The sequence below is a fragment of the Quercus robur genome, chromosome 11, assembly GCF_932294415.1.
Source record: "Quercus robur chromosome 11, dhQueRobu3.1, whole genome shotgun sequence".
NCBI lineage: Eukaryota > Viridiplantae > Streptophyta > Magnoliopsida > Fagales > Fagaceae > Quercus > Quercus robur.
Window position 1 is genome coordinate 53520673 of NC_065544.1, and position 135034 is coordinate 53655706.

General features: G+C 35.5%; 8 protein-coding genes and 2 long non-coding RNA genes across 14 annotated transcripts in view; 5 read left to right on the forward strand and 5 right to left on the reverse strand.

The window, feature by feature from the left end:
* Positions 1 to 22161: 22161 nt before the first annotated feature.
* LOC126707013 (pentatricopeptide repeat-containing protein At4g35850, mitochondrial-like) lies at positions 22162 to 24521 on the reverse strand. Its single transcript, XM_050406599.1, has 5 exons — positions 24427 to 24521; positions 23625 to 23690; positions 23456 to 23533; positions 23185 to 23286; positions 22162 to 22536 (listed from the first exon to the last, which is right to left on the reverse strand). The coding sequence occupies exons 1-5, from the start codon at positions 24463 to 24465 to the stop codon at positions 22438 to 22440; spliced, it is 384 nt and encodes a 127-aa protein (XP_050262556.1). The 5' UTR covers positions 24466 to 24521; the 3' UTR covers positions 22162 to 22437.
* Positions 24522 to 25573: 1052 nt separating this feature from the next.
* Positions 25574 to 27166, reverse strand: LOC126705896 (uncharacterized). The gene is made up of 4 exons (XR_007648451.1): positions 27030 to 27166; positions 26304 to 26350; positions 26025 to 26219; positions 25574 to 25848 (listed from the first exon to the last, which is right to left on the reverse strand). It is a non-coding gene; the product is annotated as an uncharacterized LOC126705896 (long non-coding RNA).
* Positions 27167 to 28792: 1626 nt separating this feature from the next.
* Positions 28793 to 30977, reverse strand: LOC126705965 (serine/threonine-protein phosphatase 7 long form homolog). Its single transcript, XM_050405206.1, has 5 exons — positions 30889 to 30977; positions 29957 to 30714; positions 29505 to 29595; positions 28986 to 29391; positions 28793 to 28900 (listed from the first exon to the last, which is right to left on the reverse strand). The coding sequence occupies exons 1-4, from the start codon at positions 30949 to 30951 to the stop codon at positions 29209 to 29211; spliced, it is 1095 nt and encodes a 364-aa protein (XP_050261163.1). The 5' UTR covers positions 30952 to 30977; the 3' UTR covers positions 28793 to 28900; positions 28986 to 29208.
* A 1922-nt stretch (positions 30978 to 32899) lies between these two features.
* On the forward strand, positions 32900 to 34623 carry LOC126706789 (uncharacterized). The gene is made up of 2 exons (XR_007648709.1): positions 32900 to 33020; positions 33910 to 34623. It is a non-coding gene; the product is annotated as an uncharacterized LOC126706789 (long non-coding RNA).
* Positions 34624 to 35526: 903 nt separating this feature from the next.
* On the reverse strand, positions 35527 to 48173 carry LOC126705744 (transcriptional elongation regulator MINIYO). 3 transcript variants are annotated; one of them, XM_050404918.1, is made up of 11 exons: positions 47798 to 48172; positions 45107 to 45760; positions 44446 to 44818; positions 42125 to 42252; positions 41676 to 41863; positions 41074 to 41179; positions 40696 to 40956; positions 38996 to 39184; positions 36588 to 38867; positions 36228 to 36437; positions 35527 to 36036 (listed from the first exon to the last, which is right to left on the reverse strand). In XM_050404918.1, the coding sequence occupies exons 1-11, from the start codon at positions 48029 to 48031 to the stop codon at positions 35848 to 35850; spliced, it is 4812 nt and encodes a 1603-aa protein (XP_050260875.1). In that variant the 5' UTR covers positions 48032 to 48172; the 3' UTR covers positions 35527 to 35847. The 3 variants fall into 3 exon arrangements, with proteins under 3 accessions (XP_050260875.1, XP_050260874.1, XP_050260876.1); XM_050404917.1 differs by having other exon boundaries at positions 44446 to 45760; positions 47798 to 48173; XM_050404919.1 differs by having other exon boundaries at positions 44446 to 45744; positions 47798 to 47929.
* Positions 48174 to 49625: 1452 nt separating this feature from the next.
* Positions 49626 to 77240, forward strand: LOC126705745 (F-box protein SKIP23-like). 2 transcript variants are annotated; one of them, XM_050404921.1, is made up of 3 exons: positions 49626 to 51067; positions 54319 to 54388; positions 76904 to 77240. In XM_050404921.1, exons 1-2 carry the CDS (start codon positions 49841 to 49843, stop codon positions 54349 to 54351), a joined length of 1260 nt encoding a protein of 419 aa, XP_050260878.1. In that variant the 5' UTR covers positions 49626 to 49840; the 3' UTR covers positions 54352 to 54388; positions 76904 to 77240. The 2 variants fall into 2 exon arrangements, with proteins under 2 accessions (XP_050260878.1, XP_050260877.1); XM_050404920.1 differs by lacking the exon at positions 76904 to 77240 and adding an exon at positions 55304 to 55636 and having other exon boundaries at positions 49628 to 51067.
* Positions 63824 to 75374, forward strand: LOC126705747 (F-box protein SKIP23-like). 2 transcript variants are annotated; one of them, XR_007648423.1, is made up of 2 exons: positions 63824 to 65120; positions 75141 to 75374. XR_007648423.1 is itself a non-coding variant. In XM_050404922.1 (2 exons), the coding sequence occupies exon 1, from the start codon at positions 63932 to 63934 to the stop codon at positions 65066 to 65068; it is 1137 nt and encodes a 378-aa protein (XP_050260879.1). In that variant the 5' UTR covers positions 63824 to 63931; the 3' UTR covers positions 65069 to 65082; positions 66865 to 67200. The 2 variants fall into 2 exon arrangements, 1 of the variants encoding a protein (XP_050260879.1); XM_050404922.1 differs by lacking the exon at positions 75141 to 75374 and adding an exon at positions 66865 to 67200 and having other exon boundaries at positions 63824 to 65082.
* On the forward strand, positions 72289 to 83590 carry LOC126705748 (F-box protein SKIP23-like). The gene is made up of 2 exons (XM_050404923.1): positions 72289 to 73378; positions 83386 to 83590. The coding sequence occupies exons 1-2, from the start codon at positions 72384 to 72386 to the stop codon at positions 83522 to 83524; spliced, it is 1134 nt and encodes a 377-aa protein (XP_050260880.1). The 5' UTR covers positions 72289 to 72383; the 3' UTR covers positions 83525 to 83590.
* Positions 83591 to 127569: 43979 nt separating this feature from the next.
* On the forward strand, positions 127570 to 129277 carry LOC126705238 (F-box protein SKIP23-like). The gene is made up of 4 exons (XM_050404139.1): positions 127570 to 128105; positions 128203 to 128485; positions 128962 to 129101; positions 129259 to 129277. The coding sequence occupies exons 1-4, from the start codon at positions 127570 to 127572 to the stop codon at positions 129275 to 129277; spliced, it is 978 nt and encodes a 325-aa protein (XP_050260096.1).
* A 507-nt stretch (positions 129278 to 129784) lies between these two features.
* Positions 129785 to 135034, reverse strand: part of LOC126705633 (rop guanine nucleotide exchange factor 1) — a 5432-nt gene continuing 182 nt past the window's right edge. Inside the window, exons 1-5 of the mRNA XM_050404736.1 lie at positions 134625 to 135034; positions 134025 to 134141; positions 133399 to 133931; positions 131033 to 131386; positions 129785 to 130398 (exon numbers count right to left, since the gene is read on the reverse strand). The exon at positions 134625 to 135034 is cut by the window's right edge and continues 182 nt beyond it. Coding sequence (XP_050260693.1) covers positions 129964 to 130398; positions 131033 to 131386; positions 133399 to 133931; positions 134025 to 134141; positions 134625 to 134934 — 1749 coding nt within the window. The 5' untranslated portion in view covers positions 134935 to 135034 and the 3' untranslated portion in view covers positions 129785 to 129963. The remainder of the gene's footprint in view (positions 130399 to 131032; positions 131387 to 133398; positions 133932 to 134024; positions 134142 to 134624) is intronic.

The window sequence follows — 135034 nt, forward strand, 5'->3', positions numbered from 1 at the left end:
CAAAGCTCTTGATGTGGATGCAGGCAATGTTTTAAGCATGGCTGATCTTGTGATATATGGATCCTTCCTTGAAGAGCAATATTTTCCGGACATTTTAATGAAAGCCATGTGCTTCGAGAAGCCAATCATTGCCCCAGACCTCTCCATGACAAGGAAATATGTATGTTTCTAAATGCTCCTGCAAATGAATTGTAGCTTCAAGTGTTTTTAAAGACATTTGTGTTTTTGTTTCTTTCAATTTTTTAAGCATTCTTTCCCACTTCTTTTTCTTTGGCAACATCTCTAAGTATGCCATTTTCTACTATGTCAAGGAAATCTTTCAAACAGTAAATTCAACTTCCCACTCCAAGCTTTTTCAAGAAATTTAAACCCTAGCCTTTTGATTCGTGTTATGTTATATTTTGGTTGTAAAAGTTTTTTTTTAATGAAAAAGCCAGAGGTGGGTAACAGAGACTAAAAAGAACTAAACACAAGTGGGCAAAGTGCTAAGTTTTAAACCACAAATAAGTAAGGTAAAAACGGGCCAAACTACAGGTGGGTTTACTGTAATTTGCCCAATTTTGTGTCTATCCATGAGGTGTTTTTAAAAAATAAATAATAAAATTAAACGTATTTTTTTCATAAGAAATTGTAAGTTGATATTAGACTATTAGTAGGCAATACTCAAAAACTCCAATGACCCAGAAAAAATAAATAAATAAATAACTGAAAAGCAGTGAAAGAAATGAGCAGTGAAAGAAAAGTGCAAGAATTGGACTTACCAAATTCGAAATGAGCAGTGAAAGAAAAGAAGGAAAATTGTGTAATTATGAGAGACACAGAGGAATTGCAAAGAGAATGTGAAAGATTGAAGAAGAGGGGGGAGGAAGAAGTGAAAGAAAGGTTGGTTTAAATAGGCGTAAACCGTTGTTTCATGACTTTCATCTTTGGGCTCTTTGATTTGAATTTTTTTTTTTTTTTAAATCTAAATCTAAAACGTGTTGTATATTGCTATTTTTTTTAATTAAGATTTTTTTATTATAAAGGATTAGATGAAGAATTTGAATTGTAATCAAATTAAGATAGAATTTGGAGTATAATCAAATTAAGATTTTTTTCCAACTCAGAAATTATAGCATAGGAGAAGAAAAATTATATCTATTTTTTTTTTTTTTTGACAAAGTTTAGCTACAAAATTATTGAGTAAATTTGTAGCCTTAGACTACAACCTTACTCAATAAAATAAATATTACAACATAGTTTGAAAATTTAACTATTAAATTACATGTTCTTTACACTCTAATACATATGTCAAATTTTTTGTCAATTAGATATTATATTTTATGCGTAATTCTAAACTATAAAAACTTGCAATTTAAACAATTTATTATTGACATAACTATTGATCTTTGTTGATACCCATTTTTGCGACACAATTTTCTACGAGCTCGACTTAATTGAGCACAACCTCATTATGAGCTTCTTTTAAGCATGGCCTAAGCCCATGTGACATATTGTGGAAATTGAGGAAGTGTGGTTTGGAGAGTATGGGTTGGTTCCTTTCAGACTTTTTGCATGAGCCCAACACATGTGTGCTACCAAGTGGGCAAGGGACACTAGTAGCACTTCAAGCTCATGGAAGAGGTCTTGTACCCGAAATTTCCACCTTGAAACAACTTTTATGCTCTGGCTAACTGTAGCCCAAAGTTTCTACCCGAACCCTTTTTTTCCTTTAAAAATGGTTGGCTCTCATTGACCAACTTTAGCTACTAGCTCTCATTTAGGTGAGCCTTCCAATGGTCTGAAACAATTGAAAAGGGGGAGCCAATGAGGGTTTAGTCAAGCATTTCCCAAATCATGTTAAAAGCATGTCAAACTCTTCCTTAAACAAAAGCAACCCAAGTCAAAACACCAAATTGGTATCATGGGGTATAAAAGCCTTTTCTACTACAAAAAACCCAGTCGTTAACAACACCCCAAATTCTATATAAAACTCTCTCTTCAGCTCACAAATAAACCAACTATGTTTTACCCACATAGCTGAAACTTTAGAGTAAAAGTCCATTCAACTAGCTATCATTCTCACAATTCTAAAGCTTAGGGTGGAAATATGAGTACAGTGGAACCTTTCCTCTCTTCCTCACAACCTCTCTCAATTTCCTTTTCTCGCTGACTATGAGTCGAAGTTTCAAACCTATGTACTTTTTTTGCATTTTCTTGTATTTCAATTATGGCATTTTGATTTCTCTCTTGTTAAAGCACCATTAATCTTTTGTTCATTATACATTTGAAATTTTGTACTTGATTCTCCACAAATAAACATTTCTAAAGAACCCAATGGGAGATTTAGGCTAATCTTGCATTTTTTGCCCTTGTTGCAAAAACGCAATCTTTAATTTTCTAGAAATTTTGCACCCATGGAGGATATAAGAAAAATATGTATTCTAATTATAGATTTATCAAAATTGACTTCCAATAAAAAGATATTAAGTAAAATTTTGTAGCTAAATTTTGTCCTTTTTTTTTAATGTAAAAATATTTATGCAATTTGGTCTAAAACATTTAGTATGTTACTTTTTTTTTTTTAATTAAGATTTTTTATTATAAAGGATTAGATGAAGAATTTGGATTGTAATCAAATTAATGCTCTGTTTTGAACAATGATGTTTTCTAGAAAATGAGTCATTTTCCAATAAACATTTTCTATAAAACTATCTCATTTTCCAATGTTTGGTAGTAACTTTAAATGAATTGAAAAGCAACTTCCTAACTTATCTTATTTAGCTTGTTGTGAGATAGAATTGTTTTCCAAAAAAATTTAATGGAAAACAATCTCTTAAAATAAGTCATACTTTTTATATCGATCAAAGATAGTTTTCCTTTGACTCATCTTTTTTTTTTTTTTTTGCTACCAAACATTGGAAAATACGGAAATCTATTTTTACACAGTTTTCCATCGAAACAAACGGAGTGTAAGACAAAATTTGAATTGTAATTAAATTAAGATTTTTATCAACTTTCAAATGATACTAGAAGAAAAAGTACATCTATTTTTTCTTAAAATCTTTATAAAAAAAAATTCTACAATTTAGTAAAGCCACTTGGCAAAACCATAGCCTCTAAGCCTAATTTTTATTAAATAGTATATGATTAATAATTTGGAAAGAAAAAAAAAATTCTATAACTCTTAATTTATATAATTGTTTAAATTTAATGTAACATGTTACGTACATTTTCTTCATGGAATCAAAATGTACATTTTTTTATAATATTTTTGGATATGTTTAACTTAATCAACTGATTATGGTATTTTTTTTTTTTTTAAAAATCTTTTTAATAACAAAAAAAAAAAAAAAAAAAAAAAAAAAAACGTTAACTGAACGAGAGGTTGTACATATACATAAAAGAGCTAGCATACCTTATCACTATGACTTAATGATAAAACAAAAAATCAATTAATCGAGCTTGATAGACACGTCTCCTTTTAACGTAATAGGTTTTATTTTTTTGGTATGAAACTCTCTGAAGAAACCCACATGTTATATGTATCATCCATCTTACAGCATATTGATCCCATAGATTGTAGAGGCCCAGATGTTTCCGGAAAAAATTCGCATATCATATGCATAAGACAATTATTATACGAGAGGAGGATGTGATCCACCGGATGTGCGTACGACACCTTCTTGAAGAAGTGCAGCCTTAAGCCTCTTCTTTCTATCACTATAGCAAACGAAGCCAAATACCAAACCAAAGATGACAACGATAATGATGAACGTCACAACACTCTCGGTGTCAAATACCAATCTGTGATTTTTAATATCTGATACAAGCGCTGCCACAAACAGGACAATAATGAATATAAATATACACCAACAGACACAAAAGTCTGCAAATTTCCATTTGGACCTCCTCTCATCCATTGCAGCATTATTATTCATAGTGATAGTGGTGCCCAACCTGTTCTCTATATCCCCCATATTTCTTTCTATTTTTTCTTTGTCTAGGGCAAATTCAATAGATACAATACCAAAGTTGTCTGTGTTCTTGTAATGATCTACAACTGTGTAAGAATGGTTCTTAAATACTGAAAACTAATTTGGTATGAAGGGACGGTGCCAAAGATTATATATCCCTATGATATAACCAAAAAAATAAACTGACATGAAAAAGCCATTACCTAATACGGCATTTGTTAACATGTGTGTGGATACAAGCTGCTATATCAGAAAGGTTACTATTTTATTTTAAATTTTTTATAAAAACAGAAAGCTTACTATTAATAAAGAAGAAATGGATGTTGGATTGCAACATAATGTAAAAACAATGTTAAATTTTTTTTATGAAAAAATCTTAAATATTTTGGTCCCAAAATAAAAAATAAAAAATGATCCATTGTATAATATGTTGTGTGTCTAATAATTTTATTTTTTTTCATTTTAAACTTTAGATATTTTATAAGGAAAGAAGAAATATATTTTGCAAATGTGATTAGTGGAGCATAAAAGTAGAATGCTTAAAATGAGATTTTAAAAAAATTATTCCTAAAATGATAGGCTGGTGACTTCAAAATTTAGTAGATATATATAACATAAGAACTTGGCTTTAAATGATAATTTTATTGTTTCTACTTTCATTTATTTCACTATATAAATACTAAAGAGTTATATTAATGATACTATAAATTTTATTATATAAATCTTACAATTATGTGTGAACTTTCAAACCCAAAACCAAAAAAGTTATTAAAAATTTTATTTATTATATTATTATATGGTATAATTACATTCAGTATCATGTCAATTTGTAAACTCTCTATAATAAAATGACGAGTTTCAGAAATTTGCTAAGCTTAAAGTCCCACCAAACAACAAGAAATTATTCAAATGAGCATAAACACCAACCGAAAATGAAAACATGATTTTTAACATCTATTGTCCTTTCCACATTTCCATTTCAAGTGGTCATTGGCTACCAAGAGTACTCTTGCAACTCAATTGATAAATCTTGGTGTTCCAACGGATTGAGAAATTCAAGGTTCAAATCTTTTCTTTTCCAATAATCACATAATTTAAATAAAATAAAATAAAAACTTGGTCATTAGCCAACTTATTGTCCATATCTGCCATCCTTTTTTGTTTTATTTATTTTTCTATTTTTCCCTAGGTAAATACCACGTACAGTTGCCATCATCTAATTTACAATTTCACAAAGCTTCACAGGTGTGGAAAGCCATCGAGAAAGCGAGGAAACTAATTGGAAGGGGTGCTTGTCTTCAAGTGGGCAAGGGAAGATCAATAAATGTGTGGGAAGATCCATGGTTTCCAAGGCTTGAAGGTTTGAAACCCACTCCGATACACCCATCACTTATTCACAAGAATCACAACCCCACTTATGGTGGATTGATTAATCAATCCTACCAACAAAACTTGGAAGCAAGAGATATTGCTGTAGTTGTTTGATGATGAGTCAATAGTAGCAATTAGAAGAATCACCATTCCTCAAACAGATAGATAGGAGATGCTCATATGGATCAAGGATGAAAAAGGAAAATTCTCAGTCAAGTTAGTGTACCACCTAAGCTAGAAGCAAAGAATCATCCAAGCTCAAATACATGGCGGGCTAAAGATGTTAATTTGGAGAATAGGAATAGATGTAGTGTACTATCAGCAAAAGATAGACTTGCACAAAGATTGAGAATAATATGTTGGAAAAATAGTATGGAGTAAATAAGAAATTGACTCCTAATATGTCCACTTGAACATGATATTGAAGTGGTGAAAATCCTTAAGTCCCACATAGGAAATGAAAGAGAATATGGGTTTATATGCTCATAGGTTGGACATTGGGTTAGGTTTTAGGCAGTGGTGACGCCACATTATGCTCAGTGTGTTCCCAGGAACACTCTGACTTAAAAAACAAATTATATATAATAATTAAAAAAAAAATTATTTGTTTACTGTAGGGCCCAATAATCTGAGGCCCTGGCCCATTTATTCATTGGGGCCCAAGGCCCGAGCCGAGGAAGGTTATAGCCAAGGATAAGTAATACAAGTACAAAATAGTCTTGGGACACAGCCGAGGACGATTCAGTCCTCGGCATGTCCGAGGTCCCCCTGGAAGGAAGGACAAAAACGGAACAGAAACAGTCTGGAAAAAATCTAAAAATATCTATGTCAATAGGGAAGGACACCCTGGATAGTTTAACGACCAAGGACAAAGGGGAAGCTGCACTTACTGACATTCAATACTCTGCACCTGACAAAGCCATCCCCTTCAGCTTTTACAACCACCCCCAACCACTCTGGGTATGGGCTGATGGGACAAGTATCAGTCTTGGAAAATCGAACCCCCACACGTGGACGTTGGATAAGGAAGACGGGCTAGTATAAAAGGAAAAATAAGCAATCCGGGAAAAGGAGCTGGGAAAAATGGCCAAAAACCAGAGCCTCCCAGCCTGCCTCCAGGAGAAAGACTCCTAGGGCGAACACGATTTAAACCATATATGAACGTCACGAAAAACCCGCCGTCTGGTAACTAAGGCCTAGCCTTTCAAACCCACGCTCTATAAATAATATTGTTTGGGCCTTTTTACGTGCGAACCCAACACTATTACGGTTCATTACAAATCAAGTCCTTACAATTGGCGCCGTCTGTGGGGAAGGCTTGTGTGTTGGCACAGGCGGTAGGTCGAGAGAGTCCCTTTATCATTTTCAACGATCGATTGTAGTGTTCTAATGTAAAGTTCCACTAGGGGCTATGTTTCTTTACTAGGGGCTACGCTTTGTAGCGTCAGCCGTACAGATGGTTCTAGGGGCTTGGCCGAGGAGCTAATTCCCCCAAAACCAAGGTCTCATGCCATAGCCGAGGGATCAATTCCCCCAACTACTTATCAATATCTATCAAGTTTTGGACAGAACCAAGGTATTGCATGGTCCTCGGACTCAAACCTATGGGGAAACCAACTACTTATTAAAATCAAGTTTTTGACAGAACCAAGGTATTGCATGGTCCTCGGACTCAAACCTATGGTAAAACCAACTACTTATTAAAATCAAGTTTTGGACAGAACCAATGTATTGCATGGTCCTCGGACTCAAACCTATGGGGAAACCAACTACTTATTAAAATCAAGTTTTGGACAGAACCAAGGTATTGCATGGTCCTCGGACTCAAACCTATGGGGAAACCAACTACTTATCAAAATCAAGTTTTAGACAGAATCAAGGTATTGTATGGTCCTCGGACTCAAACCTATGGGGAAACCAACTACTCAAGTAGAATTTTAAGTTACTCAGTCCTCGGACCAAACACCAGAAAAAGGTTAAGGCTACGAAAGTTATTAGGAAGATGGCAAAACGCCTTATTATTCAGCAACCTGCAGGTGCTGTTCATTTTAGGTATCCTCGGGTGATTATTTCCTACACGGCATCGGGCATTCTGCCATCACTTCGTTTAAGTTTGGGGCATGCAACCCATTTTCAGGTCGGTCTTTTTGTATACAATACCTCCAATACGTTTATAATAGTATCTTTTACCTTTAGTAAGGATTTTCGGCCCTAAGTATCGTTTTCTTGGGTCGGCATTATTACGCCAGATAACTCTAATAAACCCATCATAATATACTTTCTTTTTCCTGGTAAGGATTTTTGCCTTAAGTGTCATTTGTTCAAATCGGCATTCTTACGCCGACTAACTTCGATAAGCACGGAGCAAGCTCTTTTTATTAGTGGGGGTTTCGGTCCTAGGCATCGGTCAAAGTGTAAAAATAAAAAGAATTCACAAGATAGTATGTTTATTCATGGCGTAACCATTTCAGAAATAAAGAGATAGAACATGTGAAATAAAGCAATAACGACTTTTATTAATATAAAGAGGTATTACAACGCACAAAGAAGGGCTTAAACAAGCCTATACAGAAGGTGGATTACAAAAACAATAAAAAAAATTAAAAAAATTAAAAAAAAAAAAAAAAAAAACAACAACAACAATAAGACAAATAAACAGTCAGATGTCTTTTTAAACTCGTCTCCGAAGTCCTTCCAAACTCTGCCCCAGTAGCGCCCATATTGAGAGGAGGACCTTCTTTAGAGAAAGAAGGAGGAGAAGAAGAGGAAGAAGGAAAAGCACCAGGACGGATCTGGTGGTGGAAAGAAGAAGAAAGAGAGGCAAAAGGAGGCACCAGTGAACGAAGAGAGGAAGAAGCAGGGGCACTTAGTCCCTGTGTCAGTCCTGACTCCTAACACGCTGGTGCCATGTTAGCTATGCTCATGAGAGAGCGGCTGGTACTGATAATGGGTGACCCCAGCTCAGTCGCGCCGAAAGTTTGACGCGACGAGCCCCTGCTTCGAATTTTGGCTGAAAGGAGGGTGAGAAGTATCTTGAGTCTCTGCCATCCCTGCCCTGACCGAGCTATTTTTAGCTTCATAAGAACATGGTATTTCTGAGAAGGGTATGGTCCCTTCATTACTCACTCCTATCTTGAACGTATCATAATTTAAGGTGTAACTAGCAGATAAAGTAAACTCTGGAGGTGGCTAAGGGTTTCTAGTTTCAGAAGGATTAAAAGGGTCTCTATATGAAAGAAATAACCTCATGCCTTTCTTCTTATATGAAGGGCAAAACGAGAGGTATTTAATCTGTCCAGATTTCCAAGAAAACCTATAAACTAGAATATACCCGTTCCACTTCCTCACACCGTCAAATACCGTCGAATTTAAATGGTCTCGTAAAGGGAAATCATTAAAGGCGCGTTTTGGATAACGAAACGGCAGGAACGCATTGTGAATGAATTCAGAAGGAATGTCTCGTAGCCTAGTATGATTCCTGGGTAGATGAAGAGATACCAATATTAATAAAGGGCAGAGTTAAACGAGCCGTAATAAAGGCTTGGCATTACCAAAACCCTCCTTTCCGACCAAGAGGTCGGACAGCAGGATTTTGAGGGGCTATTGTAGGGCCTGATAATCTGAGGCCCTGGCCCATTTATTCATTGGGGCCCAAGGCCCGAGCCGAGGAAGGTTATAGCCAAGGATAGGTAATAGCCAAGAATAGGTAATACAAGTACAAAATAGTCCTGGGACACAGCCGAGGACGATTCAGTCCTCGGCATGTCTAAGGTCCCCCTGGAAGGAAGGACAAAAACGAAACAGAAACAGTCTGGAAAAAATCTAAAAATATCTATGTCAATAGGGAAGGACACCCTGGATAGTTTAATGACCAAGGACAAAGGGAAAGCTGCACTTACTGCCATTCAATACTATGCACCTAACAGAGCCATCCCCTTCAGCTTTTACAACCACCCCCAACCACTCTAGGTATGGGTTGATAGGACAAGTATCAGTCTTGGAAAATCGAACCCCACACGTGGACGTTGGATAAGGAAGACGGGCTAGTATGAAAGGAAAAATAAGCAATCCGGGAAAAGGGGCTGGGAAAAATAGCCAAAAACCAGAGCCTCCCAGTCCGCCTCTAGGAGAAAGACTCCCAGGGCGAACACGATTTAAATCATGTATGAACGTCACGAAAAACCCGCCGTCTGGTGACTAGGGCCTAGCCTTTCAAACCCACGCTCTATAAATGATATTGTTTGGGCCTTTTTACGTGCGAACCCAACACTGTTACGGTTCGTTACAAATCGAGTCCTTACATTTACTCTTAAAATATATATATATATATATATATATATATATATATATATATATATAGGAACACCCTCAATCAAAATTAGGAACACCCTTAAATTTTATTTTTTTTTTAAAAAAAACCCAAAAAAAATTTTCGACTAAAATCTAAAAAAAAAAAATGTAACAGAGCAAAACAACGAACGGCAAGCCCAACATCAAGCCCACAGCAAGCCCAACAAATTACAGAGGAAGCAAACCCACAGATTCTCAAAAAAAAAAAAAAAAAAAAAAAAAAAAAAAAAAAAAAAACCCAATACAGAGCAAATCACTAAATTAGAAACCTCAAATCAGTAAATCAGTACATCAGAAATCACTAAAGCTAAAACAAACCTAAAAACAGAGCAACACCTCCCCTTAGAAGTTAGATCAGTCCAGTCGCAGTCTAGAGCACATCGTCGCTCATCGGAGATCGCTCGCACATCGCTTGCAGATCGCTCAACAATAACTGCCTCAACCTTAGCCTTCACTCTTCAAGCCTCCCTGCTCGGCTACTCCGGTGCTCCCTCAAGGTATTTCTCTCTCTCTCTCTCTCTCTCTCTCTCTCTCTCTCTCTCTCTCTGTGAAATCTGAAATGAAATGAATGAGTCTTTGTCTCTATCTCTCTCTCTTTATTCTTTAAGAGTAACTTTATCTGACCTATGAAGAGTCACTTTATCTGAACTGTGATTGGCTGAAGCAGTGAAGCTTTAACATTATTAATATTTTGCCTATTTTTTGACTTTTTGAATTTGGCTTTATCTTATGATTCTTATCCGTTGGTTGGTGTGTGTTGGTGTTGGTCAGTTGGTGAGATATTGTCTTTTAGTGTAATGTTATTGTGATTTGTGATTGTGAAATTTTCTTATTGGCAGCTGGTTCATGATCCTAACAATTAATAATTTAATTAACCAATACATTATAAAAGACAAACAAATTAAATTATGTTAGACTAAACAACAATTAATAATTTTATAATTAATGAAATAATAATATAACAAATTATGGTTTATAAAAAGATGGACAAATTAATAAAACAACTAAACAACAATAATTAATAATTTTATTAATATTTCAAATGAACTTATTGTTTATTGTACAAGTACCTTTGTTCATTTTTTTTCTTTTCAATTTTTTTTTTTCCTTTTGAGGTTTTTCGGTGTACAGAATGCAAATTTATTTTGGTTTTAAGAAATTTTTTTTTTTAATGCACAAACTTCATGCCAGCCAAATCTTGAATTTCGGCCGGTATTTACAGAAATGTCCCAAAATATACTGAAATGACCTGAAATTTTTTCAAAGTGAAATAGAAACACCCTGGACAAAATTCCTGGAGTTGCCACTGGTTTTAGGCATGTGTAGACTGGGCCATTTTGTCCAAATAATTTATTATTTTATTTTTTGAGTCAGTAAGTCTGTATACAGTAGTTATTTCTGAAACAGTGTGTCTGTTCAGTAACGTATAAATGCATAGTCCCTCATTCATGAAAAATAATTTTTGAGAAAACTCTTCCATAGAGAAAATATTTTGTACATTCATTTGAGTCAAAGAAAGAGAAAAAGACATAAAGTAGTTTGCAAAGCACGAACCTAGTGTACTTCTTCTTCATGTTGTAGATCATTTTATCCTAAAAGGTAGATGTCTATGAGTCTCAAAGCATCACAGATTGTGTGAGGGGTGAAATCTACTTTAAGAAGATTGTGTCAAACACAAGACTTGATCTGTATCATTCATCTTTCATGCATTTGGTTTGGGAGTTTTTAATTACATTGCAGATTTCTTTTTATATATACAGTATTTATTTATTGTTTTTGTCTATCACATCATTTTTGTGTTATTTCTTATAATTAGATTTGTATGTTGTTCCCTTTTGCTTAATCACAAAGTAAATTGTTGAAATATATCCAACATAACAGACACAAATGCACATCTTCTCTTATTGCCCAATTACTAGAGCCATATGGTTTGGGAGTAGATGGAATATCCGCCTAGGTATAACATGTTGTGAGGATATTAAAATAATTCTTGAGCCACCAGTTCCTAGGGATCTTAATTATTGGATAGGGGTTACTACCAGCATCATTAGACGCCATTTGGAGAAGAAAATGCAGTAGACTAGATCTCATTCTAGCTTCACAAATCATTGACGAATCAAGAAAATAAGCTTGGAATCCACCAAAAATTCGAGAAAATTCTCAGAGAAGCACTACTTTATTTCAGTTTACTAAAAAATAGTCTTAAAAAGTACATATTTATAGGAGCAAACTAGTCTTAAATTTCTTACCATATCGTAAAAGACCAAACTACCCTAAATAAAATAGTTTTTTTCTTTTGAGAATCCCCTAAATATATAAAATAGCTCAATAAACAACTAAACTTAAGTATGAAAATAAGTGATAACAAACAAAAATAATTAATTACGCCTCCCTCTAGCTTGACTTCTGAATATCCAACTTCTCAAGAAAATCTAGGAACACTTATCCTACATTATGGAGCCTTTGAAATAACAATGTGGTGTACACAATGGTAGCAAGGTGAATTTAATAATCAAATTGCATGGCGAATAGCTGATGGTGAAACTGTGGGGGTAGCTAGCCACAAATGGCTTCCTCAAACCCCATCTTTCAACCTGAACCGGATCAATCCCTGAAGGTGAGTAGTCTTTTTAACTCGAGCACTCGCCAGTGGGATAGAGCTCTTCTCCATTCCGTGTCCACTGCCTCCACAAGAGATGCAGTCCTTGGGATAAAATTGGGCAACTCAGGAGGCCGAGACAAGCTATGTTGGATGGAGACTAAGCACAGAAACTTCACTGTCAAATCTGCATATCATGTTGCAGTTAGAATGGCCAAGCCTCCCGGTGGTGAACATTCCCTGGCTAGCCAAGATCGCAAGCTGTGGACAAAGCTTTGGGCGTTGAATACTCCACCAAAGGTTCGAAATTTTGTATGGCGAGTTTGTTCCGATATCCTTCCAACTAGAGCCAATCTTCTCCGTCGTAAAATCCAAGTTGATCTGATATGCACCATCTGTGGCCAGCATGATGAAATGACAGTCCATATTCTATGGGAGTGCCCCCTAGCACGGAACGTTTGGGATCTGGTCAGAGGTAAGTTGCAGAAATGTAGTGCTGATGCTTCGAACTTCTACCTCCTGGTTCGTCACCTAGTTGATCGACTTGATAGGAAGGAACTAGAAACTTGGGCAATGCTTTCTTGGGCTTTGTGGAATGCGAGGAACAGATATCACTTTGAGAGCTTACATTCCCACCCCACTGCAATCCTTCAGGGAGCCACATCCTTGCTGGATGATTACCAACGACTATCTGTGCGTCTCCCCAACCGATGAACACGTTCGTGTGAAGTTTGGTTTGTTTTGCATGTTTAGTAACTTCTTCTTTGGGTCTGCCAGCCACTATGTTTGGCGTCTTCTATGTATGGTAGATCCCTTTGGTTTTTTACTCTGTATTTTTTTTCTATATTAATATACTTCTACCGCTTTTCTGTCAAAAAAAAATTAATAATCAAATTGACAAAGGTAGAAAATTTTTGTGAGCACACTACTCTCATGGAGAGTCTATTGGGAAATGGTCATCCACAAGAAGTTTAGACATAGAATAAGCCTTCTCCAAGAGCAATAAAAGTGATATAATTTTGGCTTGAGCTAGGCTTATTGATATCGATGACCCCATTGTTGCGGAAGCTCTTGCAATTAATTGGGCTTTATAGGTTGCTTGTGATGAGAACCTCCAAAACGTAGTATTGGAAGGGAATTTGAAAGTTTGTTTTCATGCTCTCGCTAGAATTTCAAATGAAGTTGAGGGGTACATCTATAGCTTAATTAGTGATGCTGGGTTTTTGTAGTTAAATCTTTTGTTTTTTGTAGTTTTTGTCGAAGTGAAAAGGGAAGCAAATGGTATAGCACATGCTTTGAGCCTTTGTGCAACTTTGTCTTGCCTTCATAACCAGTTTGTTGTAATAGTTTCTCCCTCCCTGCACAATTTCAGGAAGCAGCTTGGAGAAAATTATGTTTTTTATGTTCTTGAGTATAAGAATTTTTAAAAAATTAAAAAAAAAAAAAAAAAAAAAATTGTCTCAGAAATAAGTTTTTTTTTTTTGAGGGGCTTCTCAGAAATAAGTTGGTAAGGGTTTTTGACATATGTAGTTAACCAAGGGCTGTGTATAACATGATTTTCCCATTAACCAAAATTGGAACTAGAATATGGCAAAGAACAGGTGTAGAAATTTGTATGCAAGTGTTGTTGAGTATGAAAATTCCTAAATTAAGATGCTAATAGCTTACTAATAATAAAAAAAAAAATTTCTTACAAAAGAATCATGCAAATTTTCATGACTCATAACATAAAATAGTACAAATGTTCATAGAGACATAGAAAATTCTAAATGCCATCCTCTTTGAATAATAAATAAATAAATAAAACCAAAGAAACATTAACTTTATGAGAGGAGCTACATATACTTAGATAAAAGAATTGTCTTTTCATTCATTCAAATTTCTCCTTTGCCTTGCCTTAGGCGACTCACTCATTCCAAACCACACACCCAAAAAAAAAAAAAAAAAAAAACCCTACTTTATGTTAGAAACCAATTAATTAAGCTTGACAAACACATCTCCTTCTCACATAAAAGTAGGTTTTTTGCATGAGACCCACCCTTATGTGGGTATATTCACTCTTACAGGATATTAACCCTATACAGTGTGGAGATCATATGTTTACGAGAGAAACGAATACATGTGTCATATGCATAAGATAATTATTGTGTGAAAGGAGGGCGGCGACCAGATGCACGTACAATACCCTCTTCAAGAAGTTCAGCCTTCATTTGGTTCTTTCTTTGCCCACAGAAAATGAAGCAAATTACCAAAATAAAGAGGACCACGATAATGGTGGACACCACAATATCAAGGGCGTTGAATTTGCCAGGATGAGAGTCCGTTGGGTATTCATTCTCAAAATGAAAGTCTATTGGGCGATATTCCAATTCCCCTTTCTTTGCCTTTGAAATCAAATTAATCAATAGTAAAACTATTGGCAAAAAAGGCATGAGAAAAATGAATGAAAAAATACAACAGCAGCAAACAGAGTCTTTCCAAGTCCAATTTTCCCTCGTCTCCTCCTCAATATTTCCAGCATTCACAGTGGTGCCCAAGTTGTTCTCTACATGAGCCATCATTTTTTTCCTTTTCTTTCCTTTTTTTTTTTTTGTCTTCGAAATCTTTGGTTTATACCACCCCGGATGATTCAATAAAATGCCAAAGTTGTTTGTGTTCTTTCTTGGTTTTTTTGATTGAAAGTTGTTTGTGTTTTTGTAATCTATAGTTGTGCAAGAGTGGTCCTTAAATACTGAGAAATAAGTTGGAATGTACTAACTTTGCCAAAGATGATACCCCTATGACATAACCAAAGAAAGACAAACTGACACGGAAAAGCCATTACCTGATACGGGATTTGTTAACAAGCTGGTGGATACAAGCTACTATATAAGAAAGCTTAACTATTTAAAAAAAAAAAAAAAAAAAAAAAAAAAAAAAAAAACAACTTCAATATACTTCTCTTGTACATCCAATCAATTGTCATTTAATAAATAAAACTCATGCTTTTAATGAAGGATTTATTTTAAATAAACTTACTTTTTTTTTTTTTTTGAGGAAACAGTAATACTTATTAGAACACACAAACACGAAAGTAGTATATACAGTTTTTTAAATAAGCTTATAATATATTACATAATCAAAATACCATTACAAAAGAGTCTAACTTTTGTAGTACTAAAATTCTTGTAACTCAATTGCTTGACAACAAAAAGCCATTAACAAGCTGGTGGATACAAGCTACTATATAAGAAAGCTTAACTATTTAAAAAAATAATAATAAAAAAAATAAAAAATAAAAACAACTTCAATATGCTTCTCTTGTACATCCAATCAATTGTCATTTAATAAATAAAACTCATGCTTTTAATGAAGGATTTATTTTAAATAAACTTACTATTTTTTTTTTTTTGAGGAAACAGTAATATTTATTAGAACACACAAACACAAAAGAAGTATATACAGTTTTTTAAACAAGCTTATAATATATTACATAATCAAAATACCATTACAAAAGAGTCTAACTTTTGTAGTACTAAAATTCTTGTAACTCAATTACTTGACAACTCCTTATATGTCCATGTCATCTACGATTTTAAATTTTAAAGCATGAGATTAGGATTCTTGCTCTAAGTTTTAGAATTTCATGCCCAAGCCCATTACTTGGCCCATTTTACTCTCTAGAAATTAACATAAACCAATTCTTGCCATTACCCTTACAGCTTAATTGATATTTCTTGTGTTTCTAAAGGAAATATTTAGGACTTGATTCGTACTCCCTCATTTATCAAATTATCAAATATATAATTTATACTATTATTTAAAGGACTTCTATTATTTGATATAAACATTTCTTTGATTCAAAAATATTCCTATTCCCTTAGGTAAGTTTTAAGTAGAGATAAAACTAAATGATAATTTGATAAAACTAAATCCTTTAACTCTTGCAAAAACATTCCCTATAAAATAGAATTAAAACGCCCCCAACAACCTATGGTTCCTATCAAAAACAATTCCAAAAAAAAACCCGGTTATTCCTCCACCTCTCTCAAAAGATAAAAACTCAATCTTATCCACAAGGCCACAATCAAACGTTTTCTAGAAAAGTTTACGGGATTTTTCAGAAAATAACTACAAAACCGAAACTATTTCATTAGTTAGGAAACGTTTGAAACTAATTTGGAATATAACAACTCGAGTTCAGAGGGGACGATTTCCTGGGTTTATTAATTTATTATTGCGAGAAATCGAGTTGAAAGAACTCGACTTCTAAGCCTGGAAAACGAGTCCAAAGGACTCGGTTTTAAAGCATGGAAACCGAGTCCCTTGCACTCGGTTTCAAAGCCTGGAAACCGAGTCCATTGGACTCGGTTTCTACTCTTTGAAACCGAGTTTAACGAACTCGTTTTTCAGGCTTAGGAACCGAGTCCTTTGGACTCGATTTCCTTTTATAAACTGCCAGCATCAGTTCCATCAAACAGCAGCACTCCCATCCAACAGCAGCACTCCCATCCCACAGCAGCAACATCACGTGGGCATCACAGTTCCCCCACAGCAGCTTCAGTCCCCAGCCCTCCACGTGTCTGTGGGTCCCAGCTGGAATAAGTTCTCTCTTGCCGTGGGAATATGTCTTCCATATCAGAATATGTCTTCCATATCAGAAACTCAGTCTCTATATGCTCTCTCTTGAACACTCTCTATATTCAGCTCTTCAACTCAGTCTCTATATTCAACTCAGTCTCTATATTCAACTCACTCACAGAACACTCATCACACAACATTCTCAGGTAATATTTTTACAATGTTGTGATTATTTTGCTAGATTTTTTTTAAAGAAAAATTTAGAACATATTAGGAAAAGTTTTGTTTTTCTTATTTGTTAGTGTAAATATTGTGATCAATTTATTTGTTAGTATATTGTGATTATTTGCTAGGTTTTTTTTAAAGAAAAATTTAGAACATATTAGGAAATGTTTTGTTTTTCTTATTTGTTAGTGTAAATAGTGTGATTAATTTATTTGTTAGTATATTGTGATTATTTGCAATTTTTTTTTTAAATTAATGTTATGACACATTTATATAAGATCATAAATCTACTTAAGAAAAAATATCTATAATGAGTAGTAATTTAATGATTAATTGTTGGGAATATTTAGTAAATAATTGTGATTAAATTACAACATATTGGGGAATTTTTTTTTGTTAGTGTAAATATTTTGATTAAATTACAACATATTGGGGAAATTTTTTTTTTTTTTTATTTGTTAGTGTGAATATTGTGATTAAATTATTTGCTAAGTTTTTTTTTTTAAGAAAGTTAATATTGTGATTATTGGGAATATTTAGTACCAAATATTGTGATTATTATGTGAAAATTTGAGTACTCTAGATATGCAATTTTTTCCTTTTTATTTTTATTTTTTCATTTAAGAGAATATATAAAACTTTTTTGGCTAAAGGTTCGAAGCTCAAAATCTTATAAATCCAATTATTTTTTATTTTTTTTAAGGAAGTTGCAACAGTAAAATTGTAACATGAAATGGTCATGACCATGACCATGACCATGACCATGAATGAATGTGTAAGGATGGTGCAGCACGAGCACGTATAGTTTGTGAAAAATTTACAAATATTTGGTGTTGTTACCATTTGTAACATTCCAAGTTAGGAAAAAAGGAGCAGACTTTAAAAATAGAAAGAGAGCAAACGCTGTCCATTTCCATAGCCCTTTAGGATTTTAGGGGATTAGATATTGGCAAAAAGAATGGAGTCATTAGGGATTTTTTTAGAAAATAACTACAAATATTGTGATTATTGGGAATATTTAGTACCAAATATTGTGATTATTATGTTATTACAACATATGGGAATATTTGTTTTGTTTGTTAGTGTAAATATTGTGCTAATATGCTAAGTTAAAAAAAAATTAATATTGTGATTAATTATTGGGAATATTTAGTACTAAATATTGTGATCAATTGTTAGGAATATTTAGTACTTTTAGGTCTTTCTCATGGATATGAAATGGATTATGAGTTTGATACCTAAGATAGTAGTCTTTTTACCATAAATTATTTCAAGATATATTTGTTTAAGATTTGTAACAGAGATTTCAATGGATAACTGGTTGGTATATAATATTTTTGTTCATCATAACTTATTTGAATGGGTTTTGAAAGTCATGCCCCTAGAATGATTTAGAATTTTTAAAGAATATGAAATTGGTAATGACTATTTTTGTAAGATTACTAAAGGTGAGTATATGCAAATTTGGTTGAGGTTAGTATTGTTGGCATTTCATACGCAAAGTTTTGTGATTGATGTTGATTGAGCGTTATAAATTTGTCACTAACACAATTGCACTTGATGATCTATAGGTTGACAATGATCTATATAAATATATACTACGGTGGACCCCTTAGCAATGCCAACCCTTATGATGGAGTCTCATTTCAAGGTCCGGGTATCCAGTGCTACTATATGATGATACGCCGTAAGCTAAAGACCCTGAATGAGCTGAAAGTAAAAATTATGGAAGAGTTGCAAGTGAACCCTGCTTTGCATGACATACATATTACTTTCCGTTCTCCATATGAAGTCCTCAATCAATGCATTAATTACAGATATATGGCGATAACAGAGGACAAACATGTGAAATTCATGTTTAGTAAGATGGACAAATGGAAACAAGCAGCAGATTTTGAGTTATACGTCACTTTGGAGCCTCGTGCAGAAGTCGGCGTAGAGGACGAAATTGTACAAACAACTACATCTATACAGTTTGCAATCCTAGATGATCAATGCACCACATTGGGAGGCTATACACCCCCTTTTCAAGAGACACCAGTAACAATTGAGAGTGAACCTGGAAATAGATATGAAGATCAATTTTGTACACATCGAGGTGAATCCTCTACAGTTCCAGTAGTTGAAGATGAAGATGAAGACGAAGACTGTTCTGGGGAAGATGGTGAGGATAGAGATGAGTATGAAGAGAGGATTGACGATGGTGACTTTGACAGGGGTCTTGATGACCATGAAATTACTCACATTCCTCATGTTGATGATATGGCTGAATGTGATGAAGATGATGAGGACGCTAATGCTAGAGTTCAGCATGTTACAAATACGACCCTCGTTTATGAACCTCCTGCCTCATCATTTTATGAAAATACTTGGGAAAATATGGTTGATCCTGAAGTTGTTCAGCAATCATTTGGTTCTTGGAATGCAGACATGAATTTTGCGAAAGGGTTGATTTTTGCTAATAAAGATGCGGTGAGACGTGCATTAACAATTTACGCCGCAAAGCATAACAGAAACTTTGTGACTAGTAGGTCGACCACAAGTAGACTGTCTGTGAAATGCAGCGATGAATCATGCATGTGGTACGTTGGGGCAGTTGTGAAGCCTGAACTCGGACTATGGATGGTCACATCTTATAGGGGTCCTCATAGTTGTATGCCCCTTGCCACGGCCCTTGATGGTAGAATGATGGATTGTAATTTTCTAGCAGAAGAATTTGTTCCATTGTTGAAAGAGAAACACACGGCAACAATTTATCACCTCATACATTTCATTAAAGGGAAGTATTATGGGCATATTCTTTCTTACTATAAGATATGGGATGCGAAACAACGAGGTATTGCAAAGATATTTGGGGATTGGGAAGAGTCTTACCAAAGGTTGAGAAAGTTATTGTTTGCATACTGGGATCAAGAACCTGGCAACCGTTTCTGGTTTCACACCATACCCAGGGACGAGTTCGGTGATACAATATTGCGCTATATATTTTGGGCTTTTGCTCCATGCATTGCAGGATTCAGACATTGTAAGCCAGTGATCAGTATTGATGGGACCCATTTGTATGGTAAATATCGAGGGGTGTTGTTGATTGCAATGGCCACTGATGCCAACAACAAGGTTTTGCCTCTTGCCTTTGCCGTTGTGGACAAAGAGTCAGGGTCTAGTTGGGGGTGGTTTTTAGAACGCCTCAGGAATGCACTGGGGGATGTGATAGCAGATAAGGACATCTGTATAATTTCTGACCGACATAAGGGTATTCAAAGTGCAATTGCAAACTGGCCTAGACATGATGATGGACGACAACGAGTAGTTCACAGATATTGCCTTCGACATGTTGCTAGCAACTTCAACATGCATTTTCAGGACGCCACTTTAAAGTCATTAGCCTTGAAAGCGGGGTATGCTACTCAGGAATCTAAATTTGAGTTGTACATGCAACCTATCAAGGAAGCTGAGATCGAGGCCCTTAGGAAGAAACGGAGAACCGAGCGGCAGGAAAGTGAACCCGACTCATCCATCATGCCATACACATATCTAATGAACGAGGATCTAGACAAGTGGACCCAACTACATGATGGTGGATACCATTATGGGGCTATGACAACCAATGTCTCGGAGTGCTTCAATGGAGTACTCAAAGGTGCCCGTGGCCTACCCATTGCTGCAATGGTTGAATTCACTCATTGCAAACTTGTTGTGTATTTCCATGATCGACACAAAGAAATTACTCATGATCTCTCAAAGGACAAGGTATGGACTAAATATGCCTTAAAAATCTATGGACACAACCTACAAAAATCAATTTCACACCAAATAAATCCGTTTAATAATCTGAATGGTATATATCAAGTAATTACTTCATACAACATCTATAGCTCTGGAGAGGGACACCATAGTTATGAAGTAAATGTAAAGGCCAGAACATGTGGTTGTGGAAAGTGGCAAATGAGAAAGATCTCTTGTTCACATGCAATTAAAGCTCTTCAGTACTTGGGGCAAGATGCGACTGCATATATTGACCCATGTTATAGTTTGGTGAACGCCATTCACACCTACTCACATGCATTTGTGGTGCCAAAGTCAGATTCATTGTGGAGGGATGTGGATGGTCCAAAGTGGGTGCTTGACCCAAAACTGTTGCGGGGCAAAGGTCGACCTGTGGCGTCTAGGATATGAAATCAGATGGATGGGGTCCGGCGAGAACCGGGAAGCCGGAGGCCAGATTTTGACTTAAGGGAGATTCAGCAAAAGCAGAGCAGTGGACTGTGTCATCAACATGGGCATAACCGTAGAAGATGTCCGCTTTCCCGTGGGGCTTCGACAAGCAGTAATAATCCAAACTAGGTAAGTGATGCTTTTATATAAAATGCCATGATTGTATCAATTAGCCAAGTTGCATAGATTAGTACGTATGTTTTGGGTTTTGGTCTCTAACAACAATATTTGAATTTTTGCTAGGCATGCAAATACTCGAGTTTGGAATGGCATTGTAGATGTCAATTGGGGTTCTCTTTATTATGTATTTGAACTTACTACTGGGTTGTATCCACACAATTATTATTTTGTTTGTCACTGAATGAACTTGTAATCGAAGTATTTTATATCCAATGTACCTGTTTCTAGATTGTGATATCACTGAATGAACATGTTATCTTATTGGCTTCAACCAATAACTCAATAATTTTTTACTAAAAAATAAGTCCAACAACTTGTTACACTTAAGTAAAAGCAGAACTTTGAACAAAAAATCCAATTTAAATGCACATATATCTATGTATTATCCGATACATGTGACTTATATTATTATTATTATTATTATTTTATGAATGATACATGTGATTTACAAATCAAATACATATGATTTATATAATACACATGTATCATATGATTTATGAATATGGTTGATACGTTGACACTTTTTTCACTCAATCAATACATATTGTAGTTTTACCTAAAAAAAAAACCAATAGGACAGTGAAGCTCAATTTCTATTTATTAGTTCAGTGTTTAATTAGGTCCTTATGGAATGAGTACATGCCTGCAACTCATTGCTGTATACAAGAATAGAAAGTGGAAGGAAAGGGGCAAGAAGCCAAGAACTAAGAAGCAGCCAACACATTGATGCTTTACTTGAAGAAATATCAAAATACTACAATGTCCTTATTCCTCATGTTTCTCATTCTAAAACTTGATTAAAACTGTGTATGAAGCTAAGAACAATACAGAGACCATTATAAATTCTACATGATCTTTGATACAACAGAGGATTAGGCCTGCACAAATCCTTGTAGTTGTATCTCTTGCATCAAAACATAACTAATATAACCAAAAAATCCATGCCAAAGACTCTCCAAGGAATCTTTTGTTATCATCCAACTAAGGTCGTCGAGGTCCTGGTCCAGATCTTTGGCGAAGGTTGTCGTAAGTCTTAGAAACCAGCAACAGTCGTGGATCATCTTCAGGTATTTCACGTTCCTGAACCCAGAACAAAAATGGACACAATTACGAATATGCACATAATGGGAATCAGTTATGAATATGCACATAATTCATATATGAAGAGATATCTAACTATATGAGGGCCAGCATGGCCAAACATAGTAGCAATTGCAGGCATTTGGATGCATCCAGAAGACCAAGGACTGGAATTTGACAACTTAGGATATTGTTATTGACTGTAAAAATAGCTAGCTGCACTTTCTGCTATGAAGCATTACAACTTCTGGTTGTGTTGGGCTGGAAACAATCTAGGTCATTACTAACTTTTTGGATCTAAAAAAAAATCCCTCATACATGACAATAAATGATTTCTATTCCCTCTTCTGGCTTAGTCTTCAATGCTCAAACAATACTTTCAAGCCCAGCACTAGCAGTCTAGCACAATTAACTTAAATGTTGCTCCCCAAAAAAATACTCAAACAGTAGTTTTAGGCTCCTTTTGTTAAAGATTTCAACTTGTTTTCAAAGTTTTCAAACAATATTTAACACCATAGATTTCTAAGTAACATCCAGAGTAATTTGCAGTCTAACAGCTAAGTAACACCATTGTCGAAACAGATGTACTAAGAAAATCACTCATGAGAATTTACTATTTCTTAAGCATTATCTGGGCAAGAAACTCACTTTTAAGCCCTTGTAATATGCTTCCACAGCAGGAGGTGAAGGAATAAAGTTTCCAGCTTGCATCAGATCCCATATATAGTTAGCAGTAGTATATCCACCAATCTGCAAGGATATATTATAATTTAGTTGGAAAATAGACAGTATAAACTAAAATATACAGGCTAGGAAGAATGATAAAGAATCATATAGAGCCAGGACAAATAACAAAATCTCTCCTTCTCCCTAGCAACCACAGGGATCTAATCAAGTAATTAAACAAGGTATTACGTACTTTTTCACCAGAAGCTAAAAGGAGGAGATCACTCCCCATTTTTGGGCTCAAGAAGAAGTCCCTGGAATTCATGTTTACCTGCATAAGAAAATGTAGAACCGCAGATAGGGTTAAAACAATCAAGACAATGAATCAGGAACTCAAGTAAGAAGCTACATAACAACCATACCAGCGTGTCTTGAGCAAGTTGCATTCCCTTGGGAGTATGCCCAACCATGGCTCCCTCTACAAGTGTCTACAACCACATAAATCACAGTAATTTAATGTCTGTATAATACAATAATATCTTGATATGACTATACATTACATAAACATGAAATCCACTTTTAACCGGCACAAAGTAACCAAACGATTGTCACTGACAAACATGAATAGAAACATCTTCGTTGTCCCCCCAAGGAGCTTTTTCCTTTTCAATAACAAACTGAATATCATTAAAATAGCACCTCCCAAAACAAAAGCACTATCCTAGTACACAGGGAAAATGAAAAGAAAGAGCCAAAAGGAGCAAAAACAAAATTGAAAAATACTTCTACACAAAAAAGTAATGAGATAAACATTGGGATGGAGGAAATTTATAAAGGGAAAAAATATTCTAAGAAAGCTGGTCATTACACAATTACTCCGATAAACTTTTTTGATTAGTACAAATTACCCTGATAACTTAATGCAGTATTAACAGCAAAGTGATATGTTCATCGGGTTGTCTAAAACCAAGAACAATGTAAAACTGTAAATCCAAAATTTTGTCAAGATCATATAACAAAGGTAACAGCATTCAGATATTAAGAATTAATATATTCATTCATAATTGCAATTCTCTCTTAAAATTTTATTCTAATTTCTTGGGAAGTAGCATACTCTTTCCTGTATATCTATTCATTAATTTTTAAAAGAATTGTTATTATTTACTGAAAGAAAAGATATCTGACTTAGCACATTGCAGAAATTGTATTGGTTTAAAAACTCACCACATATAGTTCCACTATAGTCGGCTTCCCTGAACTCATGTAGTCTTCAAAAGTTTTAAGGCCACGATCGATGTCCCCAGAATGTAGATAGCACCTGCAAATAAATGTTAGTTTAAGGCAATACAGAAATATGTAAAGTGATAAGTAGCTGGAACTAAGCAAGAGCCACTTACAGATGGATGTTTGGCACATTATATTTAATAATTAACACCAACAATGAAATAAGCAAAGGACCATGCAATATAAAATTATACATGGATACTGAGAAAATTTATATCACAAAATATCACTACATGCATAATCACCCATCTCATATGAATTTGCATTACATGCCTCAATTTGTTGGTGAATCAACGTTAGTGATTGTTAAATGGAAAATCCAACTGTGAGTTCAACAAGTATATACTTTTCTTCTATACATGTTAATAAGTTACACTCAATCAGGTATTGCAAGAAGGATTAATCATGCCAACAAAAGCAGATACTAAACCGCAGAGTGCTAGGCCAGCAGTTCTTAAGTTAATGAAATACAACCAAATAGTTCAATTACGCTAAGCAATTGATATTCCATTAAAAGTACCAAATTACCAATCGGAAACATAGACCATCAAAGAAACCACGTTTATGAACCCATGTTTTCATAGCAATACAACAGAAATTAGTGACTTTTGTTGAAGTTGGTGAGCTTACTCAATGGTTCTATATCTATCACAACTGGGAAAAGAGTTACCATTACATTGTTTGAGAATGGTTTGTCGAAATTTCAAAAACCCCCTCCTATTTTTGTAAAAGACACTCCACCCCTTAATATATTGATTTACACAACAAATAACCCCTTATGACCATTTATGTTCATTACAAATTTTCAAATTTCTCATATTAAATTCTCAACCACTATATCCACCCAAAAAAATTTTGCTTAATAACCAGATTGGTTATATCGTAAGAAAAATTTTAAAATAAAATAAAAAAAATAATAACCATAGGGGGCTAAGTGTCATTTTTTGAAAATAAGAAAGGGATTCCGACATTTCCTCAAACCTTAAGGAAGGTTAGTGTGATTTACCCAAAAAAAAAATTCACCAATGAAACAACACAGCCTTACACAATAAATTGTACCAAAAACCTTAAATGCAAAAAGACAACCTTGGATCAAGAAATGCCTTTGAAATTCATATCAGCTTGCATTTTCGACAGAGTATGATTATGCTATTTAAATTTTTTTATTGCATGTCAATGCATCATCCAAGGCCTATGGTATAAGGCACGGGAGACAAATGATAAACATAAATAACACAAACAGTTCAACATACTGGACGGCAATCAAGGATTGACATGAGTGCTGACTGTTCTCTCACAGAACGCTCAATCCGGCCATCACTTTCTGCAGCTTGCTTCAAGTTAGCTGCAAATCTATTCAACCTATCCAGTACAACATAATTACGTCAAAAAGATTGTCATGTTTTCTTGTTTACTATGTACTTTACATACAGTATATAAAACGACCGAAATTGAAGAGAGATGCCCAATAAAAAGGAGGAAAGAAAAGAAACAATAATAATAATAACAAGAAAAAAATAACTACTAAAACAACTTACTGCTATACCAAGAGCAGTACTGGTGAAGAAGAGGTAAAGGAAGGCCCCCAAGAATTTCAATGCTGTAAGTAGATCAATGTTGCTGACATCAAGTGATTGGACTGCATTGAAAAGCACAATAGAGGTGGCATCATTCACCACTCCCTCACCGAATACAATACTGTAAAGTAAGGGCGTTTCATCTTGATTGAGAACCTTTATCAGGCCAAAAATATCATGCATTAATGGAGCATGTCAATTTCCATGTATAACATTCATGTAAGGATGAACATCGTGTACCTGCAGCGTGCAAACTGAATCAGTTGCTGACAATATGGCACCAACAGCTGCACAAAAAGGATGCACAAATGATCAGTATTAAAGGATGACTATCAATGACTGTATGAGCAAAATGATTCAACATAAGTTATTAGTCACCTCATTCATCTTAGTCGGTATATTAAGTACCTGAAAGATAATGGCATTAAGGACAAATGATAACTTATACGTTAGGCTTAATGATGCAAAAAGTAAAGTGTTCAAGGAGAAACAAGATTAAATAGTAAACCTAGAATTATGGACTAATTTTGATGTGGGGGGCTTTTTGGCACCTTTTAAAGGCTACTTTAGTTGTTATTAAATCTAAGTATTTAGTTTCTTTACTTTAGAAAGTTGCTGGTTCAGTTTTAATAAAGTTTTACTAAAACTAGGGGTAGTTTGGTAATTTTCTTATTTTCTGGAATATGCTGTAGCGAGTTGTTCTACACACCAAAGACTATTATTTTGTGTTTTGAGTCTTGTTCAATTGCCAAAAAAGTGATAACAAATCAAGGGATACAAAAAAATAAATGGAGAATTCAACATATCCAGTAGTTTTTTTTGTTATTTTTTTAAAAACAATTGACTTTTGTGCTACTAATTATCAGCCGGGAAAGAAAATGAACAATTTGGTGATATATGTGTGTGTATATATATATGAGATGGTAATTTAATAATAACTATCACAAAGTAAGGCATACTACATACCCAAAGACCCACAAAGGGACTGCAAGGAGCATTGTACCGACCATCACCCACTCATTTCTTGTAACAGGACCCATATGCTCCAATTTCTTTGCAGCCATGGCAGGGGCATCTGGTGTGTCTTTGGTTTCAGGAGGATATAACGAAGTATCTTCATGTATCTTCATGTATGCAGCAAACTTACACAAACAGAAATATCTGAACTGAAAAGCCCTCTGTCCAGAAAGCTAAAATCACAGAAATCACTTTCTTCTAAATTGTTAGGAGTACCATCTAAATGCACCTGTAAAGGTTAAACAACCATCATAAAGTTTTCTGGAACATGAAAAATAATGCTCATATAACGGGATGATCTTATCTTCATGTGTAATGATTTTTCTGCTCCACCCTTGGCCATTAAATTAAAGGTTTATTTCAAGAATAAGGCGATCAATGCATAATGATTATATATAGAACTAAAAGAGAGAATTATATGATTTGGTACCTCTGGACAAAGTATTCGATCAATCTCAGTGAACAGATCAAGTGTGGTGCAACGGCACTACTGGACATTTTCAAGGGATAGCAGTCCGGCTGCATGCACCAAGTCATCAACACATATCTCGTAAACACAAAGCACAAAGCAAATTCAAAAGTAGAGAGTTGGATAAACTTTCCAACCAGGCATTAGTATTTCAATGTAAAATTTACAAAAATCAAAGACTTTGAAATATAATTAAAAAGAAAAGGGTTTTTAAGATAAACTCACATCAAATAATCAGGAATGTTTTGAAAGCATTAAAAGAATTAAATAAATAAAAAAACAGTGATTTCAGAGAGCGAGAGAGAGAGAGAGAGAGAACCTCTATGGGATGCTAATCCTAATGCATTTTACGCTTATGCTGTCTCGTATAGTGTCTGGTATGTGGGGGAGGGGGTACTGCATCTCCTTCGTGAGGCTCCTCACGTTGCTGCAAAAATGGAGTTACAACCAAACAATGGATTACATGAATTCCAAAACCAACCATAACAGTAGTTACTCAATATTCATTACATTAAATGACTTGTCATACCGTGGGGCCAGTGTTGTGTCCTGCTTTGTGACCACCTGTCCCACAAGGAGGTGCTTTTATTGTACGTTTAGGTCGACCTGGTAGGGGTGACTGTAACCCAACAACCTGCTCATTCTCAACATGCACAGCTGGCTGTTTTGCTTGACTCCCAACAACTAAAGATCCTACAACTGCGGGGGAGGAGGGTGTAGCAAATGAAATGTGAGTGCCCGTACTCATGGGATCTATATGCAGTCTAGGAGTGGGCATGAATGACATGGAGTGACTATGGGGCGATACATCGTCTATATGACCAATGCTGTACGATAGGGATTGCGTGTGCATGACAGGAGGGGTTTGACTGAAATCAGGGCCGAGATCAAAGGATGGTGGAGTAAATGAAAGATGAGCAGGATAAAAAAATGTATGTGAGGTGTGTGAAGGGATCTCGGGGTGAAAAGATGCATGAGAAGTGGGTAGAGAGATCTCTAGGTCAGAAACTGCATAAGTAGTATGTGGAGGGATCTCTGGGGAAGGAGATGCATGTGGAGGTGGAGGGAACTCTGGGGCAGGAGATGCACGTGGGGGTAGAGGGAGATCTGCCCTACTGACAACCTGATGGGATGCAGCACGCTGACCATGGCTATGGTTGGCACGAGTTGAGCTTGTGCTTGGTCGTCCAGTATCTTCTGGCGCTTCTGGATTTGCCCCATCGATATCTTCCAACGAAAGTCAAGCAGTTATACGGTGAAGGCGTTCCACTGTCTTAAGTACAGCTGAAATATGCTTGTACTCAGGACTGCCTACTGTATAAAGTTTCAACAACTTCTTGTGACTGGCAACCTGAAAGTAAATAAATACAATTAGTACATCATACTGAAGTTCTTGATACGCAACAAAAATTGAAAAGAAAGGTCGAAGCAATTACCATAATAATAAGTGAAGCCGAAGTGTGGTCGACGAACCTCCAAGTCACCCTATCGTACCAATCGAAGTATGGATGAGCAGGCGACATATCACCCTCTAGTCGTGCTCCAGGACATAGGGATCGTGCTCGAGTATTCCATACTCGGATATGGCCATAATGTCTGTCCCTCCAATTCACCTCCATCTTCCCCCTCAGGTCTATGGCATGAAAGGCTTCGTCAGTATCAACATATGGGGGGGGGGGGGGGTTCTTGTACCATCCCAAACTGACGAACAACACGGTCCGGTGTATGTTTCTCTACTAGCCAGAAACATACAAGCGGTACCCTCGCCGTCCATACATCCCTTCCGGCGACACAAAACGCAGGCAGGTGGGCTAATTCAGCTTCATATGGTTGCCACACCACCTGAAATAGTCAAATCAAAGGACAGCACATTATGCAATGTTCCATATCTATGAGCTCTTTTACATTTATAAATACAATAGTCATAAACAATAGAATAAACACAATTTTGGTACCTGCTTTGGATGCATACAATCTAAAAGCTGACGGTACCGGACCAGACAGATTTCAGCGGGGCTATTCAAGGTGCTCACAACCCACACAGTCCTACAATTGCGAAAGAGGGAGTCAATACTTGGAATTGAGAATATGAAGTAATCAACAACAATAAATGATGGGCAATCGTAAATTTAACAGTACATACCACTAAGATTATACTAATAAATGATTATCTAAACATATGATTAGTGGTGGAGCTAGAAATTAATAAGACTTATATTATACATCAATCATAACATATGACCTCCGTGGTTGTCAAACGATATATAAAAAACATAAATAAAAATCCTATTAATGAGTCAAAATTTGAAGAATATCAAGGTTAAAATTTTATTTTCTATGTCTAACAATGTGTTTAAAATTATGGATCTATTTCCAATAGAGAGAATCGGTCAAGGAAGAGACTTACTTAATAGACAATGGAGAAGGTGCAAATGGTGGGCCATATGCACCATCTGGTGGGAGGTCCATCCTTGGGCACAAAAAAGGGAATCTGACCCATGCCCAATACTGAACTAGCAACAAGGCCCCACCAATCTGACTAGCACCTCTGTCGGTTGCCCTGCATAACTCTCTGTACAGCCATGCAAGGCAAGCACTCCCCCAACTGTACTGAGGTGGATTCCGAAGGTCCCTCAGCATCTGCAACCACATCGTATGCACCCTATCACCAGACTTGTCGGCGAAAATTGTGTCTGCCAGGAGTGCTAGGATATAGCACCGTGCATATTGATGCACAACCACCTCTGTTGCATCATCGGGCAACCCTTCGTCAATTTTTTCTAGTAGCTTCTTTATTTGGATCCTTTGTCCTTTAAGCGTGGTGTCATTAGTAGCAATTCCAAGCAGACTCTGACATTCATCTTTCCATGTCAAGTCAGTTGTTCCAACAATTGCCTCACCATCGATTGGAATTCCGAAAAGAACCTCCACATCTTGTAATGTGATCGTTGTCTCACCATGTGGCAGGTGGAAGGTGTGGGTTTCAGGCCGCCATCGCTCAACGAAGGCCGTGATCAGGTTATGATCAATCTCTCTGCCTGGGGTCCTATACAGCCCCTCTAATCCAACTCTCTTCACAATGTCGACGATACGATCATCCACCACTATCCGGCGTCGTGTTCGGAACTCGTCATTACGACCGCGGCATTTCAGTGGCCCTGGATCCTGCACATGATAGAACTATGGTGATGAGATGCAATATGCCATAACCTTTGTATATATGATTGTAGTTATTGATCCCAAAAAAAAAAAATAAAGCAGTTATGAAGGGACCTTAAAATATCAACCCCAAAAAGAAAAAAAAAAAAAAAAAAAAAAAAAACCAAATCGAATCGTTACCTTGCCTTCCCAAACAGCGCACGCTCGATGTGTTTTTATAAACCTCAACACCGAATCGTCCATGGGCCCAGGACCAAACTCATCAGGGAGCTGAGCAGGAACAGCAACCATACTGCACGAAGTTTAGGGAGTCAAGAGTAATATAAGCACATGTTAAATTGGTAAGGATCCCAATTTCTTGCACAAACGATAAGTATTCAAGAGCTTCAAAAACGATAATATACTGCAGCTAAAGTATATAAGTTTTACCCATTATACACACACACACACATATACACTCTTCTAACCATGCATTTTATCATGAAATATGTTATATTCATATAAACACTCAAAATCCATGAGCATTGACTTTAAAGCATCATAATTTTATGTAACCTCATCATTCCGTGAAAATTGTGTGTCCAATACCTATTAACAAAAATTGATATATCAATCAACCCCAAAAAGGGACCAGTTACTATTCCAAAATACCCAAAAGTTACACTTCAGTAGTTTCAATCCAAACTAAGCAACTTGCATGCAAATAAGCGCTAACCCTCACAATTTGATTACATTTGGTCGTCAGAAACTTTATTTTGCTCTACATTTAAAGAGTAAACTCAGCACTACAAGGAATATTCATTTTGCACATATATCCTAAGGAAAAAAGTTTCTTCTCAAATGGTTAAACACTTAAAATGTTAGTGAAAAGACACATCTAATTATCTATAATTACAAATTTGGAAGGAACTGTATCCTTTTCGGGACAAATTCCCTGTTCCAACACCAACACAATATGTTACATGGGGGAACTTTTACAGTATCAGAATGCAGGGACGCATCTAAATGGAATTTCAGACATATTCCATTTAGTAAGCATTTCAGACGTGTTCAACTCAGAATGTGTTGTGTTGACAAGTTCCCTACACTACATATCATGAAATGTACCCAAACATAGATGCATGTACCCACAGCAAACATAACAACAAAAGAAAAAAGAAATATTATACAAAGGATTACCAAAGACAATATTATACAAAGGATTACTAAGCCAAAATGGATTTAATCACAAAATCAACAAACGATGATCGTTGTCAAAATAGAACAATATTTAAAGAAAAAAGAAAGAGTTTACTTGTGATGGCGAGAGGCAGTGACGGCGACGGCAGCGACGGCGACGGTGACGAGAGCGAGAAGCAGTGACGGCGACGGGAGGGAGAAGCAGCGACGGCGATGGTGACGGGAGGGAGAAGCAGCGACGGCGACGGGAGGGAGAAGCAGCGCCGGCGACGGGAGCAGTGGACGGCGTTGGCGACGGAATGAGAGTGTCAGAGCTCGACTGAGATTTGAAGTTTTTGGATTTTTTTAGAAAATAAGTTTGAAAGTTTTTTGTGTTTGGTTTTTTTGTGAGAGGGACTGAGAGTGGCGACGGGAGCAGTGGACGGCGACAGGAGCAGTGGACGGCGCCGGCGACGGAATGAGAGTGTCGGAGAGAGAGCTCGACTGAGATTTGAAGTTTTTGGATTTTTTTAGAAAATAAATTTGAAAGTTAAAGTGTTTGGTTTTTTTGTGAGAGGGACTGAGAGTCAGAGAGGGAATGAGAGAGAGTGTGTAAAGTTTGAACTTTGTGTGTTTTGTGTGCTGATGATGGCTTACACGTGTTACGCATAAATCGAGTTTAGTGAACTCGTTTTGTAAGAGTAAAAAACCAGTTTAATGAACTCGTTTTCCAGTGTTGCAAAACGAGTTCATTAAACTCGATTTATGCGTGGAAAAACTTAGTTCAATGAACTCGTTTTGCAAGAATAGAAACCGAGTCCATTGAACTCGTTTTTTACTCTTACAAAACGACTCCATTGAACTCGATTTCTGGCATATTGGGCCCACCTCAGGTACTGGCAAAAAAGCAAAATCGAGTAAAAATTACTCGATTTCATAACACAAAAATCGTCCACTTTAGACTCGAATTGCTAGAATCCAAAATAGTTTAAAACGTTTCCTAACTAATGATATTGTTTGGGTTTTGTTGTTATTTTCTAAAAAAATCCAAAGTTTACTCCCCATTTCTCCTTTCAAACCACAACCATGGCAATCCACGGCCATATAGCCACCCATACGACAACTCTTTGCCCAGAGGTTTTTCCTCTAAAAAGGTTTAGTTCAGTTTCTTTTTTAGAGAATTTTTTTGGTTTGGTTGGATTTGATTGTTTGGTGGGTGAAAATAATCCGAGGGTGTGGAGTTGAGAGAGAGTTCCATAGCAGAGAGTTCATCTATACTATTCAACTAGTAGTATCATAATAGATAAGGATAGCAGGATGAGATGTTCGAGAGTATCATATTGTTTTTTTGTAGGATGGAAAAACCCCTCATTGGAGGGACCATTTGGGTTTGTTATGTGTTTTAACAGTTTCACTTCCTATTTTATTTGTGATTTTTTTAATAATGTCTGCAGTTAGTTTTCGTGATTCCTAAATAATTATGATTGGAACAATCTATAGTTTTTAACATAAATCCATCTGGTATAGTTGCTAAAGATGGTTTTGAGAGGTTTGTTCTTTTTCTGTTTGATACAATGCTTCACTTGGGACTTTCACTTCCATTGTGGCATTTAATCAATTGTTGGGTGCCATTGCAAGAATGAAGCATTACTCTAAAGCCATTAATCAAATTAGAGATATGGAATCATTAGGATTTGCTCCCAATATCTTTGGCTAGAACAGTAGCAGATAGCAATGGTACCTTGGTTTCTAGGCTTGATTATGTTGCAGTTGATCTGCTCTTTCTTCCATTGTGGTTCAACTTTCAATGCGTAGATACATTCAAATGCTTTTCCATGTTAGCGAATGCTCAGATTTTTAGTGTGCCACTCTTATTGAATTAGTTGATTACATCTCTGTGGTTAAGGATGTTTATGAAATTTCACATAAAAAGAAGTATGTCCCAAATGTATGTAAAGCACGTCTTATATAGCACCAGCAACAATATTTGCAGGGTAATTGATAATAGTAAGGAATATCCTAATTTTTCATTCATTTTTGCAGGAAAACCTGTGGAACCTATGGTGTTTCGGGGGAGAAAGAAAAAAAATTAAGGGAATGAGCATCAATGTTGAAGCTATTATGGCCTTCTGATGAAATTTTCTTTGCACTTGCAAGGAAGCCTTTAATTTCTTCAAATAAATCTATTAAGGGGAAGCTAAATCAAGGCTTCGATGAATGTATAAGTGTCAGATTGAAGATCAAAGAATAAAAGATTGGAAGGATCAGGTTTTATTTGCAAAGATCAAGAAGGCAAAGGGATCATAGCTGGCTGCCATAGTTGGGAAACTCTGGACAAGGTGGCAATTAATTGTCTGGCTGTCAAAGCTTTGGAACAGTAAGAAACAAAGGATTTATAAAGATTATTATTTTTCTAGGTAATGCTTAAGTAGAGGCCTTATATCAGAACACAAGGGTTCCTAGATGGCTTACTCAACATAGGCTGGCAAATGGAAGGAATATGGTTTGGAATGGTTGATAAGAGAGTGCTTAAGAAAGCAAATGATTTTGGGTGGTAGATCACAGACAATGTTTGAAATTAAGACTACTTGCTCAAATACTATAGCAGAGAAGAGTTGGGTGTTACTAATATTTCAACCAAAGTGAAATATCCAAGCTACATACTTTATCATAGCAGAGGATTTTCATTTTTTAGTTGGGATTGTTGTGTAGCTACCATTATTGCCTTTTATTTTATGCAAAGTGATGTTGTACTCTTGACTATGAATATTAAAAAAAAAAAAAAAAAATTATACAAAAATGAGAGAGAAATATATAAGAGGTTGTTGCAGCATACTTGCAAACTCGAAAAGAGCTATATGGATTAGGAAAGAGGAAAAATAAACCATTTTTCTAAGAAGTAATCGTGCAAAAGATAAGATCACGTGCAAAAGTTATGCCAAATCTTTTTTGGCACACGTTAATAGTGAATAAGATATTTTAAAATATGTTTTTGTTCTTAATTGCTTTTTGCAATATATCTTAATTAATTTTGGATACTAATAGTAGTGTTGAAATTAAGAAAAAAATGGTCATGAAGAGTCCTATTTAATTGGCCTACTAACAAATATAGTGCAACTAAGTAAACAACTAAATAAACCCTACTAAAATAATATTCCTTTACAACACCTTATTTATTTTACACTCCCACTTAACAATATACTAGCCTAATTGCACGTGCTCGGGTTTAGTATTATAATTTTCCAATCATTCCAATTTAAGATTTATATGTTTCTCTACTAATACTACGCATTTGCAATCTTTTGATATAGCAACAAGTTTCATGAGGCTAGCTCCAAAAATTGAATACCAAAATAGCATTGAAATTATACGTTCGTGTGTATTTGTTCCATTTTTTTTTATTTCAATGCTATTTTGGTGTTCATTTTTTGGAGCTAACCACATGAAAACTTTTGGTTGTATCAAAAGATTGCAAATGCGTAATATTAGTGGACAAATGTATAGATCTTAAATTGAAATGGTTGGAAAATTATAACACTAAACCCACAAAAAGAGACTCATGCATGCATGGAGTTCATGCAATGAGGCTAGTTAAAAAATAAAAGTGCTTATTAGTTATATATCAAATGAAGCAGAAATGATGGTGATACAAAGCACAAATGCCGAAAATGTGTTTCCAACTTTTCTGAATAATTCCTCATTAAAGCTTTTGCCCAGATATCATACACATGCTGGTTTCATTTCCAAGACAGTTTCTCCCCTTAGCAACTCTGCTTTAGCATCCTACTTTTAGGAAGAACATAGAAAATAGGCAGGATAGTATACCCATGTCGCAGATATTGAAAACAAAATTGACAATCTTTCCTTTTTCTTGTTGATCTGATCATATTTACAGAACATTGTGGTGAATTAACTAAGTTGGTCCCCCCGACTACATATCTTTCTCGCACATACACTAATATATATGTAAGTTCTCTCTATTTACAAGATTTCTTTGAAGGAGGACTTTAGCTTGTCCACCACAGTCAACAGAGAGGAATTTCCTTCACAAGCTTCTGTTAATACCTCAAACCTCTTCTCCATACTGCTTCTCTCCAGTGGTGAACCATTTTGGTCAGGCATTTGAGATGTGGTTAGCTTGTTATATTGGATAAGATTCAACATCATTCCCTGTAACAACATTCCAGAATAAACAATTAGAAAACTTTCCATCGTGTACTTCTCTAGAAATTGCCCTCTCTATGCTCATTGACGTGTAATATTTCCACTTCTATCTAAATACATTCAGTTTGTTTGACCCACTCATTTTACCAGACTCATCTGTGGAGTTTTGACAGATTTATTAGGAAAAAAAAGAGTACCTCATGGTGCGGCTTCTGGGAGTAGTCTCGCAATAGAGATTTTACAAGCTTGTTGCGCAGAGATAACTTATCAACAGTGTAAGAGTTAAAGATATAAGAAGAGAGGTGGTGGAGAACCAGTGTATTTGCAACTGATCCTCGAGTTGCAGCCCTGTCAAGGGCACCAGAATTCCATGACTTCAAATATGCCTCCAAAATACCAGCATTGTCCTGTAGAGAAACCGGTTAAAAATTTTAAAAGACATTTACATTAATTTATCATGTATTTTAGAAGCTTTTCTGCTCTAAGTAGAAAAATACATGCAATGAGAAAGAGAAGCAGTTTTCCAATTAAACAAGTTGACAATTAGGCATTCATACCTCAACAGGTTCTAGGTATCCTTTGGCCTGGGCAATGCATTTCTCAAGAGGTGGTAGAAGATCAAGAACACGAGCATTAGATAGCATATTCCAGGCCGCAAGTCGTACAGGAGCTTCAACATGACGGTGTAGATAAACTGCTACTTGCCGGGCAAAAATCAAATCACCATAAGATATGGCAGAAAACTGCTCCACAAGAGTTTCAATAAAGGTTGAGTAACTCTCAAAAATCTCAGATTGAAACATTAGGACCTCAAAATTGTTTTTATTCCTAGATTCTGGCAATAAATCTGCATTCCTCTCCAAAATGATGTCAATGCTTATACTGGTCCTCGCTTGGTCAAGAAGTTGCCCATAGATATCTTGCAAAGCTTCATAAACATCCCTGCTCTTTTCATCTTCAAGCACACCCATTCCAACAAGTAAGATTACAGACAAAGAATGGAATTTCCAAACTAATGGAACACTCTGAACAGGAGAGGGGACAACAGTGGAATTGAAAGTGGAAATTGCTTCAACACCTAAATTAAAGAAAAGTCCACCTTTAGCAACTTCAAACAAACTGTTAGGGTCCTGCACAAGATTTTGTGACTTATCTTTTTGCAGGCCAGCATGCTTACTATCACAGATGGTTGAGATTGGACTAAGAAACCAGTGCATTGGAAGTGGCAATCTCTGGTGAGCCCACTCTACTACTAAAGAAGAACAATCTTGACTATTCTTATTTGATGTGTCCACGTCCTCATATATGGTATCCAGACCAACACTACCCTTTTTAAATGGTTTATTTCCAGAACTGTTGTGGCCCACATCTTTTAACTTTTTCTTTGTAGATAACCATCTGTTCTTGAAGTGGGAAGCCAATGTTTCACTGAAAACCAGGTAGTCCTCTTCTTTATATTCCCACACAAATGGTTTAAATCTCTTATCAAGGTGGAGAAAACGTCGAGTACAGAGATCAATGAACTTTAGAACAGGGATATGGAATAAAAAATTTATTGCCTTTTCCACAATAAGCCTATCCCTTGGGCCAGCAGTCAAACATACAAGCAAGGCAGAATTGATCCTTTGCATACTAAAGGTCATTTCTTCAACAGTTGGTGTATCTGTAGAAGACTCAAACTGAAAAGTTTCAAGCAAGTATATGAGAAATCCTGCATCTATTTGTGTCAACAAAACAGCTGCAGACCAAAATCCTCCACCAGAGGCACCCCAGCCGACACCCAACCCTGGAGCAGGGCCTCCCCTGCCAAATATCTCAATGGACTGAACAAGGTGCCACTCTGATGCAACTAACTTCATAAAAGTATTCAACAGACTTCTCAATTCAACCATAGAACCCTTAAGTATCCCATCCTCAAGTGTTTTCCCTTCTCTTGAGATGCTATATTCTTGGGAAGAACCATGGATATTATTCTTGGCTAGCTGGATCAACTTATCAATGTTTACAACAACCTGGACAATTCCATTAAGGCAACATACAGAAGCCAATGATGTTTCATAGTTACTTTGTTGTCTCAAATAACATAGTGCCTCAATGAAAGAGATAGCAGGATGTTCTGAACTATTGGCACCTGAAAAGCTCAAAATTCCATTTTTGACAATTTCGAGCCCAACCTTAGGAACAAACTCTGGCAGCCATGGTACGACTCCACCATCCAAGTTAACCCTATCCTCTGGGATCACCCCTTCAAGCACTCTCGAAATCATGTTCATGACAGCTGAATACACCCACAACAAGGGAGTCAGAGAAAAATCTTGGGTGATAAAGTACCTCCCTAATCCTTTTTGCCATTCAAAGAGTCTAGACATGTGTGGATCACTATTCAATGCCATCCACTTCATTGCTAAATCAACCATTGGACCAACACAACTCCAAGACCAGACCTCTGTATTATCACCAGCACGCTCCTGAGAAAAGAGATTTGGAAGTCTTCTAGCCAAAGCCTCAAGAACAAGGTATGCCTCCTTAGAGATGGAAGCAAATTCAGTAAGAACATTGTTCTGTATAAGTTTTTCAACTGTAGGTCGATTCAGCCACAAGCACAAGGCAGGGAAAATATCTGAAAAGTATGATATACAATATCCATACTGAATGCAGACCTTCCAAAAACGTAATTGTTCAACCATCAAAGCTGATGAGAGTTTACAGTTTTCTCTTCCTGATTTTATCCAGTGGTCAAGGGAGGGAACACATTGATACAAATGCCATGTCATAGTTCTGAAAGTCCCTTTCTTTAAAAATTCAATACAAGTCTTCTTGTTGCATCTAGCCAAAACCTTGTTTTTTATATGAAAAAACAGTACAATAGTATCAGTTTATCTAGCATAAATGCAGGATCACTCACAATCTACTAAGAAACACTATAAAAACAACTCTCCTAAAAAAAAGTAATAAAATTGCTTACCTTCAAAAGAGTAACTGAAATTATTTTTGAAGGATGAATTTGTATGTTATCTTTCATAGTAAATCTGCGGACAACTGTTTCAACAAGCCTTTGGCATTTCATGATTGCAGTTGCACCTGCTGGCGAATGCCTTGCTATTCCAACAAGTATAGAGATTATGCATTCTTCTAATGCTGTTGTAAGGTCTGTCTGAAACCATTTAAATGAAAACCTATTAGAAACTACAACATGAAGTACACTAAACACTTCAGATTGTGGGAAAACCATTCCTACAGTCACATGAAGCATGATAGAGAAGTTCAAAAGAAACGTGCCAAAAAAATCACCACAACATAAATGATGCCTTTTCCTTGATGATTGGCGTGTTTGAAAAATATCAATACAACAACCACATTCACACCAGAATACTCTAATAAAAAAGTTTGCCCTTATTTATTTAAATATGAAAATCAATTAGGAGATAGACATTTTCTTTTTTGTGAATAAACTAAGTTACTATATTATTCTCCTTGAGGGACAGTCAAGGTAGTCAAAGGTGAAAGGTGATCTTAAGGTGCCTAGGCCTTGTATGCCTGAGGCATGAGGCAAAAAAAAGGTGCTTGCTTGATTAAAACAAGATGCCAAATTCTTTTTTTTTTTTTTTTTTTCTTTTTAGATAGGTTCTAAATCATATGTACCTACTACCTAGTGTATTATAATCATGTGTTTTGAAACATGTTGCATGAAGAAATTAGGTCTATTGATTGATATTAAAATAGGCTTAACATGGTTTAGGCTCAATTACTTATTCTAACAATAGGTTTTTACAACAAGCTTCTTGATGCGGTCACTTCTATAAATTGATTAATCGAGTAATAAGTTCTACAAGAAGTTTCTATAAATTAATTAATCCAACAACCATTACAAGCTTCTGTATATTAATAATCCATTAATAGGTTTTACAACAAGCTTCTATAATAGAAAAAAATAATAATAATAATAGAAATAAAATAAATAAATAAATAAATAACTGAGGCTCTTGCCTTAGTTCCTTTTTCATGGCTTAAGGCAGTCCACTTGCTTGCCTAGGCTCTAAAAGCGAGTGCCTCACTAAAGGTGCCTCATCTTAGAGCGTTAGTGGTGACTAGGCAGGCACCCAGCTTGCCTTTGTCTACCATGGGTACAGTAAAACAATAAAAAATTGACAACATGCACATGTATATGACCATGTGTGTGTGTGCTCACTCACGAACATGTGTCACAACAAACATGCACACAAACCCAACACACAAGTGCACGCATAAATTGATAAATGACATTGTGTTTAGCAAATATGGAGTTTCTGTGTCCAGCAGGCACCAGATGCCCGGAATTTTCTTTTATAAAGCCCAGAATTCATATTTTTATACCACAGAATTCATATTTGAATACCACATTATGGGAAAAATAAGATATTTATTCAATATTCATTACATCCTTTTCAAATTTGACTTAGCAATGTCAACTATCTCATGGTCTCACTTAAGTATTTTGACAATAGAGGAAAGATGAGCAAGAAAAACATGAAGACTGCCGGAGGAGGAAGGATTTTTATAACTCAGAAGAAGTGTCTGGTTCTCTTTCATAAATCTAGGACAAGTAGCAGAGACCTTGGTCTGTTTAATTATAGCTGACAAAAGTAAGGAGACAATAAGAAACGTCTTTACTATTATCATTTTTACCTCCAATAGATAGCGAAGCCTTGGAAGGATTCCCATCCGGACTAAACCTGCAGCAAAATCCTGTCCAGCAACCACAAGATCATCCTGAATTGTATGTTTCCCCTCAGACTCATCTTCCACCATATCCTCTTCAACAGGAATAATATTAGAAGGCTTAGCACTGTACTTCCAAAATCCACCATGTAGAAAACCAACATCAATCTCTGGTTTACTTCGGAACACAGGGGCAGTAAAGATTTCCTTCTCATAAGTCGATATTTTCTGGAAACAGAATACATTAAATTGAACTTAGAATAATATTGATAAAAAAATAAAAAATTTAAATGAAAGTTAAAAAAAAAAAAAAAAAAAAAAAAAAAAAAAAAAAAACTATTGTACCTCCGAGATCTCAAAGAAGTTCTCGTTCACATCACAGCTTAATATACATTGAATAACTTTTGCACAAGCTAGAACTACAGAGTTATGGTTATCATCAAGAGATATCCTATAAATTAAAAAACAATATATATTAATAAAATTGCAACATTTATAGCCAAGGCTCAAAATATGGTTATAAATTAATAAATAGAAGGGAAAAAAAATTAGAAAACCACTATTTTCATAAATAAGAACCATTGTATACCAACAAAGAAACATGAAATATACCTGGACATACATATAAAGCAACAAAAGAGAGCATGATGAGTAGTTTTTTTTTTTTCCAGAAAAATAATACTACATATTCATGAATTAATGATAGCATATAAGATTCATTTAGATTAGGTTTCTTTCCTTTTGTGATCCAGGATATGACAAAAGATTCAGGATAAGTTGTATTGCATGTATTTGATGAATTATAAGAAAACTAGTGGAAATCTAGAGATAATATTATGCCTCTTGAAAATATTATTATAAATGTAAACTTCCCAAAGGCATAGTACAATAACATACACTGATAAAACAATGGAAATCAGCAATGTAAGCATTCAGATGGTATTCACCTCAGTGATAAAACAAGCTCAGGTTCTGGGCCAAGTGCAAAAGCCCAGATAGCCTCCCAGTCAGTAGATCTGTCAAGTTTGTTAGCATCTCCCAAAGTAGATCCAACTGGCTTCTGATTAATATTATGTAACGCCTTATCAAGAACTGAGAAGATCAGATGCAAAGCAAGGGCTCGTTGTCCTGGAATCTGAAATGGCCAAAACATAGACAAGAACAGAAGAGGAGAACAAGAAAAAAATATAATATATCAGTTGTGATAATTAATATTTCATTAGGAAACCATTTTTGTGAGTAATTTATTACATATCAGGAAAGCATAAATATCTTACATTGCTTGGCTCAAACATCAGCAAAATTTATAATACAGCTAAATCAAACAGAATACCATTCAAAAATCGTGCAATCAGAACAATTAAAAAATAAGACACAAGATATAGCATAAACTGACCACACTTTGAGTGAGTGCCACAGCTTCTTTGATTGTGTAACCTGATGCACCAGGATCACCCTCTGTCCGCAGGAAGTCCCGCTCTGAAACGTTATCAACACTATGCCTATTCTGAACAGAAATATCACCTAGAGCAAAAGAAATAAAGAAGAAATTGATCAATATCATATTAAGGCATGCGTTATTCCTTGATCTTAAATCAAACGAATACTATTGTACTTCACATTATCTAGACAGAAAATATTACTAGTTCGCTAGGAATTTTATTGTCAAAACACATGAAAACTTTTTGACTAAGAAATCAAGTCAAACAAAAATTTCTGTTAATAGGTAAAATAATGATTTTTAAAGAGAAACAAAACTATAAAAACATAATATTAAAAACAAAAAAATTTTGTTAATAGTTAATGCTTTTCGTTTCGAACTATCTCATACAAAAGAAAGTTGAATGGCAATAGAGAATAGGGTTAAACATTTAAAACTTCAAGTTGTAATTATTATCACTAATTATTATTTTTAACTTTAGTTACTCTATTTTTTTTTATAGTTACTCTGTATTAAGTATTATCACTTATTAACATAAAATATGCTTACAAATACAAAATATACATAAAAAATAAATGAAATTATTTTGATCTTCATGCCACAACCGTGTCACAGACGTGTCTTAACCTTGTTTAAAAAAAAATCCCTAGATATCTAGGCAGCTGTGTTTGATAGAGACATGCTAAGCATTTTGCCATGCTTGTGCTTCCTAAGGCATAGCCCTACTACATGGGAGATATACAATGGGACACCCTAAAAGAGACAATAGCCAAGTTGAGCATCTAAAGCTCCAAGTGTCAATAAAAATCAAAAAATCAGAAGTAGAATACAGCCTGGCAGCTTGTTCCCACTCCTAAAGAATTCCCAAAAAGCTGAGCCTATAGTTGGATCTCCAAATTTCCAAGAGTTCTCTTTCTTCAAAAGCATATCCATTCCTTATTCTCCATATACTCCACATCAGATATAAAGGAATGGCCACCAAAATTTCAGCCGGTGTCTTTTTGCCAAAAACCCCTCTCCAACAAGTCAAGGAGTGAGGCATCGATTTTATCATTACCCAATTCACTCCTAAAAGACAAAAACAAATATCCATAAATTTCTGGCTACCCCAACACAAAGAAATAGATAACTTATGGACCCCCTATCTGATTTTAACATACAACACCAATCTATAATAAGTATAACCCCTCTTCCCCAATTTATCCAATGTTAAGATTATACCTTTCACTGTTGTCCACAAAAAAAATTAATAAATAAAATAAAATAAAAAAGCAACACGAGGTGGAGCTGGACACACCAAATAGTTCTCCATAGAAATAGCTTGTCTTTTTTTTTGATAAGTTCTCCATCGAAATAGCTTGTCACCCCGTTCTCCACACCTTATACTAATAATTTATTTTATATCCCTAATTTTTTGAAAAGGACCACACCATCTTGTGCTCCTAGCCTTTTTTTTTTGTTTTTTTTTTTTTTTAGTACAGCTAAGTTGTAAACAATTGTTCCAAGAAAAAATCTATGGACTCTAGTTACCAATCTTGAACGGCCAGAATAAGAGAAGAATTCCACTGGATACTACCATTTGAGACATTCAAGTAGTCCACCATTGTTGCTTCTGTATTCCCTGCAATTTGGAAAAGCTCTATTATCCCCACACCAACAATCATACCAAAATTGACTGAATCCTAGTGCCATTTCCCACCTCAAAAATGGATAAAATCTTGGCCTATATACTTCCAGAGGCTCATGCCTAAAATGGCTTCTATCATCAAGCTACAAGACATCTCATTACTACGCCTTTTTTTTATATATAATATAAGTAACCTTTTTTCTTTTTACGAATAAGGAAGTTTTATCAAGGAAACTCAGTATATAAGATATATACTAAGGGAGAAAATAGTCAATATAATCATTTTTTTATATAAGTATAATCATTTAGCCTTGAAATGCAGAATAAAGTGATATAAAAGATCATTACTACTTGAATAAGTAGAATAGTTAAAATCATGATTGGAAATTCCATTTACTTAAACATTAGTGTCCAAGCATCAAGCAGTATCTTTAACCATGTAATAGTTTGCATGATGACAATAAAAAAAGGCTCGCCCAATTTAATAAACCAACATTAAGAACAAATAAGAAACAGTAATGACTAAATCTTGCTCATCTGAGGTAACAATCTGCAGAACTTGAGATAAATAACATGGTTGGATAAACAATGAAAAGCCATATGATATCATTTAAAAAGTAAAACAACAGTAACAAGTAGTTGGCCTTACCACTCCCAGGTACCTGGACAAAATCATTCTCAATAACAGTCCCTTCCAAGGAAAATCTTAAGTCCCTTACAGCCTCAACTCTTTCACTCCAGGCACTCCACAACCTGCTACTGGTTGTGCCTACTAACTTCTGTACTTCACCTTTGTCTTGCCTACTTTGTGTATCTTTAGTGTTTGTTGTCAACATACTAGAGAAATCACTGTCAGAATGTGCAAAACCTTTTGCATCTTGGGTATTCCTGTTCTGAGGATTACTCACTTCACCATTGGTGCCTGCTTCTGAGCTTAAGCCATTCTGGATTTTCAGTTTGTCTTGACCTCTCTTTTTTAGTGCTTTTATAATTGCAGGGTCCATTTTCTCCATTATCTCTGCCTGTGCTTCAGCAATCTCATCAGGTGACATTTCCTGTAATCGGGCACAATTCTCAGCATTGATCTGACTCTCAAGAGATGTGGACTCTTGTTCATTACCAAAGTTGTTGGACTTGGAATTAGAAACTATGTTTGATTGCTCTCGTCTTCTTATAACCTCTGGAAACTCAACACCGGCATTATTGGTTCCTAATTCTGAGTTTAAGCCTTTCTGCCTTTTCAGTTTGTCTTGACCCCTCTTTTTTAGTGCATTTATAATTGCAGGGTTCATCTTCTCCATTATCTCTACCTGAGCTTGAGCGATCTCATCAGGTGACATTTCCTGTAATCGGGCATGATTCTCAGCATCGATTTGACTCTCAAGAGACATGGACTCTTGTTCATTACCAAAGTTGTTGGACCTGGAATTAGATACTGTGGTTGATTGCTCCCGCCTTCTTAGAACCTCTGGAAACCCAATACTGTCATATTCTGTTCTCTCCAAACTAATATGGTTGTTTTTGGACACAAATTCTTGTTCGCCCTTGAAGTCAACTGGGCTGGCATCTTTAACATTCTCCTTCAGATTTGGTTGGTTCAAGTTCTCTAATTCCATGTCAGTAACTGAACTAAAACATCCATCCTCTGACACACTTCTCATGGCCTCACCAGATTTATATTGATGCCCACAGGCATGTATATTTGGTTCTACGTCCATTTTTCTATCTTTTTTAGTTTTCTGAGTGCATAAGAGATTTTCTTCCACTTTATTGGCCATGGATAAATTATCGCCCGGGACAATCTCCCTCCAACTGTTGAAATCCAATCCTTTTTTCTCCCTCCTTTGCACTGGATTGGCAAAAGGCGCTATTGGCTCAAAGTTCATTAAACTTTTAGCTTCCTCATCATCCTCAGTATTGTCACTATCTTTATCATTCTTTACGCTACCTATTGGACCCCAATGCTGGTTATTAAATTTAAACATCAGTCATTCTCAAAAACAAATAAATAAATAAAAAGTATTCTTTATTCTCAGAATAAAATAAAAAGACACATAAAGACACCTTTGAACCACATTACAACCATAATTCTCAACTTAGTAGCTGAACAAATAAACAGAAATAATTTGTCAATGTTTAGAGCTCCATTTCTATTTTACTTTCTTTTTTTTTTTTCCTAAAAAAAAACCAATGAGCCCTGGCTCAAATAGCACTTGCTCCTCCCATAATAATTGAAGGAGAGCAAGGTTGTTCAGAACCTATTGGGTTTATATGTAACTTACCAGTTAAAAATAACCCAGCTAAGTCAAATTTCTATATTCATCAACTAATCCAAAGTTAATTCCATATATTTCCCACATTTTATCAGCAACAAAACTAGTACTTACTAAAAAAACCCCATCTTTCTAGGTCTCAAAGATAATAGTTATTTCTTCCATCCCTACACAATGAAGTTTAATTTCACAAATTCTATTCTATTTCCAAGAGACAAAGTACCATTTCACAATAAAAGCTTTCATTTTTACATTGTTCTTCGACACTAGCATTAACTGCTTAGCCCGTCAAGGGTAAAAGCCCCTAGATTACCCGGCAACTAGTTCTAGCATGGGCTCAATTGTCCATAGGTTTTTCTAACTAGAGGCAAATCCAAAGGGCCCTGCATTATCAAAAAAAATAAAATCTTTCATTTTTCACCAGTATTTGAAGATCAGTTATCACTACTTGGTAAAATAAGATTTTAAATAACGCAATACCACGTACACATTTTGCCCTAATTCCTTTGTTTTCTGCGTCATTTAAAACCAGTTATCATTCAAGGTAGTACTACTATGTACTCCTTCTGCAATTCCAAGACAAGAAGTCCCATTTCACAATAAAGCCCTCACTTTTTCACCATTCCTTTAAAAATCAGTTAACATTTGTTCCTTACTAGAATAATTTTTTTAAATAACGCGATACTATGGACACATTTTTCTACAATTCTATATCATAGTAAGGCTTTAATTTGTTATACACATCATTTAAAATCAGTTATCATTCAAGGCAGCACTACCATGTACTCCTTTTGCCCTAATTCCAAGACAAAGAAGTACCATTTCACAATAAAGCTTTCATTTTTTTTCACCATCATATAAAAATCAATTATCATTCCTTCCTTACTAGAATAAAATTTTAAATAACGCAATACCATGTACACATATTTCTACAATTCTATATAGTAGGGCTTTAATTTGTTTTCCGCATCATTTAAAAAATCAGTTATCATTCAAAGTAGTACCATGTACTCCTTTTGCCCTAATTCCAAGTCAAGAAGTCTCGTTTCACAATAAAGTTTTCACTTTTCAACATTCGTTTAAAAATCAGTTATCATTCCTTCCTTACTAGAATAAAATTTTAAATAACGCAATACCATGTACACATTTTTCTACAATTCTATATAATAGTAAGGCTTTAATTTGTTTTCCGCGTCATTTAAAAATCAGCTATCATTCAAGGTAGTACCACCTTATACTCCTTTTGCCCTAATTCCAACACAAGAAGTCCCATTTCACAATAAAGTTTTCACATTTCACCGTTCGTTCAAAAATCAGTTATCATTCCTTCCTTACTAGAATAAAATTTTAAATAAATAACGCAATCATTCAAAATCAGTTATCATTCAAGGTAGTACTACCATGTACTCCTTTTGCCCTAATTCCAACACAAGAAGACCCATTTCACAATAAAGCTTTCACATTTCACCGTTCGTTTAAAAATCAGTTATCATTCCTTCCTTACTAGAATAAAATTTTAAATAACGCGATACCAAGTACACATTTATTTTCAACAATTCTATATAGTAAGGCATTAATTTGTTTTCCGCGTAATATAAAATCAGCTATCATTCAATGCAACACAATTTTCACATTAAATTTAAAATCAGTTATCATTGGTTTTTTTCGCCGAAGTGACACTGAATGAATACACAGGGTTGGTAAAAGTGAAGAGAATGGCGAAATTACCGGGCCGTGGGAGCGGTGGCGAGCGACGGGGAAAGGGAGGACGGAGAGCTTGGGAGGCGCAGTGGGAGGCGGAGGGTTATCGGAGATTCCTTTCTCGACGATTGAACCGATCAAGCTGTTCGAAACGACGCCGCCGTCGTCGTCGCCGCCGATTTGGAGCGAGCTGGCGCCGAAAACCTTGGAGCGAGATGAGGTCTTCGAGTCTCTGCGTTTGGGTTTTTGTTTTTTGTCCATGACTGACTGAGCGAGTGAATGAGAGTGAAAGGTGTGGGGTTTGTGAAGAGAAGGGTTTATGGAGTAGGGGAAAGAAAAGGGAGAGGTGAGGTGAGAGAGGTTTTGTGAAAAGGGCTCTACACTTGGACTTGGCGCGGGCTTAATTTGCTCTATAGGCTAATAATAAAGGTTTTTTTTTTTTTTTTTGTCCTAATTATCGGGAAAAAAAATTTTCTTTTCTTTTTTGTTTTTTTCTTAGAAATAAGGTGAGGGAAAATGACATTCAACTTTGATATTTTTGGGGAAAAATTATTAGAAACTCTTTATGGAACTATTTTAAAACCCAATTTTACAGTTTTAACCGAAATCGTGTTATAAACATATGATTTCACAATTTTAACAAAAATCATACTTTGAAAACATAATTTTAAAATGCAGTTGATATGCAATGTGCAATAAAGAGCACATACTAAGATTTTATGTTTTAAACAAACTTGGTTATATAAAAGGAGTTCGAAGGTCATGTTCAACCTTCAAACATACAAATAAATGAAGCCATTTCTAGTATAAAAGTTTTCAACCTATCACTCATCCACATGTATGAGGATTCAAGAAGGATGTCAAGAATTTGAATGGTGAATTTGTAGAGGCTGAAATCTGCCAAGACGAGAAACAATAAGGACGATAATTAAGGGTACTAAGTTTGAATCTTGAGTTCATTAAAAAGAAACTTATTGATATGTTGAAATCCACATTAAAAATGGCTTGAAGCTGGCAAAAAGGCTACAAATTACAGACAAAGGAAACAACCTATTCTTATTCGAAGTCACAGGTCTGTGGATAAAGGAAAGGGTGATTTTTTTTGAGGGGGGGGGGGGGGCGGGTGGGGGGGATGGGGAGAAAAGGGTGATGGTTAGTATATATTAAAGGACTTTGAAGGTCAAGCCTAACCTTCAAACATTCAAAATAAAAGCCACTTTCTAGATATAAGTCTTCAAGCTATCACTCATTTACATGAACGAGGATTCATGAAGGATTATTACAAATTCGATCAGAGAGTTTATGGAAGTTTTCAACCTATCACTCATTTGCACAAAAAAGTACATAGTGTATCATTCACATGTAACATCTTTCTCACATAGAGGTAGATTCACGTGCTCGTAACCACCATTTTACAATAGAGCGGTTACATATGGCTTATAGTTGTAGTCTAATATATATATATATATATATAGAACTTTTCCCATTTACACAAAAGTGAATTTTCCATATCCATGGACACAAATATTTTTCACAATTGCAGTTACATCATCTTCCGGTGAGACTAATTGGTTGAGCCAACTTTGGTTTAAGAACTAACACAATGTTAAGTTCCATAATTGACACATACATGATAGGATTATGATAAAATTTTAACTTATAACATTTACTCTATAATTATTATTCTTATTATCAAGATAAGACACCAATCGCTTTTTGTCATAAGCGGGTTTCAAATATCAATCTCTTATACCCCAATTATATTACATAATTAGTAGTCATGTAATTTATTTATTCAATCAATCATGTATATATGGATGATTGGAGGGTCTTCTTACCAATGAATAAAACTTTCCTTTACCGTGTATCACACAACACTCCAACTTTCCAAGTTTAAGCCAAGTCAAACCCAATCAAAGCAATCCATGTGCTAAACTGTCCCCCTCATAGACCGATAAGAGAAAACATTTTCCCTCAGTTTCCGTCCCATTTTCCCACGCTTTCCCGAGAAACAATAAGAAAACAAAATAAAAGCAAACAAAAATCAAACACCCATCTCATCTCTCATCGATGGCAGATTGGTCCCAACTCCCCAAAGATCTTCTAGACTTAATCGCCAAACACCTCGACAGCCCATTCTACCAACTCAACAAACTCCGTTTACGATCCGTCTGCTCCTCATGGCGGTCCTCCATTTCCGACCACCGTCCACGCCGCAGCCGCTTGCCTTTCCTCCCAAACGACGGATTCATCACCACTCACCAATCCACCTTCGCTTTCCACCTATCCAAACGCACCATATTCCTCATCACCCTCCCCACCGATAACAGCAATTCATGGCTCATCAAAACCGAAGAATACCACCCAAGTCAAATGCAATTGATAAACCCACTTTCGAGTACCCAGATCAAGTCTCTGCCTTTGGATTCCCCAAAGGTGATAAATTTGCTGAATTTCAGAATTTTGGAACTGGGTCATGAATATGTTCTCCATTACATGAATTTTAAGCCTTTTGGTAACTCATCTTTAGGAGACGTGTCGAGTTTGTACATGGAAAAGGTTGTTTACATTCGTTTAGGTTCCGAAAACGAAACTGATGATTTTGCATTGCTTACAATTCATGTGTCTGGGAAATTGGCTATGTTCAAGTCTGGTAATAAAAACTGGTGTATAATTGCTGATATGCCTTTGGTTCATGATGTGCTTTCGCCATACGATGATGTTGCTTTGTTTAGAGGCGAGTTTTATGCTGTTGATAATACTGGGAGGACTGTTCTTGTTGGGTTGTCGTCGAATTTGAGTTTGGTTGCAGGGTCTGTGTTTGGTGGTGATAAGAAGTTTTTGGTTGAGTCTGTTGGTCAATTGTTGTTGGTTGATATGTATTTGAGTGCAGTGTTTGATGACGTGGATGGTGGTGCTGAGGATGTTGATGAGGCTTTTTTAGATGGGATTATGGGGGAGAGGACAGTGAGGTTTAAGGTTTTCGGGTTGGATTGGGAGGGGAAGAAGTGGGTGGAGGTGAAGAGTTTGGGGGATCGGGTGCTGTTTTTGGGAGACAATTGCACATTTTCCGCCCCGGCTTCAGTATTGTCAGGTTGTAGAGGGAATTGCATATTTTTCACAGGTAACTTCAATAGGAACTGCGAAGAAGGTGGTAGCAGTGATGGGGTTTTCAGGAATAGGGAAATAGGTGTATGTGATTTAGATAATGGAAGTATTAAACCTTTGGGGGATTATCCAGAATATTCGAAGCTGTTTTGGCCTCCTCCTGCTTGGGTTGCATCAACAACGTTGGGAGTAAGTATTTTTCTTGGTGTAATGAAATCTTTACTTCTTTAATTTGGTTCACATGATACTCTTTTCATATTCATTTTCATGCTTATTTTGTGAATCCATTAGTCATGCAAAGCTTTAATGGGATTAAGTGTTTAGGATGTGAAGTATTTGTGGGAAAGTGTTAGGAAATAGAAATGAAATGGCTAGTTTTGAGGTAGTCAATCTCCATAATAAGAGAAACAGATTGAGAGAGGAGAATCTAGAAAGAAAGTAAAGGAATGTGCAATATTCAACATTATGGCAGTTTACAAAGGCTACAGGTATTTAAGCATTGGCCAATTGAGGCTAAAGAACGACTAACTGACCAACTGCATAACAACCTCTACCTTCTTAACTTACTATTAGTTGCATAGGTTAAACTATTACTTAACAGCTTATCAACTAACTAGTCACTTATCAAGTAGTTAATCGTGCACTAGTCAAGGTTGCGCATGGATTGCTCATGAGCTTATGCCAGGCTCTTGGCACTACCTCTTTTAAAGCACATTGCCTGCAAGGTCAGGATATTGCTGTTGAGCATTGTGAAGAATTTTTTAAGTTGCATCTTCTTCTTGAGTGCCTTGCCAGTGGATCAAAACTGCACTGACTGCCTGATCCTGTAATTTCTTCCTTCTCCTTTGCAAAATAGCTTTAGGCTTGGAGTGAAATGGTAAGTCCAGCTTATAAGGAACTTCTCCTACTTTTTGGATTACTTTGAAAGGTCTAAAGAACCTAGGAGAGGGCTTGAGATTCCTTCTAGTTGCTAGTGATTTATGCTTATAGGGCACTAACCTAAGGAACACCCAATCATCAACAAAACACTCTCTGTCTGTTCTTTTCTTGTCAACTTGTAATTTGATCCTCTCCTATGCTGCTACAATATTACGATTGAGAATAGCCTCCCTGGTTGTCAAGTGTGCATCCACAAGTTGGCCTCTGTTGAAGCGTGGAAGTTGGTGTTGTACCAAAACTCTGAAAAGGGTAGCCATGTTGACCATTGCTTGGGATGTTTTCCAGCATAGCATCTTAGATAATCCTCCAGTCCCTTGTTAATTATTTCAGTTTGCCCATCTGTTTGTGGATAGGCAGTAGACATTGCAATAACAGCACCCTGCAGCTTGAACAACTCCAATGAAGGTAGAATACTAGAATCCCTTTCACTGACTATGGATCTTGGTAATCCATGCAATTTGAAGTCATTTTGCATGGATAATAGGGCTACCTTAGAAGCAGTGTAGGGTGTGTGAGAGGTAAGAGTGGGCATCTTGGTTAACCTGTCCAACTATCACAAAGTTCACATCAAAGTTGTAGGACATTAGTAGGCCTTCTATGAAGTCCATGGGAACATCCACCCAAGGCCACTCTGGTTGGACAAGGGCTGTGGCATCCCCATGGGTGCTGTGTTCACAATTTTCTACCTTTGACAAGTATCAGATTCCCTCAAATGTTTTTTAATGTCATGCTTTATTCCATTCCAATAGAAATCCCTCTTTTATCTTTGAAGAGTATTTTGAAGCCTTGAATGTCCAGCAATAGGATTGTCATGAATGTGCTGCTGGACTCTTGAATTCAAAGCAGAGTCTTGAACCACAAAAATCCTTCCCTAGTACAATAGTATGTCACCCTTCAAAGAGGACCCTTTCCCTTTGTGACTGTTGTCTCTTGCTTTGAGGGCTGTGATAATGCCCTTGAGACTTTCACCTCTTCTATTAATCAATTTAGTTAGGGAAATGATATAAGGAACAGGGCTGCCATTGCTTCTTGAGTCTCTTCTTCCTTCTTTGAGGTGGGGTTCACAGTAATAGGTCTGTTTGCAGTGATCAATTGTTGGTTCTAATCTATGAAAGTGCTACACAGGTTAAACTTTGTTTTTTATTGTTTCAAGATAATGACTCTCCCCAAATGATTATCTTTTTGAGAATTGTCTTTTTTGTGAGAATTTTAACATGTAACCAGGGTAATTATAGATACTCATCAATGCCTAGTAAAATTAGAATATATATTTTTTTGATAAGTACTTTATCAGAAAAAAGAGGGAAAGACACAGTGTGCATACTAGCCTTACTAAAAGAATACAACTCAAAAGGTAAGGGAATCAACAAAAGACATGGAGGGGATGCCACCTAGAGCCTGCATCCAATCAAACAAAGTCCACAAAATATGCTCCTTGATTACATAGGCTGGAAGTTCAACTCCATTAAAAACCTGTCTACTCCTCTCATACCATAGATTCCACAGACACCCGAAAGAATAGCTTGCCACACCTTGTCACCTCTATGATGCTTAAAGTGACCCTCCTACCATTCCACTAGATTAATCACAGATTTGGGCATCACTCAGGCCAACCCAAACAAAGAGAAAACAAAGGACCATATATCTGTTGCCATAGAGAAATTGAGAGGCAAATGGTCAACAGATTCGAGTAAAATAAGAATATATAACTCGACTTTGTTGTACACATCTAGCTGAACATGGGTATGTTTATTATGCATGAGAGAAAACATTTATAGGTAAATGATTCTTACTTGGGAAAGATCTGCCAGTAAATTTAGTGCAATACCAGAGATACCTTAGGTAATTGAGACATCGAGGATGTTGTCCCTTAATTCTAGTCCCAGGATCAAGTACTGTAACCCCAAGAAAACTTATTTGATGCATGTGTTCCTGACCCTTTTGATTTGAAGATCTGCCATTCAAAGATCTGCAAGGCCTTGTTGACTATTATCTAGTGGATTGGCAACCTCCGAGCACAGGTGTCATGAGTGGCTCTTCTTGAGGCACCTGAGATCCTTAGTCCCTTTTGATGCTGAGAAATAAGCATTGCCATTAGCTAGTTGGCAATACTTCCACTTAGAGCATAGAATAAGGTCTATGACATGTAAGCTGTGACTTATAGTTGAGAAGAATTGTAATGGTTTCAAATGTGGTTGGTGGAGGTTGAAGAAATAAATCATTAGAGAATATTTCTATGCCCAATATTTTTAAACCAGAAGAACTTAAGTTAATTGTTCATTAAGATTTTAGCTACATTTAAATCCAGTGAATTTCCTGTTGGGCTGTACAATTTTGAGTGGCTGCTTATTTAATAAGTTGGTATACAATCATGATTTTATTTACTACATTGCCCTTAAACAGTATATATGTGATTTTTTTTTTTTCTTTTCTTATCTCGTTCAAAAATGTTCCCTTATCATTATAGCATGTGTGAAGTGCTAATCTGGGGACTGCAACAGGTGCAAAATGAATTTGAAGAACTGCGCTTGTAAAGTGAAGATTATTTTCTTGGTTCTGTGGCCCTATGAGGTAAATTTCCAAATAGCTTGATAATTGTTATGATCTGGTGATGAATGCTTCTTAACTCATGACTATTTTGGGTTCAAAAGTTTTATTGTACTTGTTGTTTTGCCTTTGACATGAGGGAGTTTGATTAGTGCATGATTTTTTCCTTAATTGGTTATTAAACTTGTTAGAGTTACTTAAGACTCCCAAGTTATTATAATATTGAGCCAGGAAACTTGGACAAAATTATGTTCCATGTTACTGTCTAGCAAGGACCTTTAAATCGTTGGTGACTTTTGAAATGCTTGATCATTTCAGTGGACCACCATATGCCATCAGCATATATTAAATGGTTGTTCTTGAGGAGTGCATATGTGCATGCTGATACAGAAATAATACAACCCCCCCCCCCCCCCCCCCCCCCATTTAGTAATTGCTGTGGAGACATAACATTTAATGCCCAATTTAGTATATGCTGTGAATACAACTTGAAAATAACAGAGCTACCACCGCACACCCTTAGTGCGATGGTCACTCCACAAGTATAAGTGCTTGTGGGGTGTGGGGGCAAGGGTCGGGGTTCAAGTCTCTAGGAGGGAGCTTCACACACATATATACTTAGATTAGGATAGAGTAGAATTCTATCTTGTAAAAAATAATAATAATAATAATAATAATAACAAAGCTGAATAAAATTGAAAATATTGTCAATTGATCTTCCTAGTCTGCATTGACTGCTGTTTATATCGAATCTGCAACTGCTGCTGCAGAATTATTTTTACTTCTGAAATCTAATTAAACTGACCCTTGCTGTCTGAGCTGAGCTTTTGAATTCCAATGGTCTTAACAAATAAAGAGTTTCAAAGTGTGGTTTGATATGGATGTGTTATTTCAACAAGTAATTTATTCATAAGCAAGTAAATATCTTTGCTTTTGCAGATTGTAGTGAAAGTGCCTGGTGGGTCAAGCAAGAAGAGGAACTTGATCTTCTGAGATGGTTTTGTGGGGGATACAATCACAGATGGAGTAGTATAGTAGGCAAGAGAGTGCTCAAATCTATTGGCTTCTAAAGATATCTTGACCAACAGAGTTCAAATTTGGAAGATACTCGCACCATGTGGTGTGCTTGGCTCACGAATTTCTTTGAATGATGTATAGTTACAGTTAAAATATTATAGCTGCTTTTGCTTTTGATAATGAGCTGTTGCAGTTGGAAGAAGACCAGGAAAACAAAAGAAAGAAATAAGAGAAATTTAATTCATTTAGTGCTCCCATTGTTGTTTCTCCAACCTATTTTTGTTAAATAATGCATTCTTCTGAATTATTTTACCAAAAAGACCTTGTTGACTATTATATCTAGTGGATTGGCAGCTTCCAAGCACAGGTGTCATGAGTAGCTATTCTTGAGACTGCAGAGATCCTCAGTCCTTTATGATTCTGCGAAATAAGCATTGCCATCAGCTAGCTGTGACTTATAGTTGAGAAGAATTGTAGTCGTTTCAAATATTGTTGATGGAGGTTGAAGAAAAAATGGCTGAGGATATTTCGATGCCTATTATTTTTTAACCTGAATAATTGTTGTCAGTGGTACCAGAAGGTGGAATTTAAAACATAAAATCAGAGGTGGACCAACCGTTGATGCATAGAAGTTTTTGTTAGGTCTCAAAAGATTTAAGCTATTTCCCAAAAAGTACCTAGACTATCCTTGCTTGAAAGCATTAACAACTTGAAAATAACAGAGCTGAATAAAATTGAAAATACCGCCAATCTGATTATCCTAGTTTGCATTTACTGTTCTTGATATCCACACTGCAACTGCTGCAGCAGAATTATTTTTACTTTTGAACTCTAATTAAACTGATATACTTTAGCCTCTCTTATGTGTCTCTTGAGGGAGGCTGACCGTTGCTGTCTTAACTGAGCTTTTGAATTCCAATGGTCGTAACAAATACAGAATTTCAAAGTTTGATTTGATTTGGATATGTTATTTGAACAAGTAATTTATTCATAAGCAAGGAAATATCTTTTCCTTTGCAGATTGAAGTGAAAGTGCCTGGTGGCTCAAGCAAGAAGAGGAACTTGATCTAAACATCTTGCTGGGATGGTTTTGTGGGGGACAGAATTGCAGATGGAGTAGTATGGTAGGCAAGAAAGGGTGTGTATATAATGACTCCTAAAGATTGTATCTTGACCAACAGAGTTGAACGATGTAAATGACATACAGATCCTAATTAAAAATTGAGAGACACTCACACCATGTGGCGTGCTTGGCTCATGAATTTCTTTGAATGATGTACAGTTAAAATATTATAGCTGATTTTTTTTTTTTTTTTGATAATGTGCTGTTGCGGTTGAACAGTACCAGGAAAACAGATTCTTGTACATAGTTTTGAGTCTTTACTGTACTTTCTTTGCTACCTCATGTTCTTTTTCCTTGTAATAGTCTTTTTTTTAAATGAAATTTTATCTTACCTATCCAAAAAACAAAAAAGACCAGGACAACAAAAGAAAGAAAGAAGAGAAATTAAATTCATTTACTGCTCCTATTTTTGTTTCTCCATCCCATGTTTCTTTTCTCTTGTCATGCAATAGATATCAGTCATATGACCGGAGTTTCAAGAGTGTTGGGTCCAATAATAGCTTCAAATTCAATACTCGGCACCCAAGATGGGCCTTACATGTCGAGAACTAAAGTGGACCAAATTGGACCATAGTATGCCCAATGGATTGAAGTGAACCACAATGGACCGAAATGAACTGAAGTGGAACAATAATGAATTCAAGAAAAAATAATTGTGATAAAATTGTTAAAAGTAGGTTAACATGTGTAACAAATTTTGTAATAATTTAAGTAACAAAAATTTGATTATAAATTGACTTGAGAGCACAAGATAAATAAGTATCCTCAAGGGTGAATGAGAACCATTTATCCCACTCTTATTGTTTCATTTTATACTTCACTAATTGGAGAATGCAATATGTTTCACCTTTTATTTTAGTTAGTTAGTTAATTACAATGGGAAGGGGGAATTTGAACCTTGATGTCATGGATACATAAGAAAGTGCCAATAAATTGAGTTACAAGGCACTTGGCGATTTTTCTTTTTTAAATTAAAAAAAAATTTGTTGATTTTATTTATATAAATAATAATAATAATAATATGTGACAAGTTGTAATTAGAAAAATATAACCTATAAAGTGAAACACAAACAATTGGGATGATATAGAACAATATTTTATTGCCCCTTGTTATGACGAGAAATTTGATTAAAACACATTGTGGTAGGTGAAAGATGGAAATTATTCATGATTATTGCACATTCATTGGACCTTTGCAAAACTATTAAAACCATGCCATAGTAGGTAGGACTTCTGAGTCATAGTTAGTTTAATTGGTGTAGTTTTTTGTCTAAAAATCAACTACTGTCTTAGCTTGATAATAACAATTATAATGAAGTAGACATTATAGGTTTGAATTCTATTTTGTATCTATTAAAAAAAAAAGTAATTATTTTATCAGATGCTTGAAATGCTAATTTGTACACCAATAAGGTCTTCATAATAAAGGACGAAAAGCTGAAAAAGAAAAATAAAAGACACAGCGAAGTAGTGCCACTCTGGTGTTGAACAAAAGGCCTCAATAATATTAAGACAACCTTTTTTCTTTTTTTTTCATTACAATATTTGATATTAAGACAACCTTTTTTTTTTTTCATTACAATATTTGTTTCTATTATTCAGGAAATGTTTCTCGTACTGGTTTTCTTATCCAAGTTGCCTGAACATGAAAGGCACAGGGGCTCCTCCAACCTTCAAGGAACCAATTATGATTAGACATAATTTGGAAAATATGGATCAAGAACTAAAAATAAAAATATATCAATCAGTAATTTTCATACAAGAATAAAGGTCGGAAGAGACATTTTGAAACATAATCAATTACCCGTTGATGGTATGAAAACCATATTATAGGAGACACTCTTGATATTCTATCATGAATAATGATCCTTTTTTTTTTTTTTTGGGGGCCATTAGTATCATTGACACAAAGATGATTAAACCCAAATATCTCTTTGATAACTGGATAGCTCTTCACAAAAATGAACATTTTCAATAAAGAGACATACTCCATCACAATTGTTATATCCTCACAAAATCGCTTTTCTTATATTGAAAATTGACTTGGAGCCATTTAGATATTGAGTTTATATAGGCATAAAGATATAAATGCTTCCTACAAGGCATTTATTTTTAAATATTATGAAATATTATATTCTTCATAATTATTAGTGTACGATTTGCACGGAGATTCTGGCATTTTACCCTTGATTTTAAAAAAAAATTGGCAATATGCCCCTGTTTTCAAACTATATAGGGGCGTGCCCCTGTTTCGATACTCGATTACCCTAAAATCGAGTTCAATTAAATACTCGATTCATAGAAAATCGAGTTATGCTCGATCAAACTTTAAAAAAAATAATAATAATAAAAAAATAAAATAAAATTTGCATGGAACTCGAGTTTCAGGAAATTGAGTTCAATGAAAAATTTTTACAGGTATGATCACCCCATATTCAGGGAGCCCTATAGTGGCGTTTTTAATCTTTATAGTGACGTTTTAAATCCATATAGCGGCGTTTTCCTGCAAAAATTTTTATAAGTGTCATCGCCTCTGTTCAGAGAGCCCTATAGTGACGTTTTTAGGCCCTATAGTGATGTTTTAAATCCCTATAGCGGCGTTTTTATGCAAAAATTTTTTATAACTCCCCATACATGGTTCAAGGAGCCCTTTAATAATGTTTGAAAGCCCTATAGCAGCGTTTTGGAACTTGACTTCCATAAAATCGAGTTCCATGCATTTTTTTTTTTTTTTTTTAAGTTTGATCGGGCATAACTCGATTTTCTACAAATCGAGTATTTCATTGAAACTCGATTTTAAGATAATCGAGTATCGAAACAGGGGCATATCCCTATATAGTTTCGAAATAGGGGCATATTGCTAAATTTTTTAAAAATTAAGGGCAAAAGGCTAGAATCTCCCGATGTGCACAACTCTTCTAGATATTATCATTCTTCCCATCTCTTGTGAACCCTCTTTTTTTTTTTTGGTAAGCAAACCCAACCAATCATGCAACAACTAATAAACATCCATATTTTCATTAATTCTTGAAATTTTTCAAAGATATTACTAAGAAAATTTGCTAAATTTAGCTAGGAGCCTAGGACACAACTATTACTATTACATTTTGCAAATGCTCACAAATGTTTTCTTTTTTGAGCATACGTAGAAGACAAGTAATCTTAATTTCTTTTCAAATAAGACGTTTCTAATGTTCTACAAAGATATTGCTAAAATCATTGGGTAAATTTAGCCATGACTCACAGTTATGAATAAATTTTGGAGATGCTCACAAATGTGTTCTTTCTTTTTAAGCAAATGTGGAAGACAAATAATCTTGATTTTCTTTTTAGATAATGCCTTATGTGGGGTTTATCTCATGGATACATTCCTTAAGACATTGCTTGGAAGCATTGATAAGTTTTTAATATTTATGGATACATTCATAAGTTAGTTGTAACCAAACCATTTGAAGCACAAGTTCCGTTGGTCATCGAGGAACTCTTGATCAATGATTTAATACTCTTTGGAAACACCTAACATTATTAGTTGCCAACCTTCTTTTCTGATGCATGTATTGTTAGTGCTTTTTTGTGAACTTCCTCAACTCAACTAATCCAAATTTCCATATTGCTAAACTACATAGAAATGTAACTGAATTATGGGTGAGGATAGGAAAGTATCTCTCCTTGCTGAATATAATCATTTCAATTTTTAGCATGGTAGGTCTAGTGGTTTATTGTATGCTTTTAAAAACTGGATTGGACTAGCTAGTTCAAATGATAACTGGACCCTAAACTGGTTCAATAAAAACCATTGGTTCAACTAGTAAAAACTGGGAATAGAACCCTTTTCCGGTTCTTAATCCTCAAATTTCATTAAAAGTCACATGCAACTTACATGAGTATAAAATGCTAAAGACATCTATATAAGAAATGGTTAGCGTTAAATGACTAATAAATAACAATTTATGTGGAGAGAGAGAGGAAACATTCATTAAGCTCTTCAATAAGGGTGGAAAAACTGAAATTCAATAAATGAGCTCTTTAGTGTGTTTGCAAGAGTTTCCATATCAAATTTAATATTTCACCTATTTATGAACACAAGTATTTTCAATTAGTTGTGCTGATTCCATATTTTTCTATCAAAAAGTTATATATCTTTTATTCTATAGCTAAAGACGATTAACCCTTACTATCTGAAGAATTTCAAGAGTAAGTGTTAATGGAAGGCTACAAACAATTTGTTGTTAAGGCTTTTATGATCGTATTAATGGCATTCTTAGCTTTTGTCGGAAGCACACAAGGACAACCAATTTGTTGCTTTCGTGATGCTTGTTGCTGCCAAACTTGTACACAGTTTCCGCCCCCCCACCCTTATTGAAATTTGCAAAAATATATAAAATGTATGAGTGAAGTATGAATAACATATGAAATATATGAGTATAGTATTTTAACTTTTGGTTGATTTGCTTCATTTTTTGTATGTTGCTGCTCTCTCTCTCTCTCTCTCTCTCTCTCTCTCTCTCTCTCTCTCTCTCTCTCTCTCTCTCTCTCTCTCTCTCTCTATATATATATATATATATATGAGTTAGGTTCAAGTTACACCTGGTGTACTCTAAGCAATATTACACCACTTAATAACTTATTATTAAATTCATATTTTAAGAATCCCACCGTTAATTACATGCTCTATATGTGTTTAACATGCATGCCAATTTTTATACTAATCGGATGTTATTTACCTTGTGATCCATAAACTCATCTTTTATGAATTATTTTAAACTAAAAAAACTTGAATTTAAATAATTGATTGATAACATGATCATTAATCTTTGATCATCGTGAAATTTTCAAGCATGAAGAGTATATGAATATAATGTAATCCTACGGTAGATTTGTCAAAATTCACATCTAATAATAAGTTATTAAGTTGTGTAATATCGCTTAGAGTTACATCAGGTGTAACTTAAACTCAACTCTCTCTCTCTCTCTCTCTCTCTATATATATATATATATATATTTATATTTATATCGTGGATATTTTTATTTGCATCTCTATTTTTCTTATGTGGGCATCTCACTGTGATAATAGTGTAATGTTAATGGATGGATTTAGCCATAGTCTTTTCCTAGTGAGGTAGTGGAGGCCATCCTCTAGGATGGCTCTGTTTAAGGCTTTATTTTTTTTTCGTTCTCTTGTTTAAATGGAATTTTGTTACTAAAAAAGAAAGAAGAAGAAGATCATTGTGAATTTGTGGTTACAAAAATTTTGTCCCAACCCTAGAAAGCGTGAGATCTCCAAGCTCAGCCCCATGAGCTGCCTTTAAACTCCATGTGCTCAAATGAGTCTTTTCTTGTTCGAGTTGGTTGTTTACTATTTTATATTAACAGGTCTACATCCTTAGAAGCTAAGGAACACAATTTTAATAATTTTTCTTAATATGTCTTTTTCTTTATTAAAAAAGTTAATATCTTTAAAAAAGTTGAATTAAATTTTCTAAGGTGGAGAAAGAAGATGGGGCGGTGTGAGTGCAATGGGACTAGGGGTAAAGCATGTTGTACACATTAGGAAGTAAGAACACCCCAGAAAGCTTTGCAAACTCGAACCCCATGTGCAACCTTCACTTTCTCACAGCTCGAGGCTCTTCTTTTCACATATACTACAATTATATACGACAAATATGTACTCAGATTTTCATTTTTTTTTTTTTTTTTAATGTTCATTGCATCTTTTGTTAAGCCTTTTTTTTCTTCGTTTTCTCTTTAGACTTTTGTTATGGCTGAAAAGCATGTGATATTATGTAAAGTGGTATATATATTTGTGCAAAATCTAGAATATTCATTTTTAGCTTATGATGGTATGAATACCACAAATTTTATTACATGAGAATTATGAATTGATGTATCAAATTTTATTATATATATTTATTATAATTTATATATAGGTTTGTGGTGTGTCATCAATCATATTCATTACCAATAATTTTAGCATATTTCTTAGAGTAATACTATTAGGGATATAATACAATACTTTTCATAATTATTTATGTGATTTATTATAATTGGAGTAACATCATTTTTCTTGTATCGCCTCATAAAGAAGATCATACAGTACTCCTAGTCCATGAGCAACGCATGAGTTCAATATTATTATGCAGTGGCAGAGGCAGGATTTTAGTTTAGGGGGGAAAGGTTAAAAAAATAATAATAAAGAACCTAAATTATTAATTTATATTAATAATAAAATTATAAACAAAAATAATTGTCATACAAAATCTATTAAATTTTAAACAATTGTAAAATAAATAAACAATTGTAAAACATTCCTGACAATCAATCATCAAAGGAAGAGATTAATCTATATATACATAAAGTTTAGACAATTAATTTGATTCCTCAAAATAAATTGAGAAAATAAATTTTAACTTATCTTTCTATATTCTTCTAGTTATTTAAAATTTGGATTTATGATAAAACTTAAATTTTGAACTATGAAAATGCAAGAAATGAAGGAGAAATAAATAATGGACGTTTTACAACTTTAGTGTCATACATGATATTTTATTATTATTTTGTGTAAAATTTTAATTCCACTTGCTTAGCCTGAAATGAAAGGAAATAAATTTGGATAAGTAAAGAAAAAAAAATTGAATATTGGTCAAAAGTGTAAACAGGTTTGGTGGCATTTATTTCGTGTAGGCTCATTGTTTAAAGTGGGATGAGTTGTTTGAGTAACACCACAAAATTTCACAATATTTTTACAATAAATTGAGATGTTAGTACATTATTGGTCAAAATAAAATAAAATATATTTATTCTGAAATCTATTCCAACTAAAAATAAGACTATTGTGAAATTTTATTGTGTCTCTATACTTTCTCAATTAGAAATATGCATTTTATTTATTTATCATTTCATGTCAGGGTACGATTTGAGAGAAGATGTTTCTTTTCTATTTTAACTTTAGGAGTACAACTCAACTTTATCAATATATGAAGGACTTTTTTGGGAGGAGTCAAGAGGGCAACTGCGCCCCACCACCCCCCACCCCCCCCCTGTTATTATGCACTGATCTCTATAGGATTTGAACACATGATAACTTTCGGACACATATCCACATCATATTTATCTAGTCTAGTGCATTGGACCAAGTTGTATACTTGAATAGCAAGACTTGATGACATCCACAATAATACTTTTATTTAAGCCAATCACAAAAAAATATATCTCCAATATCTTCCTTTTTTTCTTTTTTTCTTTAAAAAAAAAAAATTAGAATAACTGTGAAAAAGTTGTGTGAGTGGACTGATTGGTTTCCTTTACTTAATAATACTAACTTATAAGACCACCCTTCTCACCTAACAAAAGCGAGTTAAGTGACCAATTTCAACACTTTGTATTTCATAGCTTTGTTTGAGAACCTTCACCGAGCTTTGTTTACTTCCATGGCGGATTGGTCTCAGCTCCCCCGAGATCTCTTACACCTAATAGCCAAACGCCTCAAGACCCGCATCGATCTCCTCCGCCTCCGCTCCATTTGCTCTTCATGGCGCTCCTCTATTGCTCTTACACCCAAACAACACCGTCACACCCCAATTCCCACCACAGACGACTCCAAATTCATCCTCAGTCTCGACCTATCCGTACACACCGTTTATCTTATCGAATCACAACAAGAAGGGTCTCCTCCAAAACGCTGGTTGGTCAAGGTTTTCGAAGACCAACATGGTCGAATGCACTTGCTTGACCCACTTTCAAGCTCCAAGGTTGTCGGATTCGACAACTTGTTATTGGATTTGAGAGAGTTTAAAGTGTTTGAGTTGTGTCAAGAACACGTTCTTCATCGTACCGCAATGTATGGAGTCCATGAACCTTGGAGGAGTCGTCCAGTTGTCGAGGTTGACAAGGTTGCTTTCATGTGTGTGGGCCCAGAAAACAATGATTTTGCATTGGTGACCCCACATCGAGATGGTGGAGGTGGAGGATTGGCTTTCTTCAATTCGAGAATCCAGCAATGGATCACTATTGGGTCCCACCCTGCCACGTCATCATGCATAGCAGTGACTCACTTTGAGGGCAAGTTCTATGCTGTTGATACCAAAGGAAGAACAATTAGTATTGACCAATTTTTAGATTCAAAAGTGGTCACTAATTTGGGGTCTGATGCGTACATGAAGTACTTAGTTGAAGCAGGTGGTGAATTGTTGGTGGTTGAAGCATATCTTCCTTTTCCTAATGCTGAGGGACTCATTGGCAGTGAGAGCCATAGGGGTTTGTGTATTGATTATTTTGAGGTCTCTAAGTTGAACAAAGAAGGGGATAAATGGGTTAAGGTCAACAGCTTGGGGGATTGGGTGTTGTTTTTGGGAATTTATTCTTCGTTTTCTGTGTTAGCTTCTGAGCTTCCAGGCTGCAAGGGGAATTGCATAGTTGTGACTCAGCCAAGGTGGAAAGAATTTAATCTGGATGGTCATGATACGTATGTAGTTGAATTGGAAAGTGGTAGATCTGGACCTTTGGAGAATTACCCAGATTTTTCCAAGTTGTTGTTTCCTGGTGATATGGGTACTTCTTCCACTTGAATTTAAAGTTGGAAGTAAGTGTTTGTTCTTTGTATTATTATATGCATGTAAGGTAACTTTTCGCTATTTTCCTTGGGTTTATGGCTTGGCATTTTCATCGCAAGCATTCGGCATCAGCTCATACAATTTTTTTTTTTTTTTTTTTTTGTTTATTTTATCTCTCTTTATGTATAATATAAAAAATAAATTTGTATATGCACAGTAATAATGTATATTTGCAAAGTAGTTGGTTTTAGTAGCTAGAATGCCATTTTACATGAACTAATGTGGGTGTTTTTTGGTATTAGCTCGGCAAATTATTAGGCTTATGCTATTTTAGATGGACAAGTGTTTGTTTTTTTTATTATTTTTTTTGCTGTGTGCTGTTGTATATGTTGTTGTTATTTCAATTACTTCTCCCCCTCTAAAATTACATAATCAAAAGCAAAAGCAGCTTTAATAATCTATTGTAAAGATACTTTAGATAAATCATCCAAAGAAATTTGTGAGCCTATGGCTAAAAGAAAAAAAATGCAACACCCTACTCATTGCAATATTTTCTTGAAATCAGCTGGTTCAAATCCTCGAAAAGGCCCACATATGGGAACTGAATCAGGCTTGCATACCCACAAGCAAAGTGGCTTCCACAGAAACTTTAAGACCTGAAGAGGTTTTAGGGTTTTAGAGAAGCGTTCCTCCTTCTATGGCAATTATGATAATAATAAAATGAATTAGACTTTTGGTGGCCAATTATAGTACGCAAAGAGAATTCCAATTATAAAAAAATGAAGCAGTTAGAACCTAGAAGTTAGAACCATAGTTAAAATGTTAAACAACAAAAAATTATCAAAAAAAATGTTTTTTTTTTCATCTATATAATAGTCACAACAATTAAGAAGAGAAATTAGAATCCTAGATATTTTCATTAGAAACACCTTGAAGTGTTTGTTGAACTACAAAATTCTTGTCAACAACAATTGTATTTTCAATTTCTTATCTCTTTTGAGTGGACCCGATGCATAGCTTTAGAACCCAATTACTTGAAACAAAACTCTATCTTTCTCTTTAGAGAAAAAAAAAAAAAAAAAAAAAATTCTAGAACTTAGTCAAATAGAGTATATAGGAAGAAGCCCATTCCTGAATAATGTAGCTAATTAGCCTATTACGTTAAGGCCTGAGGATCCTTTATGCGTACCAAACAAAGACTAGGAGTACTATAAAAGAATCGGAGATTCCTAATCTTTCTTCTATCTTTCGTTCCAACTCCCAACCTTACCTTTTAACCTTTATTATTCATAATGATTGTTCTTTATTATGAAGCTAAGATATCAATTAATTTATGGTGTAAGCGAGATCTAAACTCCAGATCTCTTGATATAAAACAATATTTTATTGCCCCTTGTTATGATGAGAAATTTGATTAAAACACATCGTGGTTGGTGAAAGATGGAAATTATACACAATTATTGAATGTCCATTGGACCTTTGCAAAACTATTAAATACCAAGCCATTGTAGGTAGGAATTATGGGTTCTAGTTATCTTAACTAGTGAAGTCTTTTGTCCAAAAACCAATTGGTGTCTTAACTTGATAATAAGAACTATCATCATAGAGTAGACACTATATGTCTGAATTCTATTGTGTGTCTATAAAAAAAAAAATGCGAAAACATTATTTTGGTCTTTATATTTTGTGCCCACAATCAATTTGGTCCCAACATTTTGGTAGCAATCAATTTGGTTCCTACCGTTTGATTTGGATGTGTTATTTCAACAAGTAATTTATTCATAAGCAAGTAAATATATTTTCTTTTGCAGATTGTAGTGAAAGTGCCAGGTGGGTCAAGCAAGAAGAGGAACTTGATCTTCTGAGATGGTTTTGTGGGGGATACAATCACAGATGGAGTAGTATAGTAGGCAAGAGAGTGCTCAAATCTAATGGATCCTAAAGATATCTTGACCAACAGAGTTCAAATTTGGAAGATATATACTCGCACCATGTGGTGTGCCTGGCTCACGAATTTCTTTCAATGATGTATAGTTACAGTTAAAATATTATAGCTGCTTTTGCTTTTGATAATGAGCTATTGCAGTTGGAAGAAGACTAGGAAAAAAAAAGAAAGAAATAAGAGAAATTTAATTCATTTAGTGCTCATGTTGATGTTGACGATTTTTCTTTTTTAAATTAAAAAAATTTGTTGATTTTATTTATATAAAAAATAATAATAATACGCGACAAGTTATAATTGGAAAAATATAACCTATAAAGAGAAACACAAACAATTGGGATGATATAGAACAATATTTTATTGCCCGTTATCATGATGAGAAATTTGATTAAAACACATTGTGGTAGATGAAAGATGGGAATTATTCATGATTATTGCACATTCATTGGACCTTTGCAAAACTATTAAAACCATGCCATAGTAGGTAGGACTTGTGAGTCATAGTTAGCTTAAGGTGTGGTTTTTTGTCTAAAAATTAACTAGTATCTTAGCTTGATAATAAAGACAATTATCATGGAGTAGACATTATAGGTCTGAATTCTATTTTGTATCTATAAAAAACAAAAAGTAATTATTTTATCAGATGCTTGAAATGCTAATTTGTCCACCAGTAAGGTCTTCATAATAAAGGGCGAAAAGCTGAAAAAGAAAAATAAAAGACACAGCGAAGTAGTGCCACACTGGTGTTGAACAAAAGGCCTCAATAATATTAAGACAACCTTTTTTTTTTTTTTTTTTCATTACAATATTTGTTTCTATTATTCAGGAAATGTTTCTCGTACTGGTTTTCTTCTCCAAGTTGCCTGAACATGAAAGACATAGGGGCTCCTCCAACCTTCAAGGAATAACCAACTATGATTAGATATAATTTGGAAAATATGGATCAAGAACTAAAAATAAATATATATCAATCAGTAATCTTCATACAAGAATAAAGGTCGGAAGAGACATTTTGAAACATAATCAATTACCCGTTGATGGTATGAAAACCATATTATAGGAGACACTCCTGGTATTCTATAATGAATAATGATCTTTTTTTTTTTTTTTTTTTTTGGGCCATTAGTATCATTGAAACAAAGATGATTAAACCCAAATATCTCTTTGATAACTGGATAGCTCATCACAAAAATGAACATTTTCAATAAAGAGAGATACTCCATCACAATTGTTATATACTCACAAAATTGCTTTTCTTATATTGAAAATTCACTTGAAGCCCTTTAGACATTGAGTTTATATACGCATAAAGATATAAATGCTTCCTACAAGGCATTTATTTTTAAATATTATGAAATATTATATTCTTCATAATTATTAGTGTACGATGTGCACAACTCTTCTAGATATTATCAATTTATCATTCTTCCCATCTCTTGTGAACCCTCTTTTTTGTTTTTGGTAAGCAAACCCAACCAATCATGCAACAACTAATAAACATCCATATTCTCATTAAATCTTGAAATTTACTTAGAAAATTTTCTAAATTTAGCTTGGACACAACTATTACTATTACATTTTTCAAATGCTCACAAATGTTTTCTTTTTTGAGCATACGTAGAAGCCAAGTAATCTTAATTTCTTTTCAAATAAGGCGTTTCTAATATTCTACAAAGATATTGCTAAAATCATCGGGTAAATTTAGCTATTACTCACAATTATGAATAAATTTTGGAGATGCTCACAAATGTGTTCTTTCTTTTTAAGCAAACGTGGAAGACAAGTAATCTCGATTTCCTTTTTAGATAATGCCTTATGTGGGGTTTATCTCAAGGAAACATTCCTTAAGACATTGCTTGGAAGCATTGATAAGTTTTTAATATTTATGGATACATTTGTAAGTTAGTTGTAACCAAACCATTTGAAGCACGAGTTCCGTTGGTCATCGAGGAACTCTTGATCAATGATTTAATACTCTTTGGAAACACCTAACATTATTAGTTGCCAACCTTATTTTCTGATGCATGTATTGTTCTCTTTATTCCTTTTTTGTAAACTTCCTCAACTCAACTAATCCAAATTTCCATATTGCTAAACTACATAGAAATGTAACTGAATTATGGGTGATGATAGGAAAGTATCTCTCCTTGCTGAATATAATCATATCAATTTTTAGCGGGGTAGGTCTAGTGGTTTATTGTATATATGCTTTTAAAAACTGGATTAGACTAGCTAGTTCAAATGATAACAGGACCCTAAACTGGTCCAATAAAAACCATTGGTTCAACTGGTAAAAACCGGGAATAGAACCCTTTTTCGGTTCTTAATCCTCCAATTTCATTAAAAGTCACATGCAACTTACATGAGTATAAAATGCTAAAGACATCTATATAAGAAATGGTTAGCGTTAACTGACTAATAAATAACAATTTATGTGGAGAGAGAGAGGAAACATTCATCAAACTCATTAAAAAGGGTGGAAAAACTGAAATTCAATAAATGAGCACTTTAGTGTGTTCCCAAGAGTTTGCATATCAAATTTAATATTTCACCTATTTATGAACACAAGTATTTTCAATTAGTTGTGCCGATTACATATTTTTCTATCAAAAAGTTACATATCTTTCATTCTACAATTGAAGACGATTAACCCTTACTATCTGAAGAATTTCAAGAGTAAGTGTTAATGGAAGGCTACAAACAATTTGTTGTTAAGGCTTTTATGATCATATTAATGGCATTCTTAGCTTTTATCGGAAGCACACAAGGGCAACCAATTTGTTGCTTTCGTAATGCTTGTTGTTGCCAAACTTGTACAAAGTTTCCGCACCCCCACCCTGATAATATATAAAATGTATGAGTGAAGTATGAATAACATATGAATATATGAGTATAATATTTTAACTTTTGGTTGATTTGCTTCATTTTTTGTATGTTGCCTCTCTCTCTCTCTCTCTATATATATATATATATATATATATATATTGTGGATATTTTTATTTGCATCTCTATTTTCCTTATGTGGGCATCTCACTGTGAATAATAGTGTAATGTTAATGGATGGATTTAGCCATAGTCTCTTTTCCTAGTGAGGTAGTGGAGGCCATCCTCTAGGATGGCTCTGTTTGAGGCCTTTTTTTTTTTTCGTTCTCTTGTTTAAATGGAATTTTTTTACTAAAAAAGAAAGAAGAAGAAGATCATTGTGAATTTGTGGTTACAAAAATTTTGTCCCAAGCCTACAAAACGTGAGATCTCCAAGCTCAGCCGCATGAGCTGCCTTTAAACTCCATGTGCTCAAATGAGTCTTTTCTTGTTTGAGTTGGTTGTTTACTGTTTTATATTGACAAGTCTACATCCTTAGAAGCTAAGAAACATAATTTTAATAATTTTTCTTAATATGTCTTTTTCTTTATTAAAAAAGTTAACATCATTTGTTTTTTTACCTAACATAACCATACAACACACAAAATAAAGCTTCTTTAAAAATGTTGAGTTAAATTTTCTAAGGTGGAGAAAGAAGATGGAGGCGGTGTGAGTGCAACGGGACTAGGCGTAAAGCATGTTGTACACACTAGGAAGTAAAAACACCTAAGAAAGCTTTGCCAACTCGAATCCCATGTGCAACCTTCACTTTCTCACAGCTCGAAACTCTTCTTTTCACATATACTACAATTATATACGACAAATACGTACTCAGATTTTTTTTTTTTTAAATGTTCATTGCATCTTTTGTTAAGCCTTTTTTTTCTTCGTTTTCTCTTTAGACTTTTGTTATGGCTGAAAAGCATGTGATGTTATGTAAAGTGGTCAATATATTTGTGCAAAATTTAGTATATTCATTTTTAGCTTATAATGCTATGAATACCACAAATTTTATTACATGAGAATTATGAATTGATGTATCAAATTTTATTATATATATATATTTATTATAATTTATATATATATATATATATAGGTTTGTGATGTGCCATCAATCATATTCATTACCAATAATTTTAGCATATTTCTTAGAGAAATACTATTAGGGATACAATACAATACTTTTCATAATTATTTATGTGATTTATTATGATTGAAGAAACATTATTTTTCTTATATCGTCTCATAAAGAAGATCATACAATACTCTCGAGCAATGAACAATGCATGAGTTCAATATTATTGTGCACTGGTCTCAATAGGATTTGAACACGTGATAACTTTCGGACACATGTCTGCATCTAGTGACGGAGCCAAAATTTTGAGTTAAGGGGGACAATTTTACTGTTGGTTGTGTACAACGGTTTCAAACTTTGACTTTACTACTATTTAGCTGTTGAGATTTTTTTTTTTTTTTGGGTGTCGGTAAAAACAAAATTATTTTTGTTTATAATTTTTTAAATGACAGGGTTGTTTATTTTAAATAAAATTAGTTAATTGAGCTTAATTTTTAAAAAAGTTTTACTATTAATAATTTTTGTTGTTGAGCTATTTTTTTTGGGCTTGAATATTTTGTTTTAGATTTTAGAACTATAAATTTTTTTATAAGGTCCATTTGGATACAACTTATTTTACTAAAAACTGAAAAACACTGTAACAAAATAATTTTTAAATGTGTGAATAGTGTTATGGGACCCATTTTTAATTTTTTTTTTCTGAATAAAGTGATTGTGGGTCCCGTAAACAGTGCATAAATAGTGCACTTTGTCTCATAGAAGCTGAAACACGTGCATCAAAAAAAAAAAAAAAAAAAAAAGAAAGGAAAACGCAAAACGCCTGAGCGCAGAAAAATAATTCCTATCCAAATGTATACATAGTCACTAAAATGAGGGAAATACTAGCGCTACAAACTTTTTTTTATAAATTATTGATGTAATAAGTGGTTACTAGTAAGTAAACAAATGATGTGAGTGGTGGGTCCATGTGCCAACCAATAAGAATTTACTACTAAAATAGTTTGTAAAAATATTGTAAAATGGTTTGTAAGGATAGCATTACTTTTAAAAGAATCAACAATATTGTTTAAGGAAAAAAAGTGTAATTTTATAGAATAAAATTACTAAAATTTGTACAAACCTCTATATATAATAATAATAATAATAAGAAAATTTTTTTTATATAAAAATTTAGGGGCGGCCATTGCCCCCCTCATCCAAAGCTAGCTACGTCCCTGTCTGCATCATATTTATCGCATTGGACCAAAGTCGTATACTTGAACAGCAAGCTTGATGACACCCACAATAATACTTTTTATTTATATATATATATATATTTTAAAATTTAGAATAACTGTGAAAAAGTTGTGACCACCCTTCTCACTTAACAAAAGTGAGTATAAGTGACCCATTTCAACACTTAATATTTCATAGCTTTGTTAGTGAACCTTCACTAAGCTTTGTGTACTTCCATGGCGGATTGGTCTCAGCTCCCCCAAGATCTCTTACACCTAATAGCCAAACGCCTCAAGACCCGCATCGATCTCTTCCGCCTTCGCTCCATTTGCTCTTCATGGCGCTCCTCTATTTCTCTTCCACCCAAACAACACCGTCACACTCCAATTCCCACCACCGACGACTCCAAATTCACCCACAGTCTCGACCTATCCGAACACACCGTTTATCTCATCGAATCACAACAACAAGGGTCTCCTCCAAAACGCTGGTTGGTCAAGGTTTTCCAGGACCAACATGGTCGAATGCACTTGCTTGACCCACTTTCACGCTCCAAGGTTGTTGGATTCGACAACTTGTTATTGGATTTGAGAGAGTTTAAAGTGTTTGAGTTGTGTCAAGAACATGTTCTTCATCGTACCGCAACGTATGGAGTCCATGAACCTTGGAGGAGTCGTCCAGTTGTCGAGGTTGACAAGGTTGCTCTCATGTGTGTGGGCCCAGAAAACAATGATTTTGCGTTGGTGACCCCACATCGAGATGGTGGAGGATTGGCTTTCTTCAACTCGAGAATCCAGCAATGGATCACTATTGGGTCCCACCCTGCCACTTCATCGTGCATAGCAGTGACTCACTTTGAGGGCAAGTTCTATGCTGTTGATACCAAAGGAAGAACAATTAGTCTTGATCAATTTTTAGATTCAAAAGTGGTCACTAATTTGGGGTCTGATGCGTACATGAAGTACTTAGTTGAAGCAGGTGGTGAATTGTTGGTGGTTGAAGCATATCTTCCTTTTCCTAATGCTGAGGGATCCATTGGCAGCGAGAGCTATAGGGGTTTGTGTATTGATTATTTTGAGGTCTTTAAGTTTAACAAAGAAGGGGATAAATGGGTTAAGATCAACAGCTTGGGGGATTGGGTGTTGTTTTTGGGAATTTATTCTTCGTTTTCTGTGTTAGCTTCTGAGCTTCCAGGCTGCAAGGGGAATTGCATAGTTGTGACTCAGCCAAGGTGGAAAGAATTTGTTAAGAATATAAAGTGTGAGAAAGACTGAATAGTCTGTATATTGATGTGTTATATCATGTTGTGTATGCTAGAGTAGATGCGGAAGAGGAAGCATAGAAGAGGAATACTGAGAACATGAGGATTACGTGGTTCAGCCTTGACGGCCTACATCCACGGAGGAATCCCTTAAGGGTTACATCTTTATTGTATGAGAGTGTAGTACAATAACTTCCTATGTTACAATGAACTCTAACATGAGTATATATAGGTGACTAAATCCTAGACTAATAGACTTCTAGTACAAGTAGGAGACTTGACTTGCACACAAAGTAGAATTAGGGTTGGGCCTATTACATTGGGCTAATATGAATAATATATATCTCTAACACCCTCCCTCAAACTCAAGGCGGAAGCTTGATGAAGACTTGAGGTTGAATAAGCATGAGAAGATCACTTGAAGATGCCTTGTAGAATGCCTTTGAAGAAACCACAATGAAGAATGTGCCAATTGTCCAATTTCGAAGCTTCAAATGAAGAAACGGAGGCCAAAATCGGAATCTACGCGAAAAACTGAGCAAGATAGGCCCTTTTGGAAATTTTGACTTTTGGTCAAAGGTCAACGCAAAAAGTCAAAGTCAACTGGTCCTGGTCCAGAGTCAAAGTCAACAGTCGGGTCGGTCCGATCAACGGTCAGCTAGGTGACGTGGTACTGACGAGACGACACTGCTGACGTGGCTGATGACGTGTCGCTGACGTGGACTAGGGCTGATGTGGCATGCTGACGTGGATAGGTGACGTCATCCGGTGACGTCACACGTCATTAGCAGCAGCTCTTCGGCGCGTGTTCCGAGTTGGGAGTCGAGAATCTTCGGCGGCGCGTGTGAGAGTTCCAAGAGCCATTGGTCGCGCGTGGTGGCGCGTGCGGCTGCCGTTGGAGGTCGGGTTTCTGGGTTTTGGTCGCGATATGCCGTGGAGCACGTATGTCTTGTTGGTTTCATCAGGCTTGATGTGCACAGATCTGATATTGATGTCACGAGTTTGCTTGAGTTTGTTGGATTTTGACACAGCACAGAGCCATGGTGGCTGCGAGATGCCGTGGAGTCTAGATCCGGCAGAGAAATATGTGTGACTTCAGATGGTGGTATGCACGTGTGAATCTTCTTTGCTGTATAGAGATGTTTGTTTGATGCCAAGAACGGAGTTTGGCTCTGATACCATGTTAAGAATATAAAGTGTGAGAAAGACTGAATAGTCTGTATATTGATGTATTATATCATGTTGTGTATGCTAGAGTAGATGTGGAAGAGGAAGCATAGAAGAGGAACACTGAGAACATGAGGATTACGTGGTTCAGCCTTGACGGCCTACATCCACGGAGGAATCCCTTAAGGGTTACATCTTTATTGTATGAGAGTGTAGTACAATAACTTCCTATGTTACAATGAACCCTAACATGAGTATATATAGGTGACTAAATCCTAGACTAATAGACTTCTAGTACAAATAGGAGACTTGACTTGCACACAAAGTAGAATTAGGGTTGGGCCTATTACATTGGGCTAATATGAATAATATATATCTCTAACAGAATTTAATCTGGATGGTCATGATACGTATGTAGTTGAATTGGAAAGTGGTAGATCTGGACCTTCGGGGAATTACCCAGATTTTTCCAAGTTGTTGTTTCCTGGTGGTATGGGTACTTCCTCCACTTGAATTTAAAGTTGGAAGTAAGTGTTTGTTCTTTGTATTATTATATGCATGTAAGGTAACTTTTCGCTATTTTCCTCGGGTTTATGGCTTGGCATTTTCATCACAAGCATTCGGCATCAGTTCATACAAATTTATTTATTTATTTTATCTCTCTTTATGTATAATATAAAAAATAAATTTGTATATGAACATGTATAATATAAAAAATAAATTTGTATATGCACAGTAATAATGTATATTTGCAAAGTAGTCGGTTTTAGTAGCTAGAATGCCATTTTACATGAACTAATGTGGGTGTTTTTTGGTATTGGCTCGGCAAATTATGAGGCTTATGCTATTTTAGATGGACAAGTGTTTGTTTTTTTTTTTTCTTTTTCTTTGCTGTGTGCTGTTGTATATGTTGTTGTTATTTCAATTACTTCTCCCCCTCTCAAATTACATAATCAAAAGCAAAAGCAGCTTTAATAATCTATTGTAAAGATACTTTAGATAAATCATCCAAAGAAATTTGTGAGCCTATGGCTAAAAGAAAAAAAATGCAACACCCTACTCATTGCAATATTTTCTTGAAATCAGCTGGTTCAAATCCTCGAAAAGGCCCACATATGGGAACTGAATCAGGCTTGCATACCCACAAGTAAAGTGGCTTCCACAGAAACTTTAAGACCTGAAGAGGTTTTAGGGTTTTAGAGAAGCGTTCCTCCTTCTATGGCAATTATGATAATAATAAAATGAATTAGACTTTTGGTGGCCAATTATAGTACGCAAAGAGAATTCCAATTATAAAAAAAATGAAGCAGTTAGAACCATAGTTAAAAAGTTAAACAACAAAAAATTATCAAAAAAAATGTTTTTTTTTTTTTCATCTATATAATAGTTACAACAATTAAGAAGAGAAATTAGAATCCTAGATATTTTCGTTAGAAACACCTTGAAGTGTTTGTTGAACTACAAAATTCTTGTCAACAACAATTGTATTTTCAATTTCTTATCTCTTTTGAGTGGACCTGGTGCATAGCTTTAGAACCCAATTACTTGAAACAAAACTCTATCTTTCTCTTTAGAGAAAAAAAAAAAAAAAAAAAAAAAAATTCTAGAACTTAGTCAAATAGAGTATATAGGAAGAAGCCCATTCCTGAATAATGTAGCTAATTAGCCTATTACGTTAAGGCCCGAGGATCCTTTATGCGTACCAAACAAAGACTAGGAGTACTATAAAAGAATCGGAGATTCCTAATCTTTCTTCTATCTTTCGTTCCAACTCCCAACCTTACCTTTTAACCTTTATTATTCATAATGATTATTCTTTATTATGAAGCTAAGATATTAATTAATTTATGGTGTAAGCGAGATCTAAACTCTAGATATCTTGATATAAAACAATATTTTATTGCCCCTTGTTATGATGACAAATTTGATTAAAACACATCGTGGTTGGTGAAAGATGGAAATTATACACGATTATTGAACATCCATTGGACCTTTGCAAAACTATTAAATACCAAGTCATTGTAGGTAGGAATTATGGGTTCTAGTTATCTTAACTAGTGAAGTCTTTTGTCCAAAAACCAATTGGTGTCTTAACTTGATAATAAGAACTATCATCATAGAGTAGACACTATATGTCTGAATTCTATTGTGTGTCTATTAAAAAAAAAAAAATGCGAAAACATTATTTTGGTCTTTATATTTTGTGGCCACAATCAATTTGGTCCCAACATTTTGGTAGCAATCAATTTGGTTCCTACCGTTTGATTTGGATGTGTTATTTCAACAAGTAATTTATTCATAAGCAAGTAAATATATTTTCTTTTGCAGATTGTAGTGAAAGTGCCAGGTGGGTCAAGCAAGAAGAGGAACTTGATCTTCTGAGATGGTTTTGTGGGGGATACAATCACAGATGGAGTAGTATAGTAGGCAAGAGAGTGCTCAAATCTAATGGATCCTAAAGATATCTTGACCAACAGAGTTCAAATTTGGAAGATATATACTCGCACCATGTGGTGTGCCTGGTTCACGAATTTCTTTCAATGATGTATAGTTACAGTTAAAATATTATAGCTGCTTTTGCTTTTGATAATGAGCTGTTGCAGTTGGAAGAAGACCAGGAAAAAAAAAAGAAAGAAATAAGAGAAATTTAATTCATTTAGTGCTCATGTTGATGTTGACGATTTTTCTTTTTTAAATTAAAAAAATTTGTTGATTTTATTTATATAAAAAAGAATAATAATACGCGACAAGTTATAATTGGAAAAATATAACCTATAAAGAGAAACACAAACAATTGGGATGATATAGAACAATATTTTATTGCCCGTTGTCATGACGAGAAATTTGATTAAAACACATTGTGGTAGATGAAAGATGGGAATTATTCATGATTATTGCACATCCATTGGACCTTTGCAAAACTATTAAAACCATGCCATAGTAGGTAGGACTTGTGAGTCATAGTTAGCTTAAGGTGTGGTTTTTTGTCTAAAAATTAACTAGTATCTTAGCTTGATAATAAAGACAATTATCATGGAGTAGACATTATAGGTCTGAATTCTATTTTGTATCTATAAAAAAAAAAAAAAAAAGTAATTATTTTATCAGATGCTTGAAATGCTAATTTGTCCACCAGTAAGGTCTTCATAATAAAGGGCGAAAAGCTGAAAAAGAAAAATAAAAGACACAGCGAAGTAGTGCCACACTGGTGTTGAACAAAAGGCCTCAATAATATTAAGACAACCTTTTTTTTTTTCATTACAATATTTGTTTCTATTATTCAGGAAATGTTTCTCGTACTGGTTTTCTTCTCCAAGTTGCCTGAACATGAAAGACATAGGGGCTCCTCCAACCTTCAAGGAATAACCAACTATGATTAGATATAATTTGGAAAATATGGATCAAGAACTAAAAATAAATATATATCAATCAGTAATCTTCATACAAGAATAAAGGTCGGAAGAGACATTTTGAAACATAATCAATTACCCGTTGATGGTATGAAAACCATATTATAGGAGACACTCTTGGTATTCTATAATCAATAATGATCTTTTGTTTTTGTTTTTTTTTTTTTTGGGCCATTAGTATCATTGAAACAAAGATGATTAAACCCAAATATCTCTTTGATAACTGGATAGCTCATCACAAAAATGAACATTTTCAATAAAGAGAGATACTCCATCACAATTGTTATATACTCACAAAATTGCTTTTCTTATATTGAAAATTCACTTGAAGCCCTTTAGACATTGAGTTTATATACGCATAAAGATATAAATGCTTCCTACAAGGCATTTATTTTTAAATATTATGAAATATTATATTCTTCATAATTATTAGTGTACGATGTGCACAACTCTTCTAGATATTATCAATTTATCATTCTTCCCATCTCTTGTGAACCCTCTTTTTTGTTTTTGGTAAGCAAACCCAACCAATCATGCAACAACTAATAAACATCCATATTCTCATTAAATCTTGAAATTTACTCAGAAAATTTGCTAAATTTAGCTTGGACACAACTATTACTATTACATTTTTCAAATGCTCACAAATGTTTTCTTTTTTGAGCATACGTAGAAGCAAAGTAATCTTAATTTCTTTTCAAATAAGGCGTTTCTAATATTCTACAAAGATATTGCTAAAATCATCGGGTAAATTTAGCTATTACTCACAATTATGAATAAATTTTGGAGATGCTCACAAATGTGTTCTTTCTTTTTAAGCAAACGTGGAAGACAAGTAATCTCGATTTCCTTTTTAGATAATGCCTTATGTGGGGTTTATCTCAAGGAAACATTCCTTAAGACATTGCTTGGAAGCATTGATAAGTTTTTAATATTTATGGATACATTTGTAAGTTAGTTGTAACCAAACCATTTGAAGCACGAGTTCTGTTGGTCATCGAGGAACTCTTGATCAATGATTTAATACTCTTTGGAAACACCTAACATTATTAGTTGCCAACCTTATTTTCTGATGCATGTATTGTTCTCTTTATTCCTTTTTTGTAAACTTCCTCAACTCAACTAATCCAAATTTCCATATTGCTAAACTACATAGAAATGTAACTGAATTATGGGTGATGATAGGAAAGTATCTCTCCTTGCTGAATATAATCATATCAATTTTTAGCGGGGTAGGTCTAGTGGTTTATTGTATATATGCTTTTAAAAACTGGATTAGACTAGCTAGTTCAAATGATAACAGGACCCTAAACTGGTCCAATAAAAACCATTGGTTCAACTGGTAAAAACCGGGAATAGAACCCTTTTTCGGTTCTTAATCCTCCAATTTCATTAAAAGTCACATGCAACTTACATGAGTATAAAATGCTAAAGACATCTATATAAGAAATGGTTAGCGTTAACTGACTAATAAATGACAATTTATTTGGAGAGAGAGAGGAAACATTCATCAAACTCATTAAAAAGGGTGGAAAAACTGAAATTCAATAAATGAGCTCTTTAGTGTGTTCCCAAGAGTTTGCATATCAAATTTAATATTTCACCTATTTATGAACACAAGTATTTTCAATTAGTTGTGCCGATTACATATTTTTCTATCAAAAAGTTACATATCTTTCATTCTACAATTGAAGACGATTAACCCTTACTATCTGAAGAATTTCAAGAGTAAGTGTTAATGGAAGGCTACAAACAATTTGTTGTTAAGGCTTTTATGATCATATTAATGGCATTCTTAGCTTTTATCGGAAGCACACAAGGGCAACCAATTTGTTGCTTTCGTAATGCTTGTTGTTGCCAAACTTGTACAAAGTTTCCGCACCCCCACCCTGATAATATATAAAATGTATGAGTGAAGTATGAATAACATATGAATATATGAGTATAATATTTTAACTTTTGGTTGATTTGCTTCATTTTTTGTATGTTGCCTCTCTCTCTCTCTCTCTCTATATATATATATATATATATATATATTGTGGATATTTTTATTTGCATCTCTATTTTCCTTATGTGGGCATCTCACTGTGAATAATAGTGTAATGTTAATGGATGGATTTAGCCATAGTCTCTTTTCCTAGTGAGGTAGTGGAGGCCATCCTCTAGGATGGCTCTGTTTGAGGCCTTTTTTTTTTTTTTCGTTCTCTTGTTTAAATGGAATTTTTTTACTAAAAAAGAAAGAAGAAGAAGATCATTGTGAATTTGTGGTTACGAAAATTTTGTCCCAAGCCTACAAAACGTGAGATCTCCAAGCTCAGCCCCATGAGCTGCCTTTAAACTCCATGTGCTCAAATGAGTCTTTTCTTGTTCGAGTTGGTTGTTTACTGTTTTATATTGACAAGTCTACATCCTTAGAAGCTAAGAAACACAATTTTAATAATTTTTCTTAATGTCTTTTTCTTTATTAAAAAAGTTAACATCTTTTGTTTTTTTACCTAACATAACCATACAACACACAAAATAAAGCTTCTTTAAAAATGTTGAGTTAAATTTTCTAAGGTGGAGAAAGAAGATGGGGGCGGTGTGAGTGCAACGGGACTAGGTGTAAAGCATGTTGTACACACTAGGAAGTAAAAACACCTCAGAAAGCTTTGCCAACTCGAATCCCATGTGCAACCTTCACTTTCTCATAGCTCGAAACTCTTCTTTTCACATATACTACAATTATATACGACAAATACGTACTCAGATTTTTTTTTTTTTTTTTAAATGTTCATTGCATCTTTTGTTAAGCCTTTTTTTTCTTCGTTTTCTCTTTAGACTTTTGTTATGGCTGAAAAGCATGTGATGCTATGTAAAGTGGTCTATATATTTGTGCAAAATTTAGTATATTCATTTTTAGCTTATAATGCTATGAATACCACAAATTTTATTACATGAGAATTATGAATTGATGTATCAAATTTTATTATATATATTTATTATAATTTTTATATATATAGGTTTGTGATGTGCCATCAATCATATTCATTACCAATAATTTTAGCATATTTCTTAGAGTAATACTATTAGGGATACAATACAATACTTTTCATAATTATTTATGTGATTTATTATGATTGAAGAAACATTATTTTTCTTATATCGTCTCATAAAGAAGATCATACAATACTCTCGAGCCATGAACAATGCATGTGTTCAATATTATTGTGCATCGGTCTCAATAGGATTTGAACACGTGATAACTTTTGGACACATGTCTGCATCTAGTGACGGAGCCAAAATTTTGAGTTAAGGGGAACAATTTTACTGTTGTTTGTATGCAGCGGTTTCAAACTTTGACTTTGCTACTATTTAACTGTCGAGATTTTTTTTTTTTGGTGTCGGTAAAAACAAAATTATTTTTGTTTATAATTTTTTAAATGACAAGGTTGTTTATTTTAAATAAAATTAGTTAATTGAGCTTAATTTTTTTAAAAGTTTTACTATTAATAATTTTTGTTGTTGAGCTATTTTTTTTGGGCTTGTATATTTTGTTTTAGATTTTAGATCTATAAATTTTTTTATAGGGTCCATTTGGATACAACTTATTTTACTAAAAACTGAAAACACTGTAGCAAAATAATTTTTAAATGTGTGAATAGTGTCATGGGACCCATTTTTTATTTATTTATTTTTTTGAATAAAGTGATTGTGGGTCCCGTAAACAGTGCATAAACAGTGCACTTTGTCTCATAAAAGCTGAAATGCGTGCATCAAAAAAAAAAAAGAAAAAGGAAAACGCAAAACGCCTGACGCAGAAAAATAATTCCTATCCAAACGTATACATAGTCACTAAAATGAAGGAAATACTAGCGGTACAAACTTTTTTTTATAAATTATTGATGTAATAAGTGGTTATTAATAAGTAAACAAATTATGTGAGTAATGGGTTCATGTGCCAACCAATAAGAATTTGCTACTAAAATAGTTTGTAAAAATATTGTAAAATGATTTGTGAGTATAGCATTACTTTTAAAAGAATCAACAATATTGTTTAAGGGAAAAAAGTGTAATTTTATATAATAAAATTACTAAAAATTGTACAAACCTCTATATATAATAGTAATAATAATAATAAATTTTTTTTTTTTAAAAAAAAAAAAATTTAGGGGCAGCCATTGCCCCCCTCATCGAAAGCTAGCTACGTCCCTGTCTGCATCATATTTATCGCATTGGACCAAAGTCGTATACTTGAACAGCAAGCTTGATGACACCCACAATAATACTTTTTATTTATATATATATATATATATATATTTTTTTTTTTAAATTTAGAATAACTGTGAAAAAGTTGTGACCACCCTTCTCACTTAACAAAAGTGAGTATAAGTGACCCATTTCAACACTTAATATTTCATAGCTTTGTTAGTGAACCTTCACCAAGCTTTGTGTACTTCCATGGCGGATTGGTCTCAGCTCCCCCAAGATCTCTTACACCTAATAGCCAAACGCCTCAAGACCCGCATCGATCTCTTCCGCCTTCGCTCCATTTGCTCTTCATGGCGCTCCTCTATTTCTCTTCCACCCAAACAACACCGTCACACTCCAATTCCCACCACAGTCTCGACCTATCCGAACACACCGTTTATCTCATCGAATCACAACAACAAGGGTCTCCCCCAAAACGCTGGTTGGTCAAGGTTTTCCAGGACCAACATGGTCGAATGCACTTGCTTTCACGCTCCAAGGTTGTTGGATTCGACAACTTGTTATTAGATTTAAGAGAGTTTAAAGTGTTTGAGTTGTGTCAAGAACATGTTCTTCATCGTACCGCAACGTATGGAGTCCACCTTGGAGGAGTCGTCCAGTTGTCGAGGTTGACAAGATTGCTCTCATGTGTGTGGGCCCAAAAAGCAATGATTTTGCGTTGGTGACCCCACACCGAGATGGTGGAGGATTGGCTTTCTTCAACTCGAGAATCCAGCAATGGATCACTATTGGGTCCCACCCTGCCACGTCATCATGCATAGCAGTGACTCACTTTGAGGGAAAGTTCTATGCTGTGGATACCAAAGGAAGAACAATTAGTCTTGATCAATTTTTAGATTCAAAAGTGGTCACTAATTTGGGGTCTGATGCGTACATGAAGTACTTAGTTGAAGCAGGTGGTGAATTGTTGGTGGTTGAAGCATATATTCCTTTCCCTAATGCTGAGGGATTCATTGGCAGTGAGAGCTATAGGGGTTTGTGTATTGATTATTTTGAGGTCTCTAAGTTGAACAAAGAAGGGGGTAAATGGGTTAAGGTCAACAGCTTGAGGGATTGGGTGTTGTTTTTGGGAATTTATTCTTCGTTTTCTGTGTTAGCTTCTGAGCTTCCAGGCTGCAAGAGGAATTGCATAGTTGTGACTCAGCCAAGGTGGAAAGAATTTAATCTGGATGGTCATGATACGAATGTAGTTGAATTGGAAAGTGGTAGATCTGGACCTTTGGAGAATTACCCAGATTTTTCCAAGTTGTTGTTTTTTCCTGGTGGTATGGGTACTTCTTCCTCTTGAATTTAAAGTTGGAAGTAAGTGTTTGTTCTTTGTATTATTATATGCATGTAAGGTAACTTTTCGCTATTTTCCTTGGGTTTATGGCTTGGCATTTTCATTGCAAGCATTTGGCATCAGTTCATACAAATTTTTTTATTTATTTTATCTCTCTTTATGTATAATATAAAATAAAAAAAATTTGTCTATGAACAGTAATTATGTATATTTGCAAAGTAGTCGGTTTTAGTAGCTAGAATGCCATTTTACATGAACTAATGTGGGTGTTTTTTGGTATTGGCTCAGCAAATTGTGAGGCTTATGCTATTTTAGATGGACAAATGTTTGTTTTTTTATTATTTTCTTTGCTGTGTGCTGTTGTATATGTTGTTGTTATTTCAATTACTACTCCCCCTCTCAAATTACATAATCAAAAGCAAAAGCAGTTTTAATAATCTATTGTAAAGATACTTTGATAAATCATCCAAAGAAATTTGTGAGCCTATGGCTAAAAGAAAAAAAATGCAACACCCTACTCATTGCAATATTTTCTTGAAATCAGCTGGTTCAAATCCTCGAAAAGGCCTACATATGGGAACTGAATCAGGCTTGCATACCCACAAGTAAAGTGGCTTCCACAGAAACTATAAGACCTGAAGAGGTCTTAGAGATTTAGAGAAGTGTTCCTCCTTCTATGGCAATTATGATAATAATAAAATGAATTAGACTTTTGGTGGCCAATTATAGTACGCAAAGAGAATTCCAATTATAAAAAAAAAATGAAGCAGTTAGAACCTAGAAGTTAGAACCATAGTTAAAATGTTAAACAACAAAAAATTATCAAAAAAAATGTTTTTTTTTTCATCTATATAATAGTCACAACAATTAAGAAGAGAAATTAGAATCCTAGATATTTTCGTTAGAAACAGCTTGAAGTATTTGTTGAACTACAAAATTCTTGTCAACAACAATTGTGTTTTCAATTTCTTATCCCTTTTGAGTGGACCCGATGCATAGCTTTAGAACCCAATTACTTGAAACAAAACTCTATCTTTCTCTTTAGAAAAAAACAAAACAAAAAAATAAAAAACAAAAAAACTAGAACTTAGTCAAATAGAATATATAGGAAGAAGCCCATTCCTGAATAATGTAGCTAATCAGCCTAGTATGTTAAGGCCCAAGGATCCTTTACGCGTACCAACAAAGACTAGGAGTACCATAAAAGAATCGGAGATTCCTAATCTTCCTTCTATCTTTCATTCCAATTCCCAACCTTACCTTTTAACCTTTATTATTCATAATGATTTTTCTTTATTATGAAGCCAAGACATCGATTAGTTTATGGTGTAAGCGAGGTCTAAACTCCAGATCTCTTGATATAAAACAATATTTTATTGCCCCTTGTTATGATGAGAAATTTGATTAAAACACATCATGGTTGGTGAAAGATGGAAATTATACACGATTATTGAACATCCATTGGACCTTTGCAAAACTATTAAATACCAAGCCATTGTAGGTAGGAATTGTGGGTTCTAGTTATCTTAACTAGTGAAGTCTTTTGTCCAAAAACCAATTGATATCTTAACTTGATAATAAGAACTATCATCATAGAGTAGACACTATATGTCTGAATTCTATTGTGTGTCTATAAAAAAAATGCGAAAACACTATTTTGGTCTTTATATTTTGTGCCCACAATCAATTTGGTTTCTACATTTTGGTAGCAGTCAATTTGGTTTCCGCTGTTTTCAACTTGCACTCAATTTAGTCCCTATCGTTAATTCACTAACAGAAAATGCCTACATGACAAACTGTTTGTACAATTGGCATGCATAATATTAAAATATTAAATTAGATGATGATGGGTCTAAATTTGAGTGGTTGATATGGCCACATTAGTGTTTAAATGGGGGGAAAAAATACCACATCAACTTTTAATAATATATATTTTTTACCAATTTTTTTCCTTTTCTTTATTTTTTCCTTTTTCTTTTGGAAACCCACAGCTTCACAAAAACTTAAAAACACGTATGAAATTTTTTTTTTTTTCCTTCTATCTCAGTGATTAATCTTTTATTCTCTTTGGCCTATGGCCAAAGAAGCCAAATTCCAAATTCAAACTAAACCTAAGTCCACCAAGCCAGTCCCCTTCATCTCCATTGAATCAATTACGTCTTCTTCCACCATTCTCTAATCAAAATCTCTCATTTTTTCTCTTACTTAGATCCATCCCTTTTCTGTTAAAGCTGATCTTTGTGAAAGTCCTAACTGGCAAAGACCATCCATTTGGAGATGGAAAGCTCGATTCGATTGACAACGTGAAGGCCAAGATCCAAGATGAAGAAGTCATCCCCCCAATCAATAGTGTTTAATCTTCACTGGAAAGCAATCAGAATGTACTCTCGCCAATTACAACATCTAGAACGAGTTCACACGCAATGCGGCGACAATGCGAGGCTAGATCCTTATGGATCAAGCTTGAGACAAGGAAATCTGGATTAGAGGAGTTGCAGTCGATATGTGGCCATGGTCCAAGCTCTGTGGTGGATCTGTGGTGTTGGGTAGTGTTGTATATATAAGTATATACAAGGATAAGTTGTAATAATGATATTTGAGTTTGGAGAATATGGTTTCATAAAGTGAAAATTCAAGTTCTAGAATTTTCTAAGTGAAAATTCGAAAATCAGTATTTTCGATCGGTCGAAATTTTGGCTCAATCGATCAAAATAGTAAGAAAAATAATCCTGGAGTTTCTAGATGGTTCGATCACTATTTGATTCTTGTTCGATATGATAGGCCAGAATGTATTGACCCCTTGTGATGAATTAACCAATTAATTAGCCAAGTTAATTAATTAATCCGATTAACATACAATATGCGTGGTAACACAAACAAATCACCAACTAAATTAATATGCAGTGGAAAATAAAGTTGACACGATGATTTGTTTATGAATGGGGAAAACCTCTAAGGCAAAAATCCCACTGAGTGATTTTAAAGTCACCACTTCTGAGAATCCACTATTATCACAGCAAGCGGTTACAAGTAAAGGAATCTCAATATCTTATACCAACCTATAATGACAATCTCTCCTTTTCAATGCACGGCTCCCAATACGTGACTAATCAATTGATGCACGAATCCAAATACGTGACTAACCACCAACTTGAGAAGGATGTTGGCTGCAAAGTTATTCAGTTCATCAACATGATGAAGATCACGAAACTCCTTGGTTACAAAACCCTATGGCGTACAAATGCAGCTGCTTTTTGAAGAGAAAGATGAATTAGAGCAAATTGTCTCCAGTCACAATATGCTTGTGAAAAACTTTTGCATCAAATTGCACTCACTTGTATCAACTGTGACGGCTCTTAAAATAATCCTTATATATGTTTAGGGTTGTGAGAAAAGAAAGCCCAAACATGTATACACGGATTGGATGAAAATCATAACTAAAAATCTAATTTTCATAAATCTCGATAGATAGGGTATCTATCGAGCAGCTATCGAGTATCGAGCTAAAGCTACCTTTTAAAACCTCGATAGATGATATCTGTCGAGCTAGCTGTCGAGCTTTAAAATCCAGCACTTTTTCACTTGATTCTTGGACAGATTTGCATAGCTCTAACACTTGGACTTGAAACCTTGTTCCTTGAAGTATTAAACACATCCTAGATCTACCCAATTACAAGTAAAGTGCATTTTGTCAAAAGATTAGCCAATTCTATATTGACATATGTTTCTAACATGATTCACATATGTTCTAACACGATCGATCAAAAAGAGCATTCGATCGATCGAAAGGACTTCTCGACTGATCAAAACTCGAAAACTGAATTTTCTGCAGAATTTTTCTGGTGACTGTTTGGAAAGGTTGAAGAGGTTTCAAGCCTTGTGAATGGTTTTATAAAACATTTCAACTCTTCATATGTGCTTGTTAATGAAATATAACCCTATAGGTATAAATAGATGCTTTTGTTCACTTGAAACACAAGAAATCTTGTGGTCATTCTCCACAAAATAGTAAGTTAAAGAGAAATACAAGAAATGATATAGTGTCTTCAGGTTATCTATTTTCTACTTGTATTTTGTGTTAATCATGTTCTTCCATTATTGTTTTGTGTAATATCCATAACACTCTACTATTAAGCGCAAGATTTCTTTTGAGAGTTTGGACTATTTCACCATGGTTGAGGGCAATAGAAGTGGAAGAAGTTGGAAAGGATATATTAATTTGGACCATAAAATAATTGATCCATTTGAAATGAAGAGAATCCTTGATTGTTAAGACTTGATGTGGGTATAAAATCACAAGCAGGAGGGTACTGATTTTATAGCTGCTATGGCAGTTAATTATATTCACCAAATTAACTCTTCAAACGCTTAACAGCTAGAAAGATTTTTTTATTTTTGATAGGTAAGGTAAAATTTTATTAAAAAAATCATAGCCAACCCAATTACATTGGAAATGTATTATAGGGACACCTTAACGGCTAGAAAGATTAAACATTAGCTCTTCAAATACCTTAATGGGAAAATAAATTAAAAAGAGAGTGAGAAGAGAGATAAAGGGAACTGATAAAGACTAATTTGAAATTGTTTATAGTAGGCCATACTCATTGAAGAACCTACAGGGCACAAACAATATGGGGCCATATGCTTTGACTTCTTGTGGATTTAGTCATAACCTTACGTCAAATGACAATGAAATCGTATAGCACCGATGGGCATCATGAAAGAACCAACATCACGTCCACCTCAAGGGTTTGAATTCAAGACATTGATCCTAAAAAAAAAAGAAGGAAAAAAACTCCAATGTGAGCCTAAAACTCACTGAATCTGCTTATAATTTTTTTTTCTTGATAATCAATAGTTGGGGAGGGAAGATTTGAATCTTGAATGTCTTAATTGGAAACACTAGGTTGTGCCAGCCCTTGACACTGAATTTGCTACTACTTAAAATCATAGTAACCAAACTTACTGAGTTTTGAATAGGAAAGCATGGGTGCAGCTCCAGGGGTGCCGCACCCACGTTTGACTCACATTGACAAGGCGTGCGGCTGTTGATGTGGCTACATAGGTGTCTGTGGTGAGTCCCTTTTTATTTATTTTTTTGGTTTTTCAATTTGGCCCGATACGGTCTGATTTGGGACAATATGGTCCGGTTCAGTCCGAAATGGGCCGAAATAGGCTTCGAATCGGTCTGTTTCTTTAAATACCGGTCGAAATTTAAGATTTCGATCGGCATGAAGTTTTAAGTTTTTACTTTTAAAAAAAAAAAAATCTTAAAACCGAAATGAATCTGTATTCTATAGAATCTGTACACCTAAAAACCTCAAAAGGAAAAAAAAAATATATATATATATATATATATATATTTATATATATATATGGAAAGAAAGAAATGAACAAACGTACCAATACAACTACAACAACCCCCAAAAAAAAAAAAAAAAAAAAAAGTCCTAGTGAGAAATTTGAGAATGAGAAGTGGAGAAGATGCATTGTTACTTTGGGTTTATTGGGTTGAATAAGCAAAGAAGTTAGGTGAAAATACACTTTTAGCCCTACATTTTGGGCCAATTCTCATTCTAGTGCCTAAATTGATTTTGAGCCTACATTAGTCCTTGAAAACCTGCTGTCGTCAACCCACTAACAGAAAAGTCTTATATAGCAAACGGAGTACACTATTTGCATATTAAATGCTAACGTGGCTAATAAAATAATAATAATAAATTTATTTGATTTTTTAAAATTCCACGTCGGCTACACATAATTTTCTAAATTAAAAAAAAAATTATCAATTTTAACCAAATAAAAATGAGAAAAACAAATTGAGAACCAAAAAACACATATATTGAGATTTGTGTTCATCTTGGTCATGAACACACAAGAACAACAAACCGATAATATTCAATAACAAGAACAGAAGAATAGAAACCCAGAATATTCCAAAATTTGTACACAAATTCTTCCACAAAAATCAATTATACATTCAACTAAAAATTATTATCCTAATACAATATTTCTCATAACATAGATTTTCAACCAAATATATATATATATATATATATAAAAGCAGAGACCTCATGTAAGAGTGCATGAGGTCTTGCCACGTGGTATTCAAATTTTGCATTTAGCCTTTTTTTTACCTCTTTTCATTAAGTATTTTTTTTTTTAATATTAACCAAAATTTCACTTTAACTTATTTTTACTATTATTTCATTAATCTATCATTAATTGTTTGAGCTTAGACCACACATTTCTCTCTTCTTCATATCTTTTACCATACCCACCGTTTTAGTATTAAAAACAAAAGCAAAAAATAATAATAATTAAGGAATAATAGTAATAACTAATCAAATAAGGCATTGACGAGAGAAAGAGGGACACAAAAATGTTGTGGATTGTTAAAGGAAACATATTGTTTCACTATTACCAAAATAAAATATTTGAGATTGACAAAATATTTGTAAGAGAGAGAAAGAGGAATTTGAGGGGCCGTCACTTTCGACATACTGACCTCCCACCACTATCGAGTTGCCAAAACCCCTTCGGGTAATATTTTTTTCCCTTTTTCTTTTTAAATTAAGGGCTTAAATATGATTTAGGCTTGAGTACTCTAATTTAGTTTACTCTTTTTTTTTTCTTTTTTCTTTTTTTATCATATATGTACAATATTTTCCAAAACTATCTTACATAAAATATTACAAAATTATTTGTGCATCGCACGGGCAACTTACTAGTTAATAATAATAATGCTGAGGTGAAAATTGCAAAACCTTCAAAGCAGATGCCTCATAATTTGAAGAGGTCAATAAAAAGCCAAATATCTTCAGTTTTATATATACTAGCCTAAGAAGTGTGGTGGTATGATTATGTACTAGTTGAGTGTTGAAATTAGCATTCTAATTAAAAGAAGAAAATAAATATCATATATGAACAGTGCACCCTTTGTTTATTTTGTTTGACAGAGCTTCTTTTATTTTATTTTTCCCAATTTATCAAATATATGAAGTTGGAACCATTTTTTGTTAGTATGAACAAAGTTGTGAAGAAACACAATTATTGGTCTAAGCAAAAGTTATGGCCCCGTGAGCATAGTGTAACTCCGTCACTGTGTTTCATCCATAAGCAACTTCCAATCGATCTACAGTCCATAAAATGACAAAAAAGAAAAACTTCACGCCTTAAAAGAAAACTCAATTTCATTAAATCTCAATTTTTATTTTTGCTAAGTTGAAGTTCTAAAATTCCTCATTTGAGGAGTTTGTCATGTCAAAAATTGTAGCTCTTGTGGTGTTTTATGTTTGTCCCATGCTACATGGACAGAGAGAGAGAGAGAGAGAATACTATACTCATATACCAAAAGTTAAAATACTCATATATTTCATATGTTATTCATACTTCACTCATACATTTTATATGTTTTTGCAAATTTCAATGATGGTGGGGCGGAGGATTCCTACAAGTTTGGCAGCAACAAGCGTTACGAAAGCAACAAATTGGTTGCCCTTGTGTGCTTCCAATAAAAGCTAAGAATGCCATTGATACGATGATAAAAGCCTTCACAACAAATTTTTTGTAGCCTTCCATTGACACTTACTCTTGAAATTCTTCAGATAGCAAGTGTTAATCGTCTTCAGTTGTAGAATGAAAGATATGTAATTTTTTTATAGAAAAAAATATGGAATCGGTATAACTAAGTGAAAATAGTTGTATTCATAAATAGGTGAAATATTAATTTTGATAAGGAAACTCTTGCGAACACACTAAAGAGCTCATTTATTGAATTTCCATTTTTCCATCCTTATTGAAGAGTTTAATCAACGTTTCCTCTCTGTCTTCACATAAATTATTATTTATTAATCACTTAACGCTAACCATTTCTTATGTAGACGTTGTTAGCATTTTATACTCATGTAAGTTGCATGTGACTTTTAATGAAATTGGAGAATTAAGAACTGGAAATGGGTTCGGTTCCTAGTTTTTACCAGTTGAACCAATGGTTTTTATTGGACTGATTTAGGGTCCAGTTATCATTTGAACTAGATAGTCCAATCCAGTTTTTACAAGCATACAATAAACCACTAGACTTAGCCTGCTAAAAATTGAAATGATTATTTTTAGCAAGGAGAGATACTTTCCTCTCCTCACCCATAATTCAGTTACATTTCTGTGTAGTTTAGCAACATGGAGATTTGAATCAATTGAGTTGAGGTAATTCACATAAAAAGCACTAAAAAGAACAAGACAGGCATCAGAAAAGAAGGTTGGTAACTAACAATGTTAGGTGTTTCCAAAGAGTATTAAATCTTTAATCAAGTGTTCCTGGATGCCCAACAGAACTCAAGCTTCAAATGGTTTGGTTACAACTAATTTATGAATGTATCCATAAGTATTAAAAACTTATCAATGCTTCCAAGCAATGTTTTAAGGAATGTATCCATGAGATAAACCCCACATAAGGCCTTATCTAAAAAGGAAATCAAGATTACTTGTCTTCCACATTTGCTTAATAAGAAAGAACACATATTTGAGCATCTCCAAAATTAAATCATGATGACAAGTCATAGCTAAATTTACCCAATGATTTTAGCAATATCTTTGTAGAACATTAGAAACAACTTATTTGGAAAGTAATTAAGATTAATTGTCTTCTACGTATATATGCTCAAAAAAGAAAACATTTGTGAGCATTTGCAAAATGTAATAATAATAGTTGTGTCTTAGCTAAATTTAGCAAATTTTCTTAGTAATATCTTTGTAAATTTTCATGTGAAAATATGGATGTTTATTAGTTGTTTCATGATTGGTTGGGTTTGCTTACCAAAAAAAGAAAAGAAAAGAGGGTTCACAAGAGATGGGAAGAGTGATATTATCTAGAAGAGTTGTGCACATCGTACACTAATAATTATGAAGAATATATTTGATAATATTTAAAAATAAGTGCCCCGTAGGAAGCATTTATATATTTATGCCTATATAAACTCAATATCTAAAGGGCTCCTATTCAATTTTCAATAAAAAGAACCACCACACACCCTTGTTGCGATAGTCACTCCACAAGTATAAGTGCTAATGAGATATGGAGGGTAAGGGCCGGGGTTCAAGTCTCCAGAAAGGAGTTTCACACACATATTACACTTAGATTAGGCTCGAGTAGAATTTCTATCTTGTATAACCAAAAAAAAAAAATCAATATAAGAAAAGCGATTTTGTGAGGAAAAAACAATTGTGATGGTGTATCCCTCTTTTCTGAAAATGTTCATTTTTGTGATGAGCTATCCAGTTATCAACGAGATTTTTGGGTTCAACCATTTTTGTATCAATGATGATAATGGCCCAAAAAAAAGGTCATTATTCATGATAGAATATCAAGAGTGTCTCCCATAATATGGTTTTCATACCATCGACGGGTAATTGATTATGTTTTAAAATGTCTCTTCCTACCTTTATTCTTGTATGAATATTAATGATTGATATATTTTTATTTTTAGTTCTATATCCATATTTTCCAAATTATATCTAATCATAATTGGCTATTCCTTGAAGGTTGAAGGAGTCCCTATGCCTTTCATGTTCAGGCAACTTGGAGAAGAAAACCTGTACGAGAAACATTTACTGAATAATAGAAAAATATATTGTAATGAAAAAAAAATGATAACAAAAAAGGTTGTCTTAATATTATTGAGGCTTTTTGTTCAACACCAGTGTGGCACTACTTCGCTGTGTCTTTTCTCTTTCTTTTCTGCTTTTCTTCCTTTATTTTGAAGACCTAGAGCATTCTCATCAAGAGTTTAAAAAAATTTAGCATTTAGCACATAAAAACCAACTTTATAACATTTAACACATCACTTTACAATACACCTAACATTAAAACTTCTATTTTTTTTTACTACTTCATTAAAATATTATTTATTTATCATTTTTTATTCTTTTTGAGAGAGTAGAGAGTAAGATCTGAGGGGAGAGAGAGAAGGGGAATAAAAAATAATAAAAAATGAGTAACAACTTGCTACAGTAGGGTGTTAGTAATAATATCCTACTTTAGCAAGGTACTAAAAAATTTAAAATTTAGCACCATTGAGGTAGGGGCTTTTTTAGTGGTTTTGTTGGTAAAAATAGTTTTTAGCATTTATCCCACCTTTGATGAGAATGCTTTTACTGGTAGACAAATTAGTATTGCAAGCATATGATAAAATAATTACCTTTTCTTTTTTTCTTTTTCTTTTTTTGCAAAAACACTATTTTAATCCCTACATTTTGGGGCTACAATCAATTTGGTTTCTACATTTTGGTAGCAGTCAATTTGGTCCCTGCTATTTTCAACTTACACTCAATTTAGTCTCTACTGTTAACTCACTAATAAAAAATGCTTACATGGCAAACAGTTTGTATAGTTGGCATGCCAAATATTAAAATATTAAATTAGATGCTGATGTGTCTAAATTTGAGAGGTTGATATGGCAACGTCAGTGCTTAAATGGAAAAATAATACCACATCAGCACTTAATAATATATATTTTTTTGTACCAATTTTTTTCTTTTAATATTCTTACAATCTTTTTATCCAAACAGGATTTCATTTTTATTTTCTAAATATTATTATTTGGTTTCTTGCAATTTCTTGCTAACCAAACATAATTTCATTCTAATTCTTTTCTTGCAATTTCATGATAATCAAGCACTAACTAGTCCAACAATTTCAAATCAACACAGATCACGTTGTTTCTAAATTCTAACATTCTATTTGGCTTTCAATCACAGTGAATGTTATACCATCAATCAAGAAAGATTAGATAAATTCCATAAATTTTAGCCAAAATCTCCAAATTCAAACTAAAACCCAAACCCAAATTTACTAAACCCATATTCACCACAACCCAATCGCCTGTTGGGGATATTACATAGAGCAATAATGGAAGAACAAGATTAATACAAAAGACAAACAGAAAATAAATAACTTGGAGGCACTATATCGTTTTCCTTAGACAATATTTGCCCCTCACACTTTTGTTGCTAAAGGGTTATCACAAATTTGTCTCCAGGATACAACCAAGATGTTGGGTTCTATAAAACCATTCACAAGGCTTGAAACCTCTTCAACCTTTCCGAACAGTCACCAGAAAAATTTTGCAGAAAATTTAGTTTTCGATTAGCGATCAAACCATCCAGAAACTCCAGGATTATTTTTCTTACTATTTTGATCGATCGAGCCAAAGTTTTGACTGATTGAAAATACTGATTTTTAAATTTTCACTTAGAAAATTTCAGAACTTGAATTTTCACTTTATGAAACCATATATACCTATATACAACACAAAGCACCTCATGACTCGCATTGACTCGTCTGCTTTTGTTCAGTTTGCAATTCCTGGCAATCCTTGGTTCTTCCATGTAGACCTTGTGTCTTAAAAATCCCCACATATAACACCTTGGTCACTGATCATGTATACCTTTCTGAACGCATCATATATGTTATTGAATTGCCTAGAACTCCTGATAAAACAGCTCCTCTAGAACAATGGTTTGTGAAGGTAGAGGAAGATGAACATGCAGTACACCACCTACTCCATCCACTTACAAATTCCAAATTAACAATTGCTCCCTTTCAAAAAGTATTGGACTCTTCGAACTTACAAGTGCATGAATGGATTAAAGAATATGTCCTTCAGTACCTACCAGTTTCTGCTGATGGAGCACTGAATGATGGTGAGAGTAACATGGTTGTCAAAGATGTTGCTTTCATGAGTATGTGTTCGAAAAGTGAGGATTTTGTTTTGTATTAGAATGAGGGACACTTATATAGGGCAGCAAATTCACAATGGACTAATGTTGATATATTGCTTTATTGGAGCTGCTCTATGATTCCCTTTACTGGGAGTTTTTATGTGGTTGAGGGATACAACAGAAACACCAACACACTTCATCCAACAACTGAAGTAAGTTTGGTTGGGGAGAGAAATCATGGCAGTGACTTGGACTAGTCATTCTTAGTTCAATTGGTTGATGGATTGTTGCTGGTTAAAATACGAATTTTCCGCTGCTATGGAATTTGTTCAAGTTCTGAAAAGCACTTTCATTTCTCGATTCCCAACATTCAGCTGATTTGTTTTAAATTTTTTGTAATGGATGAAGATGGGCAGGAGTGGGTGAATTTGGGGCGCTTGTGGGATTTAGTGTTATTTTTGGGTTCAGAGAATAATACTGGTAAGTTTGCTGCCTTAGCTTCTCATCTTCCCTTCTGCAAGGGGAGTTGTATAGTTTTTAGCGTGCCAAGGTTTGAACCAGGTTGTAAAAACTAGAGAATCTAAATAGAATTGAGAGCTTTTCATTGATGGAGAAGAGAATTACAAGAAATGGAATGAATGAATAAAATACATCACTATACTCTGTTCTTATATACAGTAAACATAACCGCCCTACAATTGGCGCCAAATTCTGTTACTTGAAACCTTCTAGAACCTGTACACGTGGCAATCCAGGATCAAAGGACTCCTGGATTTGCGGAACTAACTTTCTTTAATGCTGTTAGATGAAGAAATCGTGATCTAGCATAGCTTCAAGCATTTCCAATACTTCTGTGCTTATCAAGCCATTTGATGCAATGCTTGTGCTCTGGGAGATGCACTCCTTATCAGCAACAACTGCCTTTGTGGCTTGATCAACACACTTGTCATTAGCAACTCCTGCACTGCCTCTGCCTGCTACCCTTGTAGCTTGGCTGATGCATCTCTCATCAGTAGCTGCTGCATGCTGTGGTATCACATCAGTAGCTGCTACATGCTGTGGTATTTTACTTGGACTCTTAATACTCCCCCTCAAGAGCACAGCTCTTGCCTTTTGCTCTTCCAAACCTGTATGAGGATAAGTCACTGTAGAAGCAAAAATATTGATCACACCTAGCCTTCTGATCAGTTTGGAAAAACTTTCCACTCCTAATGCTTTGGTGAATACATCTGCCAACTGATCCTTGGTGGAGACATAGAAGGTTTTAAGTGCACCTTCAAGAATCTTGTTCCTCACAACATGACAATCCGCCTCTATATGCTTTGACCTCTCATGGAATACGGGATTTGCAGCTATATGAAGTGTTGCCTGGTTATCACAGTACATTAATGCAGGCTTATCATGTTTGACATGTAAATCCTGTAGTAAATGCAAAATCCAAGTTAATTCACAGGTAGTAGTGGCCATAGACCTATACTCTGCCTCTGCACTGGACCTAGACACTATGCTTTGCTTCTTAGACCTCCAAGAGACTAGTGCATCACCAAGAAACACACAATAGCCTGTTAAGGACTTCCTTGTATCAGGGCAGCCAGCCCAATCTGCATCACAGTAAGCTTTTAGGTGCAGATCAGAATTAGTTGGGAAGAAAACACCTTGACCAGGTGTTCCTTTAATGTATTGAAGAATCCTAGTGGCTGCTTTCATATGTGGTGCTCTAGGTTGTGCCAGGAATTGGCTAAGTCTATGCACTGCATATGTGATGTCTGGCCTACTTAGAGTCAAGTACATAAGTTTCCCAATGAGCCTTCTATACTGTCTTGAGTTGGTAAGTAAATCTCCACTGTCTTTAGACAACTTGAGTTGTTGTTCCATTGGAGTTTGGACTGGTTTACATCCTGTCATACCAGTTTCCTCAAGAACTTCCAAAGCATACTTCCTTTGAGATAAGCTGATTCCACTCTTGTTTCTTGCAATTTCTAAACCCAAGAAATACTTGAGTGATCCCAAATCCTTAATACCAAACTTCTAATCAAGAACAGACTTGAGAGAGCAACACAAGCATGATCATTGCCTGTGATTACCATATCATCAACATAAACCAGTAGAGCAGTGAACAAAGGCCCTTTGCTGTGCACAAATAAGGAGTGATCAGCCTGAGATTGAGCAAAACCAAGCTCCTTTATAGTTGCTGACAGCTTAGTGTACCACTGCCTTGAGGCTTGTCTTAAACCATAAATGGACTTAACTAATTTACACACCCTAGGAGTAGTGGAAGAGGTTGAACCACACTCCCCCTTACTGTGAAAACCAGGGGGCAAGGACATATAGACCTCCTCATCTAAATCTCCATGTAAAAAGGCATTATTGATGTCCAATTGGTGCAAAGGCCACTGCCTAACAGCAGCAAGAGCAAGCAAGACCCTCACTGAAACGGTTTTAGCAACTGGAGAGAAGGTTTCAAGGAAATCAAGACCTTCCCTTTGGGTATAACCCTTGGCAACCAGTCTGGCTTTAAGCCTCTCAACACTACCATAAGGTTTTAACTTCACTTTGTAGACCCATTTGCATCCAATGGGAGACTTACCAGGAGGTAAAGGAGTCATATCCCATGTATGATTCAACTCAAGGGCTTGGATTTCTTTGTCCATGGCAGCCCTCCAAAGTGGGTCCTGAACTGCTTGGGAAAAGCTGTGAGGTTCTTTGGGGCTAGAACTGACTGCCAGCAAGTAAGAGTGATAACAAGGTTCCAAATGGGAATAAGTAAGGCACTGAGCAAGATCATAAGGAGCACCAGCTGCAACAGCAGTACAAGCATAGTCCAGCAGGTAGGCAGGAGGTCTGATGTCTCTAGATGACTTCCTAAGAGGTACAGGAGGAACCAAAGCAACTGGTGTAGGGGAATGTGGTACCTGAGCAGAATTAGGCATCTGAATAGGACTAGAAGAAGTAGCACTAGAAGGTAAAGCACTAGAGGGAGATTGAAAAAAAGTAGAAGGAGGTGAGATAACATCAAAATCTAAGGAAGCAAGATCAGGTATGCTAATGGGAGTAACAAAACCATCAACATCAGCAGGGCAGGAACCTTCAACAGCAGCAGGAACAAAGGGATCTGCAATGTTAGTTGAAGTAGAGGCAAAAGGAAAGGAATGTTCATGAAAAACCACATCTCTAGAGAGGAACACCCGATTAGTGGCTAAATCAAGGACTTTATAACCTTTAACCCCAAAAGGATATCCCAAGAAAACACATCTAACAGCCCTAGGAGCAAACTTGGATCTGTGAGAAGAAAGTGTAGAGGCAAAGCATAAACAACCAAACACCTTTAAATGTGCATAACTAGGTGGATGACCAAATAACACTTCAAAAGGAATTTTATTTGCTAAAGCAGATGAGGGGATTCTGTTGATCAAATAAACAGCTGCAAGAATAGCATGGCCCCACAAGTGCAAAGGTAAATGAGATTGAAACATGAGAGCTCTTGCCACATTCAAGATGTGTTGATGTTTCCTCTCAACAATGGCATTTTGTTGTGGGGTTTCAACACAGCTCAAATGATGCAAAATACCCTTCTTGGCAAAGAAATCTTTCATGAAAAATTCAGTACCATTATCAGATCTTAAGGTTTTAACTTTCTTAGAGAATTGAGTTTCCACCATTATGCAAAACTGTTCTAAAACAGATTGTGTTTGAGATTTATGCTTTAACAAATACACCCAAGTGCACCTAGAGTAATCATCAACAATGGTTAAAAAATACTTGCAATGATCAACAGTAGGGATTGAGAAAGGTCCCCACAAATCACAATGGATCAATTCAAAGCAAGAATTAGAAAAATGAGAACTTTTATTGAAAGGTAAACGTTTTTGTTTAGCAAGGGGACAAATGTCACAATTGAAGTTCTCAATAGAAGTGAAACAAGGTACATCATTTGGTTTAATTGATGCCAATTTGGTATTGGACAGATGACCCAATCTGGAGTGCCAGATATGAAGCTGTGAACTAGGTACAAAAGCTGAAATAGAAGCTGCAATGGAAGGTGTGGAAGGTGTGGAGATGCTGCCTTTGTCCAACAAGTAAAGTCCATTGCATTCTCTACCCAGACCAAGTGTGCTCCAATGAGCAAGGTCCTGGATAAAGCATAGGTTTCCAAAGAAAATAAGACAACAGACAGTGGACTTGGCTAGCTGACTGACAGAAATAAGATTGAAGCTAAAGGATGGAACACATAGAACATTATGAAGGGTAAGATGTTCTGAGATTTTCACAATGCCAATATGAGTGACTGAAGCTACTTCTCCATTGGGCAGATTAACAAAGGTGTTTAAAGTAGCAGTGATAGTAGTGAAACATGCAATGGAATGCACCATGTGATCAGTAGCCCCTGTGTCTATGACCCAGTTAGTGGCATGAAAGGTCTCTCTATCAACTACTTTGGCAGAAAAAATGGAATGTTTAAAAGAAGGGGTGAAAGGGAACAATGAATTTGTACTTGACATGGTGTCAACAAAGGAGTTATGTGTACTGTCTGAAGGTGAAATGGATGAAGGATGTACACCAGTTGCAGCAGGTACACTAGAAGCTCTAGGAATCATGTTAGAGACAGCAGTACTTGTACTCACAGTTGCAACATGGTGATTAGTACCTTGATCAGTACCCGTATTGTAAAAGGCTAGCAAATGCTCACATTGTGCCTTAGAAATAGGACATTGAGCAGATGCATTGGAAGGAACTTCAACACCTTGGCCTTGAGGATATGAAACTTGATTAGCATTTGAATTTAGCTTGCCTTTGTGTTTGTAACCTGGTGGGTACCCATGCAGCTTGTAACACTTGTCCACAGTGTGTCCAAGCATGTTGCAATGGGTGCACAAAGGCCTTTCCTTCTTAGGGCCAGCTTTACCTCCATAATTCCCTCTGGTGTTGGCATACATTGCCACTGAATCAGGTTTAGGTGTGAAGGCAGAACCATGACCAATGCCTTTGTGAGATTCTTCTTGAAGAACCAAAGCATACATCTTGCTCATTGATGGAAATGGCTCAAGCATGAGAATGTGACTCCTCACAGTCTCAAAGTTCTCATTGAGCCCCATTAAAAATCTCATTACATAGGATTTCTCATGAGTAATGCTTAGAATCTTCATTGCACCACAAGTACAAGCTGGTAGTGGCTCATAATGAATCAGTTGATCCCACAGCTTCTTGAATTTAGAGTAATACTCAGTCACTGATAATTGACTCTGAGTTATCTGTGAGATTTCCTGTTGAAGATTATAAATCTTTGGTCCATTTCCCTGTGAAAACACACGTTGCAGCTCAAGCCACATCTCCCTTGCAGTCTCACAATACATGATACCACTTGACACATCAACATGCATAGAGTTGATCAACCAAGAAAGCACCATTGTATTACAGCTTTCCCAATCTTCGTACAGAGGAGAATCATCTTCAGGTTTTGCAATTTTGCCATTCACAAATCCTATCTTTTTCTTGGCGGTTAATGCTAGAACCATAGCCCTAGACCAAGATTGATAGTTCCTCATTCCCAAAAGTGGTTGAGTGACTAAGATATTCCCTGGATTCTCACTAGCACTAAGGAAAAATTGATTGGGAGAATTGGTCTCTGTGTTGGACTGAGGGATTTGCTGCGTGGATTGGTTGTGTGCAGGAACAAAGTCACTTCCTTCTCCAGAAGCCATTGATGCTATTCTCGAGCTTGAATGAAACTTCTAATGAAATTTGAAAAGAAAACAAAAGATTCTTCAAGATACAGTACCAACACAGATTAATCGAGTCTCTGTGAATCAAAATTCAAGGATTTTCTCGAAGAGATTTCTGTTTGGTAAACAAGAATCTTTTGTAATCAAAGAATCAAGACTAGGAAATCAGTATTAACTGTGCTAGTCGCTCTGATACCATGTAAAAACTAGAGAATCTAAATAGAATTGAGAGCTTTTCATTGATGGAGAAGAGAATTACAAGAAATGGAATGAATGAATAAAATACATCACTATACTCTGTTCTTATATACAGTAAACATAACCGCCCTACAATTGGCGCCAAATTCTGTTACTTGAAACCTTCTAGAACCTGTACACGTGGCAATCCAGGATCAAAGGACTCCTGGATTTGCGGAACTAACTTTCTTTAATGCTGTTAGATGAAGAAATCGTGATCTGGCATAGCTTCAAGCATTTCCAATACTTCTGTGCTTATCAAGCCATTTGATGCAATGCTTGTGCTCTGGGAGATGCACTCCTTATCAGCAACAGCTGCCTTCGTGGCTTGATCAACACACTTGTCATTAGCAACTCCTGCACTGCCTCTGCCTGCTACCCTTGTAGCTTGGCTGATGCATCTCTCATCAGTAGCTGCTGCATGCTGTGGTATCACATCAGTAGCTGCTACATGCTGTGGTATTTTACTTGGACTCTTAATACAGGTCAATTTAGTGGGAAAGCAAAGGGTCATGATACATATGTAGCTGACTTGCAAACTCGCACAATTCAACCTTTGGAAGAGTCCCCGGGTTATTGCAATTTGTTCCAGCCACCTCCTTATCCATTCAGTGCTCAAAGTTGAATGTAAGTGTTGCTCTTTATAGTATGAAGGCTTGCTTTAAGGTTTTGTTGCTTTTCCTTTATTCTATATTGCTTGGCATCTTTTGTTGGTAGGATTACAAATGATTTCATTAATAAGAAACATAATACAATCAAAACTAGCAGAAAGTAGATGCAAAAAGAACAAGCAACAAACCAGTTGCATATAACACTAGACAAGCAATAGCACCTAGATCACACTAAATCTTTCAACAAATCTATAAAGTTAACAAGAATCCAAAACAAAAACAGGGAGCCTCCATAAACAGCACAAAGTTCTATTTAAAACCGAATTGTTAACATTCTTACACCATCATTAACTAGTACTTCATCCTTAGCCTTGAAAAATACTTAAAATTAAGATCAAGGCATATGTTACTGATAGTAACACTAAGAGCCAGCTTGCATATAGACAACTGAAAACTCTTCTCATTCAATTTTTTCAAGGCCTAATCAACCTTGTCACTCCAAGATCCTACGTGCCTTTATAAAGGCAACTGGTCAGAATCTGCATCCAAATCTTTATTGAGATAGAACAATCAAAACAAAGATGATCTCTATACTTAATCCTACCTATGCAGAAACGGCATAGCAATGTCATAGTTTGCTACATATTTGCATTTCACAAAGTTTACTTTGAATTTGCACTTAGCTTTCTTACCTGACAGACTATATCCAATGATCATCTATAATAAAATTAGACAGCCTGTCAGAGGAACAGCTTACAAAATGTCATTCATCACCCTAAAAGGCTATAACCATACTTCTGCAGCAATCTAGTATTCTTGTATTTAATGTTCTTTGGTGTTGTCATTATTAATACTGCTTGAATATATATCAATTACAGCATTCGAAGACTTGATCTGTGAACTGCAACAGGGGCAAAATCACTACATTACTTCATCGTCTTTGTTGTTATTCAAAAGGCATAATAAGTGCGCCACTAGCACCAAGTTCCACTTCTGTGAAAGATCCTTTTCGGTAGATGAGTTCGTTGTAGCTCTTAGCGTTTTTACTCTTGTTAGTGAACTCGCTTGATTTTGTTAAATAACAATTGCCAGTTGCCAAAAATCTACATTGCTAATCTACTTGCAACTAATTAGATATATCCAAGTGGCAAGCTTTCCAACCTAGTCCGAGTAAAAGGGACCTATTATATTTGTAGACAAGCAGGCGCAAGTAAGACTAGAAGCTGGATGCTTTTTGTGTTTATCAATTAGACTTGGTAGTACAAATTTAAATGTAGAATGTATATGAATCACACCACTGTTGTTTACATATATCTAAGTATAATGACCAAATAATTGTCAAATGTTGTAATAAGTTGTTTGTAATTAGAGTCAAGGAAGTTTCATATTATATGGTACTAAGCTAATTCATATATCTATATACATTTAAAAGCTAAAGCGTAGTATTTATTGTTACTACAGTCCTATTAAGCTACGTCAGTGGCAATGTCACTTTTTATTTATTTATTTAATCTTTATTGATTGTTAATTTCAAAATTACTTCTTAGTGGCAAAATGTGATGCAAACGTTCGAGTTTTACTATCTACTAACTGTTTGGCACAAGATATATACTAAAAAAAAATCTGCCAGGGTAAGAGATATAAATAGCAAACATTTGAGTTTCAACGTCTGCTAAACGTTTGGCATAGGATATATATTAAAAAAAAAAAAAACTGCAAGAGAAAGAGATATAAACGAACATATATCAATAGAGATTAGGGAGCGTGCATGAGACACAAAGAGAGAAATTTGATATAATGCAGACCAGTCTCCCTCCATCTTCCGGTTCCACACAATTGTTAGTAAGTTTATTTTCTTGAAAACTTGAGGACGGTTGCAACCTTTTTCAATCTCCTACCTAGGCTCGATATTAGACCATTTTTCTTGGTAATTTTCAATTAATCTCTTGTCCTATTGTTTTCAATTAGGTTTGCTGTCAATTTAGTAATTTGGTTGATATTAGGGTAATAACCTAGATGATCAAATTCTACCTGAATTGTTATTAGGATTTTTCAGTTTCTGGGTTTTGTTCCTTTGCTTTCATGAGTTTCTTTTTCACGTTCTGTTCTGTTCTATTTTTTATTTTTACTTTTCTGGCTTGTTATCTAGGTAATTAAAGAAGAAGAAAAGGCAGTGGAGCAAACACAGGCCAAGAAGGGAAAAGATTTTTCAAACCCACAATGATTACAAGGTTTCTCACGACTCATTCCCCAACAGGTATTTCCCAAAAAAAAAAAAAAATTGCTGGTATTTTCACGCTATAAGAAGTCTTTGCTTTTATGAATATAGGTACATTATGTTTAGTGCTTCCTCTAAATTTATAGATCCTACACACAAATCACATATATAGGATATCACCATTCACCAACTGAACACTTCTCTTAACTTGTGTCAAATCCACATGTCAGGGGCTTAAGTGAGTTAGGATGTGATAGGGAATATTTTCACCATCTAAAAAGTTTTAACACCCTAGAGTCTTCGGTTACCAAAAGCATCATGAGCTCACAAAAAGAGTCTTTGATCACCGAAAGCATTGTAAGGTACTTTCCTTGACACCATGTGATACACTCCGCCCTGATGGTCGTCACATATCAAGGGGTCGTCAACATATCCTCCGTTATTAGGGATCTGTCAAAGGATGTCATGCATCCTCCTAACCCATCAAATCGTGACCATGCCGATCGACTCCATTATCAAGGATCCATCACGCATCCTCCTGAACTATCGATTTGGAAGACTGACGGGCCAGGACCTCCCTTTCCCCGATGATAGATTACTCTAGACTCCATGTAGGATTTGCGTGCTCCCCACTCACATGCCTCTACATGGAAATAACTTGCACACCACACTCAAAGACCCTACTATGCAATCAAATGTTCCATATATGGGAAGAGAAGCCCTAAGATCTCGGGGCCTTTAACTCCATATCCTCACCATAAGGAAACCCCCCCCCCCCCCCACATCAAGGGATTCAGGTCAGTTCTCCACTACTATATAAGCGTCAAACCCTAAACTTCTCAAGGTATGAAAATTCTCCCTAGCTCTTGCACTCTTGAGTTCTTAGTAGATTATTCCATCACTAACTCAACCTTCGAAGGTGTTAGGATATGTGCCCTTTAAATCCTATTGTATGATGCTATGTATGACATTATGTTGTGATTAATAAAGTTGTTTTATTATTATCTAAAATAATGGCGTTAGGTTCTAAGACTTTAGGAACTAAATTTATTAGAACTACAATTTGTAATGTGTTAGCAAACCATGATCAAAACATTAGAGTCTAGGTTTAGTTTGCTTAAAGTGTGTTTATTTGTAAAATTGGAATCGAGTGATTGTAGAATTTATTGGACTAAAATTGCAAGGCTCGATCAATCAAAAATTAGACTCGATCGATCAAATCTCGTGCAGATTTATTTTTCTGCTGAATTTCCAATTCAACCCAAGCCCATATGACATGTAGGGTTTTATGTTTTACTCAAGTATAAAAGGAAAAACCCTAACTACGTTTTAGATGTCTTTGATGTGTTGTGTGTTGAATCTCTTATGAGATCTAGAAGTGTTTATCTTCATACACACTTAGGGTTATTAAGATCAAGATTCATGTCAAGAACTTGGTGATCGCTTCAGTTGCTGCATAAAGAAAATCTAAAACATTTGAGTGGAGTCTCAAAGTCACAAGTAGGAGTACTTGTGGTCGTAGTGGATCAAGGAAAGAAGTAGTCCGTGGACTCAGAGCTGTCATGTGGTCGTGGTAGTAAGTTTTCTACTCAAGGTAGTAATAGGATGTTAGTGGTCTAAGTTCTATTGTACAAACTTCAATTCTTTCATAGTGGATCTGTTTTATCTTGAGGATAACTAGGTTAAATCCTTCTTAGGTTTTTTACCGGTTTGGTTTTCCTGGGTTATCATATCGTGTGTTCTTTATATTTCTGCATTATTTACATGATATGATTTGAATGTGTTAACCTCAATCTGAATAATTTATCTAAGTAATCACTTGGCTAAATAACTAGGTTAATCAATTTGTGTTTTAAGGGATCTAAAAACGTACAAATGGTAACATGAATATTTAGACATTATCAGATAGTCCATGAGATGCATAGTATGTGATTTAGTCACAGAAGATATAAATCACAAGTTCTTTGTAAACTTAGAATTTTGGTTTATTGTTGGTGATGAAATTGGGCATCTCATCTGTGAAGGCTATAACACATCAACTAAGATGATTTGTCTTAATCATGGAAGTGGAGACTTCTAGTTGATATGTTGATATGTTTTTTAAGTGTTAAGACATATTGAACTAGGCTACTGTGAAATTTATTATTCTACTAACGACTGTCAAATGAATAATAAATCTCACAACTTCTATTTACATCAACTCTTAATCCTGAGCGAATAATGAACTTGATGATGAAATGTAGGTTGATTTGATATATTAGGAGTGAGATCTAAAGTCACGATCAAAAACTTAGTAAGTTGGACAGCCATATTTAGTGTTAAAGGAACATATATTCTCAAGATGGAATTCATAATGTAGTGACCTAAAAGCGAGTCTTGCAATCCATGGAATCTCACATCGCCTAGGGAAGCACATGAGGATGTGCTTATAAAGAGTGACCTTCCTTTAATGTATAGAGGCATTTTTCCCTACTACTGTGTGTTTTGAGGGAGAACAAAATTATGAGGGACATGGGCCCCAAAGTGGACAATATCTACATAATTGGGGCGGGACCGTTACAGATGGTATCAAAACAATGCCCTAGCCAAAAGTATGGGTCCCACATGCGAGGACGCGTGTGCTTATAAGGGGGTGGATTGTAGTGACCCAAAAAGGGGTCTTGCAATTCATGGAATCCCATATCACCTAGAGAAGCACATGGAAATGTGCTTATAAGGAGTGACCTTCCTTTAATGTGTAGAGGCATTTTCCCCCACTACTGTGTGCTTTGAGGGAGAAAAAAACCGTAAGGGGCATGGGCCCCAAAGCGGACAATATCTACACAGTTGGGACGGAGCCGTTACAGAATTGTAATGCTCCAATTTGATTGATTGTGTGATGTGTGTGGGTGTGTGATGAGTCTCACATCAGGTATTTACTAGGTAGATCTGGGCTTTATTAACAACTACAAGGAGCCTCAATTGTGACTAGTCCTTTTGAGGTATAGCGCAGATGTAGCTAGCGCTTTTCCTCGGGTTGTTACACATAATCTCTTAACGGAGATATAAAATATTCCTTGGAGATATAAAATATTCCCTTGAGATAAGTTTAATGAGTTCGGTTATTAAGAGTTTTAGGCATAACCACTTTAGTAAGGAGTTACTAAAGTATATATTTATAAAATTGGATTTCATAAATATATAATGAATAACTTAAATGATTAAACCGGGTACTCAAGGATTAAGATCCAGTAATCTTCAAAGTGACAGTCAACATCCATGACTTTGTATTACTACGAATAGTTTACGAAGGGGTTGAATGTATAATAAAATTTTGGGATATAATTTATTAATAAGACTTAGAGTGCAATTATATTTATATAATGGTATTAAATATAATTAATGGTAATTTTAGGTTTGTCAAGAGTTGACAGAAAAGCCCAAAACCCATTGGAGCTAGTGTCTTATTTGTTCCCTTTTAGTCCCACTCCAAGCCACATACTAAAACCCAACTGGAATGGCCCAAAGGCTAATCCAATTAGATAATCAGTTATAAGGAGAAAGACATACATATTTTTGTAAGAGAATGAAATGGTGTGTATGTGAATGTAATCCACTCTCTTATTCTCTCTTGAACACATACATATAAACTGATTAAGAGACCACACTTCTTGGGCACAAGTAGAATTGGAGTGAAGATTAAAAGTGTTCCCAAGCATTTTAATCTTTGGTTTTGAATTTCATCGCACCAAGGTACACTCTCTTGTTCTTATATTCTGAAATTTATATAATACATGTTATCAATTGCGAATGAAGTAGATCTGTTAATTTTTCCCTGCGTATGTTCTGTATGTGATATAAACTATGTTTTTATTATAGGAAGGCCTTTGGCTGGCACCCCGCCGGTGCTCTCTGTTTGGTTCTTCTCTTTTGTTCTTTAGGTACACCCATTGGCACGTGTATAGACGATCAACTCACTGACGATTTTGTGCATCATCAGTTGGCATCGTCTGTGGGAACTGAGTGATCAGCCATATCACCGCTCCTAAGACAAAGAGTTGCATGGTCCAGACGATCAATGGCTACCATTAACCAAGAGATTAGAAACATGCCCAATGTGTTGGAAAGGCAAGTGCAAACCCTTGCCGTGGCAGTTGAATGACTCACCCAACGGAATCATGAGCTGGAACGAAAGTTGGCCCAGTGGAAGGAACATCATTCAAACAATCAAAATGACGAATAAGGTGGTGGCAAATGCAACAACGACCATCCCCAGACAAACGTTCACCAAGAAAGGGACAACCAAGATAAAAGAATTTGAGTGGACCGACAAATGCCAAAGAGCATTTAAGGAACTAAAGGCATACCTCATATCTCCACCACTTTTCAATCTATCTAAACTCGATGAAAAGCTTTCCTTCTACTTGGCCATATCCCCCACGGTTGTCAGTTCAGCTCTCATTCGAAAGGAGGATCGTGTGCAATTACCCATATGTTACACCAGCCGAACGCTTAAGGGAGCAGAAGAAAGATATCCCCCCATGGAGAAGTTGGCCTTCGCTCTAATCACAACGGCCGGCAAGCTTAGGCCATACTTCGAAGCGCACACCATAATAGTCCAAATGAACAAACCCCTCAGCCTAAGCATTAGCTGAATTCGTTGTAGAATTTACAACAAACAAGGCGGAAGGCTGGGAGGCAACCCCATGGAAGGTCTGAACGGATAGATCATCCAACAAACATGCTGGAGGGATTGGAGTAGTCCTATAATCTCTTGAAGGGGGCGTCATAGAGTGTGTCATCTAACTCCAGTTCCCGACAACTAATAATGAAGTTGAGTACGAAGCTGTACTAACGAGACTTGACTTAGCCAAAGCAGCTGGGGCCTCATCAGTCGTCATCCATAACGACTCCCAAGTTGTCGTCGGGCATATTAATAGAGACTACGAAGCCAAAAGAGAGTGGATGAAGAAGTACCTTAGCCTTGTCAAGAGACGGACAAATCAAAATTTTGTAGCAGAATTTGTACAAGTCCCAAGGGAAGAAAATGAACATGCTGATCGATTAGCCAAGGCCGCATCTACCGAACACATGACTACAGGTCGTTAGGTACTATCCTTCACCCAACACTCCCCTGCCATTGAGGAATTGGAAATACAAGTAATACCAACAGGTATTGATTGGACAATTCTGATCACCTCCTACCTTAAGAATGGGATGCTTCTAGAGGACCACAACGTGTCCCAAAGGTTGAAAGTTCAAGCATCACGCTTTATGCTAATGGGAGAGGTTTCTCCTAACCATACTTAAGGTGTTTGATCCCAACAAAGCAAATTATGTCATGAAAGAAGTCCATGAAGGGGTGTGTGGAAACCACTTGAGGGCACGATTGTTGGTCCACAAGCTCGTACAAGCAGGGTACCATTGGCCCACCATGCAGAAGGATGCCCAATCCTACGTAAAAGCATGCAACAAGTGCCAATGCTTCAGCAAGACCTCATGGCTAAACACTACGAAGGGAAGAATGACGAAGGGAATAACGAAAAAGGGATCCGTTTACACTTAGATCTGCTGGATAAGGCCAGGGTGACTACTGAACAACGGATGACTCGTTACCAAGATCTCATGGCTAAATACTATAACGCCAAGGTCAAACCTTGACACTTTAGCATTGGGGACCTTGTTTTAAGGAAAGTGACCACGATCGCAAAGGATCTTGCATAAGGAAAGTTAGGATCCAACTGGGAAGGACCATACAAAATCATTGATTGAAACAAAAAGGGTACCTACGAGATGGACCGACGACCAAGGATGCTAACGAGCACTTAATCCTCATCCCAACGAGATGGATCGACAACCAAGGATGCCCATGGGCATCTAATTCTCATCCTTATGGGATGGATCGACAACCAAGGATACCGATGATCAAGGATGCTAACGACACTTGATCCTCGTCCAAAACTAAGTCTTACCTATGGGATGGACCAACGATCAAGGATGCCTACAGGCACCTAATCCTCATCCAAAACTAAGTCCTACCTACGAGGTGGACTAACGATCAAGGATACGGGTACCTGATCCTCCTCCAAAACTAAGTCCTACCTACGGGATGAACCGATGACCAAGGATGCCAACAGGCACCTAATCCTCGTCTTAACGGGATGGATCGACAATCAAGGATGCCCACAGTCACCTAATCCTCATCCTTATGGGATGGATCGACAACAAAGGACACCGATAATCAACAATGCCAATGGCACCTAATCCTCATCTAAAACTAAGTCCTACCTACGGGATGGACCCACAATCAAGGATGCCGATGGCACTTGATCCTTATCCAAAACTAAGTTCTACCTACAAGATGGATCAACGATTAAAGATGCCTATGAGCACCTTACCCTTACCCAAAACTAAGTCCTACCAACAGGATAGACCAACAATCAAGGATGGTCGCGGGCACCTATTCCTCATCCAAAACTAAGTCCTATCTATGGGATGGACCGACAATCAAGAATGCCAACAAGCACTTAATCCTCATCCTTACGGCATTGATCGACATTCTAAAATGCCGATGGGCACCAAATCCTCAAAGCAAGCAAAGTCCTACCTACGGGTGGAAATGTAAAGTCAATCCCCAAGAGGGAAAGACAACAAAAAAAGTCGCCTACAGGTGGACAAATGACCAATAGTTGCCTATAGGTGGACAATCCAATGTAAAGTCATCCCCAAGAGGGCAGGACAACGACCAAAGTCACCTATGGGCGAATGGTCCAACGTAAAGTCATCCCTAAGAGGGAAGGTCAACGACCAAAATCGCCTACAAGTGGACAAACAACCAAAAGTCGCCTACGGGTGGACAGTCCAATGTAAAGTCATCCCCAAGAGGGAAAGACAACAACCCAAGTCACCTACAGGTGGACAAACGACCAAAGTCACCTACGGGTGGACGGTCTAACGTAAAGTCATCCCTAAGAAGGAAGGACAATGACTAAAGTCGCTTGTGGGAGGATGGTTCAACATAAAGTCATCCTCAAGAGAGAAGAATAACAACCAAAGACACCTATGGCTGGACGAACGACCAAAAGTGACCTAGGGTGGATAGTCCAATGTAAAGTCATCCCTAAAAGGGAAGGACAACGACCCAAGTTGCCTATGGGTGGATGGACAACCAAAGTTGCTTATGTGTGGACGGTCCAACATAAAGTCATCCCCAAGAGGAAAGGACAACGACCAAATTCGCTTACAAGTAGATAGTCCAAAGTAAAGTCCTACCCAAGAGGGAAAGATGACGACCAAAGTCACCTACGGGTGGACGGTCCAAAGTAAAGTCCTACTCAAAAGGGAAGGACGACGACCAAAGTAAAGTCATCCCCAAGAGGGAAGGACAACGACCAAAGTCACCTACGGGTGAACAAATGAATCAAACCTCCCGTGAATGTGTTAGTAAAAAATCTAAGTCTTCCTACCGATGAATGGAGGGACAAACCAAGCCACCCACTAGTACCTTGGTAAAAAAATCTAAGTCATCTGACTAACGATGGAGGGATGAACCAAGCTACTCACAAGTACCTTGGTAAAAAATTTAAGTCATCCTATTGGCGGGTGGAGGCACGAACCAAGCCACCCATGAATGCCTTGATAAAAAATCTAAGTTTTCCTATTGATGGGTGGAGGGACGAACCAAGCAACCGATGAGTGCATTGGTAAAAGATCTAAGTTTTCTGATCGACAAATGGAGGGATGAACCAAGCCACTCATGGATGGAGGGATGGACCAAGCCACCCACGAGTGCCTTAGTAAAAAATCTGAGTCTTCCTACCAACAGGTGAAGGGACAAACCAAGCCACCCACGAGTGCCTTGGTAAAAAATTCGAATCATCCTACAGGTGGAGGGACAAACCAAGCCACCCATAAGTGCCTTGGTGAAAGATCTAAGTCTTCCTACCCACAAGTGGAGGGACGAACTAAGCCACTCACAAGTGCCTTGGTAAAAAATCCAAGTCTTCCTACCTACGGAGGGAGGGACAAACCAAGCCACTCACAAGTGCCTTGGTAAAAAATCTAAGTCTTCCTACCGACGAGTGGAGGAAGAACCAAGCCACCCTTGAGTGCCTTGGTGTAAGATCTAAGTCTTCCTACCTATGAGGGAAGGGACGAACCAAGCCACCCACAAGTGCCTTGGTAAAAGATCTGAGTCTTCCTACCTATAAGGTGACAAATGAACCAAGTTACCAAGGTGACGAACGATCCGAGAGATTCTCCAAAGATCATTGACTTAAGTATAGATCGTCTAACCAAGTCACCAAAGTGACGAACGATCCAAGAGATCCTCCAAAGATGATTGACTCAAGTAGAGATCGTCTAACCAAGTCACTAAAGTGACAAACAATCCAAGTGATCCTCCCAAGATGATCACAATTGTAGATATCATCTAACCAAGTCACCAATGTGACGAATGATCCAGAGATTGTCTAACCAAGTCACCAAAGTGACGAATGATCCAGAGATTGTCTAAAAAGTGACGAATGATCCAGAGATTGTCTAACCAAGTCACCAAAGTGACGAACAATCCAAGTGATCCTCCCAAGATGATCACAATAGTAGATATCATCTAACCTAGTCACCAAGGTCACAAATGATCCAAGAGATCCTCTAAATATGATCGACTCAAGTAGAGATCATCTAACCATGTCACCAAGGTGACAAACGATCCAAATGATCCTCCAAAGATGATCGACTCGAGTAGAGATCATCCAACCAAGTCACCAAGGTGACGAACGATCCAAATGATCCTCCAAAGATGATCAACTTGAGTAGAGATCATCCAACCAAGTAACCAAGGTGAAGAATGATCCAAGAGATCCTCCAAATATGATTGACTCAAATAGAGATCGTCGAACCTAGTCATCAAGGTTACGAGCGATCCAAGTGATCCTTCAAAGATGATTGACTCAAGTAGAAATCATCAAATCAAGTAACCAAGGTTACAAACGATCCTAGTAAACCTCCAAAGACAATTGAGTCAAGTTGCGATCCTCCGATGACAATCAACTTAAGTAATGATCCTCCAATTAAGTCGCTAAGATGACCCTAGAAACTGGCCAATCATCAGTATGCGTAAGTGGTGGTCATCCGATCAAGTTACACTAAACGCTCATGGAATATAGGGCAAATAAATGAACCCCTGACACTCTACGATTACAACAAAAACCTTCATATTCTGCACTCATCCACTTGCGTGACGAACATGGAATGAGGGGCAACTGATAGGGAATATTTTCACCATCTAAAATTTTTTTAACACCCTAGAGTCTTTGGTTACCAAAAGCATCATGAGCTCACCAAAAGAGTCTTTGATCACCAAAAGTATCGTCAGGTACTTTCCCTGACACCATGCGACACACTTTGCCTTGATAGTCGTCACGTACCAAGGGGTCGTTAGCATATCCTCACGTACCAAGGGGTCGTTAGCAATTCTGGTAGTTTCCTTTCTCACTCATGTGACCAAGTCTGCGATGCTATAGGCTTGTATTAGTACTTGCTTTAGCAACTGCAATTGTGTCTCTTGAACTTGAGGTCATATATAGAGTACCAGTCTTCTTTCCATGAGCCAATACTTTGGCTCCCTTTGTAATCTTCCAAGTACCACCAACAAATAGTATTGCATGCCCTTCATTATCAAGTTGTCCAACAGAAATTAGATTCCTTCTCAAGTTAAGAATATGTCGAACCTTCTTCAATAACCAAACAGACCCATTATGCAGCAATATCCGAACGTCTCTCATACCCACAACATCCAAGACTGCACCATCAGACAAATACACCTTACCAAAATCACCTACAACATAATTTTGTATGATTTCTCGATATGAAGTGGTATGGAACGAAGCTCCTGAGTCCAAAACCCAATCATCAAGTAGACTGTCTACTTCAAGAAGTAATGCATCTTATACCTCTTCTATTACAACATTAGCAAAATCATCTTCATTCTTCTTCTTAGGACTTTTGCATTACCTCTTAAAGTGACCTGTTTTTCCACAGTTCCAGCATTGTACTTATTGGCCTGATCTAGATTTATTTTTGTTCCAATTAGAATTTCTAGATTTTGATCTACCCCGATTAGAATTTCTATCACTACCTATGCTTCTTATCTCAAGGTTTAGGGCAGAACCAGATTCTGAGGTTTCACTTGCATCTCTTCTGCGAATCTCCTCAGCCAGAATTAAATCTCGTATGTCATTGTACTTCAGCTTTTCTTTTCCTATAGAATTGCTTATTGCCATCCTCATTGCCTCCCAACTGTTTGGCAAAGAAGCCAAAACAATCAGTGCACGAATCTCATCATCAAAATCAATTTCTACAAACGACAATTGATTTGTAATAGTGTTAAATTCATTCAGATGTTGTGCTACTGATGCATTCTCTGCCATCTTCAGATGGAATAGTTTCTTCATCAGATGCACCTTGTTATTTGCTGACGGCTTTTCATACATACCAGACAGAGCCTTCATCAGATCTATTGTGGTCTTCTCCTTTACAACATTGTGTACAACAGACCTAGACAGAGTTAACTTGATAACTCTCAGTACCTGTCTATCAATAAGAGCCCATTCCTCATCCTTCATAGTCGCAGGTTTTTCCCCTAGAAGCAGCAGATGCAACTTATTCCCATAAAGATAATCCTCGATTTGCATTCTCCAGAATCCAAAATCTATGCCATCGAACTTTTCTATTCCAAATGCCTTTCTTGCTTCCTTTGCCATTGCTCCTACTCAAACCTAAACCTGGCTCTGATACCAGTTGTAGGGAATTAACATGAAATTCCCAACCTGTGAGAAACAAAAAATTAGAGAAAACACATGCCAAATAAAAATAATCACACGCACAACACAGTATTTACATGGTTCGGCAATTTGCCTACGTCCACAGAGTTGCAAGGATTTTACTATTATCAAGGAAAAATACAAGTGTGGCAGTACAGTTTTTCTCTTTCTCAAAAACTGCAACAACAAACCCTAATCACCAAAAGGAACGTTTTCTACATCCTTCACATAGGATTCACAATGGGCTACAAAACGGGCCAAAATCCAAGCCTCCACTCCATGGACTAAGTCTCAAAAAATATCCCATTAAAAACCACGCAACATTATTTCAAGTCAAGTCATCATCCAGATCAAACACAACTAAACTCCACAAAATCCAACATTCGGGGCAAAAGCCGGTAAGCAAAACCTATCCCCATTTGGGTCATTTCATCACATCTTCGGGAATGGGACAAGAAAGAGTCAAATGAGGCAAAGAATTTTTGCCATCGCCATAGTAATGCTGTGGCAAAATTTGAACAATTCATCTAATCAAATATGATTACAATTTTAAGAACTTTACAGTACAAGTGCTAGAGTTACCTTAATAGCTTTAGAGGATGCTAATCATTATTTTTTTTTCTTTGTCTTCTCTTTTTGTGCGACAAATGCTAACAAACATTTAATTTGCTAGAAGCTTGGCGTAGACAAATTTGATATATCTTTTGTCCTTTTCTTTTTCTTTTTTTATGTCTTCTCCTTTTTTTGATAAACACTAAACAGCATGTAATATTCTTGGATATGTCGTCGTCAACAACCACTAACAGACAACAAAGTCAAGACAGAAGTTGGGTGAAAATCTTGAGGAATCTGCATTATCTATGTAGTTTTCAAAAATTGTTCCAATTTAGCAAAAATATAATAATTTTTTCCTAATAACAGGTAGGATATTTGGATTCCTATCAATTTTATTAGCATATGTAATGCATGTGCTTGTAATTTCAATTGTAATGAATAAAATAAATTTTTCATAATTTATGAGAATGTAATAACTTGTTGTATAAAGAAGATAGCACAACAACATCCAACTGTTATTATATAGTATAGTATTAAGTATAAAATGTAGGAAGAAAGCCAGCTTAGTGATGTTGTATACTTGCCATATAAGGAAAAGGTAAGCCGGCCAAATAAATATCCTTGTTTAACTATGGACATATATTAATTATCCATTTTAGGAAAGTTTTTATAGAGAATTGTAAAAGCTATCAAAACAGTTAGGGCACGTTTGGTAGACTGTAATGATAATTACATAGGAATAGGAATAGCTATTACAAGGAATGGAAGATGCTGTAATGTAATAATTATTCCTATTCAGTTGTTTGGTAACCCTATAGTAATAGAACCCTGAATATGTATTCCACATGTTTGGTACAACATCTTAAAACGATGTAATGAAAGCTTTTTAAATCAAATTGCCTAAAATGCCCTTATTATAATAAATACATTTTTTATAAGGGTTACTTTAATAATCCCAATCTGAAATGGAGACTTCTAATGAATTTTTTTATTTTTTTTTTATTTTTGGTTTAATAAACCCAATCCTTTTTTTTTTTTTTTTTTTGGGATTACTTTCACTTCATTCCATTAAAATTAAGTTGTCTATTTTTTTTTATTCTCAATGTTGTCTCACACCTGTAAAATTTGCCCAACAAACAGTATTACTATTTCATTATTCTTTCAACTGTAAATACTACCAACATATCTTAGTTTGAAATCCCATTCATTCATTTTTATTGATGTACGTTCTTTGTTTCTATTAGAAGTTTAGGAAAAAAAGACTAAATCTTAGACCCTGCCCCAGTAATAAAGGTATCATTTTTCCCTAATATATATATTTGGTTAACAGGAACTAGAAGTATCTTGGGACAAAAGCATAACTAGAAGTATGCTTGAGCAAATTCACCAACCTTTTTATTTCTTTTAGCTAGAGCATCAGCACCAAAATTACAAGTAGCACATGAATGAAATCAAAGAACAGGAAAGATGAAACTAAAGGTTGAATAACCATCGAAAAGTCTCAAAATGCCCAAATTATATAAAATTTCAATAACATAATGTGGGGCCCGGCCCAAAAATAATGGGCTATTCCACATTCAGGCCCGTCCGAGGAGCGTCTTGTCCGAAGAAAAACCACATATGAAGCATTACTCGATCCCAATAACGCCAAGGAAACCTTTCCGAGGAGTAACTCCTCCTCGGACATCACGAAGCCCAGACGAGGAACTCTCCCCAGCTATTCCAGTTCATCCTCCCAACATATAAAATGAATAAAATCCAAAATATCTCATGGAAAGCTACCACCACATTAATTGCGCCCCAACCACCCTCTTGGCCGCATTAATGAGGAAAAGACCCCTGAACAGTACCACCTTGGCCTCTGCAACTCACAAAGGGAGTGATGGGGGCGTCTGATGGGACAGGTGCTCAAGTAGATGCTTAGATGATCAACAGGTGTAAGGTTGAGATGAGAGGAGGAGAACTATATAATGTAGTGGAGTCCCTCAAAGAAGGGACGGAAAAACTGTATTGGGAACTGAAGAAATAGAATCATACAGGAGAGATCCATTCTTGTGTTTTTATTTTTTCTGCAAACAATACTGTCCATGTATCAGACCGAATAGGTTCACTGAGGCTAAGTTCTTTGACCCATCCTCTACAAATATTTATTGTGGGTTGCGCTTTGGTCCAAGGCCTGATCAATAGAAGTTGGGCCAGGAAAATCGTGCAACTACACATAACATCCCATTTATTTTTTTTAAAAAAAAACATCACAATCTTCCAAAATTCTTAGGAGCCCCGTGTTCAAGTGGGATAAAAAAGAAGCATAAATGCAAATTGAATTTTCCAACCTTTGTAAGCCACTCAAAAGTCACCATTAATAAGGCCTTTCACCCATTCTTCCTTCTCAGCATCCAGCATGCTCAAGAAAACATCTATTAGTTCATGTTGACAAGCAATCAATTTAGTTGCCTTGTGACGCTCCTTAGTTGTAAGGCCAGGTAGTTTTAGTAATTCATCATTGATTTTGGACCTACTTTCAGCTGCTACTACTCCAATGACTGCCTTGCTAAGGTTATCTGATGCATCCTTTAACTGGGCAGCAAGAATGATTGTAACTTCTTTCATTGCTTCTACCATATTATCTTCACCACTTTGAATTTTTCTTTTCTTTTTTCGAGCATTCTGTTCTTCCCCGTTACTGCCAGGGGTGGGAATTTGTGTGCAGTCCACGTCTTCAGGAATATCATCTAATTTGTCATCATTTTTCTCTGCTTCTAGTTCTTCAACAACATCTGCAGGTGCTTGAGCATCTTTACCAGTAGCATGGTCTTTTGCATACACAATGCAAAGGTCTTCATAGTGTGGAAATGACTTGTTTCTACAAGCGATTGCCCCCTTATGACTCTACAAAACAATTGACAAAAATATGAAAATGGCAAGATAAAATTAAATAAATTATGTTAAACCAAAAGAGATAAAATACATGGATCTATAAGATAGTGAACTTTTACCTGCACATATGCATCCTATACATCATTTTCAGCAGTAACACACTTCCTCACAGTGTCCCATCCAAGCCCACTTGTGTTAGGCCCAGTCAACATTTCATGAATAACTTGAAATTCTCTTTTCAAAGTCCTCAATCTTGACTCAATATGTGGTTTTGCTCTTAAGCCAGCATTAGGTAATTTGGTAGAAATCTTTCCTTCCAAGATTTTCAAATATCCGGGTTTAAACTTATTTTCAGGGCTACCTTCTCTTTCATGGTGATATTCTACCAAAGCCTCCACTAACTTTATATCTTCAGCAGGAGTTCACTTTCGTTTAGAAGGATCTTGAGAATCAAGTACAGTCGTTTCCATTTCTCTCCAAATACTAACAATAAAATGGCAAGATAATAAATTAATATGCAAAAGTTTAGACACACATAATAAACAATTTAACACCAATGCAATAAAAAATTTATTAACTCAAGGAAAAAATACATGAAAAAGTCACAAATCAAAGTATTATATTATTAAACTATATTTCTCTCCTATTTCTCCACGTATTAAACATTTCATTTGCCAAAGTGGTTCTCCATGCACTCCATTCATTTGAAGTCTCAATATGTGTTATCGGGTCACCATTAATTCCTTCTGCCAACTGCTCATCATTGTCCAATTCCTCTTCTACTGGGTCTACAGGCATCACTCTCCTTATGAAGTTATGAAGAAGGCAACACGCCATAATAATGCGATTTTGTGTCTTGATTGGGAAGAATGAAGGACTCCTAAGAATAGCCCATCGTATTTTAAGCAATCTAAAACATCTCTCTATAACATTCCTAGCTGAAGAATGTTTCATATTAAAGAACTCTTCTGCGGTTCTTGGTTGTTGTCCATCTCTCCAATCATTCAAGTGATATCGTTGTCCTCTATATGGGGCAAGAAATCCCTTACCATTTGTATAGCCAACATCAACAAGATAGTAATACCCTATATATTGTAATGTCTTTAGTATAATGGGTGTATAAAAATTTAAAAAATAATAATATAATTAGTAGGCAACCTATTTCTCTTACCATGGGGAACTCTCATTCCATTCCTCCTACTTATTGCATTTCGAAGCACTCTACCATCAGCAGCAAAGCCTTCCCAACCAGGCAAAACATAAATAAATTGCATGTCTTGTGAGCAAACTCCTAGTACATTAGTGGCAATCTCCCCCTTACGATTTCGGTACCTAGGTTTGTCTTCTAAAGGCACTCTCACGCTAATATATGTTCCATCTAATGCACCTAAACAATTCTATAGTTACGACAACAACAAAAAAATGCAATCAGCAATTTATTCAATATTTCTACTTCATAACTTGAAAAGAAAATTCACGTTGTTGGATACCTTAAACCATTTCCATCTCTCATCTGAAGAATTTTCTGGAACTGGCTCTGGTTTCTTAAATAGCTCTCCTTGTAAACGTATGATAGCATGTAACACATCATTGAAATATCTACTCACTGTCTCTCCTGAGCGCCTAAAATGGTGTTTTATGACTCGATTTTTTGCATGATGAGCTAGTGTATGTAGGAACATAGCAACTTGTTCATCTACTAACATGTGTTTTGTATCTTTTAAGCCACCTATTGTTTCAAGCATATTACATAACCTGGTAAATGCATTTCTATTCATCCTAAGTTAGTTTATGCAAGTTTCATCACTCTCATAGCATAAACGGTGAATTTCCCCTCTCCTTGAATGAAAATCATGACCATATGTTGCTTTCAATGATCTTTTTCGAACACGATCCTCTACTATAAAGCATAATAATTGAAAAAACATACTAACAATGTGCAACATATCCAACCAAAACATCACAACCAAAACCAACTTCCTTTTCTTTATCCTATTCCTTGTGGCTAAACTCAAACGGGCCATAACTGCAAACAATAGCATTGAACAAATTCACAATACTACTAATACAATTTGTACACAATTTAAATAATTGAACAAGATGATAATTAAAATAATATATTAAATATGAATAACCACAATACCAAGTGCATGGGTAACCCACCACCAAATTCCTTGAGACTAATGTTCACACTTCAATAGATAACTTTCACACTTGATAGATAACTTTGACACAGACCCACACTTCAATAGATAACTTTCAATTCCCTGCCTCCTAATATTAATTAATTGATTTTGAAATTAAAAATTTTGATTATTTAAAATCATCCCCACATATTACATATAGTATATATTAGACACATTAATATATATATATATATATATATATATATATATATATATATATATACTCCTAAATATGATGCCAAACTACACAGCTGAAATAAAAATCATGCCAAACTACACAGCTAAAATAAAAATCTTTTGATAATATATATATATATATATTATATTGATTTGCTTTAGATTGGCTGGCTGACCATGATATATATATATATATATATATATTATATTGATTCTCTTTACATTTTCTGGCTGACGTGATATATATATATATATATATATATTATATTGATTCACTTTAGACTTGCTGGCTGATCACGGTCAGTGTTTCTAATCTTTGCTTCACAGAACCTCACAGCTATACAAATATCAATTATGGCAAATTTGATATAATGTCAAAAAAAAAAAAAAAAAATTTGATATGGATAGCAGAAACAGAGAGCAGTACCTGTAGAAATTGCAGATCTATGGGCAGAAAAAAAATCCTGACAAGAGAGAGCAGCAACTGAGGGTGAGTAAAAGGAAATACCCATACAAATAGATGAGAAAAGAAGAGAGAGAGGGTGCAATACCTGTGGAAATCGCAGACCTAAGGGAAGAAGGAAAAAAAAAATTTCCTTGAGAAGAGGGAGCAGCAACTGAGGGTGAAAGAAAGACAATACCCATATAAATAGATCTCTAGCAGCGGGAAAATAAAATTTTAGAGAGGAGGGAGATGGAAAATTTAGGAAGGAGATGAAATTTTGGAGAAGATGCAGGGATTTTGGAAATTTTGTTAACAGAGCAAGGAGAAGTTTTGGAGAAAATATAGGTAGTGAGGGATTTTGGGATTTTTGTTCAGAGCAAGAAGAAAGAAATTTTTGGAGAAGGCGGGTAGAGGGGGATTTTGGGAATTTTGGGAATTATGTTTAAGCAGAGCGTATTATGTTTAGTAAGGGAATAGGGATTCAGCACTTTTAATAAGGAATGTCTATTCCTCGTTTTAAGGAATGGAGATTCATATGGAATGATTATTACAGGTAATAAAAACATAACCAGACAACTGTAAAGCTAAATCATAGAAATAGTTATTACATTACAATTTCTATTACACTCTACCAAACGTACCCTTAATTACAGACTATTTTTGACACAAGCAAACGGTTGAAAATACTATAGTCTTTGTCTTGTCTGCTTAATAATTTGCTTGTGTCGAAAATAGTCTCTATCTTAGTTCAAATAAACGATAATCCCTACCCTATTTTATAGGGATGTCATGTCACACTTCTCACACTCTCATCCATGGCAAATTGGTCTCAACTCCCAAATGATGTCCTGCTGTTAATCTCCAAACACATCAATTGTCACGTCACTAATCGACTACTTTCGAGCAGTATGCACTTCATGGCGGTCCTCAGTTCCTCGAATCAAACCCCTTCACTTGAAAATCCCCACATATGACCCTGAGATAGCCAATCATTTTTGCCTCTCTGAACGCACAATCTATCTTATTCAATCAATTGAAACTCATGACCAAAAGTATCTTCCTGAACGCTAGATTGTAAAGATAGAGGAAGATGAACATGGCATAAAACACTTATCCATCCTATGACGAGTTCCATATTAACAACTGCTGCCTTTGACAAGGTATTGGACTCTTTCAATTTCTCTATTCATGAATGGAATAGAGAATATGTTCTTCTGTATACACCAAAGGACCAAGGTGCTGGTGAAATAGTAGAAAACAATGATGAGAAAAAGTTTGCTTTCAAAAAGGTGGCAAGATCTTCAGGCGGAGCAGGAGCAGGGGACCCAAGCTCAAGGTTGGGGTTGGGTAGCTCGTCTTCGACTTATTCATCTTCCACCTGTTCATTAAAGGTGAACTAGGAAAGGGATCAATGATATCTGGTGGTTGAATAGAGAAGTCTATAAGAGAATCAAGAGTAACTAAAGGAGGATCAGGAGCAGCTATAGAGGGAATATGTGCCTCATCTGGAAAAAGATCTAAGACAGAGGAGGAAGATAAGGAGGTACGGAAGTGAGAGAGCTCAACAAAGAGGCGATGTTCCCAAAAGACAACATTGCGGGAGATACGAAGATGATGAGAGACAGGATCATAACACCGATACCCCTTTTAAGTTTCGCCATAGCCAAGCCCAAGCCTAATTCTACTTTGTGTGCAAGCCAAGTCTCCCACTTGTACTAAAGTCTATTAGTCTAGGGTTTGGTCTACTATATATACACATGTTATGATTCATTGTAACACAGGATTTGTACTACACTATAATATATTATTGATGTAACCCTTTAGGGTTTCCTCCGTGAATGTAGGCCGTTAGGCTGAACCACGTAACTCTCATATTTTACTGTGTTCTATACTTCATGCTTTCGCTTCCGCATTCATACTAGCATATTCAACATGGTGTATCAATGCTAATATCTAACATGGTATCAGAGCCACCTTCCTGTGGCCATGGTTTTCTATCCTTACGGTATATTCAAGAGCAATCTTTGTCTTCCTCGGTGTTTTTTCGCTGCGTTCATCTTTTTTGGCTTCCTACTGCTGCCGTCAACACTCTCCGGTATAGTCAAGCCACCGTTAGAAGTCGCATCAACACTGCAAGACCATTGCCTTCCTCAAACTACCGTTACAAAGCCAAACTTCATTCAAGTGATCTTCTCAACCTTATCAAATCTCAAGATTTCATCAAGCTTCCATCTTGAATTTGAGAGGGGGTGTTAGAGATATATTAGCCCATTAGCATAAGCCCAAGCCTAATTCTACTTTGTGTGCAAGCCAAGTCTCCTATCTGTACTAAAGTCTATTAGTCTAGGGTTTAGTCTACTATTTACACACATGTTATGATTTATTGTAACACAGGATTTGTATTACACTATAATATATTATTGATATAGCCCTTTAGGATTTCCTCCGTGAATATAAGCCGTTAGGCTGAACCACGTAACTCTCATGTGTTACTGTGTTCTATACTTTATATTTTCGCTTCCGCATCCATACTTGCATATTCAACATGGTGTATCAATGCTAATATTTAACAGGACGAATGTTCACTGTTAATCCCACAACTTCAGAAGTAAGTTCAGTTGGGGATACTTTTTTAATTTCCAGTGTAGGGTTCTTATTTAATTAGAGTAACTACAGGTTAGTTTGGGTTCACATACATTACAACCCTATCCGTTTACTTGAATCAAAAGACCAGATCACTTGCTCTAAGCCCAATGGGGACCTGGTTTATTTTAAAATTCGTGTATGGGATGACGAGTTCCTAAGTTGGATAAATGTGGCAAACATGAATGACATAATTCTATTTGTGGATACTAGTTCTAGATGTACGTTTTGGAATGCAGCTACTAATTTACCTGGCTGCAAAGGAAATTGCATAGTTTTTAGCGAGCCAAAGTGGGAAAAAATTCTTGTCAATGGTCATTATACTTGCCAACAAAAGGGTCATTATATATATGTAGCTGACTTGAAGACTCATAAAATTCAACATTTGAAAAAAAGTCAAGGTTATTCCAATCTGTTCCAGCCACCTTCTGGTCCATTTACTCATCAAATTTGGAAGTAAGTGTTTCTCTTTGCATTACCAAGGCTTGCTTTAAGTTTTGTTGTTTTGCTTTCATTCCATACTGATAAGCTTGTTTGTCATTCTTTTAGTTTGTCGATCATTTATTTATTTATTTTATGTTGGCATCTTTATTTATAAAATATTCGTATAATGAACTAAGCAATACAATCTAATTAAAATTTCTTGACAAACCATATAAATGACCTTCAGACTATGAATGCAACGGTCGACCTTTAACAAAGGTTGCAGTATACAGTCTTGAGGCAATATTACTTGTCCCATCAATTTTTACCATTCTAGAAGTTAAAATAGGTTATTAATAGAATGCCAAACTGGCAATTTCTAATCTGCTTGATTATCCTTGGGATGTACTAGTTTTTTATTAGGTGCCGTGGACTAGATAAGTTGATCAACAATTGAATTTTGCGTGACTTAAAATCAATTGTACATAAAATAAGCATATTGCCTATAAAACTAGTATTCCTTTTATTAATTAGCTTTGATATTGTCATTACCAAATCTTTGGAACTTTTTTATCTTTCCTATCCATTAAGGCATCTGAAGTTTTGAGTTGTTGGATGCAACAGGAGCAAGATCACCAAACAGCTGAGTCGCCTATTTTAGAAGTTTTGAGTTGTGAGTATAGGATTCCACATCATGCTGCGATTGCTCATTTGGTGGTAGAAAACTGGCTATTGAATCTAGATCAGTTGAATGTGTATTTCCTTCACATAGAGGATCTTTCACAATGGATGATTATGTCACTCTTTATTGGTAATGGAATCTTCATGAGGAATTTTGAAGTTGGATTTCAACTGGCAAAAAAGTCAGAAACTCCATTCATACAGTATCATGCAGCATTGGGGATTCCTCTTTCTGTATATAATGTTCAATAGTCTTCTGCTGATGTTGTAATATTTGTTTTGCAGTTTTCAGTAGCTTGTGTTATGGTATGTTTGTAGCTTGGTGTTTGAAATGTAAATGTTGGTCTACAGTTTTTATTAGATGTTTTATCAGTGGTTGGTGCTGTTGTTGTGTCTGGTCTTGCTGGCTTCTGTAGTGTATTCTACAGTGTGCGGCCTTAGCTGCTTGTATTTTGTTTTGTGTTTTAAGTGTAAAACTTTTGCCAAGTTGCTTAGTTACTTTACATAAGTTTTCTAATTAAATTCAACCATATAGTTGTATTGACCAATGAAACACATTATTTAATTTAATTATTTTAGAAAAGATGTAACACTCTTATTGCATTGAGATGTGGTCATATGCTAGTAACATTAATGCAAGAAGAGTTTCAAAAGATGCTCCAGAGTAAGATTGAATTCAATTGGAATTAAGTATATTATGCATAAGATATATCATCATACTTCTCACATGTGTGGACTCCACAAGGACCACAATTTTATGGGACCCATACATTGTAAAATTAAGATGCATATATGATAGTTTCTCTATCTAAACTGATGCAGGAGCATAACCAGAAGTTATTTTAATATTTCTTTTTTTGGATTTTCAGTGGATTATTTCATATTGTAATGTTCTTATTTGTTTAGTTTGGATTAGTATTTGAGTTTAGTTAGGATTAGTTGTTTATCTTTAGCATTTGACTAGTATTTGAGATTGTTTAAGATTATCAGATTAGTATTTGAGAATTTTTAGGATTCACTTATTTTTGTCATTGTGATTCCTGGAAGTTGTACATATATAAAGCTCCAAACAATTTCTTTTGTATTCAGACTATGACCAATATTATTCAGATTATTTGCAAAGTTTGCATTGCGTTTGTTTGGTGGTGAATCCAAACAATCTTAGGTGGTGAAGCCTAAGGTCTACAATAGGATTAATCTAGGTGGGAAGCCTAGGTTGTCCTACGTCACAAACACAGTCACATCATCTACATAAAAATGTCTATAAATTTTGAATATTGCATTTCTCTTATTTGAGACTACAGTGAACAACCCAATTTGAAATGGAGAAAAACATGTCATTTTGTTTTATTACCACTTACAATGTGTTTGGGGCACATTCAGGGTGGGAACTAGGTAGAAGGGTGAGAGGACCATGATCATCCCAAATCTTTGAAAAAAATTTGCTAATCCCTAATATAAAATAAACTTTTTTGTGTCTTTGCCCCTCATAAATTATAAGCCCCCCTCTTGCTTGAAAGGAAAGTTTCAAATCTCTTATGTTAGGTCTATAGTTGTTTAGGTTGACAAATTGTGAGCAAGTTATATGTCTTGTGTGGCAAACAATGTTTATATTTTTGCACTTATATTATTGTGATTTGTTGTTATGATAATATAATTAACTGTTCATTCTCAAAACTGGTTAATTAATCAACCCTTAATTCCACAGTAATTAATCAATGGATCTAAACATAAACCTCTCATCTTAAATTCAAATATTCTTGAGGCCAGAACTTCTAAAGAAAAATCTCTCTAGGTTATTTCAAGTTGTTCTGACCACCTCCAAATTAGGTTGATTACTTGGTAGTGAGGTGAAAAAACCACGGATGGCTAGCATCTATTCCAAGAATTTTAGAAGATTCGCTAAGAGCCTTATAACTTAATTAGCACTTCTTATTTTATTTTTCCAATTAAGAAATTCAGGTTCTAAATTTTTAATTCCTTCAAGACTGTCAACGTAAAAAATAATAAATAAATAAATAACTTCAGAAGATTATAATCTTTATTGATTTTTTTTTCCCGGACAACTACTAGAATTACCTTAATAACTTGACTTTAGAGGATGCTGATTATTATTTTATTTTTTTGTTCTTTTCTTTTGTCTTCTCTATTTGTGCGACAAATGCTAACAAACATTTGATTCGCTAGAAACTTGGCGGAGACCAATTTGATATTTCTCTTGTCTAGTTTACTTTTTTCTTTTTCTTTTTAATGTCTGATAAACACTAAACAGCATGTAATATTCTTGGATATGTCGTCGTCAACAGCCACTAACGGATAACAAAGTCCAGAAGTTGGGTGGAAATCTTGAGGAATGTAGTTTTCAAAAATAATTCCAATTCAGCAAAAATATAATAATCTTTTTCCCGATAACAGTTAGAATATTTGGATTCCTATCAATTTTATTAATATAAAATCTTACCACTTGTGGGTTCCAATTAGTTCAACTAGTAAAAGTCTCTTACATAAGATAAAATTCTATATTATCTAAAATAAAATAAAAAAACAGTGCACATGGTTCATGCATAAATCTCATGGACACTTGACTTTGACATCTATAAATCTGAATGCTTGTGTAGCAAAATGCAAATAGTTCTTTCTCCTAGCTCAGTCAAACCCATCCCAGCTAACTATCTTTTCTCTTTAGAGTTACCTGCATATATTTTGTGCAGAGTTTTGACATTGCATTGATAAGCCCTTACTTCTCCCACCCTCATCAATGGCTGAATGGTCCAAACTCCCAAATGATATCCTGCTCTTAATTGCCAAACGCCTGGAGACTCGCATTGATCTCCTCCACTTCAGATCAGTTTGCACTTCATGGCGATCATCTGTACCTCCACGAAAACCTCATTGGTTAAAAATCCCTATATATGACACCCAAGTTGCTGATCATTTCTGCCTTTCAGAACGCACAATATACCTTATTGAATCGCGAGAAAATCCAGACCAAACGACTCCTCCAGACTGCTGGTTTATAAAGATAAGGGAAGATAAATTTGGCAGAAAGCACCCACTGCATCCACTTACAAATTTCAAAATAACAAGGAGTACTGCATTTCGGAAGGTATATTTGAGCTGTTCAAAGTTCCAAGTGCATGAATGGAGTACAGAATATGTTCTCCAGTATACACCGAAGGACAAAACTTGTATTGATTCAGCATACCATGAAGAGAGAAATTTGATGGTCCAAAAGGTTGCTTTCATGAGCTTGAGTCCGGGCAGTGAGGATTTTGTATTGCTTGCATGCATCAGGTGTTCCTAGGAAATTTGCTTTTTTATTCAAGTCAAGCACATGGGAATGGACTAAAATCGAAAGGTATTCTTATTGTTACGATGTGGCTCGATTTAGTGAGAGGCTTTTTGCGGTTGATGAGTGCAGAAAAACTATCGCCATTCATCCAACTTCAGGACTAAGTATTGATGCATTCTGTGGGGAGTCTTTCTTTAACGACTGCTTGCATGAAGTGTTCTTAATCGAGTTGAATGACAATGAGTTGATGTTGGTTCACAAACACATACAAATTTATGACAATGTGCCTGAGGATCCAACATCACCAGAAAACTACTTGTATTGCATCATGCCCAATGGGAAGAGGCTTCGTTTTCCAATTTTTACATGGGAAAACGGATGGGTGAGTGTGAAGAGCTTGGGGGAAATAGTGCTATTTTTGGATAGTAATTCTCACTGTTCATTTTATGCCAACGTTTCTAATCTTTCCGGGTGCAAGGGGAATTGCATAGTTTTTAGGCGTGCCAAGCCGGGAATCAATGTTTCTGCCGGGTGGTAACCACCAAACGGGTCTCAATGTATATGTAGCTGATTGCAAACTCATAAAATTCTACCCTTAGAAAAGTCCCCAGGTTATTTCAACTTGTTCCAACCACCTCCAAAAGCATTTACTTATCATTATTGTTGGAAGTAAGTGTTACTCTTTTTGCATTACTAAGGCTTGCTTTAAGTAGATTTGTTGTTTTACTTTCATTCTATACTGCTCGGCTTGTTTCTCTCTTTAAGTTTATTTAACTTTGATTTTGTCATTATCAATTCTCTGGTGTTTTTCCCCTATCCATTTAGGCATTTGAAAACCTAAATTGTTGAATTCAACAGGAACAAAATCACCGAAAAGCTGCGTCACGTATTTTAGAACTTCAGAAGGGATCATATGTGCTTACAAAGTTCGACATCTTGTTAGGATTGATCATCTATGGTGGCAGAATACTGGCTGCTGTATCTAATTCAGTTGGATGGTATTTCCTTTCACATGGAATGCGCATGTGTTGTTCTTTATTGATAAGTGAACCTTCATGAGAAATTTGATGAGGTATCTAAGTCAATACCATTCAAAATAAAGTACTGTGCTGCATTTGGAGAATTCCTCTTTATGTGTTTGATGATGTTTAATAGTCTGGTTACTGGTGCCTAGTTTGATGTAATCTACGGTTAGTAGTTTTCAGTTGCTTGTAGTATGTATATAGTTTGGTGTTTGTAATGGTCCACTCTAAGGTTTGTTAGATATGTATCATTGGCGGGTGCTACTGTATGAGTTTAGCCTGGAACTGTAGTGTAGTCTCTCGTATGCAGCCTCTAGCTGCTTGTGTTTTGTATGGTGTTAAACTTGTACTCCAATTGAATAAAATCTTCTTATGAAAGGGAAAAAAAATAGAGAATACATCAACATAGCATTCTTATATTGCTGAGAAGCTGAGGTGCCTAAGGATTTTAAGCTCATTTATGATCTAGAATACCATCGTCATGTTAAAAGTGGAACCATAGATTAGATTAAAAACTGTCAATAGTTAGGAATCAATCATGCTTTCAGTGGGAACGTCATATTGGCTTTGACATGGAAAAAGAAAGCTTCAGAAAGCATCCAAAATATAAGAAAAAATAATCTTCGCTCTTCACCTATCACCTGGTGAAAACCATGATCTGAAGTCAAAACTTTAAACCTTCCTGATTATATTGCTAACAGAATATACAATATTACACCCTGCCATTTTTTTGTTCCCCACAGCCTTAAGGCTTCCAGACTAGCTATGCAACTCTTTAGTTAATTTCAGTTAACTGTTTGAACTTAATTTCACCCTAGAAGGATAACTTTACTTGAACTCAATCTCGCTCTGGAGCATCTCCTGAAACCCTTCTTGAACTGAGATTCCCAGCATAAGACCACACCTTATCATAATCTGCAGGGACTACTAATTTTTCTGACTTTGGGTCCGTTGCTTCCTTAAAACTGGTCCTCCTTAGAGAGGAAGGTGCCCTCCCCGGGCTTCCCATTATGGGAGTAGAAGAACAAAAGGTTGGAGTTCCAAATGGAGAGGCAAATGGAGTGTGGTGGATTGAGAAGGGGCTAGGAGACATTCGTTTCTGAATAGGAAGACCACCTAGTCCTCCCCTGCTGAAAAGGGACAATGATTCTGCAGCAGCACAACGCTTAGTCGCATCATCCACATAAAGGACATCATCTATCCTGGCCATTATGTTAAAGGCCAAGCTTTCCATTACTCTTGAGTAGCTTTCAAGAATTGACTGCCCAACATCCTGCAAGAAAAAATTTCTTTTTCAACACTCACTGGAAAGTTCTCATTGTCTTTTACTGAAATACACTGTATGGCCATAGCATGGTAAAGACAAGGAGGGAACCTTCATTTAACAGACAAAATGTACGCAGATAATCTACAGATCAAATTTCCCATCCATTAACTATCAAATTTGTTCAGACTTAAAGATTTTCCGGAAGCATTATCGGAAAAAAGGGACTTCCTATACCATAAGATGATCTGTGATCTGCCTCACAAGGCCCTACTAAAATGGTCCAAGCACCACTCTAACCAGGGAATGACTCTAATTATCTAATATTGCTGTCTCTAGAACTATTTTTTGGTACAGCCCACATATTATGAATATGCTTAGAGCATGATGGTTGACAGATTGTACAGGCACAAGGATGCACTGAACCTACATATTACAATGCCCCTAAATTTCCAAGAAACCAATTTTCCGCACTCCACCATGTCAACCACTTTTCACTGGCAACTAACAGAGATTAGCTACTTCTTGTGACATACACCCAAAAAGTGAGTCATCAAATATTTGGCATCACTATCCAAAGTAATGCATGTGCTTGTAATGTCAAGTGTAATGGATAAAATAAAAGGTTGCCAGAACATAATACCTTATTGTATTGGATCTTATTCATATCCAATGCAGTTTGCGGGAGGCCAGGGAAGCGAAGCCTTAAACTCTGTAAGAGGGTCTCTGCTCTTTGGGCCAAAAAATTATTCTTTTCGCAATCAGCTATAAGGCCCTTGACTTTGCCACCCCAAGACGAACGCCTAGCTTTCATTTTTTTTTCAAGTTTCCTCTGGTCTTTTTGCTTCCAGACATGAACTGATGCCTCTATCCGATTAGCTATTTCCAGAGTGTGATGTTCAGATGACAGGTCCAGGCAATCAAGTAAACATTCTGGTGAGAACTGGTCAGCAGTTATGTAGCGATAAATGATGTCACCAAGACAATCTTTTCCCCTCTGCAATGGAAATCAGACAATTAAGGAATCAAATAAAATGTTGAGATAAATAAACTATAAAAATGTTGAATATATGTTCATACATGTAATGAATCAGTAATTGCCAAAGATTGAGTGATATTCTAATTTACTATTGATCTAACATGTTAAATTCCCTTAAGCCCTACAATTATTTAAAGGCATCATACACACCTTCTACTATTAAAATATAAAAACGCATACCAATGTGATTTACCCATCTATTTTATTCTGTACATATATTATTCTTGCTTTACCATCTCGAAAAAGGTAGAAGACCTAAAATAACAGTAATAGTATTAGTAAAAGAGGACATGTCAATTAAGGTAGTAAAAAAGAATCTAACTTCGGACAGAATAGATTTGGCAAAAAAGAAAACATGTGGCTAACCCTAACTAGTCTATCGAGGATCCATAGCCAAAAATTTTGGGACTAAGGTTAGATTGGATTTACCATTTAATATTAATTTATATATAGCTGCCATGTGATGAATATGATATTCAGATTCATAACTTATTGCTTTTTTCACAGAGAAAAATTAAATCTCAAATATCTAGCCCAAACCATAGTTGAAAAATTGAAAAGAAAAGCATTTAAGCAACAACTGATAGTGTTCACTGTGAGAATGAGATTAATTTACTCATAAAAAAGAAATCTCCTCTAAACAGAGTAGGTATGTTAAACATTGAAAAATTTTGTGGTTCTCATGAAAATAGAAAAGAATCCCTTATAGCCTTGTTCGGTTTTTTCTTTTTCCTGGTAGGGGTGAAGCTGTTTGTTTTGTGGACCCATTGGTTTACTTTAGGATTTTTTTTATTTCATTTTATTATTATTATTATTATCAAATGGCGTATTGAATGGACAAATAAGAGATGAGGCTTAGGACAAATCTTGGAAATTAAAATATACTTCGATGTATGGCCTGCTAACAACCAAGTGTAAGAAGAAAGAAACCAACAATGATTAACAATTCCAAGATGCACAGAGAAAAGAGAAACACATTTAGATTTGACTTATCTTATAGTAAGTGGAATAGTCAATTACCGGGTTCCAGCATAGACATAATGTGACAAATACCACAACTGACCAGAATCCTAGACCAATGGATATAGCTAAATGGTCTGGTACTTATGCTTCTTTATTTTTCATAAACAATCGAGTCATCTGATCAACTCCAGGTATATTTGTGCTTAGTGTTATATATTTTATTCACATCTGGTCTCATACCCGAAAAAAGTATGAGGGTTTCTATAGGTTGACAACTAGCATAAAATTTAGTCACTCTATTAGGAATGGAATGCAGACATTTGATCCTTCACTTTCAGAAGGCTCGGCTATCTTTTGCCAAAAGACAAATTATTCCTAGAGGAAATGCAAAACCATATTCTTTAAACACTCTAGTCCCCACTACCCCAGCATTCATTACACTGCTGGTAACTTTTTTATTTGTTAAGTATTTGATACACTGCAGGTAGCTTCAATTTACATCAAAGACATAGTCTCATAAATTATGCAATTTATGATATCTTTATCTTTCTTTAAAAGAGAGTTAAAACTTAACTGACATCATTAAAGCATGCAACACCAACAAAAACAAGTGAACAACATAGTCATGCAAAGTAGACATTTCTCCAAGATCAATAGCCAATTGGTAATCAAATTTTAAAATCAAAGGTTCACCAATTTTAAGGGACATTTTATGATGACAAATCCAACAGGATTGCCAAGGGACATTGATATACGAAGAAAATAGATAACCCCAGATTTAATTGTTAACTACTTACACCATAAAAAATCAAATGATCCCCATCTAGGATAAGCATTCTTCTAAGACCACATGTCCACAAGCACCTAAATCTCCTTTAGTTTGCTACCATTTCAACCAATAGGATAACATAGAAAGAAAACTAATGAACATGTGATAGCATCTTTAGTCTTCAGCTGTGTCATGTTTAACACTATAAGTAAATTGGCATAGAAATAGAAACCTGTACCTTGGGCAAGGTATCCAAGTAAGCACTGGGGATCTCCATCTCAGCTAGCACACTACCATTAATTGCCAAAGCCGCCTTCAATATCTGATTTGCACAGTCCCTGCACTGCTGCAACCTCTTCCTGGCATCCTCTGACAACCCATCCTGTGGTACTTTTGGACAGGGCAACCACCACTTCTCTTCCTGCCTAATCGAAGGCCTCCCACCACACGATCCATAAGCATCACGGTCATTTGTTTCACCCACAATTATTCCCCGATCAACATACCAAAACTCTGTATCACAAAACCCATCAAGCATACTAAGCAACATCGCATCAAGCTTTTTCAACGCGGGCAAATTCACGTACAAATCCGAGCGTGGCCGCGTTGCCATGACTTCATACGTGCCCCCACCAGGGAACTGTTGTATCGAAGGCACAAGCTCAACAATCGAATCACTCACACACAACAGCCATTGCATTTCACGGCGCCACATTGCCTTCTTCTGTTGCGCCAACGGCTCTAACCTCCACAGCTCACCAAACACAGTCGCTGCCATCTCAACACAAAACTAAACTTCAGTACAAAAATAATTACCCAAACTTATAACATACATAAACACAGGAAGAGGCAGAGACGACTAACCAGAGAGATTGGTGATGGCATTCGAAATGGCAAGGGCAGTGCATACTCCTTTCCCTCCTCCAGACATGTCCTCCCCGAGAAGAAGCTTACCAAACCTCTCCTTCATCATCTCAACCTCTGTAGCAATTACACCCAAAATAAGTACATATATTAACATTAACTGATAAGAAAAACTGTCCAAACTCAAAGTTTATTTATTATTAATTCAAATTCCAAATGGGGTAACAAAATAAATCATCTTTGTTGCATCTAGTGCCCCATGTTTATCAAAATAGAGCAAATTTATTAATTTCCCATTACAAAACTTATTTTTTTTAAACTGTACAATACACAAACTTAGATCTCAGCTTAACAATACACAGCAATGCCCTGTTTGGTAACAGAGAAATTAAAGGAAATGGGTATTGATGAAAAAGCAAAATACCCGCATTTTCTATTGGGTTTCTCATTTTTCAGCCCATAGAGCCAAACACCAAAGACTTCTCAGTCTCACTTCTCAGACTCAAAAAGTTCAATTTCTCTTTGTTCTCACCCACAGTCAATTTAGCACCAAATTTAGAAAACAAAAATAAATAAATAAAAATGAAAAATACAACGTACCGGACAAATCGGTTTCCGGTTTCTCAGGCTTCTTCTCGTCCCAAACCACCACGTCCTTCCCTCCGATCACCGGCAGCATCACCGGCGCCGGAAAAAGGAAATTACGTTCCACCGGACGGGGAGATGACGTCATGGAGCTCGAAGCTCCACACTCAGTCTCGAACCGCCGGCACGAGAAGCTACTGCTACAGCTCTCCGACTCGCTGACGTCAGCGCTCAGGCTGTAGCTTCCGCACCGCTCGCTCTGCTCCTGGTCGGAGCCGGAGCCAGAGCCAGAGCCGGAGGCTTCCTCCGACGAAAGGGTGGCCATTGATCTGGAAAAAGATCGAACGGTCACCAGTGATCTCTCTCAAGTCTCAACACCAGTTCAGTTGCACATTCGCTATAGTGAAACGCGGCGCAGGTGATTA

Coding starts and splice junctions, on each gene's coding strand:
- LOC126705965 (XM_050405206.1), bottom strand. CDS start 30,951: ATGGACGATTCGGTGTTGAGGTTTATAAAAACACATCGAGCGTGCGCT. Junction 29,596..29,956: donor CCTTCTCCATTGTCTATTAA/GTAAGTCTCTTC, acceptor TCGCAATTGTAG/GACTGTGTGGGTTGTGAGCA. Junction 29,392..29,504: donor ATTGTATGCATCCAAAGCAG/GTACCAAAATTG, acceptor TGACTATTTCAG/GTGGTGTGGCAACCATATGA.
- LOC126705238 (XM_050404139.1), top strand. CDS start 127,570: ATGGCTGAATGGTCCAAACTCCCAAATGATATCCTGCTCTTAATTGCC. Junction 128,106..128,202: donor GTATTGCTTGCATGCATCAG/GTGTTCCTAGGA, acceptor GGCTCGATTTAG/TGAGAGGCTTTTTGCGGTTG. Junction 128,486..128,961: donor TTACATGGGAAAACGGATGG/GTGAGTGTGAAG, acceptor TGAATTCAACAG/GAACAAAATCACCGAAAAGC.
- LOC126707013 (XM_050406599.1), bottom strand. CDS start 24,465: ATGAGTTCAGGGAAGCCGACTATAGTGGAACTATATGTG. Junction 23,287..23,455: donor TTTTAGCTTCTGGTGAAAAA/GTACGTAATACC, acceptor ATATCCTTGCAG/ATTGGTGGATATACTACTGC. Junction 22,537..23,184: donor CATATTACAAGGGCTTAAAA/GTGAGTTTCTTG, acceptor TTCTGGGTTCAG/GAACGTGAAATACCTGAAGA.
- LOC126705745 (XM_050404921.1), top strand. CDS start 49,841: ATGGCAGATTGGTCCCAACTCCCCAAAGATCTTCTAGACTTAATCGCC. Junction 51,068..54,318: donor TTGCATCAACAACGTTGGGA/GTAAGTATTTTT, acceptor GGACTGCAACAG/GTGCAAAATGAATTTGAAGA.
- LOC126705744 (XM_050404917.1), bottom strand. CDS start 48,031: ATGGACAAAAAACAAAAACCCAAACGCAGAGACTCGAAGACCTCATCT. Junction 41,864..42,124: donor TGGCACTCACTCAAAGTGTG/GTCAGTTTATGC, acceptor TGGCCATTTCAG/ATTCCAGGACAACGAGCCCT. Junction 38,868..38,995: donor TTTCAGTTACTCTTTTGAAG/GTAAGCAATTTT, acceptor ATAAAAAACAAG/GTTTTGGCTAGATGCAACAA.
- LOC126705747 (XM_050404922.1), top strand. CDS start 63,932: ATGGCGGATTGGTCTCAGCTCCCCCGAGATCTCTTACACCTAATAGCC.
- LOC126705748 (XM_050404923.1), top strand. CDS start 72,384: ATGGCGGATTGGTCTCAGCTCCCCCAAGATCTCTTACACCTAATAGCC. Junction 73,379..83,385: donor ATAGTTGTGACTCAGCCAAG/GTGGAAAGAATT, acceptor GACTCAGCCAAG/GTGGAAAGAATTTAATCTGG.